This window comes from Semicossyphus pulcher, unplaced genomic scaffold, assembly GCF_022749685.1.
Source record: "Semicossyphus pulcher isolate SPU_LCO1_2020_fin unplaced genomic scaffold, fSemPul1.0.p SCAF_3, whole genome shotgun sequence".
Taxonomy (NCBI): Eukaryota; Metazoa; Chordata; class Actinopteri; order Labriformes; family Labridae; genus Semicossyphus; species Semicossyphus pulcher.
In genome coordinates this window covers 29,904,212-30,041,195 of record NW_027211704.1, presented here as the reverse complement: position 1 = coordinate 30,041,195, position 136,984 = coordinate 29,904,212, and the positions used below count along the sequence as shown (strand labels likewise).

At 40.7% G+C, this 136,984-nt stretch overlaps 4 protein-coding genes across 7 annotated transcripts; 1 reads left to right on the top strand and 3 right to left on the bottom strand.

The window, feature by feature from the left end:
• Nucleotides 1-26,397: 26,397 nt before the first annotated feature.
• On the bottom strand, nucleotides 26,398-42,831 carry etnk2 (ethanolamine kinase 2). Of its 2 annotated transcripts, none has more exons than XM_069678570.1 (9): nucleotides 42,461-42,831; nucleotides 36,248-36,385; nucleotides 35,998-36,119; nucleotides 35,177-35,317; nucleotides 30,415-30,557; nucleotides 29,762-29,845; nucleotides 29,515-29,675; nucleotides 29,313-29,386; nucleotides 26,398-27,192 (listed from the first exon to the last, which is right to left on the bottom strand). In XM_069678570.1, exons 1-9 carry the CDS (start codon nucleotides 42,605-42,607, stop codon nucleotides 27,120-27,122), a joined length of 1,083 nt encoding a protein of 360 aa, XP_069534671.1. In that variant the 5' UTR covers nucleotides 42,608-42,831; the 3' UTR covers nucleotides 26,398-27,119. The 2 variants fall into 2 exon arrangements, with proteins under 2 accessions (XP_069534671.1, XP_069534670.1); XM_069678569.1 differs by having other exon boundaries at nucleotides 35,189-35,317.
• Nucleotides 42,832-53,246: 10,415 nt separating this feature from the next.
• Nucleotides 53,247-60,679, top strand: LOC138606038 (EF-hand and coiled-coil domain-containing protein 1). 2 transcript variants are annotated; one of them, XM_069678498.1, is made up of 9 exons: nucleotides 53,247-53,995; nucleotides 55,087-55,528; nucleotides 55,620-55,754; nucleotides 57,862-57,941; nucleotides 58,135-58,270; nucleotides 58,352-58,496; nucleotides 58,779-58,895; nucleotides 59,403-59,472; nucleotides 59,562-60,679. In XM_069678498.1, the coding sequence occupies exons 1-9, from the start codon at nucleotides 53,392-53,394 to the stop codon at nucleotides 59,729-59,731; spliced, it is 1,899 nt and encodes a 632-aa protein (XP_069534599.1). In that variant the 5' UTR covers nucleotides 53,247-53,391; the 3' UTR covers nucleotides 59,732-60,679. The 2 variants fall into 2 exon arrangements, with proteins under 2 accessions (XP_069534599.1, XP_069534598.1); XM_069678497.1 differs by having other exon boundaries at nucleotides 58,129-58,270.
• Nucleotides 60,680-61,024: 345 nt separating this feature from the next.
• On the bottom strand, nucleotides 61,025-89,539 carry slc41a1 (solute carrier family 41 member 1). 2 transcript variants are annotated; one of them, XM_069677985.1, is made up of 11 exons: nucleotides 89,406-89,539; nucleotides 86,422-87,574; nucleotides 80,559-80,666; nucleotides 74,172-74,243; nucleotides 72,100-72,244; nucleotides 70,884-71,030; nucleotides 69,266-69,413; nucleotides 68,451-68,530; nucleotides 66,942-67,076; nucleotides 66,561-66,709; nucleotides 61,025-65,057 (listed from the first exon to the last, which is right to left on the bottom strand). In XM_069677985.1, exons 2-11 carry the CDS (start codon nucleotides 86,905-86,907, stop codon nucleotides 64,872-64,874), a joined length of 1,656 nt encoding a protein of 551 aa, XP_069534086.1. In that variant the 5' UTR covers nucleotides 86,908-87,574; nucleotides 89,406-89,539; the 3' UTR covers nucleotides 61,025-64,871. The 2 variants fall into 2 exon arrangements, with proteins under 2 accessions (XP_069534086.1, XP_069534087.1); XM_069677986.1 differs by lacking the exon at nucleotides 89,406-89,539 and adding an exon at nucleotides 88,177-88,199.
• A 14,961-nt stretch (nucleotides 89,540-104,500) lies between these two features.
• Nucleotides 104,501-126,344, bottom strand: klhdc8a (kelch domain containing 8A). Its single transcript, XM_069678885.1, has 7 exons — nucleotides 126,180-126,344; nucleotides 125,249-125,459; nucleotides 119,224-119,388; nucleotides 118,866-119,084; nucleotides 108,639-108,740; nucleotides 108,073-108,221; nucleotides 104,501-105,375 (listed from the first exon to the last, which is right to left on the bottom strand). Exons 1-7 carry the CDS (start codon nucleotides 126,342-126,344, stop codon nucleotides 105,322-105,324), a joined length of 1,065 nt encoding a protein of 354 aa, XP_069534986.1. The 3' UTR covers nucleotides 104,501-105,321.
• Between the last annotated feature and the right edge of the window lie 10,640 nt (nucleotides 126,345-136,984).

Below are 136,984 nucleotides of genomic sequence, written 5' to 3'. Positions count from 1 at the left end.
TCAAGCACTTCCATAAAGGGGAAGATATTTTGATTTTTAGTACCTAGTGATTCATGCTTCAAAAACACTGGATCTTATGCTTCCCATAATGCAACATGATGACTTAACTTTGGGAGCGATCTCTTCAGAGCTACATGGGACATAGTACAGCTTTTTTCACAGGTTGTGTAGTAAACTGAATTTGAGGTTTAATATAGCTTGAGTGCCCCTTTAATAAATAACTTTAAAATGCACATCACAGCAAACTTTAAATCAATCAATTAATCAACTATTTTTTTATACAGCACCATTTCACTACAAAGGTTATCTCATGTAGAGCAGTTCTAGACTATACTCTTTGTATTATTATTTAGGGCTGCAACAACTTAACGATTAAAATCCATGATAAAAATAGTTGGCAACGAATTTCATCATCGATTAGTTGGGTCTTTGTTATGATGCACGGCATGCGCTGTGAAAACGTCACTTGGGGCAGCCAGCCAATGCCGCGGCTTGTGTAGCTCGTGTGATGAATTACAGGAAGTAACGCCGTCTGCGGTCTTCTTTGGGATAAACATGAATCATTTTTCAATGAAGAGTATCCGTTTGTTGTGCACTGCAGGTGATGTGTCCTGCTTCCGGTAAATTAGACAAGCGCACGATTACAGTATATAACGTTCATTTAAAAACAAACGTAACATACTGAAACTCCGTCTATTTCCTCCTCTCCGTTTTGTGATGGGCCCATAGCCGGGCCGCTGATGAAGTGTACTATAGTAGTAAAGCCTCTGGTAAAGCTAATTTAACGCTTACACTTGATAATGCCCATGCCCGGCTTCATTAAACCATCACAACATGGAGTCAAAACTGACGGAATTTATTTCTGTCCGTCACATTCTGTTTAAATTAACTTGTAATCGTGTATTTGTCCGTCAGAACGGACACTATCGCTAGTTAGCTGAAATTCGGTCGGACAGACACCGCAGTATAACATAACATTATGGAGTTTTTGAATATTTTTATATTAGTCAGAGACTGACTAGAGTGAATGTTTCATTTATTCACAACATAAACTTGAACAATATCTGATTAAATATACATTGGGGATGCAGCCATGAACTAAGTATAATAGGGAAATGTAACTAACCAAAGTCCATTTTCTCACTGTAGTGGCCTTGTCTGTACTTTCCTTTTTCATGTGAAATTATTAAGTAAATCAATCAAGATTGAGTTACATAATTGAATATATTAACATTGCATTGTACAAGAAAACAAGATATATATTTTTGTTCTAAATATAATGCTAATACTAAAATGTAGCTTTTTTTCGTTTTAACTGAATAATAATCAATAAACGATAAAGTAATCGATTAATCGTAGAAATAATCAACAGATGAATCGATTATCAAAATAGTTGTTGGTTGCAGCCCTAATATTATTTACAGAGACCTCAAGCAGGACCAGACTCATTGGTAGACAGCCATTTTTCATAACTGGGTGGGCCTTCAGTTGACTAGTGCAGTTTAAGCTGATGAATTATAGCTTTGAATTTGTCTCCAGGAAGAAAATTAATCCCATCATGTTGAGGCCTTTTCTCCTTATTAATTTATTGCATCTAAAGGAGATTATCATTTTAATTCGGGGCAGGCCTTATCTCTAAATCTGTAACAGAACTGTGTTTGTCACCATGAAGTGTAGTTAAGGGATGACTTTTTAAGAAGCTGCAACCCGGATAAAATACAGTGACTAACATACAGACCCTCCTCTTCCTCGTCCTCCCACATCACTCTGTTCCGTTGAGCTGTGCTGTAAATGCTGTATTTGTGTGTAGTTCCCTCTTGAGAGAATGGTGGGTTGACCTCAGTCTCGCCTATTTTTTTATACCTCTGTTTGCTTCTTTGAGTGTTAATTGATTGTTGTGTTGAGCAACCCCTATCTGTACAACTGAATGGCTGTTGTTTTGTTTTAGCTTCTTTTGAGATGCAGCCTCCCACAGCACTGTAGAAAACAATCTCTTACAAATAATTTTATATAAACATGTTTCATTTAACTTGAAAATGATTTTTAGGATTTTTTATTTACCTTATACCAGTGCATCAGGCCTTGTTACAAGATTTTGACCGACATTTTCTCAAATGTCCTCAAGCTGTACTGGAATTTGACGACTGAAAGTAAAAGCTAATGCCATTTTTGTAGTGACAGATCAATTGACCGCACATTAAAATTAGGATAAGGTTCCATTTGAATAGGCTCAAGTGTTGTCTTCTACTGTATTTCATGTTTGTATTGTCCTGTTCAGCAGACAACTAACCCAGAGGGAAATCACTCCAAAATCACATTATAATAAAGTAAATTAATTGGGTTGAGATGTTGATAGAGAATCTCACATAAATCACATATAAAGTTTTGGTGAACCACTGGTCAACTTGATAACGAAGACACCAAATTCATCCATGAGTCTTAAGTACATCAATGGCTATGGTGCAGCATGCTAATAGTTTATCTTGTTAAGTGTAAGTGAGTGGATAAAGGTGTGTTCACATATAAAGCAGAGGTCATTTTCATGCTTTTTAGTACTCAAATGAAAACTTCACATGACGCTTTGTTGTGAAGGGCAGGCGCTCACAGGCACATATTTCTTATAGAAATATAATATTGTGAGATGAAATGACCAAATTAGTGATTTAAAACAAAATGATTAGTTTAATTAAACAGTAATGCCTGTTGCAGCTGAATTTCTAGATTTATTTAAAAATTGGTACTACTAAAGTAAGTAAAAGTGTTAATAACAAGCTAGCTTCTATATTTACCTCATTCCATTCAAGTCTTGGAGACTGTGTGCATCCCAAAATCACTGCACTGTGAATGAAGAGCCAGAAATATACATGCATGTTGCTTGTAGTCTTTAGGAATCTGTAACTAACACTTTTTGGCTCTTATATGGGTTTTTGGTGTCCTGGCTCTCATCCCTTTATGTCCGTAGTGACCTATTGGACATTTTGACAAAAACTTAGTGTACACTGGGGTCAATCCACCTGCAGCTAACTGTAAGGTTGACAAATCAAAAAAGCAGTAAATGACATATTTTAGACCTCAGGGTCAGGGCTCATCCTGTACAATCATGGTCAGGTCTGTGTAGCGTAAAGATGCTGGATTTTGTGCACAGAGATTGATATCAGAGGAGTATGTTCATCTTATTCTAGTGGAGACATGCTGAGGAGCTACCTGTCGTCACCCCTGCTGATGTAAATATAGAAAGAGACTTTATTTTGTTTATAAGAGCTTGTGTAATTTAAAGGTGTATGTTTCTCTATGTTTTAAGAGTTTTGTGTTGTTTTTTTCTTGAAAGAAAATAAATTGGTTGTGTTACATGTCTTTGATCTTTTCAATAAGAGAGTGAATTTCTCCCGACAGACCCACGATGGTTGAGTAATTACTTCATAATTTAATTTAAGTCTCCCAGAGGTCTTCCCTGGGCAACCTTAACTTGAATTCTCTCCTGCTACCTAAATGCTTGCCCAAACATCTATATCTATATTTCATCACAATGGGAAAGTGAAACTAAATCATAATTATAAAGTATTATCGTGATAAGTCTGATAATCATGAGTATTATTTTCTCTTTGCATTTAAGAGGGACTTAGAAATGTATGTGAACTTGTCAAATACAGCTGTAATTAATGAAACTACTTCTACTACACTCTAATCAGACATCCCAGTTCTATATTAAAAAATGGACTGTGGGACACTTTCATGTTTTTGTTTAAACCTTTTCGGAGATAATTCTGAGTTCTGATCGTTTAAAAAAAATCTTAATCTTAATCTTAACCCTGAAGGAAATGCAAAACCACGTTGACGCGTAGGCAAAGATTTTGCAGTCTTCCCTTGCTACTACTTGTGTGGTTTTACCATGTCATAATATACAACTGCACTTGTGCCGAATTGCTAAGTGCTACTCATGGTGGATTGATGTTGGGCCTCTCTTTAAATAACTTAACAAAGAGTCGGTCTAGACCTGCTCTTTCTGTAAAGTGTCTCGAGATAACCCTGGTTATGATTTGGCGCTATACAAATAAAATTTGATTGATTGATTGATAGTATAACATGCACAGCAAATATGAAAAGCATGAGGTACAGCGACAGACTTGCACTGCTCGGGCGTGCTCTGTGGACAAGCCTAAGGATTTCTGCAGCACTGAGGATAAGGAATCTGTGACTGCTGAAGCTCAGCAATAGCAGACTAATCTGCTCCATGACCCTGGTTATAACATTAAGGTTCAAGCATGATGAAACTTTCATAAGAGATTAGGCAAGGCAAGGCAAGTTTATTTATATAGCACATTTCAGCAACAAGACAATTCAAAGTGCTTTACACAGAACAACAAAGGCAAAGAAAACAGGACATTAAAAAGCAAAGTGAAGAAAAACAGCTAAAATAGAAGCTAAAATATAAAAATAAAATAAAAGATTTGATTTGTATTTTGATTTAAAAGAAGAAAGTGTTTCAGCAGACCTGCATGTTTCTGGGAGTTTGTTCCAGGTATAAAAACTGAATGCTGCTTCTCCATGTTTGGTTCTGACTCTGGGGACAGAAAGCAGACCTGTCCCTGACGACCTGAGGGGTCTGGATGGTTCGTACTGTGTCAGGAGATCACAAATATATTTTGGCCCTTGACCGTTCAGAAGTGAAGTCTATTCTCTGACAGACAGGGAGCCAGTGTAAAGACCTCAGAACTGGAGTGATGTGATCTACTTTCTTGGTCTTAGTGAGGACTCGAGCAGCAGCGTTCTGAATCAGCTGCAGTTGTCTGATTGATTTTTTAGGGAGACCTGTAAAGACACTATTACAGTAATCGAGTCGACTGAAGATAAATGCATGGACCAGTAAGTCTTTTAATCCTGGATATATTGTTGAGGTGATAGTAGGCCGACTTTGTAATTGTTTTAATGTGGCTTTGAAAATTCAGAGCTGAGTCCATGACTACACCCAGATTTCTGGCTTGGTCAGTGGTTTTCAACACTAATGATTGAAGCTGTGAGCTGACTTTTAATCGCTCCTCCTTAGCTCCAAAAATAACTACCTCAGTTTTGTCTTTGTTTAATTGAAGAAAATTATGGCACATCCACTCATTGGTTTGTTCAATACATTTAACTCGTGCTTGTATGGGGCCATGGTCCCCTGGTGACATTGTGATGTAGATCTGTGTGTCGTCTGCGTAGTTATGGTAACTATCTTTGTTGTTTTCCATTATCTGAGCCAGTGGAAGCATGTAGATGTTAAACAGAAGAGGCCCAAGAATGGAGCCTTGGGGAACTCCACATGCAATCTTTGTCTGCTCAGATGTAAAGTTACCTATAGACACAAAGTAATCCCTGTCCTTTAAATAAGAACCAAACCAGTTTAGTACTGTGCCAGAAAGTCCAACCCAGTTTTCCACATTAGATTAGATAGATTAGATTAGATAGAACTTTATTAATCTCGAAGGATATTCTACAGTTACAGTACAAAATAAGTAATACAAAATAACATCTCAATTGTAACTGAAATATAAAATATATAGTGTACGGGTATATTGCAAAGAGACAGTGCAGAATATAACAGTAGTACGAGAGGACATTGACAAAATTAGGCTTAGTAAAAAGAAATGTTGGCAATGGTGGCAATTACATAAAGAGTTGTATTTGCAGTGATAATAAGTAGTAATAACTTTTATTCAAACAATATATTACATAAGTATGAAAAGATAGTGATTTGCACATAGTACTAATAATGTGCAAATAGCTATCTTACAGTATAGCTCACAGAAGGATAGTGGTGTATGCAGTCAGGTAAACTGGTAAAAGGCATGTGCGAGAGGTGGACAATGGTAGGAGAAACAGAAAGAAAGCACAAGCCCTGGGACATGTAAGGGAGGCTGAAGGCAGGCATTGTAGAAGGCCAGTGAAGGAGATTGTGAATTCAATTAAGTGGAGAAAAGTGATAAGGAAAGTCAGGAAACAGCATGTCTGATTGAGGAACAGGAAGCAGTCAGGCAAACTCGTAACAGGAAACAGTCAGGGAGGTAGGCAGGCATGCAGGTGCAGTTAAACGAGAACTCAAAAACACAAAAGACAAGCTAGACGGCAAAAAAGCAAAGTAACAAGAAGAAGAAACTGGAAATTAAAAAAAGAAAGATGGTCATAAGTTAAGTGGACCCAGGTGATTCTGTGACCAAGGAAGGTCAGGAAACAGCAGGTCTGATGGAGGAACAGGAAACAGTCAGGTAGGCAGACATGCAGGACCAGGATACAAATATAAAAACTCCAAAATGTAAAAGACAAAGCTAGCAACAATGTAAAGAAACCAGGACAAACTGGTTGCTAAAAAAAAAATCAATGTCCACTGCATATCAAAAATGACACCAAGGTTGCGGATGTGGGTGGAAGCAGGAACAGCGGAGCCATCAATGCAAAGGGTGAAACAAGGACAAACTTTATACGGAAAAAAGAAATGGCCCACTGCGAAATGAAATGAGGCTGATGAGTTAAGTGGAGAAAGGTGATGCCGTGAGCAGAGAAAGTCAAGAAACAGCAGATCTGATTGAGGAACAGGAAGCAGTCAGGCAAACTGGTAACAGGAAACAGTTGAGTAGGTAGTCCGAGTGCAACTGCTGGAGAGATTGAGAATGGGAGGCAGTTACAGGAAACCGGTAGGTAGGCAGGCATGCAGGTTCAGGATTCAGGTACAAGAACTCCACAATGTAAAATACAAAGCTAGACAGCAACAAAGCAAAGTAACGAATAGCAACTGGATACTAAAAAAAGAAACGATCCACTGCATATGAAATGAAGCTCGTGAGTTAAGTGGACAGAGTTGATGCCGCAAGCAGGTAAGGTCAGGAAACCGCAGGTCTGATCGAGGAACAGGAAGCAGCCAGGCAAACTGGTAACAGGAAACAGTCGGGTAGGTAGTCTGAGTGCAACTTCTGGAGAGATGGAGAAAGGGAGGTGAATGGGAGGCAGTGACAGGAAACCGACAGGTAGGCAGGCATACAGGTCCAAGATTTAATTCCAAGAACTTCAAAACGTATTAGACAAAGCGAGACAACAAAGCAAAGTAATAATAATACATTTTATTTATATAGCGCTTTAAAAAGGTACTCAAGGCACTTTACATAAAAGAAAGAACAGAAGCAACAAAAGCAAATACATTAATTACAATGAAAAAGAAAACAGTACAAGGCTTACAGTTGAATAAAATATGTATATAAATGCAAGAAAAAGTTAAACAGAAATAATAACAGATCGGTTAAAAGCAGATTTATATATGTGGGTTTTTAGTGCGGTTTTAAAGAAAGCAAGTGAGGGAGAGGTTCTGAAGTGTTGGGGGAGAGAGTTCCAGAGGGTGGGGTTAGCAATGGAAAAGGCTCTGTCCCCCCAGGTCCGGTATTTGGTTCGGGTGAGAGGGGTGAGGAGGTTGGCATCAGTAGATCTTGCGGGTGGAGTGTATTGGAGAAGGAGGTCAGTGAGGTAGGAGGGGGCAAGATTGTGAAGGGCCTTGAAGGTGATTAAGTTCCGAATACAATTCAAAATCCTACAAATGGGAAGCCAGTGAAGGTGCTGTAAGACAGCGGTGATGTGGTCTCTGGTGCGACAGTGGGTGAGCAGACGGGCGGCAGAGTTTTGGATGTATTGGAGTTTGTTGAGGATTGTGGAGGATGTTCCATAAAAAATGCTATTGCAATAGTCCAGTCGTGAGGTGATGAAGGCATGAATGAGTGTTTCAGCAGCTGAGAAGGTGAGGGAGGGGCAAAGACGGGCAATGTTTTCCAGATGGAAGAAGGCAGTTATGGTGATGTAGTTGACGTGATGTTCAAATGAGAGGGTGGATCGAAAATAACACCAAGGTTGCGGATGTGGGTGGAAGCAGGAACAGCGGAGCCATCAATGCAAAGGCTGAAACGAGGACAAACTGTATACGGAGGAAAAAAAATGGCCCACTGCATATGAAATGAGGCTGATGAGTTAAGTGGAGAAAGGTGATGCCGCGAGCAGAGAAAGTCGAGAAACAGCAGATCTGGTTGAGGAACAGGAAGCAGTCAGGCAAACTGGTAACAGGAAACAGTCGGGTAGGTAGTCCGAGTGCAACTGTTGGAGAGATGGAGAATGGTAGGCAAATGGGAGGCAGTACTAAAGAAGGAAATAGTCCATTGCTTTTGAAATGAGGCTCATGGTTTTGTGGACAGAGGTGATGCCACAAGAGGATAAGGTCAGGAAACCGCAGGTCTGATCGAGGAACAGGAAGCAGTCAGGTTGGCAAGCAGGCAGGCAGGTCCAGGATTCACGTGCGAGAGCTGCAAAAAGTAAAAGACAGAGTTCGACAGCAACAAAGCAAAGTAACGAGCACGAACTGGATACTAAAAAAATAAATGGTCCACTGCATATGGAATGAGGCTGATGAGTTTAGAGGAGACAGGTGAGGCGGCGTGTGGGGAAGATCAAGAAACATCAGGTGTGATGGAGGAAAAGGAATCAGACAGGTGAACTGGTAACAGGAAACAGTCAAGTAGAAAGGCACACAGGTCCAAGTTTCAGATGCAAGAACTCAAACGTAAAAGACAAAGCTCGACAGCAACAAAGCAAAGTAACAAGGACAATCTGGATACGAAAAAAGAAATGGTCTATGGAATGAGGCTCACAAATTAAGTGGAGACAGGTGATGCGGCGAACGGGGAAGGTCAGGAAACAGCAGGTCTGACTGTTTCGTGTTACCTGTTTGCCTTAATGCTTCCTGTTCCTCAGTCAGGTAGGCAGGCAGGTCCAGGATTCACGTACAAGAAACAAAACATAAAAGACAGAGCTCGACAGCAACAAAGCAAAGGAACAAGTACAAACTGGTTACTGAAAGACTAGAAAGACATACAGGTCGAATTTTGAGGAACAAAAACTCCAAAACATAAAAGACAAAGCTAGAAAGCAACAAATCAAAGTAACTTGGACAAACTAGATACCAAAAAAAAAAATGGGTCCACTGCATATGAAATTTGCCTCATGAATTAAGTGGAGATAGGTGATGCTGTGAGCAGAGAAGGTCGAGCAAGTCTGATAAGATAAGAAACTTTATTGTCCCCGGAGGGAAATTTGTCATGGACATAAGTGCAGTGCTGCTCACAATCAATACATTCATCATACCAATCATACAATACATACAATCATACAATAACATGCCCACTATCAAAAAATAAAAGACTGAATCCCTGTGGCAAACCAGTGACACAGCAAATGTCAATAAATACAGTAAGATACCACATGGCAGTAAAACACAATTTCATGTTAAAATTTATGCAAGAGTGGAACAACCCTCCTACAAAACATTATGTTATTGCAGGCTGTTTGTTAAGTAGAGTGATTGAAGTAGGGAGGAAGGAGAGCTTGAAGCGATTGCTTTTATATCTACTAGCTCTAAACCGTCTTCCAGAGGGCAATAGTTCATATTCTGAGTAGAGAACATGAGGAGTCCTTCAAGATTTTTTGTGCCTGATTGACAACATTGAGGAACAGGACACAATCAGGCAAACTGGCAACAGGAAACAGTCGGGTAGTTAGTCCAAGTGGAACTGCTGGAGAGATGGAGAATGGTAGGTAAATGGGAGGCAGTGACAAGAATCCGGTAGGCAGGCAGGCATGCAGGCATGCAGCTCCGAGATTTAAGTCCAAGAACTTCAAAATGTATAATACAAAGTGAGACAGCAAAAAAGCAAAGTAACAAGGACAAACTGTATACAGAAAAAAAGAAACGATCCACTGCATGTGAAATGAGGCTCGTGAGTTTCGTGGACAGAGTTGATGCCGCAAGCAGGTAAGGTCAGGAAGCTACAGGTCTGATCGAGGAACAGGAAGCAGTCAGGCAAACTGGGAACAGGAAACAGTCGGGTAGGCAGTCCGAGTGCAACTGCTGGAGAGACGGAGAATGGGAAGCAGTGGCAGAAAACCAGGAGGTAAACAGTCATGCAGGTACACGAAACATGTACAAGAACTCAAAAATGCTAATAAAAACTGGAGACGGCAACAAAACAAAGTGACAAGGACAATCTGGATACTAAAAAAGAAATGATGCACCATGTATGAAATTAGGCTCATGAGTTAAGTGGAGACAGGTGATGCGGCTAGCAGGGAAGGAAAGGAAAAAGGTATGATTGAGGAAAAGGAAGCAGTCAGGCAAAATGGTAAGAGGAAACAGTCCGGTAGGTAGGCAGGCATGCAGGACCAGAATTCAGGTAAGAGAACTCAAAAATGCAAATACAAGTGGTAGACGGCAACAAAACAAAGTGACAAGGACAATCTGGATACTAAAAAAAAGAAATGATCAACTGCATATGGAATGAGGCTCACAAATTAAGTGGAGACAGTTGATGCGACGAGCGGGTAAAGTCAGGAAACCACAGGTTTGATCGAGGAACAGGAAGTAGTCAGGCAAACTGGTAACAGGAAACAGTCGGGTAGGTAGTCCGAGTGCAACTGCTGGAGAGATGGAGAATGGTAGGCAAATGGGAGGCAGTTACAGGAAACTGGTAGGTAGGCAGGCATGCAGGTCCAGGATTCAGGTACAAGAACTCCACAATGTAAAATACAAAGCTAGACAGCAACAACGCAAAGTAACAAGCACAAACTGGATACTAAAAAAAGAAATGGTCCACTGCATATGGAATGAGGCTGATGAGTTTAGAGGTGACAGGTGGGGAAGGTCAAGAAACATCAGGTGTGATGGAGGAAAAGGAAGCAGTCAGGCAAACTGGTAACAGGAAACAGTCCGGTAGAAAGGCATACAGGTCCAAGTTTCAGGTACAAGAACTCAAATGTAAAAAAGACAAAGCTCAACAGCAACAAAGCAAAGTAACAAGGACAATCTGGATACAAAAAAAGTAACGGTCCATATGGAATGAGGCTCATAAATTAAGTGGAGACAGGTGATGCGGCAAGCGGGTAGGGTCAGGAAACCACAGGTCTGATCGAGGAACAGGAAGTAGTCAGACAAACTGGTAACAGGAAACCGTCAGGTTGGCAAGCAGGCAGGCAGGTCCAGGATTCACGTACGAGAACTCCAAAATGTAAAAGACAGAGCTCAACAGGGACAAAGCAAAGAACCGAGTACAAAGTGGATACAAAAAAAAGAAATTGTCCACTGCAAATGGATTGAGGCTGACGAGTTTGGAGGTGACAGGTGAGGCGGTGAGCGGGGAAGGTCAGGAAACATCAGGTGTGATGGAGGAACAGGAGATGGTCAGGCAACCTAGTAACAATTAACAGTCAGGAAGAAAGACACACAGGACCAATTTTGAGGTACAAAAATTCCAAAGCATAAAAGACAAAGCTAGAAAGCAACAAATCAAAGCAACTTGGACAAACTGGATAACAAAAAAGGTCAATACATTGCAAGTCTGATTGAGAACCAGGACGCAGGCAGTACAAAGAGTAAAAGACAGAGCTGGACAGCAACAAAGGAAAGAGCACGAACTGGATACAAAAAAAAAAAAAAAGAAATGATCCACTGGATATGGAATGAGGCTGATGAGTTTGGAGGTGACAGGTGAGGCGGTGAGCAGGGAAGGTCAAGAAACAGCAGGTGTGATGGAGGAACAGGACGCAGTCAGGCGAACTGGTAACAGGAAACAGTCGTGTACTTAGTCCGAGTGGAACTGCTGGAGAGATGGAGAATGGTAGGCAAATGGGAGGCAGTTACAGGAAACCGGTAGGTAGGCAGGCATGCAGGTCCAGAATTCAGGTACAAGAACTCCACAACGTAAAATACAAAGCTAGACAGCAACAAAGCAAAGTAACGAATAGCAACTGGATACTAAAAAAAGAAATGGTCCACTGCATATGAAATGAGGCTCATCAGTTTAGTGGACAGAGTTGATGTTGCAAGTAGGTAAGGTCAGGAATCCGCAGGTCTGATCGAGGAACAGGAAACAGTCGGGTAGGTAGTCTGAGTGCAACTTCTTGAGAGATGGAGAATGGGAGGTGAATGGGAGGCAGTGACAGGAAACCGACAGGTAGGCAGGCATACAGGTCCAGGATTCACGTACGAGAACTCCAAAACGTAAAAGACAGCTCGATCGCAACAAAGCAAAGAACCGGATACAAAAAAAAAAGAAATGGTCCACTGCAAATGGATTGAGGCTGATGAGTTTGGAGGTGACAGGTGAGGCGGTGAGCAGGGAAGGTCAAGAAACAGCAGGTGTGATGGAGGAACAGGACGCAGTCAGGCGAACTGGTAACAGGAAACAGTCGTGTACTTAGTCCGAGTGGAACTGCTGGAGAGATGGAGAATGGTAGGCAAATGGGAGGCAGTTACAGGAAACCGACAGGTAGGCAGGCATACAGGTCCAAGATTTAAGTCCAAGAACTTCAAAACGTATAAGACAAAGCGAGACAACAACAAAGCAAAGTAATAATACATTTTTTTTATATAGCGCTTTAAAAAGGTACTCAAAGGCACTTCACATTATAGAACAGAAGCAACAATTGCAAATACATTAAGAACAATGAAAAAGAAAACAGTACAAGGCTTACAGTTACATATAATATGTATATAAATGCAAGAAAAAGTTAAACAGAAATAATAACAGATCATCAGTTAAAAGCAGATTAAAATAGATAGGTTTTTAGTGCGGTTTTAAAGGAAGCAAGTGAGGGAGAGGTTCTGAAGTGTTCGGGAGAGAGTTCCAGAGGGCGGGGGTAGTAGCAATGGAAAAGGCTCTGTCCCCCCTGGTCCGGTATTTGGTTCGGGTGAGGGGTGAGGAGGTTGGCATCAGTAGATCTTGCGGGTGGAGTGTATTGGAGAAGGAGGTCAGTGAGGTAGGAGGGGGCAAGATTGTGAAGGGCCTTGTAGGTGATTAAGTTCCGAATACAATTCAAAATCCTACTAATGGGAAACCAGTGAAGGTGCTGTAGGAAAGCGGTGATATGGTCTCTGAGCTCTGAGATTTAAAGCCAAGAACATCAAAATGTATAATACAAAGTGAGACAGCAAAAAAGCAAGGTAACAAGGACAAACTGTATACGGAAAAAAGAAACGATCCACGGCATATGAAATGAGGCTCGTGAGTTTCGTGGACAGAGTTGATGCCGCAAGCAGGTATGGTCAGGAAGCCGCAGGTCTGATCGAGGAACAGGAAGCAGTCAGGCAAACTGGTAACAGGAAACAGTTGGGTAGGCAGTCCGAGTGCAACTGCTGGAGAGATGGAGAATGGGAAGCAGTGGCAGAAAACCAGGAGGTAAACAGTCATGCAGGTCCAGGAAACATGTATAAGAACGCAAAAATGCAAATAAAAACTGGAGACGGCAAAAAAAAGTGACAAGGACTAACTGGATACTAAAAAAGAAATGCACTGATGCCTACTGACGTGCATTTTTCATAGTGCCGCAGAGAGCCAAGGATGGACAAAGTAAAAATAAGACAGATAACACAGACTTACAGAGAGCAGCGCTGCACTCCTTGTTACTGCAAAGTAACAAGGACAAACTGGTTACTAAAAAAATCAATGTCCACTGCATATCGAAAATGACACCAAGGTTGTGGATGTGGGTGGCAGCAGGAACAGCGGAGCCATCAATGCAAAGGGTGAAACGAGGACAAACTGTATACGGAGAAAAGAAATGGCCCACTGCATATGAAATGAGGCGGATGAGTTAAGTGGAGAAAGGTGATGCCGCAAGCAGGTAAGGTCAGGAAGCCGCAGGTCTGATCGAGGAACAGGAAGCAGTCAGGCAAACTGGTAACAGGAAACAGTCGGGTAGCTAGTCTGAGTGCAACTGCTGGAGAGATGGAGAATGGTAGGCAAATGGGAGGCAGTACTAAAGAAGGAAATAGTCCATTGCTTTTGAAGTGAGGCTCATGGTTTTGTGGACAGAGGTCATGCCGCAAGTGGGTAAGGTCAGGAAACCGCAGGTCTGATCCAGGAACAGGAAACAGTCAGGTCCAGGATTCAGGTCGAGAACTTCAAAAAGTAAAAGACAGAGTTCGACAGCAACAAAGCAAAGTAACGAGCATGAACAGGATACTAAAAAAAGAAATGGTCCACTGCAAATGGAATGAGGCTGATGAGTTTAGAGGTGACAGGTGAGGCGGCGTGTGGGGAAGGTCAAGAAACATCAGGTGTGATGGAGGAAAAGGAAGCAGTCAGGCAAACTGGTAACAGGAAACAGTCCGGTAGAAAGGCATACAGGTCCAAGTTTCAGGTACAAGAACTCAAATGTAAAAAAGACAAAGCTCAACAGCAACAAAGCAAAGTAAAAAGGACAATCTGGATACAAAAAAAGTAACCGCCCATACAGAATGAGGCTCATAAATTAAGTGGAGACAGGTGATGCGGCAAGCGGGTAGGGTCAGGAAACCACAGGTCTGATCGAGGAACAGGAAGTAGTCACACAAACTGGTAACAGGAAACAGTCAGGTTGGCAAGCAGGCAGGCAGGTCCAGGATTCACGTACGAGAACTCCAAAACGTAAAAGACAGAGCTCGATAGCAACAAAGCAAAGAACCGGATACAAAAAAAAAAGAAATGGTCCACTGCAAATGGATTGAGGCTGACGAGTTTGGAGGTGACAGGTGAGGCGGTGAGCGGGGAAGGTCAGGAAACATCAGGTGTGATGGAGGAACAGGAGATGGTCAGGCAACCAAGTAACAGTTAATAGTCAGGTCCAATTTTGAGGTACAAAAATTCCAGTGTGTCTTTCTACCTAAGCATAAAAGACAAAGCTAGAAAGCAACAAATCAAAGTAACTTGGACAAACTGGATAACAAAAAAGGTCGATACATAGCAAGTCTGATCGAGGAACAGGACGCAGTCAGGCAAACTGGTAACAGGAAACAGTTGGGTAGTTAGTCCGAGTGGAACTGCTGGAGAGATGGAGAATGGTAGGCAAATGGGAGGCAGTTACAGGAAACCGGTAGGTAGGCAGGCATGCAGGTCCAGGATTCAGGTACAAGAACTTCAAAACGTATAAGACAAAGCGAGACAGCAACAAAGCAAAGTAACGAATAGCAACTGGATACTAAAAAAAAAAAAATGGTCCACTGCATATGAAATGAGGCTCGTGAGTTTAGTGGACAGAGTTGATGCCACAAGCAGGTAAGGTCAGGAAGCCGCAGGTCTGATCGAGGAACAGGAAACAGTCGGGTAGGTAGTCCGAGTGCAACTTCTTGAGAGATGGAGAATGGGAGGTGAATGGGAGGCAGTGACAGGAAACCGACAGGTAGGCAGGCATGCAGGTCCAAGGCTTAAGTCCAAGAACTTCAAAACGTATAAGACAAAGCGAGACAACAACAAAGCAAAGTAATAATACATTTTATTTTGATAGCGCTTTACAAAAAAAAAAAAAAAAAAAAGGGTACTCAAAGGCACTTTACGTAAAAGAAAGAACAGAAGCAACAAAAGCAAATACATAAACATATGCAATGAAAAAGAAAACAGTACAAGGCTTACAGTTACATAAAATATGTATGTAGAAGAAGTTAAACAGAAATAATAACATATAAATCCGCTTTTAACCGATGATCTATGTGGGTTTTTAGTGCGGTTTTAAAAGAAAGCAAGTGAGGGAGAGGTTCTGAAGTGTTGGGGGAGAGAGTTCCAAAGGGTGGGTAGCAATGGAAAAGGCTCTGTATCCCCAGGTCCGGTATTTGGTTCGGGTGAGAGGGGTCGAGGGGGTTGGCATCAGTAGATCTTGCGGGTGGAGTGTATTGGAGAAGGAGGTCAGTGAGGTAGGAGGGGGCAAGATTGTGAAGGGCCTTGAAGGTGATTAAGTTCCGAATACAATTCAAAATCCTACTAATGGGAAGCCAGTGAAGGTGCTGTAAGACAGCGGTGATGTGGTCTCTGGTGCGACAGTGGGTGAGCAGACGGACGGCAGAGTTTTGGATGTATTGGAGTTTGTTGAGGATTGTGGAGGATGTGCCATAAAGAATGCTATTGCAATAGTCCAGTCGTGAGTTGAGGAAGGCGTGAATGAGTGTTTCAGCAGCTGAGAAGGTGAGGGAGGGGCGAAGACGGGCAATGTTTTCCAGATGGAAGAAGGCAGTTATGGTGATGTAAGTTGACGTGATGTTCAAATGAGAGGGATTGATCGAAAATGACACCAAGGTTGTGGATGTGGGTGGAAGCAGGAACAGCGGAGCCATCAATGCAAAGGGTGAAACGAGGACAAACTGTATACGGAAAATGGGAGGCAGTACTAAAGAAGGAAATAGTCCATTGCTTTTGAAGTGAGGCTCATTGTTTTGTGGACTGAGGTCATGCCGCAAGTGGGTAAGGTCAGGAAACCGCAGGTCTGATCCAGGAACAGGAAACAGTCAGGTCCAGGATTCAGGTACAAGAACTCCACAACATAAATTACAAAACTAGACAGCAACAAAGCAAAGTAACGAGCACGAACTGGATACTAAAAAAATAAATGGTCCACTGCATATGGAATGAGGCTGATGAGTTTAGAGGTGACAGGTGAGGCGGTGTGCGGGGAAGGTCAAGAAACATCAGGTGTGATGGAGGAACAGGACGCAGTCAGGCAAACTGGTAAAAGGAAACAGTCAGGTAGTTAGTCCGAGTGTTACTGCTGGAGACATAGAGAATGGTAGGCAAATGGGAGGCAGTTACAGGAAACCGGTAGGTAGGCAGGCATGCAGGTCCAGGATTCAGGTACAAGAACTCCACAACATAAATTACAAAGCTAGACAGCAACAAAGCAAAGTAACGAATAGCAACTGGATAATAAAAAAAGAATGTCCACGAAACTCACGAGCCTCATTTCATATGCAGTGGACCAGAGTTGATGCCGCAAGCAGATAAGGTCAGGAAGCCGCAGGTCTGATCGAGGAACAGGTCAGGCAAAATGGTAACAGGAAACAATAAAGTAGGTAGACAGGCATGCAGGTACAGGAACTCCAAAAATTAAAATACAAAGCTAGACAGCAACAGAGCAAACTGGATCTGAAAAAAATAAAAGGTCTGCTGCATATGGAATGATACTGAATGAGGTTGATGAGTAAGGTGGAGACGGATGATGCCGCTAGCAGCGAAGGTAAGGAAACAGGTCAGCAATGATGTTTTATTAAAATCTGTTCATAGCAAACCAATAATATTTAAAGGAAACCCAAATCGAAAAGAAATGCTAAATTAACAAACCTCCTGGAAATAAACTAAATGCACAATAAACCAAATGCAAAGAAACACACAAATTCAAATAGAGACACTTTAGCAAATAAACACATGCAATTAAAGGAACTATTGTAAAGAGACTAAACACACAAAGAAACTATGGCAAATAAACATACAAAATATAAACAACTGAGCAATTGTATTCAATAGGGAGAAAAAAAACTTATTTCAAAATAGTTGTTTCATTAATTTTCTTAAGAAATTAAGTAAACATAAGAGCAGTGGCTGTTGAGTTGAAGATCCTTTATAAAAAGGTGACAAGCCACAAAAAGTCAAAAAGTTCTTACTGGGTTAAAGCAGTTGTGGACAAACGCGGAGTCCGAACCAGAGTCTGTGTAAACCCCTCAGATACACTGCGGCACTAGCAAAACGCACATCAGAAGGCATCAGAGAGCGAAGGATGGACAAAGTAAAAATAAGACAGATAACGCAGACTTACAGAGACCTGCGATGCACCCAGGACAGCCTCCGGAACAACCCGTCTCCCACTGGGCCAGCAGCCGGCCGCACTGCAAACAAGCGGAGACAGTGTCATAATACACACAGAGTGCGCACAAAAGGAATTGGAGAAACGGCAGAGTGCATTATCTCGACACCAACCACGCCAGACAACGGGCAACAAAACGCCAAGATGCGGCCACCGGGGAGAAGACAGAAGCGGAAGTAGAGGCAGAGGTATGCCCACCCACATATAGGTGCGCACCGCGCTGCCCAGTAATGTGTGCAGGTAAACCTGGCACAGTGCCAACGACCTCCGGTTACACTGTTTAGGTATGCTGGTGTACTGACCGTTCATCGCTGACGTCTGTGTTGTTTTTACTGGCAACACGTGCTCTATGCTTGTTATTTAAGTCACACTTAACAACAAGCTGTTTACTAACAACAACAAATACTTCATTGCAAGTAGGATATTATTATATTGACTTTACTAATCAATGTGCATGTAATTTTTCAAATTGAATTAATTTAATAAGGTTATGATTTTACTTAATGAAAATTATAACTGCAGGCAAACAAAAATACGATGGAAAAGGGTCAAAGTTTGTTGCAAGTCATTGTTACTGATGATTGTGCGAAAATGGTATCACTATCATCTTGGTAGAGGGGCCACGCACATTGATTGCTTGACAAGTCACTCTCACATTATCTCGACAAAAAAAAATACTAAAGAACGATTAAAATGATCTGAAACTAATTCCGCCAACATAGCCAGACATATTAAACCGTCCGCTGCCAGAGACCAGAAAAACACACAAAAATAAGGCTCTTTATTTAGGCTAACAGTTAGCATATTAGCCACATACCCACCTTGGACAAGCCTGCCCCCCAAGTCATGCCCCACAGCAAACTAAACCACCCTACAGAGGTAGGCAAACTTCGGCAATAGATTGCCACACCCATGACAAAGAGCAATTAGGTCAAACACTTATAAGCTTCATGCAATAAACACAAGGAATGCAAGATTTCACCCCAGATGGGCACATAGTCACACACTTCCCCATAACTATCAGCTTACTCTCATTCAGCCTCCCCCACCCCAGTAGTCTATACGAATAGCTGCTGTGATTATTAAAATCGTACACAAAAAGGCTTACACATAATAAACAAGACTAAACAGAACATTTCCTATTTAAAATGCCAATTTAACTGTCCGGACGAACAGAACCGTGAGTACAAAAACTGGTCCCGTTTGACAGACTTTCAAAATGGATCAAGCTCCGCTTCAGACACACTGCTGCTTACCTGGCTCTCATTGAACAGTTCAGCATCCCCGCAATCAACCCCAGCTGAGGACGATCAGCTCTGAGTCTCTGGCAGCGGCAGCAATCCGGAACAGGTGAAGCCCATTAGTCTCTGATTAGTTGCTATAGTAACGGAAAACAGCTCCACTACAATATTTTAACTTATTTTAACTATCACGCCAGCAGCAACCTATCCCCGTAGGTTGTTTACGCCTGTACGCTCCAAGGTCCTGACGTATGCTCCCAGAAGTTACATCATCTCCATGGTGCCCAAGAAAAAACATATTTTGGCATTATTCGAAAAATGGCAAAGTCGCCGTCTTTTTTTCCTCAGTTTTCAACGAATATTTGAAAAATGTGATAGTTACCTCAAACAAAAATAGGTCAACACTGATTTTCAGATAACTACCAACAATTAAGACATTCCACACTTTCAAACTTACAAATTCAGTGTATGTTTACCAAACATTTTACACCGAGAAAACGTCGACGCATCATCAAAATCTGTGTTGTCAACATCCATTCTATTAACTATCTATCTTCACATTCACAATTCACATTCTCAACTATATTAAATACAAACTGTATAGAGAAACCCCTTTTAAAGTTTGTTTTACATAAATAGCCTACATACATTTTGCTTAAAAGAAAAAGACATGTCTCACCTGCTGTAAGTTAGCACCATCTGACTCTGGTCAGCGGGACCTTTTTCTTTTTTAGCAGCTCAGCTTTGCTGTGGTTTTAATTTATGTTTTCTTCAATGCTGTCCTCAAACAAATCGCTTTTCAAGAGAAAGCTCAGGTATCCACGATTTCTACTTTACATCAGACTTGTTTTGCATCAGGTCAACAGTCCGAGCGTAAATGAAAAAACAAAGGCCTGCAGCTCTGACGTCACCTCGTTGTTTCCATGACTTTTACTGACGCACGTGCGTGCATGTATACGTGCATGGGCGAGTGAGATAGATTATATAACAATAACAAAAACTTTATTGATCCCCAAAGGGAAATTCACTTGTCTGGCATCTCATCTACCATTTACTGAAGAATTAAAAAGTCTGATGGCTGTGGGTACAAACGCCTTGCATCCTTGTGTCTTATACTGCCTCCCCAGCAGACTGCAGCATAAAACAGTACACTTGCCACATCAGACTAATAAAACATCTGCAGCATCTTACTGCAGATGTCTAGAGATCTGAGCCTCCTTAAGAAAAAGAGGCGGCTCTGCCCCTTTTTGTAGAGTGCGTCTGTGTTAAGGGACCAGCCCAACTTGTTATCCAGGTGTACGCCTTTATATGTATAAGTTGGCACCACCCCGATGTCCACCCCACAAGTGTTCACTGGCTGAAGAGGGGGCTTGGACCTGCGGGAATCTATTATCATCTCCGTCATCCGAGTATTTCTGGATGTGGCAGGACTCAGAGTTGTATTTGAAGTCTGCTGTATACAATGTGAACAGGAATGGAGCCAGAACAGTCCCCTGTGGAGCGCCCCTGCTGCTCATTAATGTCCCAGAAACACAGTTCCCCAACCTGACAAACTGTGGCCTTTCTGTCAGCTAATCTGTGATCCAGGAAACAAAGGAAGGATCCACTCCCATCTCTATGAGCTTGTCTTTGAGTATGATGGGTTGGATTGTGCTGAATGTGCTTGAAAAATCAAAGAACATGATTCTCACATAAGCTCCAGATACCTCCAGATGAGGGGCACGGTGAAGCATGTAGAGGACAGCATCACTTACTCCAATGTGTTCTTTGTATGCAAACTGCAGGGAATCGAGTTTGTCTTTGACCTGAAGCCTCAGTAGGCGTAGAATCAGGGTGGAGGGTTTTCATGATGTGCAAAGTAAGGGCCACCAGTCTGTAGTTTTTAGTTCAGTCGGACATTTTATTTTTGGTACTGGTACAATACAGGATGTTTTCCACAAAGCTGTAGTATTCTGCTGCCCCTGCTGTAGACTCAGGTTGAAGATCCTGTGGAGAGGTTGACACAGTTGGGCAGCACAGTCTTTGAGCAGCCTTGGACACACACCATCTGGGCCAGCTGCCTTCCCAGAGCAAAGTCTCCAACCTCACCTGTCTCTGTGACAGACAAGGGTGGAGGCACAGGTGACAGAAGGGGAGTAGCTGCAGCAGTGGAGAGAGAGAAGGAGGAGAAGGAGGAGCTGTGGTGGAGAAACACACTTGCGGAGGAGAAGGAGCTGCGGTGGAGATACCCACATGTTGAGGAGAAGGAGGAGTAGCAGTGGAAGTGGGTGTAGCCGCAGTGTCAAACCTGTTGAAGAACTGGTTGAGTTCATCAGCTCTTTCCACATCACCCACTATCGGCTGTCTTTTCTTTTTGTTGCAGCCAGAGATGGTATCAATTCCTCTCCACGCCTCACGGATGTTGCTGGGTTGTAAATTCCTCTCTATTGTCTTTTTGTATTCCACCTTTGTCATCTTCAGTCTCCTCTTCAACTCAACTACACAGGGATTAGATGTGTACATCTTCGGTCTTTAGCATGTGCAGTAAGTTTGTATTTTGAACTGATGTGTATTTGCTTCAGGCTAACAGAAACTCCTGAAGCAACAAATGTATCACGGCAATAAGCACACACAGCCAAGTTAATCCAGTTACCACCATATTTTTAACCCAGAACTTAATGAAATACCACTGTGTGGACATGGGTTTAATATTGTAATTAAGTATTCCCTGCAAAATGACATTGCCATTAGTTGTTTTGTGCTAATTGATAACATACTAACATGTCAGCATTGTCATTGTGAGCATGGTAGCATGCCAACCTCATTATTTAGCTAGAAGCACCAGGTTTTTGTAGCCTTCTAAAGTCATATATTAGAAGTATTATGGACTCACAAAATCTTTGAAACTGGACATATCAAAGCACACAGACATATTTATTACTTTATACATTTTAATGGAAATATTTACTGACAACTGTTAAATAAGTCTTCTTCCTACAGAGGTGTGAAGGATCACTGTACAGTAAGCTTTTCACAGTATTTCTTACAGTATTTACATCCTCCATCTCTGCTGGCCGCACACATTGATGCAGCATCTCCTTTAGCAGTGGATGAGTACATTTACACAGCGCTCAAGCATTTACAAAAAAGTAAATATCAGCATACAAAGAAAAGAAAATCAGTTATCTGTACAATGTTTCTTAAAATTAAGTTAGTACATTCACACACAAAAATAGATAATCTCACATGAACTGCAGTGCAAACCCTCTCTGAAACTAACCATTTTGGTATGATTAGAAAAAAAACAAAAAAGATAGCTGTGAAATGCATGTGAATGTAAGATTCCTTCAATAAATAAACCCTGTATTAAAACAACTTTAAACTGTACATTTAGAGGGTGATATCTAAGACAGAAAGGATGGGACAAATTCAGGCAGAATGTCAGTGACACAAGTGGTCGAAAAAGACACATTAATTATATGTAATGATCTTAATTACTTCATTGAAAGTCTGATTACTTTTTTGTTTGGTTTGTTAATAAGACATTTGAATTATGGATATGATAATTTTAAAAATTATACTTTAAGGTTTTCATTCTAGGACTCTAGGTCTATACTTTCTGAACCAAAAATGCCTAACTTAATTGTCAGTGCAGTCCACAGTGCAACAGCTTTAGCTAACTTTAGCTAACTTTAGGGTTAGCAAAATAAATTTAATTTAAGACTTGCAGGATGGATTGGTCTCATTTTCAATCTTACTTACAGGGAAAATAACTCTGCAGCTATAGAAACCTGTTAAGTCTATCCAGATGTGTAACTGAAGCATTTGACAAAACAAAAACACTACTTATAATGTTTATGTTAAAGACAAAAACACTTCACATCATTAGAAGTAACTCATAGCTCAAGATTTTGGGAACAGTTTGAGAATGCAAGCCTTGCTCAGACTGTTCAGAAGAAGTGGACGTAGCCTTTTTGGTTATAAATTTGAAGCCAATGTGGAAGTGTGCATTCTTTCTATTGGCCAGCAGGGGGCAACTCCGAAGTAAGTAAACAGTTCAGAACTTAATCCTGCTTCTCTGAACAGCAGTAAACATTTTCCTAAGTAGTTTATAGGCTCAATCACGAGTTTTAAGTCTTCTTCAATCAAGCATGTCAGTTTACTACATTAGATGAGAGTAAAATAGATAATAAAGCAGGGTACTATTAATGCGTGTGTACCTGTGATGGACAAGTTGCAACCACTGCAACCCATCAACCAGGATAAAGACAATGTGTATGCACCCTCTATTAAAATAAAATAATAATAAAATAAACAGATAGCAAGGGTCAAACTCAAAGCTCTCAAACAGTGGTCCACAAACCAATGAGTGACATCACAAAGTCTACATACACTTCAGTCAGAGCCCTTACCCCAGTTGCTGGCAAAGACTGAATGAAAAGCTCGTACATGGCCCTTGATTTAAAATCATCCTGCCAAATGGATAACTTACAATAAGTTGTCCAGAGCTACTTTACATGAACTGAAAAGTGTTGAGTGATCTCTATAAGTTTAACTTCTCATGAACACCACTATTGTGTAGTTTGCAGAAAGAAGAAACAAAGTGGGGCAGTTAAAATACTGCTTTATAAAAAGGCATGTCAATAAATTAGGGAGACAGCACCTTCCAAGCTTATGCTTCGATTTTAAATAAGGGCCACATCTAAACTCTGATTGTGCTTTAAACGTACTGTATGGTTACAAATGTCCATGTTTTTTTAAATTCTTGTTGAAGCCTTGAGAATACAGACTGGACTAATTTCAGTCACACCAAGATCATTTTGGTGCAAATCTTTTTCATGCCATAAAACAAACAAAGTGGGAAATGTTAAAAACAGCTGCTAAAATATTAGCACACTTCTCAATGAGTGCAGAGACCTTAGGACAACCTCAGGTCTGTGCAGAATCTGTTTACTCTTCAAGCATTCATTTATCTCTAGCTTCTAACAGCAGTGTCTGCTAGAGTATTAGATGTAACCTAGAAAGAAACTAAATAATCCTGTCCCAAACTTAATTTCTTCCTAAATCCTAAACATTGTCAACAGACCAGGTCCACTTAGGATATTATTTGGATTGTTCATTCAAGCAATAAGCTCGCTAATTTGGTTTAAGTCTGGAAATCTAACAAGTAGATTACTCCACCTTCAATTTCCTAAAATAGGGGCCCCCTGTTCATTCCCAAATTAAAAATGCACTACCAGTGTGGACAATTTGAGTTTTTCAAGACATTGTTCACAGTAGATTTTCACTTCCAAACATGTGCCACTATAGAAGTTCTCTTTTAGCAAGTAACTCCAAACTGTCACAAACATGTACCCTCACAAAGCCTTAAAATGAGTTATAATTCACATTAGGAAGGTTCAGATCATTATTTCTTAGAATAAGAGCTTCTAACACATTTGTAATATCAGTGTGATCCTCTGACACCACTCATGTGTTTCTCAACTGTCCTGACTTGAAACTATTAACATCAGTTTGTCTGTGCCTGTTTTGCTGTTCTGAGGAGCCATTGCTCACTTTGTGAATTATTAAGTCTGTTAGATACATGAGACGTGCAGTACAGGACAAAGGCCAGAGCTCAGTGACTCCCCCTGCTGAGCCTAAGAGGAATTAAATGTCCTGAAGGGAGTGAGTGGTCAGAGCTGAGATATCTGCAGTTTTCAAAAAGCCAAATATAGGACTGTTTAAATGTTTACAGAAATTAATTTAAAGCCAAATAAATAAAGTACTGAAGCTCCCAATGTGTAAAAAAAAGTGTAGTATGTATACTGTGGCAACGAAGGAGCTTTGGCAAGTCTGAAAAATGTACTTAAGTAAAGGCTGAAACAATGAGAAATGAAAATAATTTGGATTTATATTACTAAGTGCAAAATCATTATTCAAGTAAGTGAAAATACGTAACCGTTTTTTTTTTAATTGTAGCTTTTTCAATTGGAGGATTTGCTGCTTAACTTTGACATGAATAACTGTAAACTGTATTTTTTGAGGTTTTAGCTTTAGTATTTTTTGGCCACAAAAACATTTAAAACTCTCATTTTGGGCCCTGGAAAGAGAGAATGTTACACCTGACATTGTGTAGATTAAATGACCAATCAACAAATAATCTGCAGATTACTCAAATCTTAAAATAATCATTGGTTGCAGCCCAGACATCATTTGAGTAATTTCAGCTCGGGCTTGGAGATTACAAACTTACAATAAAGTCCATACTTTTATCAGTGCAAGTGAATGCCGCAATGTTGACATCTTACCTAAACTCCGCCATTATTATGGACTACAAGATCTACAGGGAAGCATTGCTTCTTCGTAGCACAATTATACAAGTTGTAGTGAGAATTAATTTTAAAACCTAAACCTGGTCCTAAACCAGAAATTCAGTAAATAATTTAGCAGAGCTATTTAGCATTTCCCCTATTACATTCTAACAATTAACATTGCATGGGGCAATTTCTCCGATTTCACAAAGCTACTTCTGAAGCCACAAAAGACGTTATACAACTTTTTCCACATTCACAGTAGTGTTCCCCAATACCTGAGGTGAAAATAAGTGGAGTTCCCCTTTTCAAAGTTCTAGCATTTTTACGTTAGCAGATATTCTATCTGTATCTGTGTTTGTCCGTCTTTACTTCTAGAGAAAACTGTGCATACATGCATGATTTCATGACAGCAACACAACCCTGTATACCAATTCCAGCCTCTTTATGGAAAGCTAGCCTTGATTTGACCCCAGATATAACGTATGCACTGTTAAATGTGGAATGTAAGTATGAATTGATTAGAGTGCGGGGCTTAATGCAGCCTCTGGTGTCAACATGGCATGAGAAACAGGTGCTACTACCTCAGTCTAAACAGATGAGGGAGAGATATGAAACAAAAAGGAACATGGTGATCAAAGATGGTGACACGCTGAGGAAGCAAACAGATGAGGGCATAAAGAGGGGAGGAGGGGTTGGTCGTGGGGGTGACGGAGATTGTAATTTTCCAAGAGGTCCGGAGGGTCTAAATGGAAAGTTTAACAGAGCGATTCTCTGGAACCATAAAAGCCAAGCAGGTGGAAATAAAGGTTTGAGGACAGAAATGCACACTTAGTTCAGAGTGACACAGGTGCTCTCTTTAGATCCAACATCTATCTCCCTTCCTCCTTCGGTATCACTGCATTCCAAAATGAAGAGTTGTTTCACCTGAGATCTTAAATAATCCACCATGTCTGAACATAAATACACAAATGCACATTTAGCTTCTCTCTATCACCCATTGCTATAACACAACAGGGACACAACCTACAGCTGGTCCATGAAAAGCTTTTCCACACACTCAGTGTTGGGTAGTTCCTTGGAGAAGTCTACTAGCACACAGAAACGTTTGTTTAACATTTCCAGCAGCAGCAGTTGGTTGGATAAATTTAAAGAACTGATAGATGCTAAAACTCCAACAACAACAAAAAATCTGAGACAGAGACGAAACAGTACTGCCCACGGTGCAGAGCTGATCTCTGGGAAGTGCAGCACAGACATACTGTAGCTACAAGCACTCAGCACCAAATATGGAAAACAAACAAGGAAGAATCGTGCAGATTGGAATTTAAAGATCTGCTGACAGAAAGAGGAACCGAACACACCAAATGCAAAATCTTTGTTAAAGGCATCTATAGTTGTTTTGTTTCTATAATGAGGCCATTGCATTGAGCCATGGTTAAAGGGGGCAATCTGTAAATATCTGCATTTTAACAATCCATTTCTGTTTGAGCTGTATTGTCAGTGTTGTGGAACATTTTTGTGTAAGTGTGACTGACTATAAAGCAGGTTTTAAGTGTGTGATCTCTACCCTAAAGTCAGACTGTTGGGCTCGCTACGCCTTGTTCAGCTGCCCTCAGAGGGAATGCAAAAGGTCAGGTTTCTTAAGATGAATTAAGAACACAAACAAAAGCAAGCACACACTCACTCACACACACACATGCAGACAGACAGAACCCATAAACGTTCATTAAGCTAGAGTTTTGACAGACGTGGAGCTAAGTTGGAGGAATGAAGGAGTAATTGCGCTTGTTGAAGAAAAGGAGGCCAGGTTGACCAAGAAGTGGTCTATCAACAGCTGGCTGAAAGAGAGAGAGTGTTCCCACCCTACAGGAAGTCCCAGCATGAAACCTGTTTCACCCTCCCTCCTGTCTTTTCTCTGCATCCTGTCTTCCTCTGTCCCCTCTCATTCCGGGATCTGCAGGGCCATCACTGCAGGTTTGGTCTTGAAGTACTGGTTGAAACGTAGCACAGCATACCTGCAAGACAGAGGAGCACAAAGGTGGCGATGGCACAGAAGTGAGATCCAGCCTTCAAAACAAGCATTTTGAATTCTTCACACTTTTTGTGTAAGGTGAAATAAACAATAAATATAGGGCAGCATTGTGCATATTTTTTCCTTTCCCCTGAAACAAGATAATGTGTTAAACATCTACCCCACAATATTTGATACAAGACATTATACTCCCTTTAAAACGTAATCAGTGATTTCTTTGTCACTTTACAACAGTTTCCATGAAAACAAAACAGATGTATTTTTAATCACGTTTTGTACACTGGCACCTTTTTCACAAGTACTGTAGGGCTGTGTCCAATAGACCGGTGCCACCAATATGCCAGTATAAAATGCAGAGAGAGGTATGTTATTGTGTTACAGTTACAGTCAGACAATGGCGCTATCCGGTTGTTAAGTGGTGTTGTCACATCTCTGCATTAAACAGTTTCCAGGTCCAAGTCGCTACAAGGTCTCCATTTTACTATATGCCGCAGTGTTGTTTTGTGTTTTCCTCACTGTTCTAAGCTTGATTGTTGCTAACTCTTCGTCGCAGAAATGCACCATCATGATCGCCATTGCAGCCGCCACCCTCACAACAATGAACGTTACCGTAGGCGGCCAGATACCGCTAGCTACAGCACTGGTAGCTAGCAGGATTGTAAACTCGACATGGCGAAAACAGATGGTAAGCTGTAATTTGTGCGTGTTTTGAATGTGTTTTAAATGAAAATTAAATTCTGATGACTGATTCTGCACTCTGGACCATAAACAAATCTTGCATCCAATTAAATGCTTTCTTTGTTTTTTTATGTCTCTCCCACATGATGCATAGGACCCACAAGTTAGCTAGGTAGTAAGCAGTTACATTAAGTCCCTCCCTGCAGCTTGTTTTATTTTAAGAAACATGTAATTATGCAAACATTTATTGGATTCTGCAAAGTTTAAAAGGGGAACTCTCAACATTTAGGAGGACCTATCCTGCAGTTAAGTTTGTTTTCAACTCAGACGGTGGAAGCTAGCAACCTAGCTAACCTGCTTCCTATTGGAAATGTGAGGCTAGTTGGCACTGACTGATTACTAAAAGACATTTGAGTCCATGTTATTTCTACACCTGCTGAGTCATCAGCCGCTTATTCAATTAGTACTGTTTTTCCCACATTATGCAGAGTAACATGTCTAGCTAGGTTATGCAGAGTAACATGTCTAGCTATGTCTAGCCGTCTTGTGGGTCTGTTTGTGGTCACGGGAAGTGACCAGACTGTCAGAAACTCACAGCAAAGACTGAGCTGCGACATAATGGATTCTTTCCTACAGCTGTGGAAGACAATGTATCCACGCTGTATTGCAGTTTACCGCTATGAAAGCTTTCGTCAGAGATGACATCCGAAACAGCACGACAGATTCATCTAATGACCCACTGGCAAAATACAACTTACAACATGTCCAGCATGAGGATAAGGAACCATGCATACTGATGTCAGCATTATGTTCATTAATGACAAAGACATTTTCAGGACCTCACTCAGAGTTTAGTGGCTTCCCGTGTGATTTTAAAGCATTGGCATAACTGTCTCCCTTTTAAAGAAGAGGCCATGTTTCTGTATGCAAACATCTGTCCAGCAGTGATAACATATCCCTTTTGATGTCAATTGTTAAAGGGCAGCCACCCCGTCTCCTCAGTTCTAATTCTTTACAGCCTGCTTTCAGGGTTTGAAATAACACGACAGAGACAAGAGATGACAGGAGATGACATTGAACTGTCAACAGGGACTTGGGTTCTGTCCCTCATGAATAAGAACTGTGGCCCCGTCTTGTCCGTTGTTGTATATTCTGAAATGTTTTTTTGTTTGGACCCTCAGGGCCACCCTAGTCGATAATGGACTGCACTTATTTAGCCCCTTTGTAGTTTCTAGTGAAATAGATGCCCACAAAAGAAAATAAGAGTCATGTTGGCTTTTGGGTTTTTGGTTTCTCTCTTACATAATGCTCTGTTGAACCCACACTGACAGAGTTTTCAGACACACTGTGTGACCTTTTACTTGCATAATATCCTACACGGGGGGTCACCACACACAGCACTAAATCTTTTGCACAGCAACTTACCCGAGGAAGTCAAAGTCGATGGATGAGTATTTGGCCTGTATGAGCGCCCAGAAGCCCCAGAAGAAGTGAGAAGCCTTGAGAAAGACAAGTCAGATATCAGATTTAGTAATATGAGACACTGTGGGTGTGACAGAATAAGAGATAGAGATAGTGTGTGTATGTGTGCGTGTGTAAGTGCGTTTGTCATCATAATCCTCCTCACCAGAGCAAACTTGTTGACCTGTACGTAGAGCGTCTCCAGCTCTCGCGGGCTGACCTCCTCTGTTTTCTTGGTAAAAAGTTTGTATGCCTGTAGGTACACTTTGAGCCAGTCCATCTGCATCTCCCGACTGGGGTACAGCCCGAAGTCCGGCTCTGCCATTCCTGACGACACACATGGACCCATGGTTGTATAATAAGTGAAACTTTATGATATAGCATTATGTCATAATATGTGTGGCTGAACAAACCTGCAAATTCATTGAAGTGGTTGCCGATGTCGAAGGCCTGGTAGTTGTAGCTGGAGTATTCATAGTCAATGAAACGAACATGACCTGAGAGACAACAAGAGGACAATATTTAAAACAATATCGCTGTGAGATAGCGACAGGCTTTTCAGTTAACCTGTCACGACCTGTAGAGCACTTTTAGCATACTGAAAGCTTTATTTTGGCACTAAAACCTTATTTAAAGAACTGGGACTCAACAAGTAAGTTAAAAATGATATTAAAAATAGCAAATAATACTCTGGAGAGACATGCAGGGTAGATCTGACAGACAGATACGCAGCTGAAGACATCGATAAGCTACTTTTCCGTAGACTTGCTAAGTAGGTTAACCTAAGTATATTGTGAGAAGGTTATCGGAGACGATTGAGAAAGTTGTTAACATGCTAGCTTGTCTATCCTGTTGATCATGGACTCTAATCTTGTCCGTCGTAATCACCACTTGAGTCTCTAATTGCTCATGCCTGTCTGTTGCTATCTGTATTACTTTTGGTGTTGTTGCCATCAATCAGCTTGCTGAGATTAGCCACTGGATGGCAGCAGGGTGGGCGACTGATTATGAAGCAAAGGATAGCAAAAAGACTAGCCATGCACAATTTATGCCAAAGGGAACCTACCCTCTTTGCTGTTGTGGATGATGTTCTTGCAGAGCAGGTCATTATGGCAGAGCACCACAGGGGAGCCCAGTGTGGAGAGGTGCTCCTTCATCCACACCATCTCCTGCTCCAGCACCGCCTTGCTGGGAACCTCTTGCTGGATTCTGGACAGGGGGCACAGAGACAGGAAGAGAGATGGAGAAAAGTCAGCGATGTCAAACACATTTAGTTACTTTTCTCGGACCATTTTGACAACTATGCTGCCCCACAGACATGGTCATGGTCCATTCAGCATTAACATCTCAATGTGCCTATGTGCTACAGTTACAATAAAAGATGTGCAATCTCAAGCTAATAAAAGTCGTGCTTTATTTCCTGCTGCTTATATAAAGAAAACAAAAAAAGGTTTTCTTTTTTTAATGACTACTCTACGAGGAAAACCGTCTGATAATACAAGTTCAACTGAGTTCTCCATCCATTTGTAAATTTAATTAAGAAATGTGTCGCTCCAGCTTTTATAAATGCTCAAGAGGAGGGTAAGGTGGAAGCAACTGAATCAGAAATACTTAAAGTACTTTCTTGTGTTTTGTTTAAGTCTTCACCTGTACTTCTAATGTATTTATTTGTCATTTGAGTTGTTTTTCTTTTTATTTTATTTCTACAGAGCCACACTTTTGATGGATTATTTTCTCCTCTTGTTCTTGGGTTTGCATGGGGTGGGTACTGGGAGCAATGGGGAAGTACATCATGTGTATTTGTACATTGATTGTTTGGCATAATGAAAAAAAAAAATTGCAAGTTATAAAAAAAGCCATGAGCCATGTGTGGTGGAAATAGGAGGGGAGTTTGTTTTACTGGAAAACAATAGACCCATATATTATAATAGTTCTCATATGATAAAAAAATAATGATCGTATATCTGTAAATGGAGAAACACACTGCCTGTATGTGGGGAGTTTTTTCATATCCCAATATACTATATAATGCAGAACAAAAATAGATGTTAATGTTATTTTTTTCCCCCAATATCATGCAGCCTTAAACAGAAAGAGTTTTACAAGTTATTATAGACAAAAACAAACAGCTTTGTCTTGTTTTGGGATTGTGAAAAAGTTGGAGCATATTTGCAGTGAAAACAATTTAGACAAACACGGGCTCAGTACATGCTCCCGGGAGCAGTTACAGGGAAAACAAGCTCTCAGAGGACACTCGTGAAGCTGCAGAGCCTTCCTGAGTCACTATGGCTACACTACTATGTCTCCTATTGAAATGACTTTTTGAATTCTATTATAACGATTTGATTTGTATTTCATCTATAACTGCATTCTTTGTTTTTCCAAAAGGCATTCAGGCATCTCCCTCAGACCTTCTGTTTTTTATTTTTTATATGTTTCCTACCTGTGTTATTATGACACAGGCCTGCTAAAATCCAACCTGTGTTCAATCACGTCATGTCCGGTAGAGAGAGGGTTAAGTCAATGAGCCAGGGTCTCAGCCAACCACATTGGCGTGCTGAGCAGAGACCCCTGTGCTAACTGTAATGGGCTTATTGGGCTTAATCCACAGACAGCCTGAGAGCAGGAGAGAAGAGACAGCTTGGAGGACGGCTCACAAACACACCCTCTCTCGGGAGGTTTCTACCTGGCTGCTGTCTCTGCTTCACCTGCAGCCTCTCATCACATGGAGCTATGGCATTTAAAAAAAAAATTCCCATCAACATCTGGGCTCATATACAGTCTGATTCATACCACAGAGTGACAAGTGTCTGCTGTCCAGGTCCAGGACTCTCTAGCTGTCTGTGTAACCAAGGAAGAGAGTAAAGTGACCTGATACACTGAGCTGAGCAAACATCTGCTGGCCCACTGCATGCCTCAGACTCCATAATCCAGTCGGCTATTATTGTTACAGTTATATAAGCCACATGCTGGATTTAATCTAATTGCTATCAGAACAAAGACGTCAGCTGTGACTGGGAAGATGGCCAGGTTATGAAATGGTCCACCTTGTTTGGTTCCACAGGTTTGGTGCCAAGATGGTAAATGGAATGCACTGTACTTATATAGCGCTTTTCTAGTCTTTGCGACCACTCAAAGCTGCTTTTACACTACATATCACATTCACCCATTCACACACACATTCACACACTGATGGCAGAGGCTGCTACGTAAAGTGCCCAACTGTCAATCAGATATCACATTCATACCCGTTGGCTATGCCACTGGGAGCAATTTGGGGTTCAGTGCCCAAGGACACTTCGACATGTAACCTGAGGGAGCTGGGGATCGAACCTCCAACCTTCCGATTGAAAGACGACCGACTCTACCACTGAGCCACAGCCGCCCCGAGAAGAAAACTGAACGAACTTCAGCATGAACTTCAGGGATCTGCTGTTTCTCCTTCCATAAAATGCAATTCACAAAATGCCCAGGAGTCAGCATTGTTAATAAATGTAGGAGTTATATAGTCTCTGTAATAACAGTATGTAAGAGGTGGTCTGATTTATATTTCACATCAGTTATTGCACTGATTGTCATAACTTTTCCTCTGCTCATCATGTCAGAATAACAAGACAGAGTTGAGCTTCATGCTATCACCACCATGCTAACATGCTCACAATGACAACACAAACTGATGCTCGTCATGTTCACCAATTAAGAGTACTGCCACACTGAGCTATCTAAATAAGCTCATTCATTATTGGTTTCTGTTTCAGCCTCCAGCAGGACATACACTGTGTTCATCTTTTACAAAAACAAGCTTTTCAAAAACAATGATCAATCATTTCAAATTTCAACAAAGCCCATTTAAAAGCAGAGCTTATTAGCCTGGATTTTAATTGATTTTTGTTGATATTGTGAAATCCTATTTTAGCAGCTTCCAAGTGACTGCTGGTTAACGTTTAGTGTTTACAAAAATGTATCAAACCTACCAACATAAATGTATACGTATAATAACTTGTTTTATTTTATTTATATAGCACTTTTAAAAACAAAAGTTTACAAAGTGCTTTGCAAAACAAGCAAATCATAAAACCAGCAAATAATCACAAAAAGAAGCAAGCACAAAATCAGCAGATCACAAAACAAGCTAGGCACAAAAACAGGCAAAGCACGAGACCCAATAGGCAACAGGAGAACAGACACAAGACCAAGGGGACAAAGCAGGAAGGAGGAGAGACGGTAAATAGAAGTAAAACAACTAATAGAGGTAAAAGAGGAAATAAAGCACAGGTGACCACAGAGGAGGCAGGAGGGGACTGAATGGAGGTGTGACAGGCTGTCGCTCTACAGAGTGACTGATTGTGTATTTAGCTGCCCATTCAAAGACTGGGTTTGACAGCAAATTTTAAGTTCCCATCAAAAGGTTGGCTGTAAGACTCAAAGTATTTCTAAGCTAGACAGAACCTGTTTTGGGTATTGATTGACATTTCCATCAGTGCAACTGAACAAACAGAGTAACTAAACGTGTAATAAAACAACTTCACAGAGTGCTCTCAGACGATATCAGGCTCAGAGCAAATTAACTCCGTCCTCACAATGAGTGCTCAAGGCAAATCAGGCTCCACGACCTATTTGCATCATTATAGCAGTGTGTGTCACTAAGCCTTTGGCAGGAGCACCCACTAAGAACTAGGGATGCAGTGATTAACCAGTTTCACTATTAACCGCGCTTAAAACGTCAGCTTATTAAATCGTGAAGGCTCTGCTGCACCGGTTTATACTGCTCTCTTTCTCAAAAAGGGGCTGGAACATTATTTTTGGCGCAACCTGCACAGAGCGAAAACAAAGTGGCACCTGTGATGCACCAGCCCTATGTGACGTGCCTATCCAGAGCCTGGAGGCTACGCTACGTTAGCTTTACTATGGCAGAGGGACCACGCAGCAAAGCTTTGCATCCACTGAAAAAAAGAGTGAAGTCTGCAGTGTAGGGGCATTTCGGGTACACCAAGAAGGACCTGGGACTTATTCGAGACGAGGGAAAAAGTTGCGGCTAAAATGTCAAACACATCAAACTTGATGCAGCATCTGCGGGATCACCACCCAGCACTACACGCCAAGCATATTAACTGAGTGATATAAGTTACGTATTACGATGAAACATTGAGTTGGTAAGGAATTAAATATTAATGTGTCACTTACAATCAATGGCGTAGCTGTTGGGGCATTCAGTGCAACATAAACAAACAGCAGTAAAGCGGCATGTAGTCTATGGAAGACAAAATAGTCCTCAAGGGCTTCACTCACTGACAGGTTAACGATGCTTCCTACTGTCAGTGTGGAGTAAATGCTAGACTGGTAGGTAAATATACCAGGTGTAAAACACTAACATGACATCAGGCGCTTGTAGACTTCCAGCACTGAATAATTGCATTTTAGTTTTTAACACTGCATTTTTACTAAAACTTCAAACAAACAAAAAAACAACAATAATAGTCAGGATTTTCTCAGGACACGTTAGATTAGATTAATTATTAAAAATAAATGATTAAAAAAAAAGCAAAAAAAAAGGACAACAGTAACGCTTCAGTTTGTCACCCACATTAGTAAAATTTCCCCTGGGGGATCAATAAAGTTAATCTTATATTATTAATTACACATTAACATTTCCAGAGAATGTTCATGTGATTTTATACATTAATAATGTATAAATTAATTATTGCATAATAATCATAATAATCATTAAACCATGATTATTTCTCAGACTATAATCATACCTTCAAAACCTCTAATCGTTGCATCCCTTCTAAGAACTTCTCAAAAATAAAAGAAAGGTCTCATCTCACCTGATGTTAGACGCTTGGTCTGTGAACTCTGTGGCCACAAGGGAGAAGTATTTTCGCATCTTAATCCAAAGGTTGGGTTTGGGGATGCAGCCATTGTGTGCGTGGATGGCATGGATACGAGCCATCTCCCCGGCTATCAGTCTGAGAGAACACACACACACACACACACACGCACAAACATATTAACAAAGTTATCAATATTGCTACTTTTCAACATGAAAACCATATATTTCTGATTGTACTGCATTAGTCTCCACCTATAAAAGACAGACAGCCCTGCCACAGGGTTATTGTCCTTTAAGCTGCAGGGTTATGAGAGGACAAGTATCTCTTGCAGAGTTCCCAGGAGAGTCCAATGAAAACACCTGAATACATCATGTGACCCACACTGAGCTGACATAGAATATAGTGTTAAACGGCCAGAACCAAGAACAGTGTTATCAGGTTACATGAAGGTATTGACTGCTTTGGGCACATTACTACAGTATATTTGTTGTAGCGATTCATATCATATGAGAAAGTCTTCTGCATACACTTCTCTTTAGAATTACCTTTGTTCATTTGTTTTTGCTGTATAAAATATCCAACTATTTTTTGCATGTGGCACCTGGCCTCTTGTGTGTTTGCTTCATTTGCCTCTTTCCTGTGTGGCACTGAGGTTTTTCTGCTTTGTTTAATAGTTTGTGTGTCTACTGTATATGTAGGATGAATAAACCTAGAAGGATTCTAAGCACAGTACTTGGCAAACTTTTATAATACACTTATCTCTGAGCTAAGCTAATAAAATCCTGAGTGGTTTCATCACACTACCATGTCCTGACCTAAGTAAAGAAGGATCCCTGACATCCTGCGTCCCGAGAGCGTCTCCCTGCATGAACTCATAGCAGATGCCGTTCTGAAAGGTGCAGTAGAGGTGAGGGGCACACCCATTCGCATGTAGCACCTAGAGGAGAGAAACAAAAACACACAACAATTAAGGATCAGATGGGATAACCTACTCTGAAGCAATTATTGATTTACTTGGACAGTTTCACAGGAAACCTCAACCCTTTCATTTTCTTTTACACTAACCTGAAAGCTTTTAAGCTCATTGTCTCTGTCCACAATCAGCTCTGTTTTGTTCCCGTATACTCGAACCAGGACCACATCCTCTGGACTGTCCTCCACGTAGCAGCCCACTAGCTTGTTGGTGGTTCCATCAGTGAAAAGCTGAAAGAGGAGGAATATAAATCATTTTATCTCCCACACACAAAGAGAAGAATATCCACAACCTCTGACTGTGTAGCACTATACTAGTTCCAAAACAGAAGGTTGGAATTGAGAGTTAAATTGCAGATTTCTGCTCTCACATGTAAGGAAAGACAAATTTCAAATTTTGCATGCCAAAAACAAGACAATAAAATATTTTATATTCTAATCTTCACTGTACCTGTAAATAAGATCAGCATCCTTTGCACTCCTCATCATTGCATCATTGTCTCTCGTAGCATGTACATATTAGTTTACTATTCAATGTCTAAGGCTGGCTTGTAGTTTTTAGTTTAATATTTAATGTTTAAGTGTACATAGAGAGTGAATCTAAACCGGAGTCAAATTCCTTGTATGTGTAGGTACCTGACCAATAAAGCTGATTCTGATTCTATAACTATAAGGACTGTTCTATTCAACCATTTGATTCATCAGTTAAGAACACCTCATGTTGACTTGAATTTCTCTCAGTTGAATCAATGCATTTTTGTTTTATTGCTGCGTCAGTGTAGACTGACAAAGGCAGGAGCAACAGGCATGACAGGCTATATCATTTACAGCATAGTATATAAATGACCCCAAACCCCACACTAAACAAATTAAAGGACGTCTTTTTTCACTGACCTAATATTTATCGTGTCTCAAGAAAATACAAAAACACGAGTCCATGCATAAGTTACTTCTTGTCTGGACTATTGGAATTCCTCATAATCAGGCTGCTCTAACACGTCACTAAAGACTCCTTCCCAAAATGCAGCAGCATATGCACTGTAAAGAACTAGGAAGAGAGATCATATTTCCCCCACATTAGCTTCTCTGAACTGTCTCTCAATAAAATCTAGAATAGAATTTGAATTTCTTCTCTTCGCCAGAAAGCTTTTAATGATCAGCCATTGTATCTTACACACCTCAAAGTTCCCTATTAGCCCTCTAAAACATTGCGCTTGTAGAATGCAGGCCTGCTACCTAAACTCTCCAAAAGTAGTACGGGAGGCAGGTCCTGCAATCATCAGGGCCCTCTTTAGGGGAATCATCTACCAGATTCAGTCTGTTCTTCATGTGATAAATGCTCAGAACATTTTCAGATTCATATCTTACATCTCCATCTACTTTTTTTCCTGAGGTTTGCTTGTGCAAGTGTAGCAAGTTAGATTCATCAACAAACTTGTCCTAATTGCTCGTTTTAAATTGATCAATGCCACAGATTTGCTATCTATCAGTTAGACTGAGGCATTTATTAAAAAAATAAAATAGCTGTAGAAAGGCATATTAGAACCTAGAACAAATCAAATACAAGGAAATTGGTGAAATGGAAAGCTCTCTAAAAAGCTCACTTTTAGAGAAAAGACGTGGTTCTTGCATGAGGCCTGAGGCCTGTGATGACTCTTCTGCGGGGTGTTGTTGGTGCGTATCAGTGAGTCAACAAGTTAAGTCAAACAGTTCTTCTGAAATGAAGAGTAAGCAAAAAGCCTACTGTGTCTGAAGCTAGACCATAAATATCTGAGTGACAACATCACTCCACTGGAAACCAATGGGCCAGTCCATCCCACTGCAGTCAACACAATAACAACATACACACTGCCTGCATCTCCCCCAGTCCAGACGCTCACTCAAACATATCTGACATTCCACACGTGGCTGACCACAAAGATGGGCACGCAGGCATCCCTGTTATGACTGTATACACAAGCATACACGCCTTTGCAACCACATGACTGATCCATTCTACCCGCCACACAATACACTGCTAAGACCGGCGATCAATACATCGACAGACAGCGATAAGCTTGGACCCAGACAGAGGTAAACATTCAGCCATATACTGCCTGACGTTTGATTTTTTTCCATGAATGAGTCCACATTCTGTGGCCTGACTGTGAGCCCTCTGAGGCAGCATGTCTTTGACAGAGATGAATCCTTCAGTCTTCAGTAGGGTAATATGTAACAATCTCATGTTTTACCTGTAAGGCTCATGTTTTCATGGCTTTCTTCTAGAGCTGGCCGATAAATGGTTTTTATCCATTTAAACTTGTGGCTTAGGACAATGTTTAAAAATAGAGATCAATTTTGACTTGAACTTGGGGCGTTGCAGTACTGAATTAAGCCATTGTTTCCCGAAGTTTCTTCATAGTAATGCAAGAGTTTATAAAGGTTGCAGCCTGCCATGCTATTGCTCTGCGGAGAATGAAGCAGCTAACAAAACAAGTCGAGTCAAGTTGTTGTCTTCTCGACTAATGACTCGAATCATCGACTGTTATGGAGCAGCTCTGATCTTCAGCATGAGAATGCTGTAAGAGGAGAGTGTTTCTCTATTGCTGTTGGCACACTCTGCTGTTTTCATGAACTCAGTGTGTGCATGGGATGTTTGGAAATGGACAGTGTGTATTTACAGTAAAAGTCTTCCTGTCCAGGTGGCGGGGCTAATCAGATGTTTCTGTCAACAGTGCTGCCCTGCTGCTCTTTACCACATTTAGCGCTTCCTGCTGCCATAAAAACAATGGTCACACTGCTTGAGAACATCCTCCTAAAATCAACCAAAAACATTTTTTTACAGTAAACTCACCGGAACCTTTCCTTACTCCATCTTTTGGCTGTGACTTGCCTCATGAGTATATTTCCTAGTCGTGCAGCTATACCACTCTATATGAGATAAAACATTTAGCGGGAAGAAAAACCCTGTTTGGGTGGTGGTCACTAAGAAAAACTCTCGGTTGATACTGTCATGGTCTCAGCAGCAGGTGTGAATGGGCGGGGTACCTGATCCAGAAAGATTAGCCAGCACAATGTAAACACATGGTTGTCTCAGCTGTGTTCAAATTGTGCCACTGGAGAATAATAGATGCAAATTGTGTTATCGTGTTTATCAGACCTACTTCCATGACTTTGCCCTGGCCATGACACTTCAGTTACTTGATCCTTTTACAAGGAATCAATTATGCATTTTCCCCTCAGAGACAAGTCCAGACTCTTAAATGGATTGCTCAGCAACCCTTGTGAGTTAGATTTTTGTGATTATGAAGTGAAAGCATTTTAAACAAAGACTCCTTCAAGTTTCATCATAATTGCAGCTAGAAAAGTTTACTAGGGATGGCTACATTTAGGGCTGCACGATATTTCATTTAACAATCGCAATTACGATGTGAGCATGTGCAAGAGTCACATTGCTTTCTCGATAGTGAAGCAAATGAAGTGATATATGTCAAGCTGCTACTTTTTTGTTGCTTGGTGCAAAACAAAAACTTGTTTTCAATGACTAATTCACAGGAAAATTCCATCTGATAGCTCATTAGAGCAGCTCTTCATAAGAGCACAAAGTGAACTAACCACTGAGCTGCAGAGTCTGTGTGACACCTGCCTGAAAATTCACATCTCCTGCTTCCTGTCAGCACACACAACCTCACTCCCTGTGTGTGCTGCAGGTGTAGCCGCTAAAAGTAAACACTCCGTGGCCTGTCTGCTCTGTGAACTGTCCGTTTATGTACCACAGCACTGGGACGAGGTGCGGCTGTTAACAGGAACAGTCTCACTTATAAGCCACCTCTTGTAATGGAGCTGCTGCGGTCACAGATAATGTCGGCGGGATGATCAAGGCTCCGTAAAGCCGCCCCAGTGTGTATTTTTTTACACGGCGTTCCGGTGTTCTGGAAGCAAAAGAGGCATGATGGGTACATGAACAGCGTGAGCTTCACATACACACACGGCATGGTTCCGTTGTGCCGGCTTTGCTGTTTACACTGACGCTGTTCCTCCACTGTTATACCTTCATTACTACCTCCTAACAGAGGCCTTACAGTCCCGCCTTAATCTGGCAATGTAAAAGGGGCAAATTCAATACCATGACCAATTAGCCCCCCAAAAAATCAACTGGTTTGGGGTAAATTATCGTGCGACACTCATAAGCAACAACAGTGTGGTCCTACCAGAGAGTGGAATCTTGGTCAAAGCTAGCAAAATTACAACAGTCAGTGTTTTGCCATCAATATTATGCATATTATTTAAAAAAAATAAACACTAGTCATGGAAGGGTACTCTGTATCAGCCAACACTTACGTCTAAATATAGGAAGCAGAATTGGGAAGGGACAAATGGTATTGAGGCATCTCTAAGTTACAACCTGTATCTGCGAACAATGGCTCAAATAGGTCAATAGAACTGATTTAAGGCTGCTGCTATATTTTGCAACCCGACTCATGGACAGATTTTGCTCTTTAATATTAAACTGACAGAGTAAAATATTCCAAAGCAGTGATGGAGACCTCTGATTTCAAAATGCAAAGCCCAGATTAATATACTCCCTTAAAAAGAATAAGAAGGAAAGAGTTTTGGACCAGTACTTTGAGGATGCACGTTCTGTAATCCATTTCTCTCTATGTTTTAATCTTGCTTTTAAAGAGTTTTAGTTTTATTAGCCAATTCAAGTATTTCAATTCCATTGAATCTTACAGGAATTATTTTATTATTTTCTACTAGAAAATGTCCAGTGGGCATTTACAACATTTTTATTGGTTTGACTGAACAAATTGCATGAAATTTCATGCATAGCTGTAATATTTCAATGAAGTCAAGTCCTCTATCAAAGTTGATTATTATCATTGGCAGTGAAACATGTTATTGAACGGTTAGGGGTACATGTTTGACTTCAAATTCCATCTGATACAGTTTCATTATGGCTGTGCTAGGGGTGTAACTATAATGTGGCACAGCATTTAGCAATGTGAGCGGGGAGCAGTGGGAGCTGAGACTGTCACTGATCTCTCTGACTCCAAGACAAAGCTCCCTCCTACAGAGCGGTGTTCAGCACGACTCCTTCTGCTCTGAGAAAGGCGATTTTATGATTTTACCAATGACCCCAGTTACAATTAATTTCCATAGATCCTCTCCTCTCTGCCAATTCATGGATAAAATTTTCTTGATATAGTCTCCATTTTAGACTAAGTTAGACGGTTTTAAACTTGAACAGACACAGCTTCTTTATCTATATAATAGGAATATGTGTGTATTTGTTATTTTACCTCTAGGTTTGCCTTTGCAAAGTGTCTTTCTGTTGACTTTATATGAATTGATGCCATTGCTCATATCATTTTGTCTTGTGAAATTGTGTACTACAACATAAATCACAATTTACTTTGGGGCTTAGTCTACTTAGAGAGAAATCAACCAGCCAAGCTCTAATTTTGTATTTTGTGGAAGATTTACAGGGAAAACTTTTTTATCTGCAAAAAGTAAAACCTTTGTAGGTAATTGTATATTCAAAATACTGTTAAGACATTGAACTGTAAACCCTAATCATGTATCATGTATTACATATAAGGACTGTTACAGCCCTGCTTGATATTACTTTTTATCTACATTGCAGTTTAACTCGAGTGCTATTATGGAAATGTTTCTTAGCATGCCCCAACTTAACTTAAACATTTGATGTATCTATTACTGTAAACGGTAATAGAAGGTTCCACTGAATTTAAAACATTTAACAACAGAGCAAAGAGACACAATAAAGAGGCACAGCTGAAGATCAGTTACCAGCTATAAAACAATCTTCATAAGGTGTGTCTGCTCTCCTTAGAAAGTAGAAATACCATAACGTTATTTATTTCTCAACATAACCTACACGTCACCACCAGGCAGGATGACACTACAATGACTTGGCTCTCATGCTATACATGTGTACTTTAGATATATAAAGCTGTGTGTAAGAGGAATATGTTTTCCAATTAGCCTCGGAGGAAACTTACTGAGTCAGTTTGTTAGCTTAGTTAGGGTCTATGGGTTTAACTCAGACAGCTGTTAGCTTAGTTAACGTTTTCATATTATTTTGCCATTTAGACTGCGACAGAATATCAAACAGACGTCTTCAATTAGAAGGAGACTTTGGGAAGTTTTGTGCCGTTTGGTAAATGAAACAAACCAAGCCAGTTATAAATGTTTCCAGGGCCCTCCTCCCGGCTGGCTGGTAGTGCTTGATGATGCTGCAGAGCTGCCAGTTTTAGCCTAGCCTAGCATACTCTGTACAGCTAGCTTAGCGGCTAACGTTACCTTGGTCTTGACGAGGCTCTTGTCCCACGCCGGTCTCAGCTCCTGGATGAGCTTCATCGCCCCCTCGGTCACGTTGTGTTCATCCACAAAAATGGGGATTTTTCTAATAACCGGCGACCCGACGGGCACATGTATCTGCGTCTCCATCCTCCAGCCGTTTATCTGCAGCGTTAATCTCCAAGCCCTTCACGGATATATCTAGAAAATGCAGCATGCAGGTGTTGCTTGGTTTATAAGAAGCTTATTGCTGATGTGTTTTATGAATGACTGAAGTTTTACTTGAGAAGGTTATCTTCTTTGCTTGCCGTTGCGGTATCGATGCGTAAAAAGCAGTGAAGACGTGAGATCAAACTGCCGGGTACGGAGGCTCGTCGCCGGTTTTCTTGGGAGCAGTCAGCCAACGGTACCCCTTCCTCCTACTTGGCTCCGCCCGCCAGGGATCATCCGATTGTACCGCCGGTTGAGACGCAACATAGCAAAGCACGCCCATTATTTCCGAGTTTATCCGAGAGGAGCCCGAGATCAGCCGAAAAAACGGAAGCGTAATGTCCAGAATAAGAATCGGCTTTATTGGACATGTATGTACATTACAAGGAATTTAACTCCGGTTTAACTTTGCTCTGTATGTACAATTAAACATTAAATATTAAACTAGTATGTACAAGGCTACAATAAACATTAAATATTAAACTGGCATCTACAAGCCTACGAAAGACAATGGCGCAAATATGAGGAGTGAAACAATACTGAAATGTATATGATTTAAAATAAAATATGTAATTATCTAACAGATGGGTGAGAAAGCTAGAGTAGACACACCAGGCTTAATTTAACTGAACAACTTTACTTTGTGTCTGTTTTTCTATTCTGCACATCTTCCGGTTTCATAGGGCTTTGTTGCACTGTAAACATGTGAGTTATAGTGAGTAGGCCTATTTGGTGCAAGATTTTTGTGTATCGTTTGTGTAAATACCAAATCTAATCAAATCCATTAAAATCAGAACATAATAGTTAGAAGAAATACCGTTAACTATACAATAAATTAAATAAGAAAGCCATAGGCATGTACAATGCAGTCCCCTGTGCCTGTTTACATAAAAAGTTGTATGAGGACTGATATGAAAAAAAAAACAATGTTAACAATTTAAAACCTTTATCAAATAGGATTACATTGGAAGAATGGTCAATAGATATAGAGATAAACTATTGTTTAAATGTGTAGCCTACATTTTTTCTTCTGAAAGATACACGCAGATAGAGACCAGAGACACATTTTTAGTATGAAAAATCAGTGTAGCCTAAAATTAAATTAGCATTGTCAGAATTGAGTCACTGTGGTGTAAGTGGAGAAGTAGGCTACAGAACTGACTAAATGAATAGAGGCGAAAAAATGATCTGCAGTTACCAGCAAACTTTACTATGGCAGTAACAACTCTCAGCCCAATGGTGGCAGTAAAGTAATAAAAATGAATTTCCTATGTGGTGCAGCCATGGGGGCATTTGCCTTTAAAGAAGTATTACTCCTAGGATGAGTACAGAAGGGAATAGTGTAGGTATCTTGCCACTGAACCATCCCCTTATGATGACTCAAATATACACACACTAACACACAGCAATTGTTTTTTGCTGTAATAGGTGTTTTTGTCAAATTGTTTATTTTATTCAATTGTTCACTTTATTATACGCACACTCACCAACACACACACACACACACACACACACACTCACACAGCGATTCCGTGCTAAATTTAAAATGAAAGTGTTTTCCGTTACTTTAAATTGTTTCAACTTTATTCAAAACTGCTTATTCTTTATTCTTCACTAAAGTTCCTGCATAGATTGGATAGTCTGGATCTTATTTCAACAAATTTCCTGTCATTGTTACATCTGTCCCCAGCTAGTGTTTCAACTCACCCCAGTGGTGGGGTAGATTGTAATAATGGACCTCTTCGTATTTGACATTAACTCACATAATCTGTGATTGTGTAGGAGAAGTTCAAGTGAGTTTTATTTTTAGTAGACAGATATGGGTCCGGTGTATAAAAGTTTGAGAGATCTAGCACAAACAACCACTGAGTTACAGATGCTCAAACAAAAAGTGTTACTACCATCCCCAGTCTACCCTTTACGTCACCTCTTTTCACATGTTTGTTTTCAGTCATTTGTGTTGTAGAGATGGTCCAAGTTCCAATCAGTGAAAACCTCTCTTTCCCATATAATCATAACTCATCAGAGTACATTAGTGTCTTATATAATTCAATGCCTGAAAGACACAAAAGGGGCCTTCAAAGCTCTGAATACATTTGAGAGTCTTTATGGAATGCTCTTTTCTGAATAGAAGTTTTGGTTAAACATTCATAAAGTTGAAAAAGAGATAGTACTGTATGTCAAATCTTTGTCAGGAACTTAGATTTTTTTCATAGAGCGTGTACTTTCCACACTAATGAATTGTCTAATGTGTACCTATAACTTATCCTGTTGTCTACATTTATTACAACTCCTGTCTGTCTCTGAAACCTCATGAACCAAGCAGCCAGTGAACAATGAGATAAACAACCCCGGACGTCCGACCACTTTAAATCTGCTCAAACATGTTGCCTATATTGCTGCAGGCAACTTCTCTACACCACGGATGTGTGTCTGTGAAGCCAGATCACATAAACAAGTCCACAGGAAGTTTGGGAGATTTTTGTTTGCAGTGTTTACTGTTGCAAGTCATGATAAGGACCTACATAGATACATAACGGTCTTTCCATAACAATCTTATAGCAGCAGCCTGAGTGCTTGTGCATTCAGGCAATGCTGAACATATTTCTCCAGCGACTGCTCCCTGCAATCCAGTCCAGTTGTTTTGTAATTTAATCTAGAATAAGATCCTGATATGGGTGACTTTTAATTTTATTCCACATCAAAGGAACAAACTAATGACTGATTTCAGTGTCCACATGCAAAAGAAAACTAGTCTTTTGTCAGATTTAGAATTAAATACTGGGTTTTTGGTTTGTTTCTGTGGGGTGTATTTTTTTCTCATTTAATCTATTGTTCTAAATTCTACTCCAGATGTTACTTGTTTTATGCATGTTAAAGTAAAGACTTCAACGTTATGTGTAATTGAATTGGAATTGCAGAACTTCATTTATTTGTACAAAGTCTTTATTTAATCTCTGTCTCTGAATTCTTACTGTCAAGAGGGGTTTATGATCACACTGCCAAGGAAGTAAATAGGAGGTTATCTCATGTTGTCTCTAATAGATATTGCTAGTATTACTTGCAGTATAAGTATGGGGGGTCTGCATGGTGGTGCAGTTGTTAGCACTGTCACCTCACAGTTAGAAGTTTCCTGGTCTGAATCCTGGTTCATATAAAGGGAGCCTTTCAGTGTAGAGTTTACATGTTCTACCAGTGCATGTGTGGATTCCCGCTGGGTACTCCGGCTCCCTCCCACAGTCCAAAGACATGCAGACGTGTGAATGTGAGTGTAAATGGTTGTCTGTCTGTATATTATGTATTATATGTATTATATTGTCAGTCCAGCCTCTGCCCAATAACAGCTTGCATAGGCTCCAGCCCCTCCGCAACCCTGGACAGGAAAAGCAGTATAGATAATGGATGAATGGATAAGTATCGGGCCTGCTGTGCCTGAGTGGTAAAGCGGGTCATCTCTTGGAAGGTTGGCAGTTCGATCCTGCATTCAACATGTTGAAGTGTCCTTGGGCAAGACACTGCACACCAAATTGCTCCCGAAGGCATAAAGCCATCAGTGTGTGAATATGTGTGAATGTAATTAGTTGGCTCCTGATGGGCAGAATGGCACTTTGCACAACAGCCTCTGCTATCAGTGTATAAGTGGGTGAATGTGACATGAAGAGTAAAAGGGTTCTGAGTGGTTGGAGGAAGAGAAAAGTGCAGTCCATTTAATAACTCATTAAAAAGAAACGAGAACACAAATCAGTATGATAATAAATAACTATCATGACAGAAACCTGGTTTGAGAAAAATGTGTTTGACATGTTTTTATTTTTAGTTTGACCTTGTCCTAGCTGTTAACATGGAGGAGGAGGGGCTTATGACCTATACTGCACCCAGTCAGTAGGGGGAGCTCCAAATCTTTTGGCTTCACTTTCAGGGAGCTGTCATGTCATCAATCTTTTTATATACGTCTGTGAGTGAGACTGAACTAAACAGTACAACCTAAACTAATAAGCTAGCTACTTAGAAGATAAAGCTAAGGAGCTGTGAGTTTGTCATTGTTAGTGACATTTTAATGGCAATACATTTTTTTTACTCGTTCAAAAGTAGAATGTTAAATGCATTGCTTTTATGTGTAATAATGTACTTTTACATTGTTGATTTGGTACTTCGACTTAATCTTTCACAGCTGCTGTATACTGGAATGTCCTGCTCTGCTGTGCTAGCCTCTTATAGTTAATAGTTAAAGACTTGAAATAACTGGAGAGGCATTAATGGGAGCTCTGAATGTGTGTGTGTGTGTGTGTGTGTGTGTGTGTGTGTGTGTGTGTGTGTGTGTGTGTTCGTGCGTGTGTTTGTGTCAATGTGTGCATTAGTGTTACATGAATGTTATTGATGCCTGTTGTGGATGTCAATGAAGTTGTGCATAAAGCAAGGAATGCATCACTTTTTAATGCCCAGAAGTCTGAGCAACTTAACTTTATATGTTTACAAATGACTGACAGATACTTTGAGCTTTACACGACGCACTGTGACATGTTAGTGTGTGCTGTAACACCCAAGAGCAGAGTATGAATGCAGCAGCTTGCTGCTGCAGCCCTACCTGTAGCCACTTGTCTCATCTGCTCTCCCTAAACTATACCCAGTCTCTTCACTGGCTCTCTGGAATGCATTTGGCAAACTATGTGTGTGTGCATGAGTGTCAGGGTGGGTTGGTGAGGATGCATGAGTGGGTGGGTTGCTAAATATGTATGCAGCCATGACCCTATACACAGGTGGGACAGCTCAAAGGTGGAATGGCACTCCTTAGATATCTCAGGAATGAGGAAATGTTTACATTGTCACACAGTGGAGTGCTGTTTACAATTGACACACACACACACACACACACACATAGATCACATCTACATCGACAGAGTGAACTCTAGGCTGCTTCTTGTCTAACCTAATTTCTCATGTCAAGGCTCTTGTTGACACACTCCTCGTCTATCACAGGCTGCATGATTAGAATGAAGTGGAGTGTTTGGACCGTTTCATGCAAGGAGTGTTTGCTTTCACACACACACACACACACACACACACACTGGTCTTCAGGACATCTACACAAACCCACACAGAGGACATGGGTTAGTTGGCAGATGTCCTTTGAGTGGCTGAACAATGTGCAGAGTTTATGATCTACTACAAAACAATGTAGTGGAAGGTCACTCAAGGACGTCTGACCATCTGGACAATTTGGGTTAGGGTACTGAAGGACTCTGACGGACTGTACTTTCTGTTTGTCCTTTTTCTGTCCACAGTCACGGTTCATTATATTAAAAACACTGTAAACAAGCAATAATAAACTGAACGCAGTGTAACAAATACTATATAATTTATCACATTTTTATAACAACTGGCTCTTTCCTTTAAAAATCACCTTGCTATGGGCCAGAAAGATTCAGGACATGACAAACACACAGCTTTACCAAACAAAGTTGATTAATGTGTAAACAGTTTTTATTAGCAAACGTTTTTGTCAGACTGGAATTACGTTTCTAGCCATAGGAGAATTGTAGTCCTATATCCACTTTTACTGTAGCTCTGTAAGTCTCTCTCGGGTATTTAGCTTGCTAGGCCTGTCTTTACTAGCCATGAGAGCATTTTATATTGTCTTTTGGTGCTTAATTAATTGTTTACAGTGGGTTATGTAGAGGGGTTTTTTGTGCTGAAAACTTCTGCCTGCTGATGAGGGTAAGAGGTTGATTCTAGCAGTGAGACCAATAAGTGTATATGGAGAATATATAAAATATAGAATATAATATATAATGATATAATATGATATAATATACATAAAAACTGCAAAGATTCCTTAGATCCCACAGGCCGGTTAGAACAGTCCACTGCAGAACAACTAATTTTGTCGCTTTGAAAAACACAAAAACAGAAAGTTAGATCTCCTCTTGGCTTCCCTACTCAACGTAGCGTTAAGATTCCCAGAAGAATTCTGCAAGAAAGGCAGATTTCAATCATGGTTAAATATCACGTTAGCCCTGTTTTTATAGCCTATAATAAGTAATAAAAAGAATCTGCACATGATAATAAATAACTATCATGACAGAATCCGGGTTTGAGAATAATTTGTTTGACGTGTTTTTTTTATTTTTTATTTGACCTTGTCACCTTTGTTAACATGGAGGAGGAGGGGCTTATGACCTACTGCACCCAGTCAGTAGGGGGAGCTCCAAATCTTTTGGCTTCACTTTCAGGGAGCTATCATGTCATCAATCTTTTTATATATGTCTGTGAGTGAGACTGAACCAAATGGTACAACCTAAACTAGCAAGCTAAAGCTAATTAGAAGCTAAAGCTAAGGAGCTGTGAATTTGTCATTGTTAGTGACTCTTTTTACATTACACATAGTTATTGTTAGTTATGTTGTTTTCATTGAAATGATAGGACAAGCAGAAAATGGTAGTCTTTTTTGTTTTAAAGATTCAAAGTTGCTCTAACACTGGAAAGTTTGGCTTCCTCTAAACAAGACACACTGTCAACTTGCCCTCCTGTCTCTCTGCTTTTGTTGCCGTGTTTGCCAGGGTTTCTTTTGCCATCAATGCCTTTCCCCTTTTTCTTACACCGTATTCTCCATTCTTCTCTTTTTTCTTTTTCCACTCTCCTTTTCCTGAGAACAGCTTCCCCCATGTTGGCTTTGACATATCAGAGTTAGAGTTTTGTCAGAGATTTAGGTCAGCGATTGTCCTGCTCCAGATACTTTAGATAACCACACCTGGGCATACAAAGTAGGGAGATCACCAAAGTACTCAAAGCGTAAAACCTCTGACAAAAGATGGTTTGTTCAATCACAAAATAAAGCTGGAGCATAGGTTTAGTCATATACAGTGGCTTTGAAAAGGGCTATTGACTTCTGAAAAGAGATAAGTCTTCAAATACAAACTACCAAGTCTGCAAGTACAAACTATAACCCTTAAAATCCTGTGAACCTGCAGATGATCATTGGTTAATTTCTAACCTTAAACTTCAAAGCCCAAATGAGCAAATAGGCTTATGTATTAACCACGGCTAAACAAAGATATTTAGAATAGCACACTTTACTTCAATTTCATTTTGCATTATGTTGTACTGATAAGTAAAGTGGCTATAAGCAATAGCTCAGCTAAAGACACAGGTCCCCATAGGAGTTTGTGGAAACCAAACACAGACCTCCAAGAGTGAACATTGGACTTGTTCATTAAGTTCACAGATACGTTAAAGTTTTTCAACGTGTTTGTTTACCATTTTCCTTTGCCAGACTTTTTGTTTGCAGCTTTTTTCCACTTTTTTCTGTTTTTAATCACAATTAAAATCAAAGTGTATTGCGAATTGTTCCCTTCTTATTCCCTGAGCATGAAAATCTCCAAAGGTTGAAGATCAACCAAAAGCAAAACTAAACCTTCCTCTTGTTCACCATGACTTTTCTTACTTTTGACGCTTGATTTCATTTGACTGTTCTTTACGGTTGTACTGCTCCGGTCGCCTGCATGTGATACCCTGACAGGAAATGGCCACGTATGAACAAAGGAGTGGGAGGACAACCAAAAGCTGACAAATAGATTAACATGTGTGACCTCACATTAAGAGACCTTCACATCCCTGCAGGGCAAAACCACAGTGAGCCTTCAGTGAACTGAGAGAGAATATCGCTCAGTGTCACCACTTCAAAGAGGTGGTGCATCTGTGAGTGTGTGTGTGCATGGAGGGAGTGTGTGGCTGTACTTTTCTGTTGACCCTCAGAGGAGCATATGGCAGCCAACACAATACCCTAACCCAACTCCTATCCATACTGATACTGCTCACTCCTCCTCCCAAAGGTGAACAACAGGACACACGGACTTGCATGCATGAGCACACACACACACACACACACACACAGACACCCAGCTCCAGACTTGTACCCCCCTTTATTTACAGCCCCCTCTTTTTGCTGCCTGTCCTTTCATTTTCAGATGGGGTCCTTTCACCCGCAGCAGGCGGCAGCTGGAGGCCTGACTCTCAGAGGGAGGCACCATGACAGCAGGACTGAGGGAACGGTGCTGAGCTGCACATTAACTAGTATTTACCCCACACAGATGCATCAACACACACATATATACCACATTTACCCAAACCAAAACACCTATTATACATAAGCCTGTGCTCTTTAAGGATGCATCTTGTTGGGGAAACAAAAGCTTTAATTCTAAAGACATAGCAGTCAGGAGAGAGGGAGGGTCTCACATCCTGAAACTGGAATTATCTTTATCAAAAAAGTTTTAAGTGATGACTGATGCCGCTGCCGCAGGTGAGGGATGTGTGGCTGCAGGTTTGACAGTTAACAGCTGACAGGTAACAGCACCAAAGGGCTTTTCTTACTAACTGTGGGTGTTCATTGTATTTATGTATGCAGGTTTGGTAAGAACACAGCGAGCAAGTGGACTTGGTTGAAGTTAATATACCAGTTCATTTGTGCAATAAATAAATCTAATACATGTCTGTATCCATGGCTATGGGGCGTACCTTGAACTTGACTGAGTGATCATTGATTCTTCCTCAGAAGACTGGGAGGAAACACATAGTTTCCAAGACACAGCCAGAGGACCTGAACCAGAAAGCTCTGCATGCTTCCACATGTCCATGAAACAGGCCGCAGGCTATTAGTGTCGTTTTATGTCTGCAAGACAATTTGTACGTGTTGGAGAGAATCCATTTGTTTATCTTTGGGAAGTAATATTTGTAGCCTTAAGTAGCACTTATAGTGAAACAGTACACACCCACACCCTTCCACAGGTAAAAGCCCGAGATGAGTCATTGCTAGTGCTGCAGTTCAGCCGTACTAAGATTAGTGTCTGAAATCCAAACAAAGACTAAACAATATCTGAGGTTTCCTTCTGTGAGCTCATGTAGGCTCAGATGACAAATCTGCTAACCAGGACATCTGTGTGTGGGACGCAAAGGTGCAAATGTATGGCAAAGTATTTGACTATGGACATTCATATCATCAGCAGTACTGACAAGTCCCTTTAACTTACTCTTCATAATTTACCATGCTTGTTAATAGTGGTGAGAAAGGTATGTGTGTCTTTCTTTGATAATCTGCCCAATACACAATGCATTCATGCACAATTACTATATCCCTTTTTTTTACCCTTAGCAGTCAACTCTAGGAATGAAAGTCACAATGTGCATTAATTTCTAATGCAGACAGTGGTGACTACTACTACTACTACAGTGGTGAGTACTGAATGCCTCGTATTGTGGTACAAAGAACTGCAATGTTATAGTGTAGGGTTGAAATTGCATTTTGTCACACTTCATTTATCTGTCAGTTACTTTCCAAAATATGGTTTAGTAGAAAAATGTAAGCAATAACTACAAGTACTTTTTTAGCTTCTATGTTCAGCAGGATTATACTCTACATGTTTGAGCTATTCTTTGTTCAGTATGGAACCACAGGGAATAACACAAACATCCATTTCTGAAATATGTATCATTTGCAAATCATTCTTTTACTTGTGCCTCTGCTCTCTTTTTGTCCTTGGTTTAATACTGTGTTTTTGTATATATCATAAAATACAAAAAAAAAAGCCCATTTCTAATCCCACACTCAAAGGGGACGTCTTCTAATTGTTCTCAGAGAAGCAATCCAAAGGCAGATAATTAATTTACAGTCTGAACACATGGAAGAAGCAAATCTTCTAAACAAGGAAGCTAAAGCCTAAGCTAAAGATTTTATGTCTTACATGTCTGAATAATCTATTTTCATCAATTGACAAGTTGTTTTGGCACCCGTTCTTACATACTGAATTCTTTTTCAGTGTGTAATACTCGAGTTAAGTGCAGCATTGGAGTGTAATTCATGTGTAATTTGTGTGGTGTGGTCTCATCGTAGGTGAGTGTAATTTAGCTGCCCTCTTTGTTCTGGCTGTCAGGTGTGCGACATGTGGTGGTCGGGGTGGGGAAAGGTATTTCCGATGGGAGTTGCTCAGTTTCCTGGAAACAAACTCACATTTTACTTCCAAGTAAAGATATGTCTGATGTCAGTGAGAACAGTGGGCGACTGTCAGAAGGTGAAGAGTATCAGGAGTCATTTTACTTGTATTGTTGTTGCTGTCACACAGGTGGTGAGTCAGGACCACTTAAGACTCACTCTGGTAGCTTTAAAGGTGCAAACTGAAACTCGCCATGAGTCACACTGGATTGTTGTGGTTTGTTTTTGTCACTGCATGGCAGGTGCCACAAAATTTACAACCAAAAACATGACACCAGATACATCAGACTAATGAAACTGGGATGAATTGGTCCATTCTTTATGTGGAGGAAAATTAACTGTTTTGGTAATATTTGATATGATATTCACTTTTGTAATAGAGATCAAACAACTAAACCTTTCATACATAACTGTAAGCGGTGAAACACACTGGTACAGTCCCACACACATACTCTCTCTCTCACACACACACACACACACACACACACACATGCGGTCAGAGTGTGCACAGAGGGTGGAGTCGGCGCAGTGGGACTTTTTTTTCTCACCCGAGGGGATCAGTGCTTGAGTTGATGCGCCAGGAAAGAATCCGAGGTGAGGTTTCTCAGGAATTACGCAGCGTAAAACCAGAACGGGATGTTTGTCAGCCCAATTCCGGTTTGAAATTGTATCCGATGCTAATTGAAGTGATCAGCACTTCAATAATATCTAAGAACCAACACCTATTTTATGTGCAGTCATGGAGCACACCGCATTGACCATGCTTCGCGTTCAGCCCTCGCCAAGAGCGGCGCGTAAAAGTGAGTGGCTCAGGAGCGCTCTGGCCCATCACCACTGCCCCGATCCTGGCGTGGATAACGAAATCGTCGTGCTGTCCACTGGAATAGACCAATACCTGCAGGAGGTCTTCCACCACCTGGCCTATCCCAACCGGGACGATACTGTGTCGGCAGAGGATTTTACCGAGCTTTGCGCGGTTCTGGGACTCACCCGGGTGGAGAGAGTAAAGAGGACGATAAAAGCAGAAACCGGAGATGGGGAAAAAGATGAGGATGATGAAGAGTTGAGGGATGTATGTTCTGGGCTGCCCTGCCAGTTGCCCTTTAAAGACTTCCACTCGCGGCTCTGTGGGTATTTCCGTGTGCGCAGCGCGCGGAGAGGCACCGGGGAGTGTGCCTGGCGCCTGCCAGTTACCGAGGACACTGAGATGGTGGACCGACAGATAAGAGTCCGATGGCCTCGCGCAAGACGGAGAAAATGTGTGAGTTTTGATCTGACGGGGGATCAGAATGGACAATCTAACAGGTCAATTAAAGGACGCACCGCAGAGGACCGCGAGTCAGGTACTGTTCCAGGATGCATTTGCTCCATGTGATGTTGTGTTTATGCTCCCTGTGCTACCAGAGGGCTTCCAGAGTAGAGTTAAAAACCTTCACAGCTATTGCACATTTTTAGGGTTTTTATAGAGAATTGTCCAAGTTATTCTGTGTTTACCTTTCAACTATACAGTACTGGATACAAAATGTGACTTCTGTCTTAACTCATTGTTGTGTGGTAAGAGAGGGGAGGGAGGTACGCAATTACACACCAATAACTTGAACCTATTTCATTTTTTGTCTTTTTTCATTGTCTTGGCTTCCCCACCTTCATGTGTTCACTGTGTTTTTGCACCTGATCAAAGCATTACATTCTAATTTCTCCCTAAATTATCTAGTTTAGTCCAGTGGATTACCCACGATCTTCTTTTTTTATAAGGTCACAACCAAAAAATTTGGAATCACTGTAAGCTTTTTAATGTTTACCGGTTATTTATTTATTTACTTTTGCATAAAATAGGGTAATTTTTTAAAAAGCAGAGTCATTGTTTTATACAAAGAGCAGCTTAGAATAATAACTTCATAATTGTAGAGTTTTAAAAGGCACAATATTTAGTAGAACAGCACTGTAAAGTTGCATGAAATACAAGTATTGTATCTCATACAGTACTTGAGTAAGCACAGGCCTACTTGGTTACTGTTCACCACTGCCTACAGTTTGACATATTATTCTGTTGGATACGTACTGATGCCTGTGTGTTAGCTGTGTTTTACTCTTGTAGGTTTAAAAGCCAAAACCTTGTCATTCACGTTCATCCACACACCAATGACAGTGCCTTTGGGAAGGATTTGGGATTCAGTAACTTGCCCAAGGACACTTGCACTAAGCAGACTGCAGGCGCTGGGGATCTAACTGCCAACCTGCCTATTAGTGGATGACCTGATTTGTCTCTGAGTCACAGTTGCAGTCATCTTCTAGGTGGATCATATTTAGACTGGAGGACAAAAAAAACATAACAAAAAGCAATGATTGGGCTGAGTTATGATTTAGTTTCACTTTAATTTTGGTTTCACCCCATGTTTCACAGCTTCTCCTCTCCTTTCTCTTTCTCCTCCAGATGAGGTAGCAGCTCTGAGGGAGCTGGTGGAGGACCTCCGCTCAGCGCTGCAGGGGAGTGATGCTCGCTGCCTGGCCTTGGAGGTGGCACTCCGACGTGAAAAGAGCCGCACACTTTCTTCTTCGTCCAGGTTCAAATCAACAGTCTCATCACCCACAAGTTCCATCACCCTCAAACAGGGAAAACTGGTTCCAACACAGAGAATCAAAGGACAGTCCAGTGTTGCTGCAGGAGACAGTACCAGGAGGGTGGCGAGGAGACGGGACATCAGGGACCCGCTGATCAGGGAGCTGAAGCTGATCCGCTCCTCGCGTGATGGGCAGCTGGAGGAGGCTATGAAATTTAACGAGCGTCTGGAAGAGGAGCTGCGGTGGGCGTACCAAGAAGTGCGCAAACTTCAGAGGGTGGACTCAGCACTGAGGAAGGAGAACACGCACATCAGGTTGGAGTTTAAAAAGTTTACTGGATGTAGTTTGAATGCAGGAGTGGATAAATATAAGAATAGTTTGATGATCTCAGATGATCTCCATCAGGAGGCGGGCGGAGGAGGCCAGGGAGGCTCTGAGTTTGGGGCTTCAGAGGGTTCGGATGATCCAGGAGCAGGCTCAGTCAGTGCCGCAGCTCCAGTCCAGGATCACCCAGCTGGAGGCTGAGCTACACCAGTACAGGTACAAACACTGTGTGTGGTCCTGAGAGAGTGGAGGAAAGTGCTCGGGCGTGTTTCTGCATCCATTTACACATCATTTGCCTCAGAGCTCGACTGATTTGAAATTCAATGCGCTTAAGCTGAGAGATTAAGTTACCCACAAGCTACACTCTGTTTGATAGCTGGGAAAAAGTAGACTGGGTAAACTATCAGCAAATACCCCTGTATTAATGGTTAGCAAAGACTATTTTCATAACCCCCCACATTGACATGATTCACTGCATTTGAACCCACATTGCATCGGTGACAGTTTGAATGTGCTTTAATGGCTCTCATAAACCTTTGACATACTTTTGTGTCGCAGTGTTATAGGAATCTTTTAGCGGATTATTTTGATTTAACAGCCCAAAACTGACCGCTCTCATCAGCCTCATTTCAAGCAGCTGCTCTCAGTGAAAAAGCTTTCAAAGCCATAGACTGTAAAAAAAAAAATGTGTGGACCTAGCCTCTTGGTGTCAAAAGTAAATACAATGTGTAAGTGTTTAAACCTGCATTCTTTCTAATGACCAGCAGAGGGCGACCACAATTTTGCAAACAGAATGGAACCAGATTAGAAAATGAGCCCACTTCTCAGTTGATTTATGACCTCAGTAAACAATGGTCTCAGTCATTAGTTTCAAGTCTTCTTTAACACAGTATGATGTTCATTTAGGAAATCATGGAGCAATTTAGAATAAGGGACACTAAAGCAGAGGATGCTCGCTGTGATTGACGCTCCAACAGCAACTGGTAATCCAGGATAGAGACGTTGCTATGTGTATTCACCCTGTCGTCCAAATATGGTCACTTCTGGCCTAAAAAAACCAACATGGTGACGGCCAATAATTTGAGGCTTCAAAAAGTTTGTCCACAAACCATTGGCTGATGTTACCAGGGCTACGTCCACTTTCCATACACAGTCTATGATTATTGCCCACTGAAACCTGAACACTACCTAGCCAGCACCTAATGCCACATGACACATTAGAATTAGCAGCATATGAAGCAGATATTTGCCTCAGAAGTTGCTTAATGTTTAGACAGACAGCTATTTGCTAATACTTTAAGTTGGCCACCAAAATCAGTTGCTGTTTTGAAAGTACTGCACATGAAATCTACATGAAGCCCCGACAAGACTCATCAAACAGAAGGCAACATTTATATAAAGGTCATTTGTGGTGTCAGCACAGATAAAAGACAATACAACACATAAAAAAGAGACTGTAACTTAGGTAGATACTCACCTGATATGTCTGACTCAGACTGCTGAAGCTTCCTGTTGTAGTTTTGCACAAATAAAGACCATCAAGGTCTAAAACCTAGACTTTTCCATTGTCTCTTTCAAAGCTTGTCAGTCGGTGGCTCAGTGGTGGAGTTGGTCGTCTCTCAATTTGAAGGTTTGCGGTTTGATCCCTGACTGCTACAGCCACATGTCAGAGTTACCTTGAGCAAGACACAGAACCCCAAATTGCTCCAGAAGCACAGCCATCAGTGTTTGAATGTGCATAGATCCTGATTGGAGACTGGCATAGTGCTTTGAGTGGAGACAAGAAAAAGCGCTATATAAGTGCAGACATTTACAACAGAATATCACTCTGGAAGTAGCTTGATCCTGTAGTGTGTGGCTTGATCCTGTAGTTTTTTTGCCTTCACTCCACTATTCAGTGATGTGTCGAAACGAAGTTGTTGACCTTAACCATTCCAGAAGTCTTTCTCTTGTTCTCTTCTCATCAGCTTTGTACCTCATGCAGATGATGACAGGGCTCCACATGTAGTCTGATATGTCCAGGCCGTGTTGCCATGTCTTCTGGCACTATAATGTGAAACATAACCAGTTGTCTTGTGTGTGGCAGGCTGTGTGTGTTTGTGTGCTGCAGCCGGCAGAAAGAATGAAGCTAGGATTTGTTATATTAGTTCTTTTAGTCTGTGCTAGGAGAGTGGAAAAATAAATGCTTTATGAGACAGGTCCAGGACAGTGAATGGAAAACATGAATGCAATTGAATGCACAAATGAGAGAATCTCCTTCCACAGTATTTGTTTATTGGACATTTATTTGAGGTATGTTTTCCTCTACCTTTACCACCCTCAGATCCAGCTGCACCTGCATCCCTGACCCCGCCCATCAACACATTTACCCAATTGGAGCAGAAAACACCTGTAGCAAGCCAGGTGAGTTCCTGGAAAACTGATGAGTCACTGAGCATGTTGGAAACAGGAGTGTGTTTCCGACTAAACTCCACTTCACCCTCCAGTGGTGAACAAGCATTTTGTCAAGGGGATGTTGATTGAACAGTTTTTCATATTTACCACTGAATCGTCATTGAGCAAGTAAAGTAACAACTTCTCTGCTTTGCAGATGCAGAGTGTCTGCAGAGAGCAGTGGAGGGGAGAGCTGCCTCAGATGAAGAGGAGGAGGACAGGGGGATGAGGGAGGGAGGGCAGTGCAGCCCGCCAGAGATGAAGAAGCACATCAGCCGACAGCACGACTGTGGCAAAGGGTTAGCTAACAGACAAACACACACCACCACTTTGCACACTGTTATTCAATACAAAATTATTATTCTTTCTTCTTCTTTCAGATGTCAGAACACTGTGGTCCACCAGCGTCCTTCCAAGACTCACTCGCATGATAGAAAACTTATCAGCACTTTAAAGAACAGCAGGGAGCACTGCAGCTGGAAGGGCCTAAACCAAGAGGAGAACAAAACCTTTGAAAAAGAAAAGGTTGGAGAACCTCACAAGAAACTTGATTAAAGTACCGGGGGTAAAAGACCTCAATGTTAGGGAATTAATTGTTATGTATGTCTGTGTCCAAACCAAAGCAAAGTTTGAAGTAAAACAATGCATTTTAATACTGTTGTGCCCCAGAAACCTAGAAGTTACTAAATACAAAACATCAGTTTATTTCTAAAGCGAATTTAAAGAAGCCTGAGAAACTGGTGATTCCTGAGTCATCTGAGTCATTTAGCTTTTTTGTATTCATTTGTTCCTCCTGCTGTTTGCCAGAGGCCTGAGGAAGCGGAGGACAGGGAAAGGCAAGAGGACAAAGAAAAGACACGTCTGTCTTTGCTGGAGGACAAACTCGCAGACGCCCTCACACTGCTGCTGCAGTTACGCAACAAGGTCCACACATAACACACGCTCATATCATGCAAACCCGGACATACACACACGCACACACACACACACACACACACACACACACACACACACACACACACACACACACACACACACACCTCTTCAGTGCCATCTAGTGTTTCATCCCAGACATGCATAGAGCATTTCCACTGATAGAACACAAGACCAGTTTTCAGGTGATGTTACACAGTGAAATAGGTGCATTATTGATTGTAATATTTTATAGAAGGTTTATTGTTTAAGCTATTAGGGTGATTACTTCAATATCTATTATTGTATAAAGGAATAATTAAAAAAACACATTTTAAAGGGAAGATTTGTGTTTTTAGCTTTTGTGTATAATACATACGGAATAATGCACGTTGAGGCGTACATTATCACAAAAACCGTTGCCATTAGTTATATCACTGTGGCTTGACAGTTTACAGTATTTTATGTTTGCTGTGTTTATTGTAACTCCTAAGCATCTCTGTGTCCCTCCCTCTGTAGAACGTGTCCCGCAGAGCCCTGGGGAAGATTGTGATGGATACTTTGGACGTGTGCAGCAGAAGTGCAGATGGTAGGTCTGTTCAACATCTTCCAGTTGTCCAAATATTCATTTTTCACAGTTGCTCGTTTCTTAAATTATTTCACTGTTTCTCAATCTAGGTCCGTCTCAGGTCCTGCAGGTCGCTGACGCCCTCTGTGTCCGGCTGTCCTCCAGGGATCTCTTCGGAAACAGAGGAGAGAATGAAGAAGCAGAAAGCAGAGAGAAAATGCTGGTTCCATCTTCGGGGTGTCAAACCAGCAGCGTTAATCCTCTGCTCATCTCCTGTTAGATAAGAGTCTGCTGTGGTACTTAGTTCATTATTTTTACTTTACTACTTTATCTTTGGCTTGTTTGCACCCATTGATTCATTGTATTCAAAGATGATTATTATTTCTTATATTTAATCTCTTCACATTCTATTTAGTATCTATTTAATATAATAAATATTGTTTATCTAAACCTTTGTTGTTAACTATGTAAGAGTTGATACAGCGAGCTCTGACACCATGATACATACAGTAAATCTCTCACAGTAGCTAACATAACAGGACTTGATGAACTTTATGAAGAAAGATCAATACTATTTTTTATTAAAAGGCAGGTGTATGGGGAAGGTGCTTTCATTTTCCTTTATGATAACAGGGATCAACTTTCTCTTCCAGTTAAGGATTCGTCATAGCTTTAAAAGCATGTGTGACGTCCACGGTTGACTTTTGTAACCGTTGTAACTCTTGATTTTCCTCGCTGACGGTCACTTTCCTTTTTAGACTGTTTGCCTGTTTGGAAAACACGTCACTACCTGGGCACCACTTGTGATATTTTCCGCAAAAGTTGCATCAGACACCCAGTCCATGATACTGCAAATGCAAAAGCTTTCATCAGTGGGCCATAGGCTCAATCACCATTGTGTTACCTCATTCGGCGATAGATAGTGACTTAACATACATTTATTTAAATGAAAATCTTCGAGATTATCACTTTAAAATAGATTGAAGCTCCTGTGAGGAACTTTCGGTTTGTGTTGATTTTGGCGCCCCCTGTGCACAAAGCCGTACCTCTTGTCTCTTTGCTGATTTTGTCCTGTACATGCTTAAGTGTTGGTCTTTGACAAAAAAATCTCATCCTGCTTTCTTTAACAGTCATATGTATCACTCACGTTTAACTTTTGCCCTGGGAAATGTAAAAAAGGCAGCGTGCAGTTAATTGCTTCGTCTGACATCTACCCCCCACCAGCAGTTTCAGGCATTAAAAATAACTATATAGAAATAATCAATGTTGTCGCTGATGGTCTGGTTTGCTTTTGCAGGTCATATAGAGTATTCAGAATTAATTTCAGTCTGTTACATAACCAGCGAAAAACTCCTCACCAAGCTTTAATATATGGCACATCAGCCAATTAAATGTTGTGTAACCTCTACAAATGAAATCGAGGTTAGCTAAAGTTTAGAAGAACTCCATTCCCAACATCTGACCAACATCTGTACAGTGGAAAGATGAGAATTTAGTGCTTCGATCCTGTAAGATCACAGACACATTTGCAGTATCGGCTGACAGAAGACAATAAGACAGATTACTGGTATGAAATAATATAGTTTTTTATTTCCAGCAATTTACAAAGTCCTGCAGGGAGAAGGCCTCACAGATTTACAAGAAGAACATACAAAGAACGCAAAGACCTCAGCTCCAGTAAGACATGTTTTGACATCACTTTCTCAGAGGCAGCAGAGCTGACTGGGACAGGTGGACGTTTAGAGTCAGAATCAAAAGGCTCGATGTTGAAGTGGAGGCTGGTGGCCTGAGGGTCAGTGTGGTTCCCTGTGAGTTCAGAGGGTAAGAGGGTTTGAGCACTGAGGTTAACAAGGCAGAAGGTGTGAGGGGTTTTAAAGGCTGGGTTTTCTTTATATACAGCAGGAAACAACTGAAATCTTTTTGTCATCTTGCAGTTTTTTCAGGTTTTCCAGTATTTTTAATTGTTAAAATCTTTCATACATGACTCCAGACTTTTCAAATGCCCTGTAATAAACAAAGTACTGAGGTTTATCAGCCTGTAAGTCCTCAATTTTGCAGATCCTTTTGACTAAAAGAGTGTAACTGACACCACCAGCCCTTCTCCCCACCGCTGCATCATATAAATTCATTATTACTTACACATCAAAATCAATTTACTGTACATCTTATATTAATCAAAGCTACTTAAAGAGTTGCTACTCTGTGGCAAACCTAACTCCTGATTGGTTACTCTGAGTTGAGCTTGGCTCTGACAGGTTAAGGCCATTCTATGTTTATAAGTATGCTTTCCCTATGTGAGGCAGGATGTGTGTGCATGTGTGAGGTGTGTAAAGACTGCTATTAGGCACTGTACTATTTATTCGCCTCACCACCGTTCTATGGCAGCAGGCACCAAAAAGCTCTACTGGCATTTGTAGAGATAGAGAGAGAGAAAAAAAACGAGAGAAAAGAAGAAGGACGACAACATCGTGGCAAAGAAACAGAGCAAAAATGAAATGACAAAATGAACAACCTTATTTAAAGAATAAATATAGTATTTACAATTTGCTTTGTGTGCTTATAAAAATAAATAGACAAAGCATTACTTGCCCCCTTATAGAAGTATTCACAACTATCCATTGACATAGAGGCAGAACGCTGGCACAGGAGGATACAGAGTGAAAAGATGGAGGGATGCAACTTTACAACAACGCTGTAGAAATGAAGACAAAATAAACGTCCCTCAGGGTGAATGTGTGAGTTTGAATCCAGAGGACACAGAGGTTAAGAGAATCCCTGCGGTGCCCTCTGGTGTCCGTTTTGCAGGTTACAGTACTTTGTGCATTTGATCAGCGTGGGGAAGTTCTTCATTTTTACAGTTGTTGTTGGGTTGCTGCCTTTCATGACCAGTAAATTGTAAAGAGTGGGGAAGATTAGGGAAAAGAGGAAAGGAATAGCAAAAGAAAAAAAATCACAATTTTCAGATAATTGACACATAAAAAAAAAAAATCAATCGGACCCAAAAAGGTAAAATAATCAAGTTTTGCACATTCACACTATGTGCCCTGCACATGCATTCTGCTGGCCCCTTTGAAACAGCACAGAGGTCTAAAAAGCATCACATGCAGGTTTCTCCAAAGTCACTGGTCTGCATAGGGCCACCACCTGTACTCCATACAGTCTGTCAGAATTGCTCACGACTTCCTTTTTCAATCTCTTTAACTCAAAGAAAGTCAGCTCAGGTCAGTGTGTGGGTGGAAAGGGCATAAACTAATGTTCAAGCCATGTGTCTGAGATTTTGCCCTCTTGATTTAATATTATCCAACATTCACTTACAAAAGCTCAGGTTCCTCCCTGACCAAAGTGATTATTATGAGTTATAATTACATTTTTAAGCATGACAAGAGAAGAATAAGAGCTGAGATGTGTAAAACTGGATGACGTGACTAATGTGTTCACTACCTCCAGCCCCTCTATAAGGTTAGCACTGGAAACGGTGAAAAGTGTGAATTTGCACACCAAAATTCATTGAAGATTGACTCTTTGCAAGCACCTATGCTAATAATATGCAAGCACGTAAGCACGCAAGCTAGCTGAAAACGAGCTGGCAATGGCCAGCCTCTGACGGAGGACAAAGGGCATGGTTTGACAGAGCTAATAAGCCGTGATAGCTACTTTTATTTTGGACTCACTTCCTTTTGCTCCGGGGTCAGCACTGTTGTGACATTTTGTAGCTGGTCAAGGTCACTTGCTAAAAACAGCCGAATGAAGACTTGTACCAACTCCAACATACTTGATAAGTTTGCCAGATCTTCTTTAGCTGCTGTGACCTTATGTTAGCTAACTTCAAACAAATTTTGTTGGGCTTCTTTCTGATCTCATCTAAATGCTTGGAATTTAAAATTGTCAAAGATATCGATTATCTACACAAAATATCATCAATCAGAAGCTTTCATTTGGAATCAGACTGTACCAGCTAAACCTGAACGAGCACATCCTGGCTAAAGCAACCTAAATCACCTTCTCTCGCTGAACCATGTGGGAACACAATGACACTCAGTTGGCTGAGCTCTGCAGGTAGTTTCCAAATACAACATGTTAAACCTCCTGTCACTTACTGTAAGCCTGGCTTGGGCAACTTAACAACAACTACCCTGCTGCAGTAAAGAGTTGGCCGATGGTTTTATACATGGGGACTGGTGCTATTATCACCTAAAATAGTGCACGCAAAATAAGACAAGCTAGCATCAACAAAAAGCTAATTTTGAGGTGCAACATATCGTGAGGTTGTTTTTTTTATGTGTGTGTTGTACTGGCACATTCCTAGCTGACATATCAGCCATTTAATGTACTAAAAATGACTGTGTATTTGCTAAATTAAGAAAAATCTTACTCAGGACATAGCATTACGGGGATTAGTAGATTTGACCAGAAAAAGGAAGTAGTTCTATACTTGTGGACTTGAAGAGAGTTTGAGGACTTAAATACAGGCTCTGTGTGAATAAAAACACAGTCCAAATTAAAAGAAACTTTTAAATATCTATTTATTTGGCGACCCTCAGGCGCTTTCAAAGTCACAAGTAAAGCCGTTGTTGTGGCGGCAGACGTAAGCATTTGTTGGATTCTGATTAGACCTCAGATCTGATATCCCTAATTCATAAGCCCTTGATTTAGGGGAACCAAGTTTAGGAATTACATTCCTGTTTCTTTTGTGAAAAAAGGGGTTTAGCTAGTGACATTTTTTGTCAAGTCACCTATGGTAAAACTCTTACAGGTTCAAACTCTGTCTAGCTTTATGCATTCTACGAAATCAGAAATAAGAAACATTAGATTTGCATTCATTCTGAATATATGACAAAGCACTTGGTGATTAAGCGTTCCAGGCTTGTTTAGATACTTTTTGCTAACTTTTGTCGTCTTGGTTTCAAGTGTTAAACTTGATTTTTAAAAACAGGAGAGCTAACATCCCCATTGAAAATAATGAGGACTGGCCCTGCACATAGAACCGATATCAATTCAATTTTTACCAACAATAACAATCATTGTCAATGTGTAACAATAACAAATGTAGTAGGACTCAGTTATTAAGTAAAATAAAGGAGGAGAAGTTTAGTCTGTGGGGCTGGAACCATCAGGGGGTTTTGTTCAGAGGTTTAGGTGGACGTGTGTGCCTCCTGTGTTTCCAAAGTGAAACTCACACCCTGTCCAGACTCTGGACTGCTGCTATGGTGCATCAGTGTCCTGATATCCTGAAGATGAAATGCTACCGTGCCACAAGTGCACCGTACCTTCATTTAGAGCCCCACAGGAGATTAGCCCTTTTATTGTAGATGTTGTCCACTTTCAGAAAATGTTCAGGCATACATTTGATGTTTGTCACTGTCTGTGTGTGCGCAATAGTACAGTGTGTAATTAATTTTCTTTTGTGCGTGTCCATGCATTCAGTTGCCCACATTAGAGTCTCTGTCTCCGATGAACCAACGCATGTGGAAGCAGAGGGCAAGGAAGCCGGTCCCCAGCAGGTCACCCAGAGCGGTCAGGTAGGGGATGGAGAAGTTGTCGGGGTCCATGCCTCGGCCCCACATCCAGTGGACCATCCAGTCTGCCAGGTACAGAAGGATTATCACCTGCAGGGAGAGGTAGCAGAAGGAAACTTTTGAACATGATCCAAAGAGTCTTTGCTCATGTCTAAGAGACACAAAAGGAGGCTGGAAAGAATAAGAGAAATTGAGAAGCCCTGGATATCTGGAATAGCTGGAAATCTGCTTCTCCAGGCTGCATGTGAGCTACGGTACATCGATGTATTTGAACACGTGTCTTTTATTCTTGTACGGATGGGGGTCTAATGAACATCTCTAACGGGAAGTGATGCCCTTGAGCAGAATGTACTTTTAGGTTCCTCTTGAAGATTACTTTTGGGGGTACTGTTTCGAAATTAAGAAAGCCACACAACATAATTGTGAGGTTGTGAGGTGTGCACGTTAGCAACCTTCGGGTTATCATCAATAGTGTCGGCACATCTTCATAGGAAAACATGGCAATTTCCTTAAGTGGGGTTCTGAATGCTTAAATTTCCCACGGGATCAATAAAGCATCTATCTATCTATCTGTCTGTCTGTCTGTCTGTCTGTCTGTCTCTCTATCTATCTATCTATCTATCTATCTATCTATCTATCTATCTGAATGTGTGTGGCTCTTGGCAAGGGCAGCATAATGTAGGCCGTGAATTAATAAGCAAAATCAAAAGTAACTTGTTGCAGAATCTGCAGGCTTGCTAGCCCAACTAGAAATTTTTTGTTCTAAGAATGTTCTGAGAATGTTATGAGCAATGATCTGGTAATGTTCTGGTTCCCAGAATGTTCCTTTTAATAGTAGGAGAACGTTCTCTGAAAACATTTTCAGAAAGTGGCAGTGAGAATGTTCAAATCACATTTCAGGAACATTTTATAAATCATGCTCTGATAGTTCAGGCCGTACTAACATCCTGAAAGGATCCTCAGAGTGTTGCAGTAAGCATGTTCTACCTTTGTTTTTATGTCACATTGAGCAAATGTTTTATAAAAGGTCTTCTGACATCCTAGGCCTCAAAAACATCCTGAAAATATCGCTTATAACAGAAATAATGTTTTCTTTCAAACATAATAAGAACTTGTAGGTAATGTTAGCCAATGTTATGGGAACGTTCCCTGCTAGCTGGGAGGCTACATGTTCTGAAAGCACAATGAAGTGCTAAGCTATGTGTCAACCATCCTTCACCTGCAGCCTCCTCCCGTGCTAGCTCTTACATGCAAAGGGTAACCTGGTCAAACAAATGTGAACTTCCTTTGGCCTGTTGTCAACACTTCTGAAAGGATAGCTTTATCTATGCTCTTTTTGCTGTATAGCAGAGAAATGTACTGGAATTGTTTTAGTTTAAAAAGCTGAAAAGCTGGAAAATAACTTTACATACTGCCATGCCTGTGGTAAAATATTTGGACCCTGTTTACTGTGCCGACCTGCTTTATGAGTAATTTCCAAATGTAATCTGCAAAATGCTGCATTTTGGTGGTGGTGTCAATTACGTGCGTTGTTTTCCAGTTTTGTATTTTCACCATATTTAAGCCTCCTGTAGAAGAATGAAGAGTGTGTACCTGGAGTAGTGCAGCAGCCAGGTAGAAGGTAATGAAGATGGGTGTCAGGGTGGTGTGGCCCCCCCTCAGGGAGTTGATGGTGTAGAGGAAGACAAGGTGACCAGGGGCGACCAGGAGGAAGAGCACACGGGCTGAACGAGAGTTCACAGCTGGAAGAGAAGAGAACTTTTAAAAATTCAACTTAAATAAAGGCTATGATGGTTGTAACTTATGTAATTCTAGTGTTAAGAAAATAGATAATACTCTGTAAAGGACAGATGCTGTCAATAAATCACCAAATGTAGATGTGGGTGACCTCACCAAATCCAAATTAATAACACATCTGTCTTGGAGAGATCTGTTTTCATGAGATAAAAACCAGAGAGAAATGTTGGAACTTACAGGAGCCGAAGAAGGAGGTGCAGGGTGTGGGGCATTTTCTTGGGGTGGGGTTGGGATCCCCCATGGGTAGACCGTTCATGTGCAGGTAGGTGGAGATTCTGCTGGCCTGAACCGCGACCAGGTTACCTCCCACACCTGAACACATAAACAGGATGAAAAATGAATAAAAAATATGGTACATGTATTAAAATTCCAGTTCTTGAGTAACTAATGTTATTTAATAAAGTTAAAGATTTCATTGGCCTCTAATGTATTTTTATGTACAGTAGATATTCTTACTTTTACTTTATTCTCCATATGTCAACTCCATTCTTGCAATGCAAAACAAAAAACCTTGCCTCTCTCTCTTTCTTGTCATTTCTAAATAGCTGGCATTGGGGAGAAAAATGTAAGAGCAATATGCCTCCTCCATCTGTCCGTTTTAAATGATGATCACTTTGCACGAAGGTTTACTCACATTTGACACTTCCATCTGTTCATTAAACCAGGCGGAGATGGTAACAGCTTTAAATGTACGTTTCAACGTGCACGTTTCTTCAAGTTTTCTGTATTTTCCCCCCTGCCTCCAGTGATGAGGCATCCATGTTAACCTCTTTTTATCACTGCCTGTTTGTCTTGTACTTATACGATATTATACTTGTAAGATTATTGGCTGCTATCTAAACTAGTCGCATATCTTTTACTGTCAGCGTCTGCCGTGGTCAGGGGTTATATTAGGCCAGGCTGTCTGGAGCTCAGCCCCCGCACAAAGGCCTACACCAATAAATGTCTTTGGGAGATGCTTAACTTTGCACATCTCAATATATATTATGAGACTTACCTTGGTCTTATTAACTTTAATGATGACTAAAACACCCTTTGTTTTGTAGCTGTAGAGATGTAGTTTTAATTATGTGATGTAAGACTTTGCAAATGTCTGTCAGTCAGACAGTAAAGATGGCCAAGGTGGATGGCAAGATCTGCTAAAACTGGTTTTATTGTACAACATAATACTATTACTGTAATGCAAGTCACATTTAAACAGGTAGCCTCCCAATCTTTGGAATAGCTAGCTAGCTCTAGTTTAAGTTAAACTGTCGAGCAATCTAGCCTAGCACGTATTGAAATCTCTTAGCATTGTCAGTTGAGTCGTTTTCAGAAGAATTTCACCCTGGCTAGGGAACCTAAGGTCAATGTTAAGTGTAGAAATAAGAGAAGCAAAGAAGACAACGTTTAGAGACTCAGAATAGGATATCACTACTGATCGAGAGCATAGACTTGATCTAGCATAGACGTCAAAATCTGACTCATTCCATTTGACTAACTGTAAATTAAATACATCAAGGTGAGTCAACCCTCTCCTTTGAACTCTAAAATGCTAGTCAAAGTCATTCTAAGGACTTTTGTTGGTGTGCAAAACTACAGTGGATGACAATAAGTTGGATCAGTGGGGGTTTCCTGTGCACTTTTGCCAACCATTTTCTCCAAGGGAATCATTCAAATCTCACCCTTTAGGCTATGGTTACTCACCGTTGATGACCGGGGTGAAAACAGCCATACCAGCAAAGTTTGGGTTGGTGACAGTCTTGTCGAGGATCAAACCACCAACACTGAAAGACAGACAAGAGTGATTAACTCATATTATTGTTCTTCACAGCATCACCCATCATCATTACAGAGAAAATACACTAGCATCCATCAGACAATTAAAAAGCAGACTACTTTTGGTAATATAAGTACTGAAGTATTTAATTCAAGGCAGTATTTTATCTTAGTACTTACATTTTAAGCTTCTTTGAACTTTATACTATGAGGCAAATATTGTACTTTTTACTTAATTAAATGAATCTGCCAGCAGTAGTTACTACTTAGTTTTCAGCAGACAGAAATGGTATTACAAACTGAAATGTTAAAACTGTGTATTTCAAATTTGGTGATTGCAAATTAGAGCTTTTTTTAGATAAACTGTAGGATTAAGTTTTCCTTTATGGGTAAAACAAAAACCCCCTACTGCTTAAGATAAATTAACTACTTTAAATTCATTGGATTAGCTGGGAAATGCAGCTGATCCAAGGGGGAGTACAGGCCTGTTTTTCTGGGTTCATAAAATTGGACTTTTAAGAATAACATGGGTCTCACAGGACAGAAACACCAACATTCAGTAGAGGATCTGAATACTTCTTTCACGACTGGTGGAGATTTGTCGAATTGTTAACAATTTGAAAATAATTGTGTAAATAGAATATACAATAAAATACAGTCTTACTTTAATAAACAGTCTTACTTTAATAAACAGTTTTTATAATAATATGTTTTTATGATGAATTGATCTCTGTGTGCTCTACCTGCTGATCGCCATAGCGATGATGACTGGCTCCCAGCCGGAGTAGAGGAGCTCTCTGGTTGATGGGATCCTTCTGGCTATCAGCACCCAAAGGGGGCACAACGCCACAAACACTGCACACACCAGCGGGTTGGCATAGTCATTGAACTCTGTAGGGGGAAAAGAGAAGATGGATACACACGGTAAGACTGTGTTGATGGACACTGTTTATTAAATAAAGCGTGTGTCATAAGGTAAAATCATTCTTTATCTTGTCTTTGACTGTTTGTCTGTTTTTCCAGGGTTTAATCAACATCTTTCTCTATTTTATCATCCATTTAAAATGTTATATTTAACTAACTCAGAAGTGCAAATGCTGGGTGTTAGTCAACATGTTTTCATTTCAGTGTAGCTCTCACTGGTCTCTGAGACCAGAACAACATGCATGTGTTTCATGTTTTTAGTAAATTTCTTTTACATAAATTAGATCATTACTTAGGACTAAACCATTTCCCCCTGCAATGTGGAAGGTGTGCAGGGTTAATAGCAGTAATTTACTTCTGATGTTGCTGTGAACACCGCACAGTTGGTGGACATCCAAGGTTAGAATTCCTTAAAATCTTTCTTACATTTACAATTACTGCTGATGCAAAGCAAACAACCGATTTCCGTCCAAACCCAATATGTCTAAGGATAAGCCCATTGATAATATAAATAGTAATGGACCAATAGAACAACAACATTGCTCAAAATAAGAGCCCAGTAGTATTAGAAGAAAGAGTTTCAGATGGCATTCGTTTCATTTTTAAATCAATCATAACCAGGTAAAATTTCACATTTAACTAATAAGTAGAACTGCACTGAGCTTGGAGCAGGAGTTCACTGTTTGGACTGAGAGTTAGTACCCTGTGTTGTCTCTAGGAGGCAGTGTTACTAATGAATTTCAACTTCAACCACCACAAACACAACATTTAAGCAGGCACACCACATATGTACACAGGACCCAGACACCAGCTCTGTTTTTGTGTATTTGAGAGAAAATAGCCCCTAGAGTTTTTATATAGCCCCTATCTGTGGCATTTAAAGTGAGTTACACCGAAGTGGGATTACTCAACAGTCTGGTCAGGACATAGCTCCTGTGTGTGTCGGTGTTTGTCTGTCTGTCTGTGGTGTAGAAACCATGGGTTTGTTGGTGGTGAAGACACTATCACTGCACTAACATTAGAAGCTAAACAGCACAGCGAGGTTAGGTGTAGGCGGGTTTAATCCTTTTTACTGAACGCAGACAGACGCAAACATTTCTACACATGCTGCTCCCTTTTCTTAAGACATTAGAGGCTTTTGAAGCTGCATCACAAATGTTGAAACTTTGATGACGCACAGCATCAGAGATCAGCGTTCACTGAAATAATAGCTGTGTATAAATGATTATGTCTGTAAATTAGGGAATTACTGCTTGTTAGTCATTAGAGACCTCATGTTGATATAGCTGTATGATTTTTAAAGGCCAAAGACATCAGATAGATTGAAACCTCGGATGTCTAACACATTTGTGACCAGTAATAAGCAAGCATAACAGAGCAGAACATTGGATTATTTAATGTGTCACTTATTTTTACGGACCAGCGTGTGTTTAATACCTAGTTCCTTGTACAGTCCTGTAGAGACACCTGCTAGCAGGGACAGAGTGATCAGGTCTCCCAGGCTAGCAGCGATGGGCGTGGCCACGTTGTCAGGGTTGATGCCCACTTTTCTGGATGCGATGATCACACCAATCATGATGAGGCCTGTGGGATCACAGTTATACGTATACGTATAAGATATGTGAGGGCACATTCACACATGTATAATGGAAATATGTGAAGCTCAGTGTAACTGTGTATCAGGGCTCTGGGGTGTTGACTTTAAGGGTGTGCCAAAGTTTTATTTTCCAGAAGAATGGATTGGGAGTCCTGAATTACCCCTCTAGGAATCAGTAAAGGAGTGTCTTATCTTATATTATCTTATTTTCATAAGGTAATTTAAAGCTTGAAAAACAATACCTGCAGGTTTGGTTATACTCTGACACCACAAAATAAACATGTTCATTGGTCAACAGTTTCCTCTTATGGCAAAGACAGTACGGGATATACCTTCTCTCACAGAAAGATGTGGTTAAGTGGGGTTGTTGAGTGAAGCAAAACCATTAGAAAACATTATAAATGGTGAAGCTACAGAGTATTTATACCTCATACCTCAGACATTTGTTATAACCAGAGTTTCAACAGAAATTTTGCATGATCAGTTTTTGGTCTTTCTGGCGCATCTCTAGAGATGGCAATGTTTGTCTGTCAGAAATGTTTTGGTAATTATTTGATTGATTAAAAGGAAATGGATACAGACAATCATGGTCCCCAGATGATGGAACCAAATGACCTTACAGATTTTCTGACTTTTATTCTGGCACCAACCAAAGGTTAAAGTTTTCCTCTGTCAAGTTGGCATCACAGTATACTTTGTACTCGCATCCATGGGGCCCAGCGAATGTCCCAATGCTTTGGTAATCCCTTGACTTTACCTCCGCCCACAATGAGGCTCAAACCCATTTGTGGTTAAGAGCTAAATTTCTCAATTACTTTCAGATGAAATTTTGTTCATACACTTATGCCCCACCTCAGGATTAATTGCACCCACTTTGGTGATACATTAAGATCTGAACCTGCACGATCGTCATTTCAATGATGATTTGCCAACAAAATAGACCAGAAGCTTAAATAGCACCTTAGCACTGGAGTCAATTATGACCCAGACATGACTGAAAACAAGTAATTTTTACATTGATTAGCCTATCTGTCACATCAGGTGTGGTGGAAATACCTAGCAGCAGAGAGGCGATGAAGGCTGTGGCCACGCTGGAGGCACAGAGCAGCACTGCGTGGCCCATCTTGAAGTGTCCCTCTGGGATCCAGCCGAAGATCACAGCAGCTATGGAGGCCAGGAACCCCACCACCGTAGCCTGGACCTGAACACACATGAATATCTTACATTAAGCTTTTGATTAAAGTAATGTAGATAAGAATACCTTGTTCAATTTCAGAGTCTTTGGAGCTTAAATGTCATTTATAATGTCACGATACAACAATTTACAACTCCCAAAATAACTAATAGATGTGAGACGTCTGAATGTTCAAAATAACCCATTTAACGGAGCAACATTGTGACCCAGTGTCAGAGCACAATGACCCTATATAGGGGGTTGTGTCAGCACCCAGCCAGTACTGGTTTGAAGTGTTCCAGGAATAACGGACTCAACAAATATTCTATAACAACAAGCCCACTTCAAACGGCAGACCCTCAGGAGAAGAGACTGATCAAACTGATCAAATGAAGAGCCAGATGAGACCGGAAATATTGTTCAATGTTCAAAGTAAAGGATGTATGCATGAACGTAATGTATTAAATCATGACGAGCTGGTTTGACTGAGCAGGTGGGACTTACTTATTCTGGATATATTGTTAGTTTTCTTGTTTATGTACAGTATCTTACATGCTAATTTACAAGCTGAGGAATGTGTCTGCAGTCTCCCTCCCACGCTATTTCCTGTCCCACCTGTTCTTTGCCTGAGGGCGTAAGTTATTTTCATGCTGTGCTTGACATCTCCATGACCACATGACTCTTAGGTTTTGTTGCACCTGTTTGCACCTTTATCATTGCCAAGGAGCAATCAGATCAATCAATAAGTTAAAAACTTAGAAGTATCATACAGTACACAAGGGTTATATATCTGCCAAGTAATGCTGGCTGTGTTGCTTGTAAACACAGTGCACTTATGAAACCAGATTGGTCCCAAGTTTGGCACTAATTGGATTCCTCAAATGTCAAGAAAATAAAAAACTGAGTTTCCTTTATCAGCTCTATGGATCAAGAAGAACAAGAGTTTTCAGTTTCTGTTAAAGAAGCCTTATAAACTGCTCATGTAAAACCGTAATCTGATTTTTAAACTTGATTTTCTGATTGTCTGTGCATGTTTTTGATAAAGGTCCTGGACAGGATCAATTGGCTGTGACTGAATGAAAAGAAACATCATTACTTGAAGCTGTGCAAAGAAAACTCCAAACTTCAAAACAAGACTCAGATAGCCTATGCCTATTTCATTCACATTGCTCCATATATCTCTATTTATCTCCCTCTCTCTAATCTCTAAATTAAATATTGCCTTTAATTCTTTTAGGTTAACCAATCGGATTATTACAGGATCTTAATCGGCCAATCGTATTGCTGCAGTCAAATTTTAAATCTGGGACTCGCAGCCCTGACAAAACATTGCAAAATGTTCATTTAAGTGGAAATGTAGGTGCGTTGAACACCTTGTTGTGGAGAATTTGTTACGCAAGGGTGCTGCCATCTCTCACCTTTTCATATTGTTTTTGGGAAACGTGTAGTCTGACAAAAACTGTTGCAGCTTAAACATGCCACTGTTCTTCTGCGACCCGAAAATACACGTCCAGTGTATAAATTTAGCTCATCTTCTGCTTCCTTCTATCACCACCATCAGTGTCTCAACTCCATCAGGCGGTATCCTGTACTAATCTGGGCTTCACTACCCCTTAAACAGTGGGGCCTAATTGGCAAACAGCTTTACATTTCCGATGTCCATATGCACATGTCGAGAAAATATGTGTTCACTCATAATGAAGTCTCCTCTCGGCAAAATTCAAAGATTCAAACAAAGGAATAAGTAGGATATAGGGGAGAAATTTCATTTCCAACTAATGGAATGTAAACCAAGTTTAAGTACAAGTACAGTTTGAGGATTGAATTTGAGGATTTTGCCTGAATGTGATTTCTCTCTGTAACCTGGTTTGTTTATAAAGTTGTAAGCGGGGTCAGTGATGCTCTATTTCGCTGGAGTCCACATCATTCTCCCCTAAAGACATGTTTCATTTACCTGGATGAGGGCCAAGTTCCCCATGATCATCTTCCACATGTCCTTGGCTGTGTCCATCTGACCGATATTAGCCTGAAAGACAGACAAGAACACACAAGGTCAGCATATTATCATCTGTGGGTGTCTGTTTGGTGTAGATGTACGTGTGTGTGTGTGTGTGTGTGTTTGTGGGTGGGTGCACAGCGTGTGTTCATGCTGTTGCCTCTTGGTCCCATCAGAACAATCAGATGTCAGTTCTCTGGACAAAGACCCTCTGATCTGATCCCCCACCCTGCGGCAGACTCCACTTATCTCATCTCCCCTCTTTCACTCACACACATATACACAAAAAACACACACAAACACAAACACTGATGGTCTCAAGTGTCAAGTGGCTGTGGCTACAGTGGGCTACTGTGTGTGCAGAGCAATGATCCTGATGCTCATCCAAAGTGAGAGGACACAAACAGAGGGTCTCCTCTTCCACTCTCTGCTGCAACATTTACATAAGCAGAGGGAAGAGAAACATCTGGACACATCAAAACACTTTCAAGTCTGTGTGACAGAATATCTGCTTCATGCTTGGGTTTGATAAAGTACGGTAAGAGTGAAGTGTTCATAAAATTGCTCCTTCATATGCATGTATAAATTTGTTTGGGGTTTAAATGTTTGGAGAATACATGTATTAAAAATGTGTCTCATTTTCTAAGGTTTGGCTGATAGCATTGTTCTCTCCAGTGTGAGTGATGGGAACAGTCAGAATGGCCAAAAAACACAAGCAGTAAGATGGTTCATTAATAAACTAAGAGCTTAGACAACAAATTGTCTAACAAATCTATATTCTGTACGAGCATAATTAGGAGGTAAGGTGGGTCAAAGTTGCAGGAAGTTGTTTGTTAAATTGTGAACACTTTGGAAAACAAGTTTCCCGTTCAACTCCTTACATAATATTTGACTAACCTAGGCATTTGTTTAAAGCCCGTCTTTGTGTATCTTGTCCATAGGAATTATCTTTAGCGATGCCACCATGAATGTTATATGCTTTCTGAGTACAGTGTTATTGTTAATAGGAATTGACTTTACAGTCTCTATGCTAACAGCTATCCAAAGAGCTAGTCTATAATGAATACATTCAGGTAGTAAGCAAAAAAACCAAAAGATCGAGTTAAACCGGTCTTAATCAACAAGATAACAATGATGTGTGGATAAATTATTATGTTCTTAAAGTTGTAAGCTGGAAGATCTCTCATCAGTTTCATTCTCTTTGACGGCACTTATGGTGATAAACGGTAGTTGCAGGAGGACACGAAATCCAGACAGCGTTGCATGTGTGACAAAGTTGGCTCCCCTTGTAACAGTTGTAACTCTTGATTTTCCTCGCTGGCGGTCGCTTTCCTTTGTAGACTGTTTGCCTTCATCTGAGTGTCAAATTTGTTTCTTTTTCTTTGGATTTTCATTTATTTTTGAAGTTGCATCTGTAGTCATCGATCTTTTCTTTGTTGGTTCAGCCATTGTAGATTACTTTTTACTCATAACACTGGAAAGCTGCTTAGCTCCGCCTACCCTCTCTAGCAGACCAACCACTGCTGGGTGATGGAAAACGCGTCACTAACTGGGCACCGTTTGTGATTTTTTCCGCGCATGTCGCCACAGACACCCAGTCTGTAATAATGCAAATGCAAAGGCTTTCATCAGTGGGCCATAGGCTCAGCCACCATTGTGTTACCTTATTAGGCGATAGATAGTGACTTAACAGACATTTATTTAAATGAAAATCTTTGAGATTATCAACATAATTTACCAATAATAATGTGTGGCTAAATTATCATGTTCTTCAAGTCTTTATTCAAGTGGCCATATCCCAGAAAATCAACAAGCTACAGAGAGATTTAAGCCTCTTTTAGCTCATTGTTTTGGGATAATGGCTGCTAATTCACTGTTTGGTTAAGTGTCCATGCTTACTTCACCCTCTGTTTGCAGCTTTTTTTAATATAATTAACCGTCTGAAAACAACACAGAAGTTAGCAAATAGTTGTTAAAGGGCATTACGCATCAAGCCCCTACGCGCCCATTTGACATTTGTCTAAGGAGTTGTTGGAGAACAAAGTAGAACAATAAGTAGAGAGTGACTGTTGGACTTAGAAATCACTCGATTTGCTTACGTGGTATGACAGAATTTCTATGACCTTAATGCAGCCTAATATAATAACACTAAAACAAGTAAATCCTCTTTTTACTGACTTATTTTTATGTTCTATTCTTCTTTTCTTCCAAATTGCAAATTAAACTAATAAAGATATTAGGAGGATTAGAGAGAGTAAGAAGAAACAAAAAAGGCAAGCTATGCTATCAGGATTATTTTAAATTAGTGGCATAAGCATAATTCAAGCAGGAGCTTTCAAATCAATTCAAATCATAATGACTATACATTAAGATAGAACATTTTTTTTACTTATGAAATGATTTTCTGTGTGCGTGCGGCTTTTCTCTCCCTCTCAAATGTTCTCACACACTAGCTCTATCTGGCAGGACGACAGGGAAAACTCACAAGCCCCAATGACACGATGATCGTATGTTCAGGACTGAACGTCATTTTAACTCGTGGATCTGCCAGATACGCGGAATTACAACCACGCAAACATTCCCTTTGCTCATCAGTGGCATGTACATGTGTGCATGGATGCCTCCAGCTACGTCTGTTGTGCAGAGGGGGCAGACTGCCACAAATGCTGATAAGAAGGTTTAAGGCAGAGAGATAAGAGGAAGCCAAACATCAGTGCAGAGCATTGGGGGCATCATAGACTCACAATGAACCCTGAGACACAAACAGTTGCTATTAGACAGAACTTCTGTCAGCAAAACCTTTAAGGGTCTCAGATTTATACAAAATTAGCTTTTTAAACTCATCACAAAATATCCTTTAAGACCAACAACACACAGAACGATTCCATTCACTGTGGGGATCATAAATTCGCAAAAGCATCGCCAAGTCTTATATGATGATGTGCGACGATGATGCCAAGTCCTCAGCTTTGGGTGTGTGTGTTTGTGAGTGGGCGGGTGGATTATTGGTGTTTGGATCATCGCAGAGATGCAGCACCGTGAATGTTGTGAAAGTGGTTCATAGATGACATAAGAGGCATTACAGGCCTCAGAACCAAAAGCATCACTGTGTTTTTCAGCAGCACGATGAAACATTTTCAAATAACTTCTATCAAATATTTATGGTGACACATTGTTAATGTTAACTATTTATGGTAATACTTTTTCATTTTGACTATTTAAGATATATGTATTTATTCATATGCTGGTGTAGTTCAGCCTCCAGGCCACTTGGCGATATACAAGTGAACCTCACCTTACATTCTGATTCATGACCCTTCCTAGCCACACCCTGAGGAAGACCCGATCAGGGTCGAAACCGGTCGGCATTTATTTATTTATTTATTTATTTTACTTTTTGGGGCATTTTGCCTTTATTATATAGGAAAGCTGAAGAGAGACAGGAAATGTGGGGAGCAGGGAGCGGGGGAAGACATGCACCAAATGGATCGGCAGATCGGGATCAGTGCGTCGAGGACTGTAGCCTCTAGACATGGTGCGCCTGCTCTACCAACTGAGCTATACCAGCCCCGGCGTTTAGTTATTTGATATTGATGTTTTTTACGAGAGATGCCTTGATTCAATAAAGCCATTTTAAACTTAATTTTTGGCTCGGTGTGAGCCTGCCTGAAGATAGGCTAGTGGCTTCCCTCACTCGACAGTTTTTAGCCATTAAGAGCACCTGGCATGCACCGGGAGTTTACCATCTTGCTACCATGAGCACCCTCTATCCCTCTATTTTCAAATTGTTGTCAAAACTTTTGTTTCATAATCTTGGAAATCGACTTAATTCTTGAAAAAAATCGGCTTTTGTAGTGTTTGTAATGTGTAATTATAGCGTGGTCAAAGTTGTATTACTTTGCAATTTGGAAACAGTTGCAATGCAGGTGCTGCCAAACTCAAGTAATCCACAAAATGTCATTATCCAAATACATACAAACAATTAGGCTCAAAGCCACGAGAAGGGATAAAACTGATCTGAGCTCTATAACTTCCCAATGCCCTGAGTCGGATAAACAATGATGAAAAAGGTGAAAGAAAGGGCTCCTTTCACTCAAACATTCAAAGACAAGGAGGGAAAATGGAAAAAAAAATCTAATAGGAAACACGGTCATGTGAATTGAGAACTCACACTGCCAGCCAGTTCGAGGGATTACATTATGTTTTTCAGCATAAGCGCATTAGGAAACTTACAGTGGTCTTAATCTGCTCATTATTAGCGGCGGCGTGGAAAGAAACGTGGTCCCGCTGGGGCCGGCCAGCAGAGAGCTAACAGTAATGTCTCAGGACAAGCACCAGACTGTGGCCTACTTTGTGATGATGGATGTGACAATTCTTTTAAGCTAAACTGAAAACAATGGAGACGAATTGGACCAATGCAAAAGATATGAATAGTTAAAAATCATTCTATCAACTCTTTGACTTTCTCCCAACAAAAGTTGAGTCAAACAGTTCAATGCTAAATGTATCATGATTGGTGTGTTGTATGTTTGTGTGACTGCACGTGAGTCCGGATAAACTAAATGAGCCAGAAACCAACACTGACAAATCAGTGTTGAAGCATTGGTGACACATTGTTAAATAACTTCCCCATCTGACGTTGATTCACTTCTACATCAGCAGTTTAGCAAAACCTGAATCAAAAACAGTTGGAACATAAAACTTTGAAAAGTGGTGTCTCATTAATTATTAAACTTTTCAAAAGAATTGTCTTAAAGTTCTGCTTCATCGTCTGTAATATTTTGGCTTTTATTGTGAAAAACAAGCTGGAAATTACAAACTTTAGCCAATCTTCAATCCAAAGCTATGCACACTCATACAGAGAGCAATGGCTATGCCATGGTTCAGTGTCTTGCCCACGGACACTTGGACATGTGCAGTGTCACAGGCAGGGAATGATCCGCCAACCTTCCCATTGAGAGACGACCGACTCTACCCCTGAGCCACAGCCTCAGGCCAGCAGCGGGCTGAGTTGTGTCATGGCTGAAACATATTCACGGCATATTATGTCTTTTAAATTCAAATTTGTTTTTTTTCTGTAGCTACAGTTTCAGTTTTAAAGTACATATATAGATAATGTCAACTCATTTAAAACACTGTTCAGCTAAAAGAATAAAATTTGATGAATATGAATGTACAGGGTGATTAATTTGTGTTCACTTAATGACAACTACCCCTAACGTCTTGTTAGAATAGATTTTGTCAGTGGTGTGACTGAGTTGAGCTCTCCATGCTGGGTGGGACACTGCTAGCTATGCTAATCAGCTTCGTCACATTTCCCACAGGCCAGTGGAAAGAATGTGAGGATTTGTGCGCTTAAGAGCAATTCTGGGCTAATTCTCTAATGCCTTCAAGGTGTGATGCTAACCTTTGGTTAGCAATGATGCTATCACTGACCTTTCAGACTATACTATGAACAACTTAGCTCAGAGAGTATGCAGTACAGCCAAGAGCTCGAAAAATAAAGCTTTAGCATTAAACTCCAAAACCATTAAACTCCAGCTCAAAAGAGCATTTAACTGTCTTAAATGTAAATATGGATAACTAGCAGCATTGCTAGCTATAATTTTGCAACACAATAAACTTAAGACTCAAGAGATTTTCTTTTATCAAAAAATTTAAGATATTGCTAACAGAAACGTACAGGCTCTCAGAGACCTTCAGGCATCAGTTAAAGGTTAAATCCCACACAGTATGCTAAAGACTTACAGGGGTTTCCCCATCTATCAGACGCAACTAAAAAAGCAGCCAGTCTTTTTGCTGTAACACTATTTGGTTATCTAATCCAGGAAAGCAACAAACTACTGGGTAACTATTTGCAACTCACTGAAAGTTTGAGATGCACATCATAGTCTGACAAAAGTTTTAGAGACTTTGAGCAAAAGACATTCAGCTCTAAACAGCAAACAAACCTGTGAGCTCAAGCAAACAGGCTGGGCGGGGTCAGTGGCTGCTAAAAAACAAGGAATGGGACAGGAATTCTGCTATCAGTTTGTCTAAAACACAGGTCACGTTTGGCAATATGACCTCTGACTCCAAGAACAATTAGCTTAAATGGGTTTGACAGGGGTTGCCAGACAGTGAGATATATTGATTAACTTTTATGGAGAAAACACCTTACCCAACCACAAACAACAGAAACACCCCTCGGTTCAAATTAGACCGTTTGCTACTTCACAGATGACATGAGTTTTATAGAATAATCTAATACAATGCAACCTGTTGTCTTCCTGTAGGACATAGTGTATATTTGGTACCCCAAGTGACGGTAATAAAGTAAAGATCTCTCACACAAACATTTCTTACCGCTGTGGAAAGTCTGGAGGCCAGCGTCATCTCCAGGTTGCCTTTGAGCCCCAGCAGTGCAGGAACCAGGATGAACACCTCCGACACCTCCGTAAACACCGTCCAGTGCTGAAACAGCCAACACGTAATATCAGTAACGCAACATCAACATGATTAACACACTGACATATTCAAACAGGACATATCAGATTCACAGTCACTGTTGCCTATATATAGAGTTCATTATGGTTGGAAACAGAATGTCTCAGTGACCTTGTTCTTTAATATTGATTCAGTCGTGAAACCAGACCTTTATGATGGACCAGGTAGTCTGTCCCTACAGACCTTAACACTATGTATCATGTCAGCTCTCTGCTCTCCTTTAACAAGAACAAGGTCAGTCGAACCTCAAGCTGAAATGATTTATCATCCTCCTCTTTTGGCTGACATTCTCCCCTTTCCCTTGTGATTCACAGTTACCCACCAGTCTTCATCATCTGCAGCTTTAACACAAGGAGAATCATATTTCACCATCATGTAATTTTATGTTACAAATTATCAGCCTTAATAATAATTATATTAGATATGCAAACACTAATTTATCGGTCTTTACATATGGGGCAGTTAACCCTAATGTGACACTGTGTATCTTCACCATTACTGCTGTTATTTACACAGCATGGCGTTCCAATATGAAATGAAATTGCTTTCTCTGCAGAGGGCGTCTATCATGTAAGTATAAAGTGCATTTGCTGCATTCTTTAGAGTTATTTAGAGCTTCTAGCCTGGCTCAAAAAGTCTGATTTGCTGCCTACAAATTCAACTGTCTGTTGTTGTACCTACCGATGGCAGTTTACCTGGCTAAGCCATGCTACATGCTAGTTAGCAAGGTACAGCTGACGTACAATAATTAGCATGCTACAGCTGACAGACAACAATTGATGCACTGCAGAAACTTTACAGGTAAAACTTGTGCTTTAGGATTTTAGCTTCATGCGTTTGCATAGTAGAGATTATTTAACATAAGCTATTTGAGTCATAACCAAACGTCCTGTACCGAGCAGTTCAGCAGTACAAGTACTGGTACACCCCTACAACTAAAAAGCCATAGTTTTGCATATTCATAGCTCAACTCCAGTTGCAACTGAAAAACGTAAAAGTTGAGATTCTCTCCTCAAAATTGCAAATTGACTAACATGAAAACAATGTACGGTTGAATTAAGTATTATCAAACAAGTAGTACAATGATTTTATCCCAGTGGAAATTTAAACTAAAAATAAATCCATTAAAGTATGAAACTTTATTCGCCATTCTAAAGCTTCTTTACCTTAGAGTGCTTGGGTGTTGGGAAAATCATCTCCCTAAATGGCCTTACCGCTCAGCCTCTGCCTCATCAGGAGAAGCTTTATTATGCTTTATGCATTACCCCCAAACCAAAGACATAATGTGAAACAAAACCATCCAGGAGCTAGGCCAGCCTAATCTAAAGGACAACTTTGATGGTGGGCTTGCTCATGAGAATCACATATCACGTTGGCACGTGCTTAAAAACATGTCTGCTCAGTCATTCATCCAGATATAAGTAGAAGGCCTTTTATGATATGTATAGTTCGTGTTATGAGGACTGACCCCCAATAACCTTCCTCCTGGCTGCCGGCCAGTCCTTGAGCAGTTGGTTCCCTGTGAGTCCCTGAGCTTGTTGCTGTGGTGAAGTGCCTCTCTCTGCTGTGCCTCCATTAGAGCACATGCAGTGATAGCAGGTTTGTGGTCTACTGTGGCCACAAACTATTGCTGAGGCCCAGGCCATCGATCTATCTCCACTAAAAGTGCTTATCTTTGGAGTCAGGCCCGAAGGCCCCCAGCACTTACAGTCCAGTCTGCCCAGAGCTGAATCAATATTCACCGAGGCTGACGCAGAAAAGAACAGGGGAGAAAATAGACAAGGGGAGGAAAATAGAGGAGTAGCTCTGATTGAAACAACGTACAAACACTGTTGGCTTGCATTTCTTACACCAGCCAGCCTACATTTCTGTTTCACTGTGTTGCTCCCACTGTGCATCCAGATGTACAGGGCTGATAAGGGGTGTCGTCTACAGTTTTATGTGTTTTTGTATCAGTAGGTGTGGCACCAAAACTCTAGTTTGGGTTAAACTCCTTCTGTCCATCCCTTTGCTGTCACCAGGCCAAGCAGAGCTCTTTTTCTAACAGCCAGCCCCTCAGCCTGGCTCACTGCCTTTTGCCAACCCAGCAGCCTTGTGAGCACCTCTGTAAGCACTTCTCTCTTCTTTCACAGCCGCATGTTTTCAAGCTTTCTCTCTCTCCCTCTACTTCTGTCTCTCTCCTCTATCTCCCTCTCTGCCTCCCCTGTGGTGATATATGTTGTTGTCTCCATGGAACACTGGCTCTGAGCCAAACAAGCCCTCCCTCCTCATGGCCACCTCCTCGGTTCTGAGAACTCTACTGGACAACCCCAGTACCTCTGTGTACAGACCTATAGGAGCTCTGGTATGCAAGTCCCCCAAGGGTCAGGTTGCCCAGTTGAGTAACATGGCCCCATTTTATATGCGATCACTGTACTGACTGTACTGACAAGGAAGCTGAACCTGATGGCATGCAATGTCAATGCAACTTCGTCAGCGTCCCAGGAACTACATCCGGTGGTATTTCATTTACTGGTTCTGGTCCAGGCTCGTGTACAAACACATGACATGAAGATTAAAATTAGCATAGCTTTTGCCACTATGCATTCTGAAGTTGAACCTAAACGATGAACATCAGCTATGCAACAAGACCTTATTGGCATGACTGATGAAACAAAGGGGAACCAAATTCACTGAATTTCAGTTGGCTATAAGGAGAATTGAAATGTCCTCGTGCCACAAATGCTGAAGAGTTGTTAAGGCACCACATTGACATAAGAAGAACTGCAGCTCTCACGCATGTATAAATAGATAAAGAGGCCTGACATGCCTGAACTATCTGAGCAGTTGGAGTGCAAATAATCAAACTAGAACCCAGGAAGTATTACTGAGGATCCTGGACAGAGTGAAAGATTAGCCAGGGTTTGGGGCAACACAAAAGCATTCTAACCCTCTAATCCCTTCAATCGTTATCACTCAAATGGTAACCGAGGATGGAATATTGTCAGGTGTTAAAAGCTGCGAGTTGATGTTAATGATTGTTAGAACATGGTTGATGGAAATGACTGAGCAAAACCTCTAAAAGAAGCAGTCAATCAGTGTGATGGGAACTGCAAACACTTGGAAGGTTAGGAACAGTGCATTTGGTTTAGGCCCTTGGATCATATATTCTAGGTTTGGTGGCACTGTTCAGGTAAATCCTGTAGAGAACGGGATACTTATGATGCATTCATTTGAGCATCAACTGTGTCCAGTCCAGAGGACACAGGGACATAGGGTTTGAAGCCAGTTGGTGCAATGGTGATTCAGTCTGAGGGAATAAGCCCACGCTCTGGTTTCGCTCAGGCCGTTTGAACGCCAAGCAATTGGATGTGGTTAAACCAAAATGGTGACTGGTGGGCAGTGAGGGCTTGGCTGGTGTTACGCCATTGTGTGGACTATGATTTCCTGTTTACTGGTGCCTGTTTTTAAGAGTGTTTTTGAGGCTGAAGCTTTGTCCCACTTCTTTGCTTTATTTTCCTGTTTACGTCCAGGGACACCGCAGCATAAGACAGATGGCTAGACGCTGAGGCAGATACACTCCCACAGAAGATAATGACAATTTACTGGACAAACTATTTTTGGCGCTCTCGGTTTGAAGTTTGATCCGCAGAGGAAGAAACCATTTAGAATATGAAACTATGTCCTGACGCATTTGGCCTTTGACACTGGCATTCCGAGGAAAACTAGCACTACATGACCTTTACAAACTATGTGTAACCTTTAGTCCAAGTGAGCCGGTCACTCTCAAAGTCCTAAGTGTCTGGCCCCGGCTAGAAGAGACTGACGGTTTTAGGTCATTCCGCTGCCAAGTCACTGAACGGAACTATGCAGACGTCTCACTCTTCTATACCAGCCTGCACAGTCCTTTCTGGGCCAACCCGGAGTGGGAATGAGGCCATAGGCTCTGTGTGCGTGTGTGCTGAAGATGGTCAAAAAGACTTGCGTTAAAGAGGTCACATTTCAAAGCAACCCGTATAGAGAGCGACGCTGAAAGCCAAGTCATGCGCTGGTCCAAGCCGCAACTACAAAACTCAGGCCAGGCAGACACATTAACGAAAAGCTCTAGTTAGTTCAAGTTTTCAGGCCTACTTTCAGAAGAGAACTGGTTCAGTCTGACCAAACAACAGTGTGAGAGAGAGGGAGAGTGAGTGAGAGTTAGACAATAACCTTCATTCAAGGACAGGGGGGATTAGCTGAGTTAGCATTTCACTGTGTCATGGAGGGGAATAAGCCGGGGAGACAACCTGCTAGGTGCTCAGTCGTACTCACTGGAACAGTCGTTTTAATATCAGCGTCAAGACTCACCTTGGATCTCAAAGAAAGCATTTTTTCTAGGTTTGCCTGAAGGCACACTCACGGTCAACTAGAAAGAAACATAGGCCCTGTACCTTCTATGTCTCCTCTTTCCAGGCTTTACCTCTAGAGGAAATATGTGCAGAGTGTTTTGGAAACTGGAGAAACCGCAGCAGCATGGTGCCTAAGTTGAGGCAGCATGAAAACTTTTTGACCTCAAACCTCTGCATTCCTGGTTTAGTGAGGATACCTAACCACACGGTAATGAAGGCTTTGACACCACATTGTGTTTTGTTTTCACACTGATTCTAGCTGGACTGAAGTGCGCTGCCTTTGCAGGTGCTCAAAGAAAGTAAAGTTATTCCCCCTGCCTCTTCCCCTCCTCTCTGTGCTGAGTTCCTGGGGTCCACCATGTTGGCATCAGTATGCTTGTACACAGTGTGCCCGGACTGGTCTCCTGGCAGCCGGACACCTCCGACTTTATCTGCATCACAAGCCGACTTTAGAGTAATACTGTATATGACCTGCCAGCATGACTTTGGCCTGCATTTCTACACTGCACATGCACACTGAGATATACTCAGAGCAACTGCAGTGAGTCAACAAGACAGAAAGGACAGAGAGTAATTCTAAATTTAGTTATATAATTTCTTGAGGGCAGAGTTAATCAAACAGCTCTCTGGCTTCACACTGTTACACAATAAACATCTTCTATTATTGTCTCCATTGTATGCCAGATTACAAACAGAAGGGTGTGTGACAGATCAGATTGTTACAGTATGAAGCGGCCCTAGGGAAAGGCAGACAGGCCTTCGACTAGAAAAAGGCTTTGTAAATACCACCATCGTACGTCACAACCCATCCCCATAGGCATGCCATCAGGTATGCCATCAGGACAATGAGTGACAAAAGATAATCCAAACAGGGCTTGTGAAACCAGTTTATTGAAATTCTTAAGAGGCAAGCCCTTCATCAGTACATGTGACACAGTATATACAGTCTGCCTGGAGCAACACCTCTGCTATGAAACACAACTATGGCAGGTTTGATGAGTTAAACAAAGACAAGACTCAAGTTGTAATTGTAGCTTCGGAAACTAACTTGGTTAACATCTGACCGGGTGTTTTTGGACACTTGAAATAATCCGGTAATAGTCTCAGATTATTTTCCATTGGTGTTTCCATATGTCTGCTCTTAGGCTTGTGCAGAAGCAGAACGGCATTTGGTGTGAAGAAGTTTTTCATGAGTGCTTAAAAGATGATTATCTACGCTGGATCCTTTTCTTTTGATAAATGAGGTTCGAGAGGTAAAAGTATTGTAGAACTAAGCATATTTTTATTACAATTTATCGGTCCTGTTGTGTGCTCACATCATAGGTTACAGTATAGAATATGTTAGGATCACTCACCTGGACAATGTCTAGCACCATTCCAGCTGCAACTGTCCCAAACCCGGCCAGCAGGAAGGGGAAGACCACCTGCAGGCCAATGGTGAAGGAGGTCTCCTTTAGTGGCGCCGGTGGTTCTGGGCTGCGGTCGGTGCTGGTGTCGTCGCTCTCGTTACTCTGACTTGCGTTCTCCAGGAGAGCATCCTCCTCCCGCTGACCCTTGGCGTTGGCTCGGCAGTCCATCGCCACCACAATCTCCGACCTCTCCTCATTCTCTCCGGTCTCACCGGCCCTCTCTGTAAAATTTGTGACCTCTGTGAGCTCAAACTCGCCCCCAGTCCCTGGGCTCACATCCTCTGAACCCTTGGTGAGGATCACCGGGTGGACGGAGCAGTTGGAATTGAGGAGGGCTGGGGTAAGGGGGCCTCCCTCTTTCTTCACCTCAATGGCCCCGGAGGACATGTCGATGTCGGGGACTTTGTCTTGTTCTTTCGACCAAAGTACCATGCGGAAGCCTTTGGAATACAGTGGCCTTGAAAAGAAAAGGATAGCTTGCCTTGGCCTAACAGTTTTGGGGAAGTCCGAATGGAATTGGCCAGCTGATCTGGTTTTGAACCTGATCAGTCCAATTGATTTATCCCATTAAAGAGGCTTACAGGGAGTGGGGGTCGCTGTTAAAGACCAGGAGAAAACTGCTCTGTAGGAAAAAACCTGCAGCAAGGCACATGCAGCCGTGCGTCTGCAGAGCCCGTGTTCCTGTCGGTGCTTCGGGAGCAAAACCAGTATGTTCTCCATTCACTGCAAGGTGCTTAGGGTAGGCCGACAAAAAGAAGAATAAAGCATACCGTTTCAAAACAGGAGAGAAAGAAAAATAAAAGTTTGGGGACTCACCACAGAAATCCCCTTCAGTCCCTTGTAACTGTCCTCAAGAGTGAAGAATAAGCTAACGGAAAAAATCAAATCAGAGGTCTCTGGCCAGAGTGCAGTGTAGACTGGTCACGCTCTCGGTTCACTGATCATGTCAGACTGGTCGGTGTACTGGACTGGGAATGTCTCACCTTACACCACGTGGCTGCTGGCTGGTTTTCAAGGAAGATATTTAAAGGCTTGCAGTATGAAGATTGAATTACTTGTTGCGGAAAAGCACTGCAACTCCAAGCAGAGAGACAGTCACCTGGGAAAAGAGCAAATTCATTACCAACAATATTCTCAAGCAACATTACAGGTTTATTTCCAATTATCCATTTCTAGAAATGAAGGCTGTGACTCGACAATATAATGCTGGTGAAATCATTTATACATAACTAACTATTAAAAAGGAATACAATTAATCAGGGCGTGACTAATTTTCCCTTTAGCTCTACTTGCCAGGAAGTGTGGTGACGTTCAAGCTTCCAACTTTGGAAAAACACTTTTTTTCAGAGAAATATTGCAATATACAAAATACCAGCTATTTTGATTGCCCTAATCATAAAACAACATTCCCAGAAGAAACATGTTAATATTCAGATGTTATAGCACATACAAAGTATCAATGAATATAATATAAATCTAAAATATTCAAAATGTCATAGACTTGGAACAATAGAACCACATAAAGTAACACCACTAGAATATCTGCTTGTATCCTGAAAACAATTATTCTGCATCATTACAATGGATGATATAAACTCCTTTAGCACCATAACACCACGTTGAGTAGTCTACGACCAATTCTCTGCAAGCCCCTGTAATAAAGCCTACTGAGCTCAGAAAAAAAATTTTCTCCATACTGACATTATGGCAGAATTGAGGAGAGACCAACAGTGAGTTACAAAACAGTTTCATCCAGCGCCAAATTTCCTCTCGGTGGCTAAAAATATTCTGCCATTAACAGAATTGCAGCGTACATCCTCTGAAATCCGTATGACACCACCGTCAATACACCCTAATGGAAAGACCACAATTCCTGTTACACCTTTCAAAGTAAAGAACCCAGCCCTGTTACAAGCATACAATAAAATTCAATTAAAATTGAATTAGAACCAGGGTTTTTTGCCAAGTAGGTTTACACATAGGCCTACAAGGAATTTGTTTTGGTGGTGTTTTGGTGCAGAACATTTGTAACAGAACTAGAATAAAAATAAGACTTTTCAGTCTTAATAGTGCGAGTGGAGCTCTCAAATTCAAAGTAACAAAATAGTCTACTAAATCTCGTATAAGAGTATTAGAGAGTCCCATACCATGTGTAATGTTCTTAACATTTAAGAAACGCATTAAAGTGTCAGTTTGGGGAAAATGTAATAGTTTACTTCTACAGATTTCGGTTTGTGTTTAGCACGTCTCTGTTGTTTCTGTTCTCTAATATATGGAAATACACAGCAATTTACCACAGAAATTCATTAAAACGGCAAGTATGACATGAAGCAAGTTTAACACTTGGTCTAAAGTAATAGGCAACCGATTAAAGGGACCTTAATATATAAACACTTTTATTTTGAAGGTCAAGCGACTCGCTTCCAGCCTTAATGTTTTTGTCTTGACGCAGCTTTCCTCCGCCTGCATGTTGCGACATCCGCACAGACTTTTCCCCGCTGAAACAATCCTCTGTTTAGTAGTCAGGACCAATACCACCCGAACCCAACATGGCAAAGGCGTAAATTAGTGCTCCCCTGGTCAGCACTGAATAGACGAGCCCTCCTTTCTTATTCTACTGCTCTTTTAAACGAGGGCAGAGGGCTTTCTGTTCCAACACCGGGCTGGAGCCCATGTCAGTGCCACTGTCACCACGAGCATTAAACTCATACTTGTGAATGCAAACGCACCGTAATATTCCATCGGCCTATAAATCATGACTACATAGCCTACACCTGACGTAGATGCTGGGTTAAGCAGTTAGAGTCAGCAAGTGAAACATTCCGTTAGATAAATGCGGCTCTCAAAGCCGGTTTCTCGCTCTGTTCATTTAAATTTAAGCTAAATTGTCCAGCAGGTAGTGAAATAAAAAGCTCCTCGGCGGTGGTTACCTTTTCGCGTCAGCGGTCCGGAGACGAGAAGCGGACAAACCGGAATGATGAGCAGTAACAGCACGCGGACTCGTGTGGCTGGCTGGACGTATCCTCCACCTCTTGGTAACGCGCTCAGGGTGAGGCGTGGACGCCGGTGCGCACGCCTTATGTACGGTACCGGCTCTGCACAGCTGCCTTAATGGTTAATGGAGGTTAATGGTTAAACCCTCCCTCCCGCGCAGTAAAGGCAGTCTCTCCCGATCCGTCACATTGCACCCGTCCAGTGGCCCCCGCCGCCCGGCTGCTTTGATGCGCATCTATAATACACCCGTCCGGTGCAGGGGGCCAGGAAGCCAGAGGCGGGCCCTCCCTCTCCACACTCTGCACTGACGAGCGAGCCTCCCCCTACTCCCCCCTACTCTGCTCACAAGCACGTCCCCTCCCTCCGCACACCCGCATGTGTGTGGAAATTTGTACCCGTGTGGTGCCAGTCTCCTCCACAAGCCTACTAATTTACTAGCAGGGGGCAGAGATAGAAGTTTTAATTTAACAATAGAGCAGATTCCTGAATGAATGGGCGCACACGCAGATCAGTACACACTAACTGAGCAGGGCAGGATTCTAGTCACTGATCCACCAACACAGAGAATAAATGCAAGTGTTACATAAGTAAACGTTTTGCAATAGCACCCAGGTGACCTGGGAATACAGAAGAGAGAGAAACAAATGACATGATAACCTACGAATAAAAAAACCCAAACATTTCAATGCTACTACAAAACGTCCTAACGTGTGGGATCACATCATTTGAGTAGCTAGTCCTAGGAGTGAGAGGTGAGTCACTTTCCTCACTGCTTGGTGATGAAGGCGGCAATGACAGATATAAGGCCTACTTAGAGATAATAAGTATGAGATAACGAGTGTGGTTAGTTCTCAATGCACCTGTCCTGTAATCTGACAGCTGACACAGACAACGTAAAGCATGTTGTAGCCCAAAAGTTTTGCAAACTGCTAAATAAATATACACTTTTATTTTGAAGGCTAATCCAGTCTTATTCATAGCCTGGCGTAACATTAAATTATTTCTGTAATTTTTTGGTCCTTTGCTTTTACACATAACATTATGTACTCTATAGGATAGCAGGCCCACTTTCTGTCAAAGGAAGGCAGCATGAGTTTTGTGTGTTATCTGACAGATAAACTGCACACAGCTTCAGCCTCCTAATGCTGTTCCTGGGAGAGCAGCAGCTCTAACAACGTTCCCGTGGACTTGAAGCTTTGTTGTGCTTTTTGCTTGTTGCTACACAGCTCAGCATCAGCAGCCCCAGCATCACTCAGAGAGCAGAGGCTGCAATCCAACCACATCCCCCCTTGCTGGCAACGTGTTGAGCTGAACCAGTTAGTAAACATCCAGTAATAAAAGAGGAATTACAGTTTGTCACGCTGTGGCATGCTGTGGTTTGATAGCGTGTTTGGGTGTTGCAGGTGTACAGGAAGATGTGTCACTCTGTGGCCATATTACTCACACTACAATAAAGCTTTCTCCAGAATCAGAAACAGGTTATTTCCCTACAGTTTTTTATTTAGGAGTTGCAGGTACGAATGCCTAGAAAGGTACAAGTGCATAGAAAAAGCTCTGGAAGACCTTATATCTTCCCCTGTCGTGAATTATTATTTATTATTATTATTATTATTTACTCTCTTGTCATAATTGTATGTACAGATTGATGTAGCTATCATGTCTTTATGCTAAATATGAAGCTACCAACAGCAAGCAGCTAGCTTAGCTTAGCACAAACACTGGAAACAGAGGGCTTTGTCCACAAACCACCCACCAGCACCTCTAAAGCTCACAGGTCAAAGTCTTCTGGTTGACATATCTTTTAAATCTGTACAGATTCATAGGTGTAAAAACAGTTCACCAAGTTATTACTGATAAACATACTTTTTTTGTACTGATTAAACACACAAGATGTAATGTGGTGATTAGTGAGCATTTTCACGTTGTATTGCACGTTTTTTTTCTACAAAACACTGGGATTACATAATCAAACCCTGCAAACATGACATCTGAGATTAAAACATGGACTACGTGTGAGATTACGTCCAGTGATAAATCATCTCCTTTTACAGAGCAAAAAGCTGAACCTAAGCCTGTTATTCATTTATTTTTCATGCCCCACATGTTTACATAAGGGAGTATGTGCTATTGTTTGACTGTGATTCAGGGATTAATTTATTTTGAAGATGTAGCAGCCTTTTCCAAGAATCAGGTTTAGTCAGTTATCTGGGTAACACTGAGTCAAAGCTCTTTTTACATAATCACCTTGACGTAGATTTGAGGGGGTTCCTCTGTGTTTTAATCATCAAAGATTTCCCCGCTCACTCGGTAAAACCTCTTCCTGGAACAGACCTCTTTACATAAGACATCATTTCCAAATTGTGGGATTTACCTGACCTGGAGTTGGGTCAGGCCAAAGCTGCTACATTTGTCAGGATTTCATATTCAGGCATTCTTTCAGATCACTGCAGTTGAGTCAAGACATAAAGGGGCTGTCTCACTTTGTTAATGTTTCTAAGGATTTAACCAATATATAAAGATCTGAAACCGTCTCTGATCTCCTGTAAGTCAACACACACTCAGGACACACAAACAAGTACAAGTATAGCTTCCACTATCTGCATATTTAAAGAATGTTAGATTGTATTTAGTATGTGCTTTAACGTGATAATCTCAAAGATTTTCATTTAAATAAATCCCTATCTATCACCAGATAAGCTAACACAATGGTGATGCAAGCCTTTGCATTTGCAGTTTTACAGACTGGGTGTCTGGTGCGACTTCTGCAGAAAAAAATCGAAAGCAGCGCCCAGTTAATGACGCATTTTCCATCACCCAGCAGTTGTTGGTTCTCCAGAGAGGGTGGGAGGAGCTAAGTGGCTGCTTTTCCTGGAATCTGCAAGTGTTGCGAGTTAACAGTAAACTCCTCCACTAATTACCGTTTATCGCAACAGGTGCTGCCAAAGAGATCAAAACTGGGGTTCTTAGAGATTACAACTTTCATTTGGCCTCCTCATCTGAAACATTTATTTCAAATATTTACCTCACAAGTCATCTAAAAAGTAACAAAAAAAAACAACAACTTCCGGGTAAAAATGAGAATGTTCTACCAGTGGTAGGGATCTAAGATTTGTCTTTCGTCTGACGGTTTTCTGCTCTCTCTCTCTTTCTCCCCCTCACCGTTTCGTAAGCATTGACGAACACACACACACACACACACACACACACACACACACACACACACACACACACATGCACACACACACACAAACAATCATTGAGCAGGTGTCAATGAAAAGTCACAGACACATCCGAGCTGAGCCACTCTGTCATCCATTGATTGGACAGGATATGTTTTTGGCAGCATATCAGCTAAAATGTATTATTTAACCAAAAACGTTCCAACATTTACACAGCAGACGTGATTCAAAGTCTAAAGGCCCCTTCCCATATTTTTCACGTTATTTTCAAAAGCAGTAGCAAAGTGCACGGATGTGATGAACTGCATTAAAAGAAAAGATGTCTTGCCTATACTTTTTATATTAACATGATTATAAGTCTTTTAAAGGTCCTGTAGGCTACTCTATATCAGGATCAGAATCAGCTTTATTGGCCAAGTATGTGGGCACATACAAGGAATTTGACTCTGGGTTTTATGTGCTCAAACTTAAATACTGAACTGAAAAAATGGGACTGGTTAGACAAGGTAACACTATTTTTAATGATGGACACACCAAAACCATCGTCCAGCTCTGTCATGTAACTCAGTTTTTCCACATGAAAATGGAGGAGTTTTTAGCAGCAGCTCATTTTGTCAGAACTTAGCTGAAACCAAAACAGCTTAAAAACAAGTAAATATTGGATTCACTTATCAGATGTCCAATAACAAAACTGAAATGGGCCATATTTTTAAATGGATATTCTCATAGTTTGCATGGGTTTCACATTGTTGGGTGTTTATTGTTCACAGTGAAAAAGTGAAAACTGCATAATTCTGTTTATCCAAAATGACATCTTTAAAAAGGACGCTTCTGAAATGGGCCGTTCAGAACAGCTGCAGGTTTCCAAGTAGAACCTTGCTTTCGCTGAAATCGACCAATCGTCATTCACCATCATTCACCTCAGGCTGCATTCTTGCACTTGCTTGTAGTCAAGTTGTTGTCAAGATTTCAACTTACCATTCTGATACCTCCTGGCAATTCTGGCTCGTACATATAAGGCCAAATAACCGATCTTAGTTTATTGACAGTGCAGGGGGAGTGGCTAAGTGGTCACTCCAAATACTGTCAGCCAATCGTGGCTAAGGTCTAACCTTTCAATGGCAAAACGGGAGGAAGGAGAGACTCCGAAAAATAATTAAATTATAATATGTATACAATTTTGAAACGAAACAAACTTCAAAAACACATTAGAATAATAGAAAATTGATTGTGTAGCTAAAATATGTCCCCTTTAAATGAATGCTAACTTTGCTGTGTGTCTGCTAAAAGAAGGCAGAATAATGTCAGAAAATTGTGTTTTATCTTGTTTCACCATCTTTGACTGGCCAAATTTAAATCTCTACCAATAATTCAACAATCATAATTTACCAAATCTATGCTAAAGTGTTAATACACACCAGCAAGTCACTTTTTCACTTCACAAGTCCAAGTCAAGTCTCTTATAGTTTTATAATTATAAATAATAATAAATGACCCAACTAGTGACAAAATATACTGTACTTAAACAAAAAGTCTAAGCTCTAGCCTCTCATACGCAGTGTAATGGTAACCTAATAAGCCAGTTACATTAACGTTACGTGGTCAACAATAAACCTGTAACCTAAACGTGCCTTTAGCCAGCGTTCATAATCAAGGTGTTATTTCTTAACATTAGCCAGCAGCAACTTTAGCAAGCTAATGTTAGTAGCATGCTAACGTTAGATAGCTGATACAGCTGAGCTTAACATGTTTCCTAACTTGACTGACCTATCAGGGTGCATTTCAGGTGCCTGATAAAGTTTGATGTGGTCAATCCAGCATCTTTTATTTTCATACTGCAGACGTTGCATTCAGCGATTCTATGTTTTAGGCTCTGTGTGAAGTTATTAAAGCTAAAAGATATGACGAATGGCGACTGCACTGTAACAGCTGCAGCTGATGTGCTCGCCATGGTGTCATCTGTGGTGTGTGGCCCCTCGCGCACCAGATGAGGAAGGTTATGCATGGGAGGGAATGACATTCAGCTTTCAATGTTAATGCGCCAAAAATACAAATAAAAAGATTGTCCCAAATCTCCAGTAAGAGTCAAGTCTCAAGTCAGATTTGTGTGCGACTTAAAGTGCTTATCTCGAAGATGTCAGGTTTGTTCTCTTTGGTGGCACCTTATGGTGATAAACGATAATTGGGGAAGCACACTTCACAGATATCCAGACAGTGTTGCATGTGTGATGTCCACGGTTGGCTCTGGTTGTAACTCTTGATCTTCCTCACTGACGGTTGCTTTCCTTTTTAGACTGTTTGCCTTCATCTGAGCGTCCAATTTGTTTCTTTTTCTTTGGATTTTTACTTATTTTTGAAGTTGTATCTGTAGTCATCCATCTTTTCTTTGTTTGTTCAGCCATAGTAGATTACTGTTTACTTGCAACACTTGCAGAGAACAGAAAAGCAGCCGCTTAGCTCCGCCTACCCTCTCTGGCAGACCAACCACTGCTGGCTGATGGAAAACGCGTCACTAACTGGGCGCCGCTTGAGATGTTTTCCGACACCCAGTCTGTAATATTGCAAATGCAAAAGCTTTCATCAGTGGGCCATAGGCTCAATCACCATTGTGTTACCTCATTCGGTGAAAGAGTGACTTAACAGACATTTATTTAAATGAAAATCTTCAAGATTATTACTTTAAGTGCGACTCGAGTCCAAGTCAGAAAACTCCCCATCTCTGCTACAGACACAGCTTGTGTTTGTTGCTCGGGGCTAGCTGTTTACATGTTGTGCACATAGGTCGATGTAGGGATAGGAAAACATTAAATCAACTCTTGAGTTTTTTCGTCCTCAGCAAAGGAGCAAGCTACAAGCTAACTTTGAACCTAACGGTGTTGAGTATTTGAACACAGCATTGGTTCAGTCCATTATTTTCCTTGTACTGCAGCTACACCACCGGCATCATTAATTTAATTATATTAACCTGTGCTTTTCCTACTGGGTCATGTTAAAATGTCCTACTTACTTTGATGATGTCATTGCATGATCTGTGTAATGATGTCCAATTAGATTTTAATGATTTAATTCAGTTATAATTAAAGTTTTATTTTGGTTCTACTTGGGGCCATAAATTGGTAACTTCACTAATTTAGCCACAAGTTCTCTGGAGAGTTGATGCATTTTACAAGGTATTTGTATGTGATTTCTTCTGTACATGTGTTTCCAGATTGTACACGGGCTTGGTGCTGCACATTGACTGCCACCCTGCAGGTATGCAGAGAGGGGGAATGGAAACTCACGGGTTGTCCTTAAGAGGATTCAGGAGCTAAGAGGATTCATTCTTAGATTCAGCACACATGATACAGAACCTAATAGATGAGATGTCTCTCAATATTTCTTATTATATTCATCACTACAACTTCTAACAGGATGTTCTTTGTATTTGTGAACTAACTAATTTAACTGATTCACTATTAAAATTCTGGCATTATGATTTTTCTATCCCGCACCAATAAACAATACATTTTGTTGAGGCCCTGGATTTATACATTGAAGTAAGATTGTATTAGAAATTCTTAAAGAATCACTGGTACTGCTAATTTCTAGTTTGAAGCAGGGAAACAGACAGTTTGGCATTTGCCATGATTTCCTAGGACACTGCAAATATAATTTAAAAAAAAACAAAAAAAACACACACGATGGAATCCAGTGGTTATATTTTGAGTTTTAGCTTTTTAATGTTGGATCAATGTAGAAAGTATTGTGAAATTTCCTGGATAAGACGATTCCATTACCACTTATTTTTCCATTTCCTTATTTTGCATTTTGAGTTTTGCTTCCTAACTACCACTTGTTGTTTCTGACTACAAAGCCAGTGACAAGCCTGATCAGTTCTAACAGCCTATTACAGAGCTATTCGACTATATTTTTCAGGGGGCCACATTTTCAGAAAGCTAAGGGCCCCGGGGGCCAGACATTTCCCTGAGCTACTAAACGTGCAGACACATTTTTAAATTATATTTTTTTATCTTATTTTGCTACAGTACATTGTAAAAGTAGCATAACTTAAAAAAAAGGTGCTCTAAGTGTTCAGGCCAAGTTAATTTTCTTTGCAACAAAAGCTGTGATATAGCCCCAAAAGTAAACATATTTGATATAAATGTAGGCTATTCTACAACACATGTCAGGCATCTGGCATATAATTTGGTCAATTCTGACATGGCTTACCTAGTTACATCACAGCATGTCCTGTAAACACTTATAACCATCTGTCTTGTTTTCTGTCTACTTCATCTTCAGTTAACAGATAATCATCAGTTAACCTGCGCCACATCCTTCAATGTTCTCCATTTCTAGTAACTTTTACATGTCAGAAAACACAGATAGGCTTAGCCTAGGCTACTAACTAGAGAGACATTACACTTCTTTGATTGGGCAATAGCAGAGAGGTTCATATGAAGTGACGGTAATCCGCAAACAGTGATGCAAAGGCTCGTTTTTCAAGGAGACACGAGTATTTGTTTTCTAACGTTCATGTGAGAGAAGCTGGATTCACCGGTAGCCTATATGTTGATCCAAACATTGTTAACCAAAAATGGCTGGTTGTTAATGACAGCACAGGTGCACTCTGCTGGTTTGAAGGATTTATTGTGGCAAAAATGTCCGTTATTCGCGGGATCGTTTTTCTTCAGGTTTTAAATTGTATTTATTCTTAAACAGAACTGATCGGCAGACCGATCTGACTTGATCGGCGGGCCGGAGTTGGCCCAGGGGCCGCCAGTTGAACAGGCCTGGTCTACTATTTCTCACAGACACACATCCACACACTGTATATGAAGAGGTCAAACGGCCCTACATCCACCAAATCTCCACCACATCTTCAGATACCAGATTGAAAAGGAAATCTTTTTATGTAATATACACAGCGTTAAGTAGCTCAATTTGCTTACTTGTGTTTCAACAGTACATTAGTTGTATTTTTGTTGAAACGCATGGTGTCAATAAGATTAGAGGGAGAAAATTAATTAGATAAAGCTTTATTGACAATGTTATGTGCAAAGTTACACTATAAGCTGTAGAGTCAGAGACAGGTTATGAAACAGTGGGATACCACTCACTGAGCATATTTCAGGAAATGAAGTAATTACACAGGTAAAGAAATCTACCTAGAGTTTAGAACAAAAGAAAACTGGTGCCACTGAGTGAACACGGATCAAGTTAACTGTACCAAGACATCTAACCCTGTCCTGAAGTCTTGTTACGTGTGGACATACAGTGTGGAATGGGGTCCTGGTGGTTAATGATCCTCCTTTTCCAAACCAGGAAGTGAGGTGAGAACGGAAGACAAAACAGCGCTGGGCCCCAGCAACGCCTCGGCAGAGTGGCTGTCCCTGGCAACGGCCAGGCGGTCTGTGCCAGTTTTGGGCCACTTCTGTCCCAGAGCTTCTTTGAGCCCAGAAGAATGTCAGGGGGGAGATTTGGAAACCTTCCCTCTGCCCAGGATGAATGGCTGTCCACCAAACACACTCCCCTGGTCTCTCTCCCATCTCCTCCAATCTCCCTCCTCTACACACAGCGGCCAGCAGAAAACTGAAACAAGCCTGAGTTTGAGTGTTCGCTTCTTCTGTGTTCTTGTTGTAGTGATGTCGCCGTTTTCTGAGATACCAGCAATTACACTTTGGTGATGATGTGATTAACCAATTAAAAGTATTGTCCAAATCTGAAAAAAAAAGTTGTAATAAACCAGAAATATTCTTTAAAGCTGCAGCAAACAGCTAGTTACAAATTAGCTAAAGCCCATTTAAAATGAACGTTCTCTTCCAAGTGCTTTTGGGACCACAGAGTGCAGATGAAAAGTGGATGTCCTGACCTTTGACCCCTGCAGGGTCTTGAATTGAATAACTTTCCAAATGGTTGTACAAGCAAGTACAACCTAATGCCAATGTTCAGGTAAATGATATTTCTGTCAAACATGGAAAATGATTAAAAAGGTAACTTATTCGTACAGAAACTGTGTAACATGGAGAACCTGCTGTCAATGGAAGAGAATTCAGCTTGTGAGACGTTAGAGAATAACAAGCAGATTAACCTTTCTTTCCTATGCTCACTGCTATGAGTGGATGTGTGCATGCGTTGTATGGGTGGGTGAAAAATAACCTCCCACAGGCAGCACATGGTTCACCCATTAAACAAAAGACACATCATCATCATCACGGAAGGAAGAACAACTGGAGAATGGAGACAGGAATAGCTTGTTTCAGGTCAGACAGGAGGGTTACAGAGGGATCTGCCTTTAAGCCAGTGTTTGTCAGGCTGCTCAATTGTTATAACCTTGTTTGCTTTTTAATACTGCTGACCTTTTACAGAAGTATGCTGTAGTGTTGAGATAACGATTCAAGTTTGATTGATTAAATCATAGTGAGGATATCACCATGCAAGGACGTGCTTGAGTTAGGTGATCCATTTCAATAATTGTAAGTAATTGTAATTGTATGTTTTGTGTCATGGCACATTATGCTGTTTGATTCATGATGTGTGTAACTCCCGCTAGTTTAAAGACACATTTATGAATACTGATAAAAGTGGCCTGTGTCTTAAGGAAAGGCATACAAAAACCTTAATCAGTGTTTGGAAAATGGGTGGTGGTAAAGCAAATATGAAAAACATTATAATAATCCTTAAATATTATCAGTAACCGGAGCCTGATGAAGAGTTGCAGGACATTGTTGGTGTATGCCGCGTGACTTTATTTATCTTTGTGCATGTGTGTGTATCTTTCCATGGACTCATCCATTAACTCCAATTACATTTTTTTTTCGCATCCAAGCATGAATGTTTTTAGTCGGACTGGTGTCTGTGTATGAATTTATCTCTTCAGAATCAAATCAGACAGTTAAAAAAAAAATGGACTTGAGAACTACTTTAGTTAAAGTGATAATCTCCAAGATTTTCATTTAAATAAATGTCTATTAAGTCACTATCTATCACTGAATGAGACTGAACAGTATTACAGACTGGGTGTCTGGTGCGACATTCGTGGAAAAAACCACAAGCAGCGCCCAGTTCGTGACGCGTTTTCCATCACCCAGCAGTGGTTGGTCTGCCAGAGAGGGCAGGCGGAGCTACGCGGCTGCAAGGGAAAAGATCAAGATCGATGACTACAGATACAACTTCAAAAATTAGTTAAAAATCCAAAGAAAAAGAAACAAATTTGATGCTCAGATGAAGGCAAACAGGGAAATCAAGAGTTACAACCGGAACCAACTGTGGACGTCACACATGCAACACTGTCTGGATATCTGGGAAGTTTGCTCCTGCAATTGCTGTTTATCGCCATAGGTGTCGCCAAAGAGAACAAAACTGAGATCTTCGAGATTAGCAATTTAAGATTCAAGATAATGTAAAGGTACTAAATTTAAGCATTTCCATTTTATGCTACATTATACTTAATGATAAAATTATTAACAAAGACCCCCAAAGACGCTTTACCAGATAAAGATAATAAATGAAACTGGATTAAAATGAACTTTTTATTTTGGGAAATGTACTTTAAAATGTACATTTAATAACTGCATTCTCTTCAAAGGCTGGTCATTTGTGAAATATGCTGATTTACTTTTTTGTCGAGAGTTACTTGAAAAGATGAATATCAATCTCATGCTTTTGGTGCTATCTTGAGGGGAGAGTAAGCTCAGCTGAGTATGAGATTGGGACCAGGTTGAAAGAGCCTGGCTCTCAGCAGCTAAAGCTCAGTAACTAACACACTGTTCACATGTGTTTAATCTGTATAAAAATCAAACTGTATTTCTTGGCAGAGAACAACGTGTTAATGAGTGACCCTGAGGTTTTGTTACCTTTTTACAGAGCTGTATCACTTTGTTTCCAGTCTTTAGGCTAACCGGCTAGTGAGTGTTTTTCCAAGTATTAATGTTTCTGTATGCTCACCTCACAAATGCACCATATTCATGCATAGTAAGAATGGTGTACTCTGCTGTTGTTCTGTGTTGGCAGGATGTCCTGTACCTGTGTTTGTGACACAGGGGCCTTCCAAATAATAATTCTGATAGTACAGTTTTTTTCGTTCTTTTATCATTTAAAAAAAAAAGAAAAGTTACCTAACTCTTAGTTTATAAATCAAATGAGCACAATGTCACGTTAGACACCAGCCCTCACCGTGTACTTTGACCAGACTTTCCTCAATTACTACAACGGCCACCTCCATGCATCTGCACTCACTCAAACACACTGGAATTTTCCTGCCATGGCAGCATTTAAATGTGCAAATACACTTGTCCCTGCACATTATGTAACATGTTGGAAACCTTGTGTTCAGATCAAATATGACCTGTTACCTTAAAACCAGGATATTGATTCACGACAAAGTGCTTGTGCAATTTATTCCTTTAAAATCCTCCCTGTGAGCTAGCTGTGTGCAACTAAAATCCTCCCTGTGAGCTAGCTGTGTGCAACTAAAATCCTCCCTGTGAGCTAGCTGTATCACAGTATCTTTTACACACAGTAGTGTGTTAAAGATACTCAGAGCTGAATAGTGAGAGTTACTTGTTCAGGCAACAACTTCCCCTTCTCTGTTTCTCTTTGCTGCTCAGCAGGGCAATTACTATGACCGAGGTAATGTGGAAAAAACACTGACAGGAATACAGCGGCCACAGAGAGCGGTCACAAACACCCAGTCGGCCTCACTTGAATGCAATGAACCCATTTTACACTACACAATGTCTAAAATTGGTGATGGAAGTGTGTGTATGTGTGAGTCATTTATAGAGCAGATGATCTTTAGTAGGCAGCAGAAGCCTCAGAGAGGATGTGAGCGTAGATGTGAAGTAACAGAGAATAAGCATTACCTTAAGCGCTTTGCCAACCATCACTTAAGCTGGCTGTAACATTGTGAGTGCAGCTGTTATTGATATATTATATTATAGTCATTATCAATCATTTCTAATGGTCAAAGACCTTATATGGATATTAACCTACAGCTTTTAGGCATTTACTATATTCATATGGTGACCATTTTCCTCTCGATGAGAAGGTCAAATGTTTGGTTATTAGTATTTCATTAAATTTTAAATTAACATTGTCACATTTTGGTCAACAAATCAGATGACTCATGTTTATATATGAAAAAATAATAGTAGTAATGATCAAATAAACAAATGAGAAATACATTAATAAAATAATATGTAATTATAGAAAATAAGACACCTGAAAAAAATCCATTAAAAAAAATCCAATGTGTATTCTTAAATTCACATAATGCACCCAGCTCTGTGAACCATTCATGGACAGAGGGCTCAGCTGGGTTCTCACCTCCAGTTTCTCATTATAATTTGTTTTCCAACCATTATACTGGTCTGAATAAAGTCCATGGCTCCACAGTGAGATGTCAGTTGTTGATCACTGAGAACATATTGCCTCGGGCAGAACTCAAAGTTTGTCTGGGTAATGCTTTTTATATGTTCATGAATCTTCAGCTAGTAGTTCTTCATCATGGGACAGTCCCAGAGTAGGTTAAGAAAAGTCCCTTCAGAGCTGCAACATTTCCAACAGCCAGCACAGCTGCAGCACAGAGTTTTTACATATTTTCCCACTTTTTCTCTGTGACATCAATGTTCAAATCTGCTGTCCAAGTTAACACCAGAGCATACGATACAGACCCATCACCTTCATAATCTGAAAGAAAGAAAGAAGATTTGACTGTTGAGGTGGGGTTCCTTTTGCCCCATAACACTTCCCAGCAGGTGAGTCTGACATGTCATTATCATTCCACCACTCTGGGATTGATCAGCAACTGAAAAAACAATAGATGCTTCTTGTGCCATATTTCAAAATAAAACAACTTACTCTATATCCATGGTGAGTTTAGGACCTGCTGGGAACCAAAAAAATCAATAAATGTCTGTTAAGTCACTATCTATCACCGAATGAGGTAACACAATGGTGATTGAGCATATGGCCCACAGATGAAAGCCTTAGCATTTGCAACATATCGTATATTTTATGGACTGGGTGTCTGTGCAAACATTCGCAGAAAAAATCCCAAGCGGCCCTAATTAACCCTCTATCCCTAACAACAGGGACTACACTGAAAACAGTACCACTGTTGGTTTCATGCCAGGTTTGGCTCCAAGCATCCTGGGGCCTGTACACCCTGCTCAGGCTTTAGTGAAGGGCTGAAAATATGCTATGGTATGCTAACACACCTAAGGTCAAACAGTGGTCCTAGCACCAGGGGAGGAACTTTGCCTTATTGTATTATTAATCAGCTGCAGGGACTCAGTGTTGCAGTTTGTATCTAAGGCCTTCTTTCTGCACCTCTATCAGTGGTCACCAGGATACACCCTGAAACTGACAAAGCACGTTAAACTGATCACCAATGTATTGATCATGGAGCCTGCTAATTACAATATTCATAAAACAGCCATAAACACACAGAAAGTCACACAAGCTATTTATAACTTTATTAAAACAAAGATCACTACATGCTTTTACCCACTTATGCAATCTAAGACAAGGGACTGCAAGATTTTCTGGGCATACTGAATATGATTTTTTTTTGTTTGTTTGTACAGTTTGTGGCACAAACACAAGTTCTTGAGTTGATGTTTGCATAATCTCAAACTTGTTTATGGTAGGCCTATGTTATAGTGTTTAAATAAAAACTCTAAACTGATGATATCCTGTCGGCAGTCATCATTAAAGTCACTTACATAAACAAAAGATCAATTTTCAGCTAATTCATGCCTTTTCTGTCTTTTCCTGTAATGTGTAGTGTATTGTAAGGTTGTAAAATAAAGAAAAGATGTAATAATAATAATGATACAATTCTGTCAGCTTATGATACTTCACTTAAGAAGAAGAACCTAGGACTGTGAAACGAGTCTATTCATGCTTCCTGCGGATTAATGTGTGTGATTGCTGCCATCTAGTGGAAAATAAATGCAATACACACAACAAATCCCATTTATTCCACTGAATATGACTACACATATCCTTAATATTACATGACATGATAATGATTGATCATGTTGTAGGATGAAATAAAAATCCTCAGAGGTTGAACTGTCAACACAATAATCATAACAGCCTGAGCCAAAGAGGCATTAGTCTGACTGTGACAATAAATAGAGCAAAGATAAAACCTATCAGTAAACCATCTCTGTCTGAAGTAACAAAAACAACCTGAGTGAGGTGTTATTAACTGATGATTTTTACAGCACAGCACATTTTCACTAATGAGACACTGAAAACAAGAGAACCTTGTATTGCTCCAGGAATAAAATGTGTACAATCGTCAGAGTCAAACTGGATTCATGACTTTAGGTGCTTTTCGACCAAAAGTACCAGGCACTTTTAGTTCCAGCTACTTCTCTTCAAGGAATTAAATGGTTCCTGTGGCCCATTGTTGCCTGCGTTTTCACAGCGGCCTAAAGTCCTGGGGAGATGATGCAAGTCAGGCCAATGCCGTATGTAGAAGCAATAAATGAAAATCCACCACACCACCAGTCTAGAAGGTGGCGGTAAGAAGAAGATGAAGGCCATACAGCAAAGATGACGCCATAAAATGCGACAAACGGGCCGGTATCATCATTTGTGCGACACAGCAGTTAGCCTGTTAGCATAGAGGCAATTCAACTTGTGCTAAACTTGTGATAAACAACCTCGAAGCGTGATGGTAACAGTGAGCTAGCAGCTGCAGTCTTTTAAACATGACAGGTGAAAAAAACGCTGCGAGTACTCGACCAATTAGCACTGCAGGCCCCGCCCTGAAAGATCCTGGACCTTTGGAAAGTACTACCCCCCAAGCAGGGACTTTCAAAAGGTTCTACTTCATCTACCTCAAAAGGTTCCTAGTTCCTGGAGAAAGCTCCTGTGGTCGAAAAGCACCTCATGTTTTCAACAGCAGTCTGGCAATTACTTACACAAACAGCATAATGTCATTTTATACAGTTGCTTTTCATGTATGAAATGTATTAAATCATATTTATAATCATACCAACAAATGTTCACTTTTACAGAGTAGAAGAGTGACAGCTCAGCGTTATCAGCATAATTACTAGAACATATTATACTAGAAATAATCAATGGTAAAGTCAGGCTCCATTCAGTGTTAATTGCTTTAGTTCAATATTTGTTACAGTACAGTTTTTTCCCTCCAGATGATATTAAATAATATATATTATTATATTGCATTCATGTTGTTAAACTAAATTAAAATCATATGTTTAAATCACCTAAATCATCTACAAATGTTCCTATTCTAGCAAGCTGACCACAAATAAACAAAGACATAAAACCACACATGAAATGCATAAAGTCTATAAGATAGGTCTTCCATAGTTGATGTCTACATAACAAGACATTTACGCTACAAAATAGTTCTTTTCCATGTATGCACTACAACGTACAACGCAGAATCGTCACAAAAGTATCAAGAAACACGAGTCTGTAGAAAGAAAGAGCCAGCTCCTCCAATGTGCATGTGTGTGCTTACATGTGGGTCTCAGTGCCAGTACAGCCCAGCAGGGGGCAGTGTTATCTGTTACATTACACCAGAAAGTCAGGGAATCAGGCTCCATGTGTCAGTATGTTTAACGCTTCCTACATATTGCACTACAGTCTGATTCAGGAAGGATGTACAGAGAAGAAGATCACTGATGTGCTGCATTCTTCTAGGCTACAGATACTCCTCTTCTTTTACATACAGGATCTCATTGGCCGAGCTGGGAACCTGAGAGAGAGGGAGAGAAATAAAGAAAAAGATTGATGGTCAAAGGTTGGCGATATTTCACTTCTGACATTTTATTCAATACTGATACCTCAAATTAATAAATAATTTTGTGTCTCAGTGGGGGAGGGGTTTATTGCCACCTCCAAGGAGGTTATGTTTTAGGTGCTGTTGTTGTTTGTCAGCACGATTAAATAAAAACTACTCTCCCAGTTTTCATTACACTTGATGGAAAGGTGAAGCATGGGCCAGGGAAAGAACTCATTAAAATCTGGACCAGATCTGACTCATGAACAAGCAATTATAGTAGATCCAACAACAAACAAGCAATTTAAGAGGATCCAGCTCACGAACAAGCCATTATAATGACCAAATTGTAACTCTGATGTTCAAGAGTTAAGACAATGGCTAAGAGTTTTACTACTGTTCTAAATCAGTGTGTCTGGTGTTATAGTTTCTGCTGTGTTCAAGATACAGTGGACAAAGGCAACAGAAACATTAGTTGATATCTCAGAGGACAAACCTTCCAAGGGTTTAACTAACTTTAAGCAAAATCATGTGCAGTGCCTTCCCTTTAATACATGGCCATCATACAGTAAAAGAGTAATAATGCACTTAGGTCTCCTGATGTAAAAAATGGTCAGTTTTAAGCGGGCTACAAGTCAGAGCTGGTCAGTGATTGTCTGTTTACCTTTGGTAAACTCATAAACAAAAGAAAAGGTTGGGACTCCAAGAAAGCCTCCGGGCAACATAGCAGTCGTAATCTCTCTTCTCTCAGAGAGGCCAGCGAGCAGCATGAAGCGCGGCTGCAGCTGGATTCAAACAACATCCAGCACAGGCAGGGTTTTGCAGAGGTATGTTTGAGTGAGATACCCATATGTTCCTAGATGAAATATATAATATCTTCAGTGCAGAACACTCTCCACAACATGCCAAGAAAACTTACAAGGAAGACATCCAGAAGGCATCCTGGTCAGATGCCCAGCTACCTCAGCTGACTCCTTTCGGAATCAGTCTTATTATTTCACTAACTTCAAAAAGCTTGTGACCATAGGTGAGGGTTTGAAATTGGACTGACTGTTTAATGGAAAGCTTTGCCTTCCAGGTCAGCACCCTCTTCCCAAGAACTCTCCTTCCTGTGTATTACTGCAGACGCCACACCAATCCGTTTGACAGAGCCCAACACCTAGTGAAAAAGTGTTTAACTTCCAATAGAGAGCATAAACCCAGCTCTCGCTCTGGTTATATAAGGACCAGATGGCTAAGGTACCCTTCACTCCCATTGCTCCTTTTGGACCTGAGGTTCGACAAACTTCAGAGACTCCTTCACAGCAAGCTGGCATACGCTTTTCCAGGGAGGCTGAGCAGTGTGACATGCCAATAATTGAAGCAACCCCTCCGGTTCCCCATTAAAAACAGGAACCATCACCCGTCTATCACCCGTCTGCCATTCCACAGGCGCCCAAGTGTCCGAGACAAACGACTGCAGATCTGAAAAAATGTCTACAAAGTTAATCTTTGGAATAAGGTGATTCTTTCCAGAGTATACATAACTATGAATCATCTTGTGCTTTAACATCATGTTTGTTATTGCTAATTAAGGTTCTGATCAGGCATGCCATTCAATCACCTCTTTCAGATTTCTATATCTTTGTCCATTTCCCCCTGCAGAGTCCTGAGACAGTATCCTTTCCATGATTCCCCCAGAGACCCTAAAGAAGGGTGGATACTCCAAACTACTGTTCAGTCAGAGCCGTCTTCTCAGCGACCCACAGTCGTATATAGACAGCCCTCTATTCTATGGGGACATCTAAGACTCAGCCAGAGGCTATTTATTTCCCCCACACCTGCCCAGCACTTTCAGCCTGGGCCATTCCAAAAAAGGACAATCCAGCCCATTTCCAGATCCCAAATTCAGCTTACAATGCACCCAATCCCAATGCTGTGGGTGTTGGAGAGGCAGGCTAGTTGCCTCAGGTAGTCCTGTTGTGCTGTGCCTGACCAAGCTCCATAGGTCAAGGCCAGTTCAAGTCCCGGTACAGACTAGGCATGGAATTGGGGCTGTTAGCTGGAGAGGTGCCAGTTCCTTTCATTAAGCAAGGCATCAAATTCCCCAACTGTTGCACCCTCCTCACTCTGACATCTCTCTATTAATGCATGCATGTGTGTATTTTGACCCATGTTTGTGTATGTTTGTAATAGCAGAGTGAAAAAAATTAATTTCCCCTCTGAGATAAAAAAGTATGTCTGCTTGTGGGTCTGGCTCCAGGAGGGGGCCCTCGTGTCCCTGTTATGGGCAAGGTGTTGTAGCTCCTTGGTGACAGATTGTATTTGGGGTCTTGGTATCATATCTTCTTCTGGCCGCTGCAATGGGACAAAATTGCCTTGGGAGGGCTTGTAGATATATTACGCACCCAAACTGCTGACCTCAACTTGTAGAAGAAAGGTTAGTATTTGTCATTTTGACAGGTTTTTAATAACTAATTATTATTAGTAAAAATTCAGGAGTATTTAATGACCCTGCTCATGACAGCGCAAAAGCAAAAGTAGCATATTGTCTTAACACAGGTGTCGGTCATGACGCATTCAATCATGGGTAAATAGGTAAACTATGAGAACCCTTGTCATATTGGAGACTAAAAGACGTTTACATAGGTGTACTTGTACATGTATTTACGGTTAAATTTAGCCCGAGTGTACCTGGTTAACTCCTCCCACCACCAGGAGGCGGTCTCTGATGATGACGGAGGAGGTGGAGCATCGGGGGAAGTTCATAGGAGCCAACCTCTCCCACTTCTTCTTCTGTGGATGAAACACTTCTACCGTGTCCAAGGCTGAGGGCTCGTGGCCTGGAAAACACACACACACACACACACACACACACACACACGATATATCAGAAATATCAGAAATATATTATTTTTTCACTTTGGTACACTGACTGTATTTATCAGGGGGAAACTTTTTAATAGGAAATCTAATAGCATAAATCAGGGTTTCATTTTGCTAACAACCCTGCAGCGAGTCATTTAAAAGACCTAGTTAGTTTTCACGTCAACAAAAGCCATGCTGATCAATCAAATCAAATGAATTAGATAAATTAATTAATAAAGAATAAATGAAAAGAATTGCAAAAATCTCATTCATGAGCCAGACACATGTTGTGAGGAGAGTAACTTCAACCCATCAGATTTTTCTGATATGTGAGAAGATTCAATCAAGATTTATTAAAACATGATGTTGAGTATAAAAAGTTTTACTCTTACCGAGTCCTCCTGCTACTACCATCCGGCCACGCAGGAAAGCAGCAGCGAAGTCAGCTCTCTTTGTTTTCATGGGCACCGTCTCCTCCGACTTCAACCAGGTTCCTGCAGCAGAAGAAGAAACAACAGCTGAAATGAGCAGATGTGTTTGCTTTCATGTGCACAAGCTTAGGAAGTAGCTGGAGGTCAGGTTAGTGGCACCGTAGTCCTTCTTTGGCTAGACACGATGCTGCTGAGCTTGTTTTCAGAGTGTGACCTGCACAAACAGGTCACCCACAAGCCACCTGAAGCCAGGACAAGTACAGTACATACAGACACCTGGCAAGGACAGAATAAGGTTATAACAAGCTCAGACTACGAACAGAAACAGAGAGGGGAAAGGAAAGTTGGAGTTAGATCAAAGTTGTAGAGAGCAAGAGGGATACTGTTGTAAGCCTGGTAGACCCATCATTTTCACTTTCACTATTGAATTTATGTAAATTAAAAAGCTGCTATTCTGACCTCTGAAAACTGACTAATACCCTTTTCCCACCGAAATTAGCGCTTTGAAGACCCGCTTATAGATCTGTCTCTGTCTCTTTTCCCATTGCCAGAGGAGTATACACCTTTCGGTCTCTTTTCTGCTGTGTCACCGTCCGACATCACAAAAGTGCCTGAGACAGGGTTAGTAAACAGTGAAGATGTTACGGTGGTTAGATCTTTATTTTATCTTTTACTCATTCAGTCTATGTATCAAACTCGGCGATGTTCGAACGCTGCTTGGACGGAGAGGTTTATTTTGTAGCTGAGAGGAGTCATTACCAATGGAGCATAGCATCGCGCCGGAAAGGAAGCGTAAATTAACGTGTCGACACAGGTTTTGTATTCCCATCAATGCCGATCAAAGCCGAGGCGATAATTACCCAGGTCTACTGCAGAGTCGTTTGACCCGGGTCTGAATGCCAATTGTGGCACAGAGCATCAACAATACATTTAAAATTATGTGTAGATTTTACTTGCATTTTATTTCAAGTAATGTTTAAGTTACAGCTTATCTTTCCAGTATTATATTTCCTTTTTTCTTCTGCTTCAGTTAATATCAAGCTCGGGAGTGCAGGCAAAAGGGAATTGTAGCTGAAAGGTTAGTATTTCTAAAATGCAGATGGAAAAAGGTGCAGTTCAATGATTTATTGTGCAAAAGAAAGCTTACAGGCAGGTAGGAAAACTGATTTATTTCCATGCATAAATATGTTACTCAGAAGAGCAAACTGTCGAGGCGTGTGTGTAGCAAGGCTGCTGGTGAAAACACTCATTAGTTTTTGGTACACTGCGTTCCAGTAGCGACGGTGTTTTTGAAAGTGCTGTCCTTGTCCATCCAGCAACATAATGCAGAAAAAGACTCACTGCATAAGCTGTGGCTGTTTGTATGTTGAGTCATGTGATCGTACTTTGTAAGATAGCTGCTGTAATGTAATGTGCTGTGTGTTGATAATGCTTACTTCAATTCAAGATTATACAACTGTGTCATGTTTTGTTTTGTCCACAGGCTAAAACGGACACAATTCCTTGTTCATGTTCCAGTGTGTGAGTGAATAGTATTGGACAAAGTAGATTTCTTTTTAGGCCATAAAATGTGTTCTGAGCTGTGTGCTTTCTTTTGACTGAAGTGGGCTCACACTTCACCACATTTTGAAGCAGAATATATTTTAAGAGTTCTACTTTTTCATAAGATTAAAGTGGCAGTAAGCATCATGAACCTTCTGCCTCTCTGTATTACTCCACTACACGCGCATTTTGAACTGGTGTGTGCCGCGCAGCCGTTATGTGGTGCGTCTCTCTGCAGCACCAAGGCAAGGAGAGAGAGAGAGAGAGAGGAGAGACACTGTTTATCCCAAAAAGTTCACTTTATTGCTGCAAAATGTTTAAACACTACTAAAATTATCATTATAGTTCTGCTTCTTGGTGTGGACCACCTTTTTACCTCTAGGTGATGGAGCTACTGTTAGCTGTTACCGTAGAGCTACGGTTACCTGTCAAGAAGGAACAGGGCAACCTCTGCGTCGCTCTTCAGCCCCTTACACTCCCTCTTGTCTGATCCCTCTTTTTATTTAGACTCTCTTCGTAGCTTTTTTCTCATCCATGCTCTCCCTTCTATTTGTTTCTTTAGCAGTATATGCTATTGTCAGCAAAGGAGGTACAGGAAATTTACCGTTGCCAAAGCTCCTGACTGACACAACCTCTGCGTCCACGCTGCTGACACAAGTCATGTAGAAGCCGGATGACGCTAGTTCGTACAGAGTCGCTGTGATTGGCTAGTTACGTGGAAAGCTGATTGGTTGTTTGATTCAGACCGGTCCGGACACATTTTTTAACTAAATACAAAGGGGCGGGCGCTCACAGACACAGATCAGCGATCTACATCATTTCAATTTAATATTGTTAGGGAAATGCAATGATCAAAATTTTTTATTTTAACCAAATTCTTATGAAATAATGTTGCGTACTGTAGCTTTAAGTGGCAAAGCAATGTAGCAGTTGCACCTAGCTCAGCTTTTGAAGTACTGCGCCATCACGCTGCAAGTCGATGTGTACTGTAGGTCTCTAAGCGCATTAATCTGTTACTCCAACGAGACCTATTTGATTGAATTTTATTATTTCACAGGTACTAAGTCAACATGACCCCTCAGATCCCCTCGGATCCCATCTCTCTGCACTGATAACCTGCCCTACCAGGTTTGCAGAGGGGTTAACATGATCGCTCAACAGCTTCACACCATACTGCTACTGCCGAGATAAAAGCCACACAAAAAGGGCAAATTGCACACAGGTGCATTAGCACCTTTAATCCCAAAGCATTAGAAATGAAATAAAAAAATCAGTCAAGCCTCAGGTGCGAAAGACATTGCAATTGAAATCTGATCTCCCTCATTACCTGACACTGAAGACGACGTGGCAATTTCCTTCTCACTAAAAGCTGAAGCACTCTGAATTTAAAATGTGTTTTTGAAAGTGGTTGAAATAAAACAAAAGGACATTTTTCTTTCCCCAACAGATTCTGCAGGAGTTTTTGTTTTTAGGTTTCCTTGCAGGTACATCTTTTTTCAGGGAAACTCAGACTGAAGGGCATCATGACAGCAGAAGAAAGATAACTTCATTAGGGAGCCAGAGAAGGAGAGAGATGTAGTGAGAAAGATAGAGAAAGAACAAGAGAGAAAAAGTAGAAAACAATGTCTTGTTTTCTTATCTTTGACGATCTTTTGTCTCTATTTTCTTGGATTTTCTCTTCCTCTATCTTTTCTCTTACTGATTTTCCATTGTCTTTCTTCTATCCAGGCTCTCTTCCTCATTTTCTCTTTCATTGTCTTCTTATTTTCTTTCTCTCTTTTTCTCCTTCCCTTTCCCATTGCTTCCCTCCCTCTCGATCTCATTTATTCTCAATGTCTTTTTTAAACAAGAGGCAGAGACAACAAGGTGGAGAGAAACAAATAGAGGCCGAGAGAATGAAAGAAAGATAAGTAGCCAGATGGCGAGCCTTCCTGCATGTTGCAGCGGAGTGTAATGAAGAGCTGTGTTTTCATTTCCAGCCTGGTTAGATTACACTGAAGAGGACAGAGTAGAGATCACAGCTGGCTGTCCACTCTTCTCTGTTCCCCCATTAGAAAAATAATCCTGTCAGATGTTTCACACTAGTATGCAACATAAATCTGAGGTGCACTATAAAGTCCAGTTTTACTGGCTACTTTGTATTTTTAAATATATTGTCAACATTTGTACAATGTAATTTGAAATCCTCCCAAAAAATGTGTCAGGTAAGATTTACCAACCGTCATTATAAGCAGTTCATATGTAAACTTGCAAGCTAGTTTTTTTGGTTGATATTGGCATATAGTGCGTGAAGAATTATATTTTAAGACATAAAATGCTCTGCTTGAAATAATACATTTTATCTGAAAGGATTTGTTGCAAAATACGTTTATTTACCTTGTAAAAAAATCCTCCCAATCCATCTCCTCCTTCTCCCTCACTAATCATTCTCAAATCTGCACAGTCTCCGCCCACTATGCAAATTTACAACTGGCCCCTCCGTCATGAAAACAAAACACGTCTATGCCATCGTTTAGTGGCAACTTGTTGAAACTTAGCTAGCTTGAAATGTAGTAATCAGCAGTAGTAAGGTTAATGTTAGTAGTCAGTAGTGAGTTTACAAAAATTAAGATGACACATAGTAAACAGGTGCATGTCCTCTTAAGATCTCCTGAGTCTTCATCTAGCACCATAATCAAGTCTGAATTGAATTTCAATTCTTTGGTTTGTGACCAAAACCTGCAACATGAATGATTTTCCCATCAGCCTCTGCTGTATTTTGTGTTATGTCTAATAAACACATGAAAGCATGCTAACACTGAACTTGTGAACATGAGAAACATTACCAAGCATGCATCAAAATCAGCATGTTCCCAATGGCATTGTGGGCATGTTATCATGCTGACGTTAGTGTTTAGCTCAAAGCTGTGCCTCAGTAAAGCCTCACAGAGCTGCTAGCATGGTTGTAAACTCGTAGGCATGTTTGGACAAATGAACAGAAGTATATATATTTAAAATGAACATTAAACCCCTTTGTAAGGAATCATGTGGCTGCATGACGTTCTGTAAATTGAAACTACGACTTATTGAGATGTTAGAATATCTTCCTTTACTGTGATGGATTTATGTTTTAATGATTGTTTGTTGTTGATATAATAAAATAACTAATCTACAGCAGATATAATTTTGAAACAACCATTACATTCTGTCTTATATTTGACTAACTGGACACTAGGGATGTGCTGTGATGACTTTTAGTTCTTTGAAAATAAAACACAATCTACAAAGTGGTTGCAGGATGCACCCAGCAACACTTGTAATTCTTATTTAAACAGTGCTTACAGTGTTACAGGCAGGATTTCCCTCTTTAAATTACAGTTGTGTCAACACATCACAATACAGACTTATGGTCCAATCCTCTGAGGCTGAGTTTCAACTACGGACCTCACTTCTGTTTGCTTTGGAGGGATTACACAAGTCTTTGTGCCAAGATTTTCTTTGTAGGATGCAGACAAAAACAGCAGCACACATTATTCTACTCTGGAGGGAGATGGCAGAGGAGAATAAAGAGATGGAGGGAGAGAGAAAATACAGAGAGGGATAATATAGACAGAGCTAGAGAGAGAGACTGACAATGGAATGAGGGAGATGAGGGGATTCTCTGCAGACTGGGCTTTGTAGTTTGTGTGGGAGTAATTTCGTCCACGGCTCTCCTCCTGTAATTGTCCATCGTGATTAAAACTAGACCTGCTGATCGATTCTCAGCCTTTGATGGATTCTGTCTGTCTCTCACGTGTGAAATCCGTGTGCACACTTCTGACACAGAAATAGTCCTTTTGGCCATTATGTTGAGGCATTTATAATAATTACATATGAGCATGCAGTAATGGATAAACATGAACGCATTTTTTCTATTGCAATTTCTGCTTCACTCCCTCTGCTTTGATGTATTTTGGGTAGTTTTTCATCTCAAGCAGGACATAAATCAAATATAGACAACATGAGAATATCTTTGTTACTAGTTGGCCCCAGGGGGACGGCATCATTCGTGACTTTTTGTTATTGCCGCCCGAGTTCTACATGCTTCAGAAGGCTTCTGATGAAAGAGTTCTTTTGTTGGATGCAGTACGAACTGTATAATTCATAATTGAGAGAAGCCACTGTATTACAAGATTTAAAGGGACAGTTCACACAAATCACAATCAACTCTTTGGCCTTTCCAAATAATTTCAGGAACTAAGGAGTCACAGGGAAGTACGGTGAGGAAATGCAGCGGGAACAAAAGATTTGTGCATTCAAAGTAATTTTTTTTTGCATTTAAAAAAGCACAAAGATGAGGCAAATGTAGGACAACAGATTGCATTGATATGTATAGTTCACATATAAATACTAATTCTGCCTTAGTAGGTAATTTCCACTTTCCAGATCACAGAATACAGGAATGATATGGAATATGTTGCTTGAGAGGAAGACAGGTATAGGTGTATAGTACTCAAGTGTACGTAAAAGCACTATAATGTTTGTTCAGTTAAAAAACATATTTTTGTTTATAATTATATCTAGAGTTAATATTATCCTTTTTCTCAACATTTTGAGAAATATGCTAATTCTCTTTCTTTCTGAGAAGCAATTTAAAGGTGGGGTATCATTCTAATTTCAAGCTTCATATTTCACTCTGTGATACCTGTGGAGTACCTTAGCATAATTAACAGTTAAAAAGAACTAATAATATTTCTCACACTGGTGCTCTGTGCAGGCCCTCACACAGCCTCTGCCTGAAAAGACTCAGTCAGCTCTGTCCCTTTAAGAAATCCCGCCCCTAGAAGCCTGCTTTTTTCTGATTGGCCAGCATTCCAAAGCCTTCTGAGGGGCATACCTCAGTGTTTGAGGCATGCCTCCTACCCTGTGGCCGTGTTACAGACTTGTCAGCAAAGAGTTAACTACACTTTTTCAATTTGAAATGAATGTCTGCTGCTCTCGTCCTTTGGAAAGGTAAACACTGATTTCTTCCCTTCACAGCCAAACAAACACTTTCTCCAAGACATTCTCATCTCATTCTCAGAGCCGTTGAGCAGTGAGTGGTAGAGTGAAAAAAATGTCTGAGGCACACTGAGCTGCTGGGTGGACACGTCCTTGGACTGTGCCAGGTGCAGGAAGTTCTGCTGTGTCTCGGGCAGATGCCAAAATATAGAGATCCTCCACTTTGTGACATCACAAAGTGAAGCGTCTGGAGAAGTCTGCCTAAAAGCAAATGTTCACAGCAGCCTGCAGACTGAGACTTTTATAGCAGGGGATTACTCCAACTTATTCTCACCTACAGATTTGTGTGAAACAGCATAATACTCCCTCTATAACTTTCAGTCATTCAGATTAATGCGGGAACTGGATCTCATCTTGTGCCCCATATACACTCAATTTATATGAAAACGGCAGCCAGGAGTAAAACTATTATCTAAACACGAGTTCCCTGGATGGTAAAGCATCAGCAAGTCAACACTGTCATTACTTGATACAGAGTCAATCAGTGGGCATGTGAGTTTATTCAACAATACTGAGATAGTAACATTGGTTGTTAAAGGAAACCTGTGGGAGAGGATTTGGCTGTGCAGAAGATTGGTCTCTCCCAAGATGACTGAGACAATGAGCACGGCATGTAGTTTGCGCGAGATGGCTGTATGGTAGAGGGTTGTTTTTTTGTATCATATCAATTCAGATTTTTTTTTGTTTACTTGCAGCATTTTTAGGGACAATATTGAGTTGGGCCCCTGTACCACATCCTTTCAGATACTTATGAGACGCAGGATGCTTAGAAATTGAAGAGACTGGTCAAAAGAAACCGTGGGAAATAAATCCGAAACGATCTCAATGATTGGATGCCACTAAAGGAAATAGATAAATATTTCTTTTCTTTTTTGTTATTTGGGTGAAATGACCCTTTGAACCATTTTCTAAAGGAAAAGTTTTTCATTCGCCGTGGCAAATTTCTTTCACAACTCCACTCTTTGTGTTTTCAGCCGAACCTGTTGCTGCTTGCTGCAATGTCGAAATCAACACCTAACAGGCGTGTGTCTTAATGCTGCGATATGGAATGGAACAGTAATAGAATATCACTGTGTGACAGCAGATTGCGTGACTGTGTGTGTGTGTGTGGAGAGATATTGCTGCAGATGGATAATAAAGCAATCTGTTTCTGGATCTTGTAATTTAAAACGCTCCTCATCCCCAGCCCCCCCTACGCAGCTCATCTCCCATCTCATCTCCACCAAAATTAGATTGGAGAAACGGGGTACGGCTGCCTTCCCCCCATGTGTGTACATGTGTGTGAGGATATGCGTCAGTGTATGCACATGAACACTTGTGTTTATATGTGTTGGGAGGAGTTTTTTCTAGTTTTGTCTTCCTCCATCTCGAACACAACAGGCAAACTTTCTCCCGATTATCATACATTAACATAATCACTTACATGTTCTGCTTTATTTGGCTTTCATTCGACCACTCTCGATGTGTGACCATATATCCAGCTGTCTAAAATGAATTATCGATTTTTGCTCTCCCATTTCTCCCTCCGGCCCCTCCTCAATTTGTTCACCTGTTACTCTGGGGTGTCTTTGCCGGATAGAAGGATATGTCATTTCACTGTGCTGTGGGACATGGGGTGTGCACAGAATTAAGAGAGGGGTGAGCGTGTGTGAGCATAAACCATTTATCTCCATGGCGAGGCTGATGTTAAGCTTTGTATGAAAGTAAAGTCAAAATGAAGATAGATGCTCTCAGTGAGATAATGATACATTTAGTGATAGCAAAAAAATACAATTGGTTAAAATATTCTATTATGTTCTGAAAATTTCTACCAATTTAAAAATTATGACTTAGATTTTTGGATTGCAGACTCGTAGACAGGTCTTCAAGTCATTTAAAAATAAGCAGCAGCTGTGGCTCAGCAGGTAGAGCAGCTTGTCAATTAATCACAGGGCTGCTGTTTCTGTCCCCAGCTCCTCCTGTTCACTTGTCCAAGTGTCCTTGGCCAAAACACTGAACGCCAAATTGTTCCCAGTGGCCTAACCAGTGTCCTGCATGAAAGCTTGCTGCCTGCAGTGTGAGAGTGTGCTGTGAATCCTTAAACTCAAAGAAAAAAACTCTCAAGATCTTTGGATAAAAGTGCTTTATAAATGACGCCATTTACCAGTTAAAGGAATAGTTTTTTGTCAAATTTTCATAGTGTTATTCATGAGCATGAAATGCAGTAGATATCTCATGACAAAGTCGACTTGGCAATACCTGTATGCCCATTTAAAACGAGACTCCTTTTAAATTTAATCCTGATATATTTGTCATTTTCGGAAACTTGGACTTAAAAATGAGGGGAAATGATTTGAACAACCCGTTGTTGTGTTTGTATGTGCCTTTCATATAATCCATGAACTATAGCTCAGTGTGTCCTGCAGAATGACTGTGGCTGGGACGGGGGATGTATTTGAATACATCTGAATATGTAAAAGACATTTGGGACATATTTCAATATATTCCCGATTATCTGAAAGAGTACATTACCTTAAAAAAGGCAAAAGTAGGCCAGAATCGTTACAGGGGCAACATAATACCAGGACATCGCTCCCTCTCTGTTTCCCTGCAGACCATGTCCCAGCTAGCAGGGAACGTTCCCATAACATTGGCTAACATTACCTACGTTACCTAAGGTCTAATTATGTTTGAAAGAAAACGCTTGAATCGAATATTCAAAGAATGTTTTAAGGATGTTTATCATTTCAGATAATGTTCTTGTAACATTAAAACTCAAACTAAGACAAAACGTTTTAACGGCAACATTCTGACGATATTTTTAGGATGTTTTTGAGGCCTGGGATGTCAGAACGCCTTTTATAAAACATCTGCCCAATGTTACATAAAAACAATGGTAGAACATGTTTACTGCAACATTCTGAGGATCTTTTCAGGATGTTAGTACGGCCTGAACTATCAGAACGTGATGTACAAAAACGTTCCTGAAATGTGATTTGAACATTCTCACTGCAACTTTCTGGAAATGTTTTCAGAGGACGTTCTCCTGCTATTAAAAGGAACATTCAGGGAACCAAATAAAAACGTTAAAACAATTTCTAGCTGTGGTGTTTGTCAGTTAAGCCCTTGGCGTGATGGAACAGGTATGCCAGGGGTAGATCAAGGAAAGATTGTCCACTAATTGGTCGCAGATGGTGTTTTTCTCTCAGATGGATATAAATAACAAGAATAAATAAGATGTTTTCAAGTTTCAGGCATTGCTGAGATAAAGTGAGAACGAGGCCAACATGACCTTTGACCACCAAAATCTAATCAATCCTTGAGATATCAAAAAGTGTGTTTTCAGTGAATTTGAGCTTTGACCCTTTGGGTAAAAAATATGATCACTTTTTCCATCTATCCCATTAGGTTTTTGTGTGAAATGTATTCATAATTAGCATATTAAGTCTTCAGTAATTGTAAAAATGTATTTGAAAGATTACACTGACCTTGGGCTTTGACATTTGACCTCCAAATTCTAATCAGCAGATGTTTGAGCCAAGTCTGAAAACATTCCTCCAGGCATTCCTGAGACATCATGTTCAGATAACATAAAGCCTCTGGCCATTAAAACATAAATTACCTATAAGGAATACTGTGTGTCCATACCTTGGTTTGTGTCAAAAATGTTGACATTCTTGGTGAACTTGGAACTCTGGTGTCCTCCTCCTTGCCTCAGTCCTCCGAGCAGACACAACCTTCCAGTTGTGTCCCATATCACGCCCCCATAAGAACGTTTACAAGGCATCGTGGGTAGCGTAGTCCAAGAACGAGTCTCCGCGTCATACACCTCAAAAGCCTTCACCGGTCGCTTACATTGACGACCACCTAAACAGTTGTATAGAGAGATGTTATATTTAAAATTGTATTATAGATAACAGTGAAGTGGTGAGAAATAGTTTCTGTTGTTTAACACACAAAGTAAATTTACTTCAGGACAAACACACCCACACTGGTCTGTTTGTACCTGCCACGTAGAGCTTGTTGGCCAGCAGATGTGTGATGGCATCATAGCGAGGAGTCGGCATGGGAGGAAGAAGCGCCCACACGTCCTTTCGAAGGTCATACTGCTGCAGGATGCTACGAGGGAGCAGGTCAGCACCCATTCCCCCTACAGCCAGAGCACGGCCATCTGCGCACACACACACAAACACACACATACAGCCACGTTTAAGAAGTTAAAAGTTACAATACATTAATTTCTTTCTTTCTTTTCAAACCTCAGTTTTCAGTCCAGTATTTTTGTGTAAATGGGGGTCAGTCGCCTGTGGCTTTTACTTCCCTGATTTATGGGAGCTCAAGACGGCAACTGAGCTAAAGGTTCACATGGGCTTTATTGGCGTGCTTGTAGGTCTGAAGCCTGAAGTGAGACAGCACAGAGATTGCTGCAGAAAGTTAGAAAAGAAAAGAGAAACTACAACTGCAGAGGAGTTGGCATTGATGATATTGCCATGATATAATTTAACTGAGTTATGTAGCTGGTACAATATTGTGATTATAAATTATAAAATATCATGTAGGCATATGAGCAGTAGGTTGGGATCAAAAATTGTGGAGGAAGTGTATCACTTTTGTGATATTACTTAATGAGATTTTTTAATGATATTACTTAATGAGATAAATAACAACTAATAAATCTAAGTGATGATTTATTTAAAAAATGTAATAAATGCTGATTTTATAATATGTAGAATGTTATACAAATAGGAGTTAAAGTGCTATTCTCGGAGAGCTCAGTCTATTCTCTTTGGCGATAAACGGTAATTGCGGGAGCACACTTCCCAGATATCCAGACAGTGTTGCATGTGTGACGTCCACGGTTGGCTCCGGTTGTAACTCTTGATTTTCCTCACTGACGGTCGCTTTCCTTTTTAGACCGTTTGCCTTCATCTGAGCGTCCAATTTGTTTCTTTTTCTTTGGAATTTCACTTATTTTTGAAGTTGTATCTGTAGTCATCGACCTTTTCTTTGTTTGTTCAGCCATAGTAGATTACTGTTTACTCGCAACACTTGCAAAGACCAGAACAGCAGCTGCTTAGCTCCGCCTACCCTCTCTGGCAGACCAACCACTGCTGGGTGATGGAAAATGCGTCACTAACTGGGCGCCGCTTGGGATTTTTTCTGCGAAAGTCGCACCAGACAGCCAGTCTGTAATACTGCAAATGCAAAGGCTTTCATCAGTGGGCCATAGGCTCCATCACCCTTGTGTTACCTCATTCGGCGATAGATAGTGACTTAGCAGACATTTATTTAAATGAAAATCTTCAAGATTGTCACTTTAAAAACGCACAGATTTGTTGTGTTGTGTTGGCAGAGACCTGATATGCTTATTCTCATTTCTAGTCTTTTTTTTAAAGATTATCAACCTACAAAGTCATTAAAGCTCAAGCTAAATACATTTTCTTTGGAAGAAAAAATAATCGCTGAGGAAACTGGAAAATCTTATCTTATAAACACAAAGAAGCTTGATGCGTTTGTGTATTTAGAATTTAAAAAAATAATTTAATTAACCTTTATTTAACCAGGAAAAAGCTCTTGAGATTAAAAATCTTTTTTTCAAGAGTGTCCTGGCCAAGACGGGCAGCAGCACATTAATGTTTCAGACAAGCAATGAGCAGCCATAGATACAAACATAACACAGAATACATGACTATAATACAAAAAAAGACATGAAATAACAAGTGAAACCAGACAACAACATCCACAGCCAGATGTAACTGTCTCCAAGTTATTCAAGAGCACCTTAAAAGCATCCAATGAGACCAGTTCCTTCAGTTCCAGGTCTTTTTGGAATTTGTTCCAAGTGAAGGGAGCAGCAAACTCACGCCCTTTTCCCCAGTTCATTTCTGACCTTTGGGACAGACAGTAAGAAATGGTCTGGGACCGAAAATTGTAAGTGCTTGCACTCTTCTGACTTATGTAGTTTAGAAGGTACGAGGGAAGCATACCTTAAAAAAAGAATGTATCTAGAATGTATCACATGAGCAAAGTGAGGCTGGATCTGAGGATGGATTTTAGGGATTAAAGTTTAGTCTTTGACATATCTCTACATCACAACTTCCAAAAAATGTTGCTAGTTTAGTTGAAAAACATTAAAATATTCATCTTGTGAAAGGCTGACTCCACTTTAAGGAAAAACCTCACTGGCACTTTATTTTATTTTATTTAAAAACAGGCAGAGATGGAGAGTTGGATGAGAAGTCGGTGACGAGGCAGGGGAATGTGATAGACATGTGAAGGACAGGGGGTACTGCAGCAGAATATAAATGCACAAGTCGACGTCTGGCACTGTTGCATGACATCTCCAGCATAAGAATGGAAGTGGGTGGTAGTGTTAACATGAGGAAAACACAGTCTTAACTGTCAGGGATAAACAGAGCTGCAGGGATACAACCTGCATTTGTATTGTGTATTTCTTGAATATTTTTTTCACTAAAATAAAACCTAGCCCAACCTTAATCCTTTTACAATACATAAATAACAAACAGGGAAAAGGTGTTCCAAATATTCTATATTCATTCAGAAAAGCTCATTACCTGAAATGTATTACCTAATATCTGGGAAATAAAGATTCTACAAATGTCAATAAAAATGGCATCATTTAGTCCATTCAATGACTGACTATCCATTTAGACGTACCATATCTGTTTTAATTTGGCCCTATGGATCATTTTGTCAGACCATTTGTCTTTTTTCTAGCTCTTGGGGACGAGTCTGGGGATGAAACTGCAGGCAAAGGGCTGAGGATTGAGGATTGGTCAGGGAGATGGAGAGGGCAGAATGATGAAGCCCATACACGACCAATAAGTCTGTGAGTACACAGCATCTATCTGTGTTCCTGCAGACACTGACTGATGAGGAGCTGGACTGAACACAAACTCATCCACAGCTGAGGGGACGCTCCCTGAAATATTGTTTATTGATGAAGACTGCTGGACTGATCACAGAGAGTGAGAATATATCTGAGTGTCAGAGCCCAAAAATGATTCCAATGATATCAAATGAGAAAACTTAGCTCATTCTTCTTTGTTATAATGAGAGCGTACAGAACTTTTGTTCGATCTGTTGCTCATACTGTGCGTTCAAACTTAAGTTAACTGTGGATATTGTTAATCTGGTCATCTTCTCTGCATATTACACATCACTTTGATTGAAATATATTTAAGAGGGGTTTTGTTTTACTTTAAATTTAGCAAACTAATCCACAATCCAGCAACTTGTCTTGTGGCATATTTAGAGTTTAATGATGAAAATGTTTTCACTTTCCTTTTAAGGCCTGCTTACTTACAGGGGAAAGATTTTAAAAAGAATAACTCAAAGTCTAACCACATATGCCAAAAGAATTACCTGAATGATGACATCATGGCGGGATCACACTTGGAACAAGAGTTGGCCTTTTTTTTTTTTTCTCCTGACCATTTGTCAGGCTTTGGGATTTAAACAAAAAGGGCAGAGGACCCAGATGCAGACAAGGATATATTTAACAACAAAACATACAAAACAAGGCAAAAACAAAGGCTTACTGTGTCCCGGTAAATAAAATCCAACAAAAGGTCCAATTTAAAGTCCAAGAAAAAAGGAGAACAAACACAGACGGAGCCACAAAGTAAATTCACACTTTGAACACTGTGAACAATGCTTCAGGAGGAAAGGCGACAAACAAACTAGCAAACAAATAGGGCAAGACAAGGACTATATACACAGGAGGTAAACAGGGACAGGTGAGACTAATCAACATGGGTGAAAACAATGAAGGTAAGGCACACAATCCAAAAGGCAGGAAAAGAAACAAAGGAAGGAAGTCAAGCTTCACGAGAGACAAAGTGACAACAGTTACAAAGTAAAACAGGAAATGAAAATCTGAACATGAATACAAACTAACAACTAAATGACTCATTTTAACCTAAATACTGGACAAATTACAAAACTATATGAAAATTAGTTCTCCTTCCAAGAGAACTTTTAAACCTCTGCTAAAAACCGTTTCATCAGACCAAATTGACACTATTTAGTGCTACACTATCGGGACGGTTGTGGCCCAGTGGAAGAGTCAGTCGTCTCTTAATCGGCTGCTGCAGTCTACATGTCAAAGTACCCTTGGCCAAGACGCTGAACCCAAATTGCTCCTGAAGGCATAGCCATGGTTGCGTGCTGTTTGAATGTCATTAGTTAGATCCTGATGAGCAGCTTGGCACTTTGCATAGCAGCCTCTGTCGTCAGTGTATGAATGTGTGTGGGAAAGGGTGAATGTAATACGTAGTGTAAAAGCTTTAAGTGGTCTGAGGACTAGAAAAGCGCCATTTAAGTGCAGTCCATTTACCACGGCATGCTAGCTCATAATGCATGAGAATCAGCTCTGTTTGCTTTTGTTTTAGTTTGTCTAAACTATAACTAATAACACATCTTTGTTCCCAAAGTCTGATCCCGCGTTCAACAGAGAGGGAGTGTAAGTGATGCCAGACATCATCTCCCCTTTTCTTTAGACTGCAAAGCAACAATTCAGATACCTTCTTTGTTGCTGCACTCAATAGCACATTCTTTCAGCCTGAATTCATTGAATGATTCTCCATTGATTGGTCATGTGTTCTTTGTATTAATCCATATGAATCCATTATTCATTCTTTTATTCATTTTCATTGCACATGTATTTATAGACCTTTTATTTATTGATTATTTCATGTATCTGTTTAGTTAAAAGTTGTGTTTGCAATTTATCAACCAAATAATTGAAAGTAGAGTCGTCAGTAGTTTGTTAAATATGTAAATCGTTGTGTGTCTGTAAGGCAGTTTGGTCAAGTTGTTTTTTTGTATATAGAATTATCTGACTCCTGCACATCAGGCCAAGAACTCTGTGGCAACTTTAAGATCGAGACTCAATTCATTATTTAGCTTTCACATTGACTTTCATTTCTTTCCTAAATAACCAAGTGTGGTGCCCTGAGGAGAATTACATTTTCAATAAAATTCAGTTATTTAAAGTAAATACAAACTTTTCATGTTTCCTGAAAGTGAGGTAAAGCCGCTCTGTATGAAATAAAGTTAATTTGTTAAAATTATTAAATGCTTCGATGGCCAATGTACCACTTCCCTCACGTTAATCTAAAGCAGTTGTATACAGAAAAATGTACTATTTTGTGTGTGCTGTTGATGTATTGCTGTGCAATTGAACGTTTCAAGAATGTCTTGCAAAAAAATTGTGTTTGTTTTTTCAATGAAATACTTAAAGCAGTTTGGTTCCAAATTTGAGTGACATAATTGAATGCACGCCTGTCATTTATTCCCGTCACAAAACTTTACAGTTACTCTATGAAGGTTAGTGCATAAACCGGTGGTACGGCAGCTGGATGTAACGATATTGTGTTGATGTGGATGAGTTATCAACATTGCAGATATTCCATTCAGCTTTGATCACGGCAGTAACTGGTATACACAACTGGCTGACAAATGTTTTCCTGGAGAGACTATGAAGAGGACACAGAATATGTTATATGACAAAACATCATAAACTCAATGTTGAGTGGCTATAACAGCAAAATTCGTATCATATGATAAATTCATAATATGTTTAAGTTACAGTGCTGAATAAAAACAGTATCATTAAATACCATAGAAATATAGTAAGTAGCACAAAATAAAAGACTCTGTAAAATACTCCACATCCAAAAACACAACACCTCAAAGGTATGTTAAGACCCTGAAGAGATCTAATTGTAACATACAGTACAGAGCTTAGAATTATAATTAAGTTCGCTCATGCTTGTTAAATAAGCTTATTGTTGTAATTATTTTTCATGCAGTTTGCAGAATAACGTTTTATATCTGCCGATAGATTTGTGAAAAATAGTGGGCATGGTCATAACAAACTTGCACGTAGCTTGATATTTATGAGTATAAAAAGTTGGAATTGTATAAAATGGCCTGCAACAAGATTTGCTTCTTTTGCAGTACTAACACGTCATAAGTATTTCTGCTATTGATAATATGTGCCATACCTTTCACAGTAATGGATAAACCCATTAAGGCCTCTCGCAGAGCGCTCCTCTTCCTCCACCTCCCTTCCTCTGTGTTGTACATCTCCACCACCTTCAGGGGGCTCTGGTCCTCTCCCACTCCTCCCACCACCAGGATTTGTTTTCCCAGCACTGCCACAGCTGCCCCGGCACGAGGGGTGGGCATTGGGGGCAGGCTTATCCAGCGGTCCCCCTGCAAACAGAAACAAGCAGCTAGATGCAGGCAGTGCTGTTACGGACAATCTCTGAAATGATGACATGCTTGTTTCATGACACATCAGTGTTCAGGTACATTTTCTCTTACATGTGCTACACAGGGCAGAACAGATGTTTCTTTAAAGGTCCAATATTTCATAAAACTAAAACTTTAAGGATTTCTCATCTCACCTGCAGTTGCATGCCAGCCACCAAAGTTTTCTTTGTTTGAGATTGAGAGGTTGAACTTTTCCCATATTTTAGTTTAACCTTTCACATGTGGTGTAAATCCCCATTGCAAGTATTTGCTTTACATATGTATAGAGCTAGTTTAGTTTACAGTTAAACATAGGGTTTTATGACAGTTTACTCAAGGGGGGGTAAATCTGTCATGTTACATTTGCACAGTTGAAAATGAAATGAAGCCAAAGTACATATTGTACTTTGCTTTTGACTATAGCCCAGAAAATTGGAAGCTCAATATTGCAGATTTATTTCCCTATTTTAATGTATTCATTGCATGAGAGAATTTTAACTTCACTAATATTATGTTGTGGTTTTTTTATCACTGATATATATTGTTCTTTTTGCACTTACGCGTTTATGTTTTACAAACGTATTGTGTCTCTGTAATCTCTAGTAACAGCACTTCGTCAGTGGTGCACTGTCTAATCCTACTACGATTTAACAGCAGACACTGTGTCCATGTGTTTGTTACCTCAGGGGAGTACAGCTCCACAGTGGGGCAGGGCCTCCCTGCAGCATCGCAGCCCCCCAGCATGTACATCTGCCCCCCCACCTCGGACAGAGTGTGGTAGACGCGGCCGCTGGGCAGTCGAGCCAGACTCTGCCAGTGAAACTCTTGCGCTGAAGGTACCGCCATGGCCCCAGAACCCCAGGGGAGACTCAGCGAGGCAGGGAGGGAGGAGGGAGCAGGAGGAGGGCCAGAGTAAGAAGAGTTTTGAGGGTGGATTGATTAGATGGTGCTGAGAGGATGGAGGTGTGGGAGAGCGGGGACACTGGAGTCAGGGCCCCAGGGTGAGGGGGAGGTTCTTTATTGGAGAAGTGAAGCAGAGGGAGTGTCAGAGCTGTTAAAGGCCAGGCTGAACTCTCCTCTCCTGGGGATGCTGGGCAGCCTCACACAAGGCCCTGGAGAAGACATGGAATAAAATTGGATTTAGCAGTGCAATAAAAAGAAGAGTAGAGCATGAAAAAGTCATTACTTCAGCAAAAAGCAGCGTGTGCTTTTTCTGATGAGTTACAAGAGTGGACATTTAAAAGTAGGCTGTAAGATGTTAACACTCACTGACATCTATAGTAAAGCAAAGACTTGGATATTTTAGAGTGTGTTGGTCATAGAAAACATCCCTGCAGAAGTGCTTTGATGTAAACTACATTTACTCCAGAACTTAAGTACTTTCTTAGGTGTTTTAAACATACTCCAAACTTCTACTGAACTACATGACACAGCTTTTGCTGCACTTGATTCAATAAGTTCTTAATAAAAACTGAAAAGATACGAGGTTGCAGCTTGTGAAGATTTCTTCCACCTCTGTTTCCTATCGCAGTAAATTATTGGGTTATATTGGTTTCGGACTATTTGTTAAACATGTAAGAAGTCATCTTGGACTCTGAGAAAACTGTGCTGGGCCTTATTTATTATTTTATTACACTGTTTTATTACATTTCATCAAAATAATAGTTATAGTCTGATCTGACAGCTAGTTACCCACTGCTTTGTTGATTAAGATTGCACATCCAAAACATGTAAAATTGTCAGTTTTAATTTTCTCTTTCCTTGTATAGAGGCAAGTATCTAATAAGGAGCAATGCCACAAATAAGGCCAAATTTAAAGCCTAAACTATTCTGTGCAAATACAAAACATTCAGCAAGAAAAAACATGCGACACAGCACAAAATACAAACAATTATAAAACGAGGATTAACCTCAATGGCAAGCAGAGATCATTCATAACTCCATGAGTACAACACAAGTCATTCAAGTGCTCGGACATCCTGTTAGGTCAGTGGAGGAGGAACCTTGTTAAAAAGACATTTATGGATGAGTTTATGAGAAATAAAAAAAATAAAAAATGGAAAATAAAAAATGATACCTGTAATTGATAAGCCTTTATCACAGCCACCTGTGAACCAGGATAAAGATATGATCCAGTGTCATATCCAAATATGGTCACATGTGGCGCCACAAAACCCGACGGTGACGGCCAAAATGCCGAACTTGAGGTTTCAAAACAGTATTTTACAAAATAGGGAGGAAGTCACGGTGCTGCATCCACTTCTTATAAAACAGTCGATGACAGCAGCTCAATAACACTTAAGCTTACATTTCCAACATTGTGTTAAATAAAGTAGACCGAGCTCCAAGACAGAATTCACAATATGTTGCAGTGTGTCTCGTTAAAAGCAATCAATCAGCCTTGAAACCACTACGATTTCTCATCTTATAATTTAAAGGAATAGTGCTAATTGCTTGGTGAATATACTGGATGGGGCATATCGTAAAATGAGACAAATTGCCAGGCTTCTCTTGACTTTTGCAGTACACGACCACTGACTACAAATTTCAGTTTGCGCATCTTTTCCTTTAAAACCCCATCACTTTGCCTGTGTGTACCTTTGAATCAAAACATCCTCCTCTTCCATGCTCAGATGCTCAGATGTGAAGCAGCTGTAGTCTGGTGAAACTGAACTGATGCGTAGTCTCACATGTGTAAGTTTCCTTCGCTGTGATGTCGGGTGCCGCGGTTGTTTTTTCCTGTGTCATCCCAGAGGAGCTTTCTGTTTCCTGTGTGTAACCCACTTCTCCTGCCTACGCTCACTTTCAAGCGAGAAAAGAGGGAGGAAGTCTGACACCGATGTAGGAGGAAGCATCCAGAATAAACCCATGATGCACTGCAAAACTAATTCTAAATACATCACCAACTACCTCACCTTGAATGCACCCTGTGCATCTACCTTATGTGTCATACAGGGAGGAGTAATGCTAGTCATTACCGCCAACGTAAGAGTGTTTTGATGAGGTTATATGGAGATTTAAGTGAAAATGTAACTGCTGTTAAATTACCCGGCTGTGATTTAACACAGTATCTGAGCAGTTTGTCTTTTAAAGCTCCACATCTCTCCCCTTTCCCCTTTTTCTCCCCTTCTCTGTCCTTCTCCCTCCGTTTTACTGCGACACTTTATCTACCTGCCGTACCTTTGATCATCTCTCAGACGGAAGAATAAAGGACATGGGGTAAAGATAAAGAGAGGACTGCCCTTCAAAATAAAATCCCCTCGTTTGAATGTGTGCTGTTGCCATAGCAACAGTTAGGCTTTTCCCAAGAGGCACAGCTTTTGTGCTTTCATTTCTTTTGCACATGATTGCTTATCGCTTGGTTTGCTGTTAATAAGGCTTATGAAAAAGGATGAAAAACAAATAAAAGGGGTTGCTCTCCTATAGGCTGACCCTGGCAGGCGTGCGCTGCCTAACGAGGCACGCTAGTTCTCTCCCAGCTTGACTAACAGAGTGCATTAATTGCAATCTGTAACCGATTTGGTTCGCCACGTCGTTTTTTTTAATTAACTGCTTGAGCAGCTTGAGATCAACAGTAAGCCCACCAGCATCATCTGAAGTCATTTACAATCAGCGTGCCTCCAACTTGAAACTTTTAATTAGGTAGCATAGTTACTCTCCCTCAGCTCCCTTTGTGCAGGGAGCGTCTCTAAATGTAAAGCCATCATCAGCTTTATTCATGAAATAAAGCATAATGAAAAGCATGTTAATTCCATAATATCATGTCACATCATCGATTAGCATCAAATCAACCTTCCATCCAAGTTTGAATGACAATAAACATCATTTATGAGAAACAGGATGTCGTGGAGGAGGAACATCTGATCTCAGCTGTTGGCTGTTCTGCTCGTGGATTTGAGAGGCATCAATATGCAAATAGTGAGACTGCAAAAGCTAACCTGAAGCCAAGGCACAAATCCAGCCAGTAATAACATTTGATTCAACAAATTGAAATATTTGAGACTAAACTGGATCCAACTGCACCACCATGTGAGTTAATCCATTATTAAGCAGCCCTGGAAGGAAGAAATCCAGCATAAAGAATCAGATTAAATTAACTCTCACATTTTTTGTCTCATTATTTCTCTTTACAGTGATTGTATTCAGATTAATCATGAATAAAAAACGTTAAATACATCTTGTGTGGTTAAATTCAATCTAGTAAATTCAAGAGAAAGAAACAGAAGGTAAAACTGCTTTTGAGTTTTCCATTTGAAATGCTACAAACTCACCTGACTGGATCATTATTTAGCAACAAGAGCCAATCAGTAGTTCCAATAATATCGACCGATCGTGTATCAGCAGGCTGCGGCGTATGCGGGGAAAACAGTCTGTGTGGAGAGCAAAAGCAGGCGGAACGTAATGCGCTGTAATGACATCACATCAGCGTCATCTGATGATGATTTACCTTCTCAATCTCTAACATTCAACTTCGAATTCAACCACGACAAATTCCCTGACGCTGTGTCACGAAAGATGTTCAACGTTTAGATTTCCAGACTTCCTCGAATACATCATAAATGATCGATCCGACCCCCGTTCAACAAACGAGCATTTTAAAGTAGTTTTCTTCTCACCTTCATTTTGACTTTTCACTAATCTGCATCATGATGTTGACATTTCGGCAAAGGTAAGACCTGTTAATTAAAGTGAATCACAAGAAAAAGGGTTCCTTTTTCTCTTTATGATGGAGCTATCCATGTGCACATCAGAGCAATATGAAGGTAGTAAAAAGGGCATTTGCAGAGGCATACAGAATTTGCTCAATGTCAGCGTTAGAGGTCAAAGGTCAAATTCTGTTGTCCTCAGCATCATGAAAATGTGACTGGTAGATAGATTATAATCTAAGCTTTACAATGATATATGACTTAATGATATTCTGTGTATGTTAACCTCTTCTATATTGGCTCTGTGTGAAAAATGGCAAAAAAAAGGTGAAAAAATTGTAATGATGGAGGATTGAAAAAAGGAGTGAAAGCACATAGAAAGCTACCATTGCTGCAATGCTATCAAACATTTGCCAACACTAGAAACATAAACCTTTATAAAAATCACTATGAGACATGGTCCCTCCAAATTGGAAAGCCCCTGGCTCATGGACTATGATGAGCAGGTTGGGTTGGTGGAGCTACCCGCGGACACAAACGGGGCTTTGTTGATCCCAACAGCAGAGATGACAAGCTGTGGGTTATAATTGTTAAGCTATGCAGCTTTGTAAGTATGACAAGTCAAGTTGCAGCTGAGTGGCTTATGCGTGATCCACTGATTCTGAACGATTAATTCAGCAGGTGATGCTGAATGGATGCTAAACAGTGCTATCTCTGAACTGCCGCTGTGGCTGCCGCTCGGCAACATCACAGTTCAGTCTCTTTACAGTCCTTTGTTGCCGAGGTGTTTCATTCAGACACCGCATTATTCAGCCTCTGTATTCTGTTCCTCTCTGCAGTGTTTTTTTTTTTGTCACACTGGGAGATAAAGCCACTAGTTGAGAGTGTTGAACCATGATAATGCTGCTGTTCACCTCAGTTGAAGCTCATTGAAAGCAAGTTTAGTGTTAATGGGAGAATACAATGAACAGTCAAGGATGGAGGCCTCGCAGTCCTTTGGTACCGGTTCGTTTACACTTGCACACTTCCTGCTGACAAATGGGAAATGCAGTCTTGTATCTTTCAAGAATTCCCCATATCACTGACTTGAAAATACAATAAGTCAGCTGATGGAAGGATTGTTCCCACCTAGTTAATTGCAGTTTTAGTATGATGTAAACATGGTGTCAGTTTTAGATTCTCTGGAAGAACACACGATTGGAGGTGTAATTATGGTTAAATATTTCAAATGTGTTGATAAATAATGAATAAATTATCTCCCTTACATAAAGAGGAACCTGAATACCAGAGAGCAGGTTTTTAGCTGTTCTGAATCTGTCTTCATTGATGTTCAGAAGAGGACAAGATATTACTACGACGCTGACAGAGGAGACACATTTCCATCTATATGGCAGCTTGTTGTTTTTTTTCTATGCCGGAAAATCACACCACCAGTTAGCATACATAAACACATCTAGGCCGTTACCACAGCAACCGCTGCAGATAGATACAAGATGCATGAAAAAACGGATCTGATGTGAACATGCTGAACACAGTCCGGGGCCTATGAGCGGAAGCAAAATCACTGTTAAAGACTCACATTGCACTTAGGTGAGATCGGCTCAACTTTTTAATGAAAAAAAAAAAAGATAATCAAGTTGTTGATGTTGGCTTGGAGATCACGAATACTATTTGTCTGAAAAAGCCTGCATAATAAACGAAGGGGCAGCAGAGCTGTAGAGGAAAGTGTTAACCAGGCGTTAGCATCTTTCCAATGAAAGATACTGTTGCATTTCGTTTGGAGACTAAGAGTCAGCTTATCTTAGCTTCTGCTGGATTCATTTTGACCTTTCGTTTTGTAATCTTTCCCTGGCGAGTCCCCGAACGTTATGAAAGTGAAATACTAAAATCCTGTTGTGCACCTTTAAAGGTGGGCTACTGAAATACAAAATGTTTCTCAAACAGAGAGAGGAAGAGATCAACACACAGCACATAAAAGGCTTTGGGGGATTTTGGAAAGGTCCCCTAAGTGCACTAACGCCAACCAAATCCATACAAACTTCTGTTTGCATGTTTGTTTGGGGTCTGAGAATGAGGAAACCAAATCTGTTGCCAAAAGAACAAGTGAGAAAACTCGTGTTTGTTTCAGCTTGTTTTTACAGGATTATCTTCAAGAAAACACTGATGACTGACATCACGGTGTTCTTATCACACTGCAGTTTCAATCAAAGATGAAGGGATCATTGTCCTGGATAATGCTTTGACCACCATATTACTGCTTGTAATACTGCAAAATGTTTCATCTTTGGATTCCTTTGACTCCTTTCACAGTCTACTTAAAGCCTCCTTCTGTTTACCAGTTAAGCTGTGATTTGGGGAGCGGCGCCTCCTACACCTGGCTGCTTTTAGTGCTGAAATCTATTTCCATTATTTAGAGGTGAGATAAAACGCGTGGTGTGCTTTATTCTGGTCTACAGCTGACCCTCTCTGTAGTCTTGCTCTCTTTTTATGGGTGCAGGCAATTCAGCAAGGGTTCATTTAGTGACTATTGAATTAGTCTGCAGTATCCAAATGGCACATCTGTGCTGCAGTCTGTAGCTGACCTCAGTGCACCTCCAAAGTTGCCAAAATTTGTTAGTGGTTGCAAGTATGTGTGTGTGAGCACGTAGCTGGGTATGTGTGTATATGATAGTATATAAAATTGCCTGAGAAGGTGCCTGAGATTTATCAGACTAACAGCTTTTCACACTGGCATGCTTTTAACAATGCTGCATTTCGTTCCCACAGCTGCAATATCTGTTCCACCCCTCTGAGTTTGATACCATCAGTTGTGTTCTGGCTCACACAAGCCTTATCTGTTTAAGTTCAGCACAGGCCAGCTACTCCATGATAATAACCTGCTATTGATACAGTTCCATTTAAGTTTAGAAGTGAGAAAAAGTATTTTGCAGAGCAAATATAGAGACAGGAAAGTGAAGACACAGCAGATCAGTTTCTGAAGAAATCATGTGGCACTTTTTCTTATAAATAATCATTTTTCATTGTTCTCTAACTCAGGTTAACTCAGTCAAGGTCCTGCAGTAGATGAGCTCTTAAGAGCTGTATAGAAATTGTATTATGTCTATTATGACTCAGCTCAACTGTAATAAAACCTGGATGTAGCAATGGCACAACAAAAGCTAGCAGCTACTGACACGATTACCTCTTTTGTAAATAGATATGAGCACATGTTCAGACGACACAACAAGCCGCGTATGTTTCTGAATTAGTTCACGTGACTGTATATGACAAAAGAACCAATCAAAATGTCTGTGAAACAGATTGTGCTCTGTGGGTTCCAGTTGTGCTCCGGCTCGGTCATGGCCTTGTTGCAGATGAAGATCATTCTGCCAACATATTTCATTCCTTATTAAGACTAAAGACACATTCAAGCTTCCTTTAATGGTAACAGAAGCTTCTGGCTCATCTTGAATGTGACCCTTGATGTTTCAAAGCTTCGACAGAGCTTATTTTAAATGTCAACATTGCCCATCTCACAGCACAGTGGCTTTCATTAACCTATGTTTTTGAACAACTGTATTGTAAAATCCGCTCAATAAACTTGAGTACTGGTGGTCATAAAGAGCAAGAGGGGGCTTTTTCCCTCCCTTGTTTTTGTCCTTTTCTAAGGATGGCTCAATGTTTAAAAGCCCTTCTTGTATTAAGCATTCAAGTTTGTTTCTGTGAAGAAGACATCTAATTTACAGGGTTATCAGAAAAGTTTAACCAACATCTTCACTCATTCAGAAAATTAAGAAATATTAGTTTGAAAACATCTTATGAGGATAAGGCCGCTTGTAGAGGTGAACACCAGCAATAATCACAGCAGATCATCTAGTTTAATAATCTGGTTTTGTATTCTAGAAGTTCAAACAAAGATTTGGAAAATGGAAAAATCTTAATCAATCAAAGAGAAAAAGGAGAGACTTGTCTTCATAGATGCACTTTGGGCTGTGACGGTAACCACATGACTGCAATACCGCAGTTAAGTGTAGCCAACCGCGGGGTGGACCCAGTGACCTGCTTTTTTATTTTCAAATATAGACCCAGTGATGTTGCAGTTTGAGGTACCTGTCCAGCGTCTCTCGTGCATTGAAATCTAAAGGGAGGCAGTGAACTCACTATCCATGCATTCCAGTTAAAAATCACAGTAATCAGTAAAAGAAACCTTGCTGTCAGAGCACCGCTCATTCAGCTCCCTGTGCATCTAATCGGCACCGATGAGCCAGTGTGCAGTCTTCCAACATGCTTGTTTAGTCACTACAACAACAACTAGCCCGTCACCACGGATTTCAATTTAACAAATAAGGATACGAACTAAGTTGTGGTTATAAACTCGTGTTTCCAACACTCATACTGTGTTCACTCATGACAATGATGTTTTACCATCTAGGGGACACACTGTAGTGAGAAAAAAAACATCCAGCTTCTCGCGGCGCAGGGAGGCGTAAGTGTTTCACCAGGGTTAGAAAAATTCAGCATTGTCACAGCTCAAGATGCACTGGACAATATTAGAAATGAATGTTTCATTTGCAGTAAAAATGGCTGACTGAAGCAACACCAGACAACTTAACAAACACCCTGATCTCTGCGTCAACCCTCAATCAAGTCTTATTTTAGCTGAACTTTTGGAAAACCTCGACTACTCTTGTACAGCACATTGAAGAAACCGAGCTGAAATAGGACATTAACATACCTGTCATTCTCACAATCACCACAGCATGAGAATATACAGTAGTTTCAGAGTAGTTGATGCATACTGTTCTTTGCAAAGCACAATCTTCCCCATAACATTTTAGCTGCATGCTGCACAGATGGAGCTGCCTCAATGATGGGGGAACAATCAGGCCTCCCACAGCCATTTGAAGGAGAAGCCCCCCGACTGCAGCACTTTACTGCATTATACACAGACGAGCACTGGAAAGCTAATAACTGAGAAACTGAACAGAAACTTAAATACTGTGGCAAAGAAGTTACATTTATTCAAGTTTGCCAAGTAATCAAACTGAAACGGACGAGGCAAAACAGACAGACAGTCTTCGTATTGAGGTGCACTGACTTTCCCAGGGCATAAAAAAAGTTTTATTGACCCTGAACTATGAGAAGTTTTCAACTGGTTATGAAAAAGTCTCAGTTTAATACTAATACCGTTATATGACCTAAAAAGCCATTGTTCACATTTTTCCCAGCAAAGTTTCTCATTGTAGTTATGTATAAAATACATTGAGACGGGGCTGTGCAGTCCATAAAGGTCGTGGTGGTCATTACAATAAAACAAAAGGCTTGTACAAAAGATTGATTTTGGCTTTGCTACTGGGAAATTTCTTTTTGTTTGCTTATTATAAAGAAATAACATTAGAGTGGAATTTAAGTAACTGAAAGAGCAGCTCCAGTCATGTTTTTTGAAATAATAAATTGTGTTTGATATGTTTTTCTGCAAAACACGTTTAATTACCTTGTAAAAATCCTCCCAATCCATCTGCTCCTTCTCCCTCATTAAAAATCCCTGAATCTGTATAGTCCCCGCCCACTATGCACATTTCCAACCATCCCCTCCGTCGTGAAAACAAAACACGTCTCTGCCTCTGCAACTTGTTGAAACTTAGCTAGCTTGAAATGTAGTAATTAGTAGTCGTAACGTTAACGTTAGTAGTCAGTAGTAAGTTTGCAAAAATTACGATGATGGTTACAGCTGGCTCGTGCATCGCCAAAGTGGTTGCCATAGGTTACACGTAATGATATGCATAGCATCACCCCGTCCATTAGCGGGATTGGCTCCTTAGGTTTGTGACGTCTCAAACCTGCCAATCTGAAAACGTGTTGTTCAGCCTGTCCTTGGTACACTGCAGTTTAAAAGCAGACAGGCCCAGCCATGGAGACGACTGCTGATGTTGTCCCTGATATGTCTTGTAGCACATGAAGAACACCACATGGAGAGGTTTATAAGGTTAAACACTTGATTTTCACTGGAGGGGGTCTTTAAGCTGTATCAAGAAAATTGCTTTTACAGGGTAACTGACTCTGTTAGCTGCAGGCTTAATTAAGAGTATGAGTGGTACTTAAGCAAAGCCTCACTGTTGTTTGATTACAGTTGTCAATCTGACATAGCTACAAATAGATAAATTACTGTATCTTAACAGAAATGCTGTATCTAAATGAAGCTGTGGCATTCACTCAAAAACAAATGCACATAGTCACATTTCACAGTCACAAGATCTTTACAACACCAGTTGTATTGCTTCTGTCCACAGTATAGCTGCCAAAATCAACACAAAATGCTAATGGAACAGGCACCGGTCACCTGACGCATTTCAGCCACCACATGGAGCAGCCTCAGGAAGCGATGACCCTCCAAACTGAGGATTAGCTCATGAAGATCAAGTCAAGTTGTCTCATGAAGAGATTGTAGGGCTAACATGTATACAAGAGGTGTTTGCTTGTGAAAGGAACCGGGCGTCACTCCAAGACTTGCTATTCACACAACCACCAGATTCATCTTGCCATTTGCCACCAGATCTGTCAGAGACTGCTTTCAGCCCTCTGGTCACCATCAACACAAGACATGCAACAACCTTGATGTATACAATGAGTGAAATCACACCTGACATCTCATTGCTGCCTCACACTTCTCTCATTAAACCCATGCTGCTTGGACGAGTAAAACGTGTGATACTGAAATGAAAAGAAAGTCATTATAAAGACATGAAAGTGTGTTTCTAATGTCTGAACCAAACACGATAAGATTACTGTAAAAGCTGCAGCAGTACAAAGCTGAACCTGCACAGACACATTCAACATTTCCATACAACTACAAAACAGAAG

What these genes read in the sequence shown, in the direction of transcription:
- klhdc8a (XM_069678885.1), bottom strand. Translation starts at nt 126,344, where the DNA reads ATGGCGGTACCTTCAGCGCAAGAGTTTCACTGGCAGAGTCTGGCTCGA. An exon ending in CAACAAGCTCTACGTGGCAG is followed by an intron (nt 119,085 to 119,223) that starts GTACAAACAGAC and finishes ACAACTGTTTAG; the next exon opens with GTGGTCGTCAATGTAAGCGA. An exon ending in CATTTTTGACACAAACCAAG is followed by an intron (nt 108,741 to 118,865) that starts GTATGGACACAC and finishes CTTCTGCTGCAG; the next exon opens with GAACCTGGTTGAAGTCGGAG.
- LOC138606038 (XM_069678497.1), top strand. Translation starts at nt 53,392, where the DNA reads ATGGAGCACACCGCATTGACCATGCTTCGCGTTCAGCCCTCGCCAAGA. An exon ending in AAGGAGAACACGCACATCAG is followed by an intron (nt 55,529 to 55,619) that starts GTTGGAGTTTAA and finishes GATCTCCATCAG; the next exon opens with GAGGCGGGCGGAGGAGGCCA. An exon ending in GCTGAGCTACACCAGTACAG is followed by an intron (nt 55,755 to 57,861) that starts GTACAAACACTG and finishes TACCACCCTCAG; the next exon opens with ATCCAGCTGCACCTGCATCC.
- etnk2 (XM_069678570.1), bottom strand. Translation starts at nt 42,607, where the DNA reads ATGGAGACGCAGATACATGTGCCCGTCGGGTCGCCGGTTATTAGAAAA. An exon ending in AGAGCCTCGTCAAGACCAAG is followed by an intron (nt 36,386 to 42,460) that starts GTAACGTTAGCC and finishes CTCCTCTTTCAG; the next exon opens with CTTTTCACTGATGGAACCAC. An exon ending in ATCGACTTTGACTTCCTCGG is followed by an intron (nt 27,193 to 29,312) that starts GTAAGTTGCTGT and finishes TCTGTCTTGCAG; the next exon opens with GTATGCTGTGCTACGTTTCA.
- slc41a1 (XM_069677985.1), bottom strand. Translation starts at nt 86,907, where the DNA reads ATGGTACTTTGGTCGAAAGAACAAGACAAAGTCCCCGACATCGACATG. An exon ending in CATCGCCTCTCTGCTGCTAG is followed by an intron (nt 71,031 to 72,099) that starts GTATTTCCACCA and finishes GTGATCCCACAG; the next exon opens with GCCTCATCATGATTGGTGTG. An exon ending in ATCGCTATGGCGATCAGCAG is followed by an intron (nt 68,531 to 69,265) that starts GTAGAGCACACA and finishes TCTGTCTTTCAG; the next exon opens with TGTTGGTGGTTTGATCCTCG.